Source organism: Calypte anna, chromosome 12, assembly GCF_003957555.1.
Source record: "Calypte anna isolate BGI_N300 chromosome 12, bCalAnn1_v1.p, whole genome shotgun sequence".
NCBI lineage: Eukaryota > Metazoa > Chordata > Aves > Apodiformes > Trochilidae > Calypte > Calypte anna.
The window spans coordinates 20789949-20921158 of NC_044258.1; the positions used below are offsets into that span (position 1 = coordinate 20789949).

General features: G+C 48.3%; 4 protein-coding genes and 1 long non-coding RNA gene across 9 annotated transcripts in view; 3 read left to right on the forward strand and 2 right to left on the reverse strand.

Moving 5' to 3' along the window:
• Positions 1-9296: 9296 nt before the first annotated feature.
• On the reverse strand, positions 9297-93376 carry SRGAP3 (SLIT-ROBO Rho GTPase activating protein 3). Of its 3 annotated transcripts, none has more exons than XM_030458564.1 (22): positions 93288-93376; positions 54649-54841; positions 51981-52143; positions 45722-45784; positions 40739-40924; positions 39643-39771; positions 31422-31643; positions 30802-30903; positions 30422-30619; positions 29129-29213; positions 27602-27629; positions 24456-24558; positions 22028-22088; positions 21535-21612; positions 21058-21192; positions 18462-18567; positions 17972-18199; positions 17307-17386; positions 15609-15789; positions 14988-15137; positions 14295-14622; positions 9297-12538 (listed from the first exon to the last, which is right to left on the reverse strand). In XM_030458564.1, exons 1-22 carry the CDS (start codon positions 93352-93354, stop codon positions 12122-12124), a joined length of 3303 nt encoding a protein of 1100 aa, XP_030314424.1. In that variant the 5' UTR covers positions 93355-93376; the 3' UTR covers positions 9297-12121. The 3 variants fall into 3 exon arrangements, with proteins under 3 accessions (XP_030314424.1, XP_030314426.1, XP_030314425.1); XM_030458565.1 differs by lacking the exon at positions 9297-12538 and adding an exon at positions 12557-12691; XM_030458566.1 differs by lacking the exon at positions 14295-14622 and having other exon boundaries at positions 12435-12538.
• A 22256-nt stretch (positions 93377-115632) lies between these two features.
• THUMPD3 (THUMP domain containing 3) lies at positions 115633-121079 on the forward strand. The gene is made up of 9 exons (XM_030458539.1): positions 115633-115951; positions 116235-116312; positions 116794-117309; positions 117933-118063; positions 118477-118546; positions 118920-119035; positions 119207-119317; positions 119568-119691; positions 119941-121079. Exons 1-9 carry the CDS (start codon positions 115745-115747, stop codon positions 120070-120072), a joined length of 1485 nt encoding a protein of 494 aa, XP_030314399.1. The 5' UTR covers positions 115633-115744; the 3' UTR covers positions 120073-121079.
• LOC115599009 lies at positions 119626-120696 on the reverse strand. Its single transcript, XR_003988073.1, has 3 exons — positions 120628-120696; positions 119898-120024; positions 119626-119736 (listed from the first exon to the last, which is right to left on the reverse strand). It is a non-coding gene; the product is annotated as an uncharacterized LOC115599009 (long non-coding RNA).
• A 529-nt stretch (positions 121080-121608) lies between the features above and the next one.
• On the forward strand, positions 121609-123900 carry VHL (von Hippel-Lindau tumor suppressor). Its single transcript, XM_008501389.2, has 3 exons — positions 121609-121821; positions 121928-122038; positions 122333-123900. The coding sequence occupies exons 1-3, from the start codon at positions 121632-121634 to the stop codon at positions 122515-122517; spliced, it is 486 nt and encodes a 161-aa protein (XP_008499611.2). The 5' UTR covers positions 121609-121631; the 3' UTR covers positions 122518-123900.
• Positions 123901-126864: 2964 nt separating this feature from the next.
• Positions 126865-131210, forward strand: part of LOC103535313 (interleukin-1 receptor-associated kinase-like 2) — a 13708-nt gene continuing 9362 nt past the window's right edge. For all 3 annotated transcript variants that reach the window (XM_008501360.2, XM_030458535.1, XM_030458536.1), the window contains exons 1-3: positions 126865-127244; positions 128696-128875; positions 130822-130992. In XM_008501360.2, coding sequence (XP_008499582.2) covers positions 127058-127244; positions 128696-128875; positions 130822-130992 — 538 coding nt within the window. In that variant the 5' untranslated portion in view covers positions 126865-127057. The remainder of the gene's footprint in view (positions 127245-128695; positions 128876-130821; positions 130993-131210) is intronic.

Here is a 131210-nt window from a genome sequence, read left to right on the forward strand (position 1 = left end):
GAACAGGCAGCTCTGGCTCCCTGTCAGCTTAGCCTCTTTATGCCTGGATTTATTTATTAGCAATGAAACTAAACAGGGAGAGGAAGAGCAGTTTAAAAGCAGAGCACCTGCAGACAAACAGCCCCAGCCACTTGGCAGCACTTGCTGCTTTCTGGATGGTGATAAATACAGCTCCCTAACCCAGCCTGCAGATAAAACTCTTTGCTTTTCCTACACTTTTTGGGGTGTAAATCAGACTGCTGGGCAGTTTCCAAACCCAAAGTCAATGAGACCAAAATGTACAACTCGGGAGTATAACAATCTACACTTTTTTAAAAGGATTGGTTCAGATGAACCAGACATTGTCACTTCAGCCACTGCTGCTCCTGGTTTGCCACTTTCCCTTTCTGTAATTTGGCCTCCCAAATAATGACTTGCAATGAAAAGTGAGTATGTTTAATTCTGATACATTCAAATTAAAGTGGGGTTTTTTTCCTAATTCAGTGTCCAATGAGAGCAACTCCTAACCTATGAAACACAATCAAAGTTTAATATTCCCTTCCCAAACATAAATTTCATGGGAATTTTTCATTCAACTTTATCTGCAAAATCAGGGTACATAAGCTTGTGTGATACTTGCCCTTCTTTAATTTGCAATTTAATGAGACACCTATGCTAATTAATTACCTATGAATTAACAAGCACCAGGGAAGATGCACACACACCAAAATGTGGCCTAATTGTGAACTGCTGTAATTAACATCACTGCCCCCCTGTGGGGGACCCCTGTGCTCGGCATGGGGAGAAAGAGAAATTATAGAAATCTTATCTTCCCGAGGCTCAGGAAGCTTTATGAACAGAGAAGAACGTCCACACGGACACTTCAGCATTTTTTTCCTCAACAAATGGCACCAGGGTCACTGGAAAGGGATTCACAACTAATTCAGGGCTGATGAGATCTAGTCTGGGGGGAGTTAGGGAGTTATTATTTGCTAAAGAAACACAATCCCCGAAGACCAGGAGGATGGGACCCCAGACCCCACCGAAATGAGGAGCCCCCAGGTGCTCAGAGCCAAGCCCCCCCTCTCCCGGCCACCAGCCGGAGTTTGTCACTGAACGCAAACCCCCGCGTGTGCGAGTTTGGGACCGAAAGGGGCTCCCACTCGTGTCGGCATCCCGGCTTGCCACCAGCCTGCCCTTCCTCCTCCTCCTCCTCATTTGCAGACTGGATGCTGAATGAAGGGGCAGCTGCCCGCTCCCCCCCGCTCCCCCCGGAGCTTTCCTCCCGCACACCGCAGGCGGTGTTAATGAATTGCGGGTGCCGAGCCCCGCTCCGGGCCCCTCCGCACCCACACATCAGCTCACCGGGAGCAATTAGGAAATGTTTGCTGCTATAAAGCACTTTGTTATCCTGCTGACAGTCATCTCTCTTGTGTGGTGCTCAGTCCTGGCTCACTGGGGACATCCCAGATGATTGGAAGTTGGGGAATGTCACGCCAATCCACAAAAAGGGCCGGAAGGAGGACCCGGGAAACTCCAGGCCCGTCAGCCTGACCTCAGTGCCTGGCAGGGTCATGGAACAGATCATCCTCAGTGCAATCACACAGCACCTGCAGGATGGGCAAGGGATCAGACCCAGCCAGCACGGGTTTAGGAAGGGCAGGTCCTGCCTGACCAACCTGAGCTCCTTTTATGATCGGGTGACCCGTTTGGTGGATGAGGGGAAGGCGGTGGATGTGGTCTACCTGGATTTCAGCAAAGCCTTTGACACCGTCCCCCATAGCATTCTCCTGAAAAAGCTGTCAGCCCGTGGCTTGGACAGGAGCACCCTGTGCTGGGTTAGGAACTAGCTGGAGGGCCGGGCCCAGAGAGTGGTGCTGAACGGGGCTGATCCAGTTGGCGGCTGTGGTGTCCCCCAGGGATCAGTGCTGGGCCCAGTTCTGTTCAATATCTTTATTGATGACCTAGACGAAGGGATTGAGTCCATCATCAGCAAATTCGCAGATGACACCAAGCTGGGAGGAAGTGTGGACCAACTCGAAGGCAGGAGGGCTCTGCAGAGGGACCTGGACAGACTGGAGAGCTGGGCTGATTCCAACGGGATGAGGTTCAACATTCCAAGGGCCGGGTCCTGCACTTTGGCCACAACAACCCCATGGGGAGCTCCAGGCTGGGCACAGAGTGGTTGGAGAGCAGCCAGGCAGAAAGGGACCTGGGAGTCTGCATCGACAAGAAACTGAACATGAGCCAGCAGTGTGCCCAGGTGGCCAAGAAGGCCAATGGCATCCTGGCCTGTATCAAAAACAGCGTCACCAGCAGGTCCAGGGAGGTGATTCTGCCCCTGTACTCAGCGCTGGTTAGGCCACACCTCGAGTCCTGTGTCCAGTTCTGGGCCCCTCAGTTTAAGAAGGATGTAGAGGTCCTGGAACAGGTCCAAAGGAGGGCAACCAGGCTGGTGAAGGGACTCGAGCACAGGCCCTATGAGGAGAGGCTGAGAGAGCTGGGGCTGTTCAGCCTGAAGAAGAGGAGGCTCAGGGGAGACCTCATTGCTGTCTACAACTCCCTGAAAGGAGGCTGTAGCGAGGTGGGAACTGGACTCTTTTCACAGACGACCTTCAACAAGACAAGAGGACACAGTCTTAAGTTGTGCCAGGGGAGGTTTAGGTTAGATATTAGAAAGGATTTCTTCACGGAGAGGGTGATCAGGCTATGGAATGGACTGCCCGGTGAGGTGGTAGATTCTCCGTCCCTGGAGACATTTAAAAAAAGACTGGATGTGGCACTCAGTGCCATGGTCTAGCAACTGCTCCGGTGGGTCAAGGGTTGGACTAGATGATCTCTGAGGTCCCTTCCAACCCGGCTAATTCTATGATTCTATGATTCTATGGAGAAGTCAGCTACTGGAATTGAAAAATCCGAGAGTGGGTTCCTGCTCCTCCACAGCTCTTGCTGGGGTTTTTGCGGTGGAGCTTCTAAAAAAAAAAAAGAGAAACGGGACAGCACCGAGCCCAGCTTCAACCCCCCCTGGCAGCTGGTTAATTTAATTGAGATATTTATCTTGGTTAAACAGAACCACCAAGAGCATCGGCATGCCCAGAGAGACCTGTCTTGCTCATCCTGATGGCTGCTCAGGGGGCAATTAGCAGCTGCCAAGGGGGGGGCTGCCCTTTGGATGCTGACAGCAGGCACAGTTAGACTTAAAGGACTAGAATAAGTTTTTCTTCTGTGCTGGAGGTTCATTTCCAAGACACAAAGCTTCATTGATTCAAGTACCCCAAGCATAAGTCTCTAAAAGAGAGGGGTGAGGGGTCCCTATGGTATAGAGCTGCCTACATCATTAACTCTGACCTTAATGCATGAGTATTTAAAGCTCCATTTTCTGTGCTTTGCTCGCATGAAACACATCAGCATCTTCCACAGCTGCTGTCTTCCACCCGGCTGACAAGTGATGTGATCCCGAAGCACACCAGGAGTGCAGGGCTGTTTTCCAGCCCAGCTGTGAGCACAGGAGGGTTTCCAGCCCCACACAGCTTTGAGGTATTTGCAGAAGATGGATAATGCTGCAGGCCTCAAAGCCTGCTAAAACCTGGATTGCAGTGTTTCTATAGAGAGTGACCTACAGATGGGCGTTTAGATTAGATATTAGGTAGATGTAGTTGAGGTGTGGGGAAGAAATTCTTTGGTGTTAGGGTGCTGAGCCCCTGGGTGCCCAGGTTGCCCCCAGAAGCTGTGGCTGCCCCATCCCTGGCAGTGGTGAAGGTTGGATGGGGCTTGGAGCACCCTGGGCTGGGGGAAGGGTCCCTGCCCACCAGCCCATGGGCACTGCTCGGGGCTGGGTCTGTGAAACCTCCGGGCCGAGGAGGGTTCCATGGCTGTGGTGGGAGGATGGAGAGCTGACCCAACGGAGCAGGAACCACCATGGCCTGCCAGAGCCCACTGGTGGGTAGGGAGGGTGGCAGAGGACATGGGTATCACTGCCACAGCATCCCCAGCAGCCAGATGTCAGCCCCAGGGAGCCAAGGGGAGGGCTGGAGCTCCGAGAAGAGCAGGGTGTGCTGGTTACACCCTGGAGCAGGAAGGGAGGCATTCCAAGGAAAAAAAAATAATAAAAAGTTACCATGGAAAGCTGAAGCATCCGGCAGTGACACGGAACGTGCCGCAGCGGTGCCATGTGCCAGGTCCCCATCAGCAGGCGGGCCCAGGGGAATTCACGTTCTAACAGATGCTCTGCCAGGTTCACCAGTCGATCTCATCTGGCAAATCCTTTCCCCTCGGCACAGGAAATTAAACATATGCTGGCGGGGAGTGTCTCTGGAGCACATGCACATCCACTCGGGAGCATCTCCACCACCAGACGGGGCTGAGTTTGCTCCTGATGAGCCCCTGGGAGCTGTGAGGCAGCCCTGGGCTGGGTGTGCCATGGATGGAGGCCGTCGGGGAGGAAAATGTGCACTACACAGCCCAAGCTGGATGTGGTCCAGCCACAAGTGATGGGATGCATTTAATTTATACTCTCAGCAATTAATCTGTGCCCTCATCAACAAAGCAAACGCAATGAAGCAGCTGCCAGCTGCTAGCAAGACACTTTCAGGCTGATAGGCACTACTGGAGAGGCTGCAAGGAGGGGGAACAGCAAGACACAGCCCCCTGCCACCAGCTGGCTGCAGGCTTTGGGCATGCCACTGCACAGCACTCCATTCTTTTTTTAAAGCACGGATGGAAAATCTTTATCTCATTTGCTAAAAGCACCTTAATGTCTTTACACAGGAGGGGGTGGGGAAGAAAAAGCATTGCTAATTTGTATTATTTAATTCAGTCAGCAAGATTGAAAGCACTTGCTGCACTTCAAGTCCAGGTTCAAAGCATTAATCACTCCAAATTCTGCCACCATTTCCTTCATATTTCATTTCTATGCCATTTTTTCATTCATTAGCTATGACCATGACAAGTGAGAGGCTGCCCTCAGGGGCAGCATTAAAGCACACACAGTGAATGGCTGTTGGGCCCACCTGAGTATTGAATTATTGGATCCACCCTTCTCAAAGGAAGCTCTGTGGCACTCTGCCAGTGCTCTCAGCATCTGCTGTGGCTCCAGCCTGCTCCACCCGGGCCCTGCTCTCTGGCGGCCGGCAGAAGCGATGCCTGAAGAGGGATACTATCAGCAAGTGCTGAATTAATCTCTCCATTTTGCCCCAGTTCGCACACCCAGTAGCTTGTTTGCACAGGAACTGGTCCCACAGCCCCTGCATTGCTGCTGCTGTGTTCTGGGGCTGGGGTACAGGGACCCCCGGGCAGCCAGGGGGTGATAACACCGGACCCTCTGCTGCCCCCTCCCCAGGAGCAGCTGCCACGTCCCGGTGCCACTTGGTTACCTGCAGACAGCAACACCCAAACTCAACCCCAGCATTCCCAGCTCAGGCAGGCCTGGCTCACCTTGGGAGCAGTCGGTGCAACAAGGAAACACCACTTATTGGAAAGGAGAAAACAAAAGAGTCCTCGAGGAGGAATCGATGGGAGCCACTTCTCTGGACAATATTGTCTGAAAAAAACAAGCTGGTTCCACTGCAAATCAAAGGCACTGCCACATGTGGTCCCTGAAATACTGCTTTTTCCCCTGCTCAGCCAAGCAAGAGTCCCTGGCCCCCGTCACCACTCAAGAGTAATGCTGGCATGAATTTTCCTTTGGAAAAAATATCGGAGCAGAGGTGATGCCCATATTTCACAAAAGAGGCTGCTTCAGTTAGAGCAACCTGTTTAAAAAAGGAAAAAAACCACACTAAATTCCCCTCCTAGATCAGCTGAATTCCTCCATTTGCACCACTGTGTGGGTTTCGTCCACGGAAAATGCCTCGAATTTCCGATCTCGGGGACAATGACAATGAATTTCAGCTGCAATAACTGTCTCAGGTAAGATTTACAGTCAAGCTTGAGGAAAACAAATCTTACCTGAGAGTTACCACAGCTGAAGTATTTTGCTCATTGTCATGCTCTTTGTGTCTTCCTTGCTGATTTTCCCTTCTAGTAAAATACCCAAATCTCAGCATAAAGAAATTATGAGGAAACCTGCCAAGAAAGGAAAACACAGGTAACACAATATTACCTCCATTTCCCCCTCCTCCAGCAAGAGGCATCAGCAGGACCCACCACACAGCCACCTCCCACCATCACTTCCAACCTCCAGGAGCTCCTTCAGCCCCTGTTCCACACCCTGCACATCGTATCAAGCAGCAAAACTCCAAACTGGCACAGATGAGTCGGGCACCCTGATCTGCCCAGCACCTGAGCCCAGTGCCAGGCAGCAAGGGCATCAAGACAAAGGTTCCTCCTGGTCCTGAACCCCACCTTCTTCTGATGGGCTTCACCATCCCAGACCCTGCACACTCCTGTGGTGCGAGGAACGCTGCAGCTCTGTGCAGTAATCACTTTGATAGACCAGTCTGGGAAGTATTTATACATAATTATGGGTATTTTTAACTTCAGAGTGAAATCAATACGTGATTCATGTGAAGTGAGCAGCAGCGTGGAAAGTTAGTTTAGATGCAAATCCTGCATTTGCCCCAAGAAGTTAATGCGCTGTATTGTTTGTACTTAATGACTGTGGTCTATACAGCCAGGTATAGACCCGCTGGAGAGAGGTGACTCCGGTTTTAGTTTCCAGCGAAGCAGGAGCAGGCTGGGTGCTGCTGAGAGGGATCCAACGCTGAGCCGCGGGCAGCTCTGGGTACCCACACGCGTTCCCAGCCCAGAAAAGGTTTTCACTGGGGCTGGAGAGCGCGTCCCTGCAGCAGCACCGCACGTACAACATTCCAGAGACTGCCCACGGGGGCACTGCACGGATCAGAACCCGAACCGGGACGCACGGAGCATCACCCAGCTCCCCAGATACTTAAGAGACCCGGGGGCTCCTGCAGCTGTCAGTTGTCACCCCTGGCACCATCCTGCCCCCCCCGCAGCACCCGGGGCAGGCAGCGGAGCGGCGGTTCCTGCAGTCCCGGGGGGGTTCCGGTTCGGTTCGGTCCGGTCCGTCCCCAGCCCCAGCCCCGCCGCAGGGCTCGGCTCCGCGGGCCGGTCGGTTCGCGGCCAGGCCGGGCCGGGGCTCTGCTGCCCTCCGGTGGCCGCGCACGGGTGGTGCAGCCCGGGGGAGGCTCGGCCGTGTCCCCGAGTGGCCTGGGGCACAGACGGGGACAGATGGGGACAGGCCTTCCAGCGGGGCCTGGAGGGACAGGACAAGGGCTGATGGCTCTAAACTGAAAAACGGGAGACTGAGAGTAAATACTGGGAGGGAATCCTTCATGATGAGGGTGCTGAGCCGCTCAGGTTGCCCTCAGAAGCTGTGGCTGCCCCATCCCTGGCAGTGTCTCAGCCCTGGCTGGATGGGGCTTGGAGCACCCTGGGCTCTGGGAGGTGTCCCTGACCATGGCAGGGGTGGCACTGCATGAGGTTTAACGATCCCAAACCAGTCTGGGATTTCAGAGTCCCCCACCCATGGGTGCTGCAGAGCATCAGCCCCCCATGGTACAGCCCTCCCTTCCCCCCATCCTCCTGCCCACAGCTGCTGTCCGGGGCCCCGCCGGAGTCCCCAGGGGCTCTTTTCCCAAAGAAGGTGCCAAGAGCTTCCCCCGGCACAGGGTGTCACTTTGGCAAGTGCCCAGCCCCAGCTCCTGGCCCATAGGGCCACAGAGGGAGCAGCCCCGGACCCAGGTGGTGGTGCCAGCCAGAAGCCCCCTTGTGCTCCCCATAACCCGTGGGGAGGGATGGGTGGGACACTGTCCTCGGGAGGTGGTGGACGGGTCCCACTGGGGCTGGGGGAACACAGAGCAGCACCTCCCCACCAGCCCAGAGCCAGCCCAAACCCCACACAGCCCCTTCCTCACCCTTCAGTTACTGCGGGTTCAGCGCGGTGACCTTCAAGGCAGCGACTGGCTTGAAATCAAATGGTCAAAATGGTTGCCATTGTTTTTACCTAAATGCATTTTAAATAAAAGTAGAAATGACACTTGTGAAACACAGGGTACATCTCAGCTGGGGTGGCTCAGCACAGGTTCCCCCACACCAATAGAAATGGGCAAATTTACACCCCAGTGGAGGTAGTGAGGTTTATTTCTGTTTTGGGTGTGTTGGGGTTTCTTTGTCTACATCTCTCTTCCCTTGATGTTTTCACCATATGCCCCAGGCTGAGAGGAAAGAGCCCATCTGTGTTGCCAGCAGCTCATCCAAACAAACACCATGGAATACTCCAAGGTAGCCACGGGGGAGCAGCAGCCAGGAGATGTGGCCATGGGTATGAGGGAGGGGTAAGTCCCAGGCAGGGGTAGAGGAAGGGTGCTGACACAAGGTGGGTCACAGAGGCAGCAAATATTCTGAAGCCACAGCCAGTATTTTTGAAAAAAGTTAAGCAGTTTTATTCCACGGAATGAGTCCACACCCAACCAGTGGCTTCATCTACACAGCATCATCAGCACACATGACAGAGGACCCACTCAGACACTCCAGCTGAACAGCATCTCACCATACATTACAGAGACAACACCAGGGGAGGAGGACAACCATCACAGAGGGCAGCAGCCAGCAGTTCCCACAGCTTCCCAGCCTCACCAAACCCATCCCCAGCAGAACACACAGCACAGCTGCTTGGAAGTGGATCGGACCAGGGAAACCTCCTGCTGCTCCACCAAAACCTCAGCACTGCCAGCTCAACACCCCGGCCCAGGGTTTGCAGAAATTACCTCCTGGGGATACCACAGCCTCAGGAAGAAAGTGCACTGCCACCAACACCCCAGGCACCCACACACCTGCACATGATGCTGAAGGGTCTGTACAGAGAAGAGATTGTGTGGGTGCCACTGCTTTTGAGTCAGCACCATGAGAGGTGATGCTGAGCCCCAGGAAGGGTGGGCAAGCTCCAAGCTGCCCCTCCAGAGGTGGGCACAGCACCGAGGGACAGGGCAGGTCTGCAGGAGCCAAGGCAGAGGTCAGCACTCACTCTGCACAGCAGAGAAACAACTTCTGGGTGAAGAGGCCCCAACTCCTGCTGTCACATCCCCCAGAGGGGCTGTGCCGGTCCCTCCAGACCCTCGCCTGCTCACATCAACCACTTGGCTGTAAGATTTCACAGTGAAAGCTCTGCGAGCTCTCTGGAGCCTACAGTCTTTATGCCTTTAGAGAGGTATTGAGGATCAGGGTACAGTTACTCATAAACATGAGCAGGTTCCAGTTATGATGCTCCTACAACATACACATCATCTTTGTGCCAAGCTAGCTTACAGAAAAATACACTTCTTCCCTTAAATTTACAGTAGTTAAAACTACGCTTTGAATACTGTATTAAAAAGGGGTAGTTTATTCTACAACAAAACATCTTGGGTTTCTACTCTTAAAAAAAAGAAAAATTAAAAAAAAAAAATCCACAACTTTAAAAGCAATCACTCCCAGTACAACACAACTGCACAAAGGAAATCATGACGGGTACAGCTCCTAGGACATTAACTCTAAGCATTTGTTCTGGTGCTCAAAAAGGCACTTAAAGATAAGAAAACAATTGTATTAAAACCCACAACAAACCAAACCAAAGCAAAATGAAAGGCAATAACTTAATAGAAAGACACCGGAACGTGTACCGTATCTTCAAACGTAAGAAGGGAGGGGGAAAAATGGTTTTGCTATCAAGTAATCTTTGAAAGTACATTAAAAAAAACCAGACTGGCAAAGTGAATGTTCTCCAGGAACTAAATGGAAAAAAAAATAATAATTACTGGCAATGACTACACAGCTCTCGTGCCAAATGGGTTCCTTCCCTCCCCCTAAAAGCACATTTGCTGGTTCATTACTGGCCCAGCCTGACAGACTGAACATCTGCTGCCCATAATGACAGAGGCAGTGACCTCGGGGTGAGCCTGTGCAGGGAAAGGGGGGAAAATGATGAAGAAAAATAAACATCAATAGGAACCAATTGTGGCAATTACAAATGTCAACAATGTTAATAGACAAGTACATAAACACCATTTCCCCTCACAGCATTATAGGGAGGAACAAGGACAGAACCACTACACATACTACTTCTCCCCCACTGCACACGGAAAGGTTAGCTTGGCAGCTTGCTTTTTTTTTTTTTTTCCCCATTTCTTTTTATTATTAATTATTAATATTATTATTGGGTTTTATTTTTACATCGAGCTACCTACTAAGTGCAAAGATTTGGTGAGTGGCATTGGCTTTCATCTAATCTTAGCCTATTTTTTTTGTACAGTTTACATGTTAACAGTTACTGTCCAGCATGGAAGCGAGTACATCACTATATACAGAGGGGGGGAGGCAGGAGAGGGTGGGGGGCACATGCTGCTGCACGGGGTGTGGGGGTGGTCCCACAGGGTCCCTACCCCGTGCAAAGAGCCACACGAGGCCAGGCAGGGGCAGCCACCACGCACGGGCACGGTGCTGCTCCTCCAGCCACCAGTGAGCTGGAGAGAAGAGGATGATGAAGGGGGAACCAAACCAAACCAAACCAATGGTCCTGGGCAAGGGCAGGTGGCTGGTGGGTGAGGCAGGAGGGCTGGCAGCTGCTCTGCCCAGGGACAGGCAGCACAGCAGGAACCAGAGTGGAGAACACTGAGGAGCCATCAGTGCAGTTTGTGTGCAGCCCAGACACTGACCAGGGGCCCTTTCCCACCCGGGCTGTGCGTGACCCTACGAAGTGACCTCATTAAACCAGGGGTCACTGCAGGGAAATCTGTACAAGACAAAAAAAAACCTGCAGGAGAAGCACAGAGCGTCTTGAATCCAGCACTTGCAGAAGGGATGTGATTATCAAAGTACCATGCAATCCCCAGCTCGCTCTGCATATTTTTTTCTCTGGGTTAAATGTTCAGAGGAAAAAGAAAATGTAGATCCTTTTGCATAAACTCAGACTGTTGTATTCTATAGTACAGTACAGAAAGTGCAAAATATCACCACATCAGATCGGTTCCACATCTGATATGGCCAAATATGGCTCATGCTTTTCATGCAAGAAGATACAATCTGAATCAAGACCCTCATGTACTGCTGTGCAACTTCAAATGAAGGAACAATGCTGTACCAAAGCCTCCTCGCCCAGTTAGTCCCATCTGTCAAGATCCCATCAGGGCTTCTTCTAGGAAAAAAAAAAAAGAAGTGTGTGTGTGGAAAGGGAAATTAAACATCTCAGAAGTGAGTTAAGTTACTCTATGCTCTACCACAGGTTTGTCACTAGTCCTTGTTCATTCTGAAATCTTCCAGAAAACCGGAGTTCTGTGTCCCTGTAGGCAGGCAGGGCTGTGCCCTGGGGTAGCTGCAGTGTCCTTGTCCTGTGTGAAGCCAAGGGAGCACATCTCTGTCCCTGCTCCTGCCCCAGTGTCACCGTGCACACGAAGGTGTCTTGGAATTCAGCTTGAACAGACATTCCAGGGGCCTGACACACAACAGCATTTATCAACTTCCTGCTCTTCTCCACAGGCTAGCAATGAACAAACCCCATTACATCTTCCCCCACCACCACTTTTTTTTTTTTTTTATGCCAAGAGGTGCAGAAAATAAATTCCATGATTGGCCTTGTATTGCTCAACACAGCTGCTACGTACCTCCACGCACACACACGCACACAAATAGCTTGGAAAAAAACCCAAAATCAACCATCATCTCTAGAGAGGACATTTCAGAGACAGTTTCTGAGGTAAATCTACTTTTTTTTTTTTTCTTTTTTTTTTTTCTTTTTTTTTTAAAAAAGTCACTGAATTCTGTACATACTTTAATATATACTTCTACATATAGTGTGTGTTCTCCAGTGCCAACACGTAGACCTGCTGCCATCTCCTCCTGCCGTGGGACCACAAGCTTGGGCAGTGTTCCTGCGTGGGTGGGGGGTGTGTGCACACGCCTGCAGAGACACTACAGCCCCTGTGTACAACACCCAGACACCAGGCCAAGGATACAGCCCCTGTGTACAACACCCAGACACCAGACCAAGGATACAGCCCCTGTGTACAGCACCCAGACACCGGGCCAAGGCCACGCACTCTCCCCCCGTTAGGAGAGGTCCTTCTGCAGTGGGGTTTTGAATCCCTGCTCGGCCGCGCTGCCGGCCCCACTCCCACCGTCCAAGGTGCCGGCTCCTCCACACCTCCACGGCCTACATGGTGCCCGATTTGTCTGCGGAGCTGCTGGGGAAGAGCTTCTCGGTGGGGGTGACAGCGGGGCTGCCCACCCCCGAGCTGCTGCTGCTGCTGGAGCGGTGCTGCACCACGGGGCGCACGGGGCGCATCGGCGGCGGCCGCAGCTGAGCCCCGGCCAGGCGGGCAGACAGGGCTGGCTTGAAGGTGGTCATCATCTCCGTGGTGGAGCTGCTGCTGCGTCGCATGGCGGCGTCGGGGTCCCGGATCAGGATGGTGTGGAGGGGGCTGGCGGGCTCTGAGTTGGCGGCGCCCATCGGGGGGTTCTTCATGGGCTCCAGCGTGTCCAGGACCACGTCGGGCGCCTGCTTGGCCGTGTTCTGCCTCTCCAGCTCCCGCAGCTCGTTCAGTGCCGTGCTCATGGTCTTCTCAATGTCCTACAAATGTCACCACCAAAGGGCTGTCAGCACCCTGCCACAGCATCACCCACTCACCTGCACCCCATTCTATGGAGAGGACCCTGTCCCTGGCATCTGTGTCTCTGGGGAGGGGTCTCTGACCCGAGGCAGAGCCTCCATGCAAAACAGGAGCTGTAGAGAAAACAAGCCCAAGCTGTGGCTGCACAAAGGCATCCTGTGTCTCACATCAACAGCAGTCTGCTCAACAGCTTCAGAGGGAACAAGCCCTGAGCATCACGAGTGATGGGGTGGACACCAGACTGTCCACATCTACAATGAGACAGGACACCTCCACACTCCCCTGCAGCACTGAGGCTGTTTCTTCCCAAATAAAGGAGGCCCTGCAGCCTCCAGCAGATGCACAGGATTTCTGCTCTCTCCTGTGCCTGCAGGGCAATGACACACATAGGGTGGAAAACCACCAGGATGTAGGTGCAGTGAGCAGCACAATGGCAGCTCTCGTTAACCCTCCTTGCTGTTCATGTGTAGAGGAGCCCTTAATTTTACAATGCATACAAAATGCTCAGTGAGCCCCAGACAACCTTGGGAGGATCAGCTCCAATTAATTCTACTGATCTGTTCAGATAATCACTGAAAATATTATTCTCCCAGAGCTAAACCTCAGGACTACCAAGTCCAGCAGTCCTACAGACTTCCAGGTAAATATTTCCGTCAGCTGAGCAAGAATCTTTTTCAAGGTTTAGAAAACCAACCCAGGACCCACGGTAACTGTGCATCTCCTGCTCAGCACTCCCTCAACCTTCTGGAGGCTCCAGACCACAACTTTGTCACTGCTCACACCAAACACAAGCTCTTGATGGACAGAGAAGCCAGGCAGCGTGCTGAAGAGCAAGAGAACAAAGAGCGTGGCTGGTGGAAAAGCAAACAGGGCAGTAAGAGTTCTTCCTTTCTGCAGCCATCGCTAATTCCCCCACTGACAGCAGCTGATTCCAGGTGTTCCAGCCTGCCAGGCCCTGGGGCACAGGGAATGCTGCTGGACGGGCACCCCCGGGCAGCCCCACAGCCTGAGGGTGGCACAGAGCAAACCACTGAAATGCAGCCCAGCCCAGCCCAACCCCGGGGCCCTTGGGACACAGACACGGCCCCCGAGGGGCTGTAGAATTCTGCAGTCTGCTCTGTGAAGAAACCATTCCCCAAGGGGTTAATGGGACCAGGGTAACCTGACCCATACCTGGCTGGGGGCTCCTGCCCACCGTGGGGAGAGGAGACCCACAGGCTGTGCTGGAGACAACAGAACCGAACCAGCACCATGGGGTTGGTGATGCTGCATAGCTGGGGGTGTCACACGAACATTCTGAGGCCCTGGCTACAAACAGCCACTAACAAACCTGAAGCCCTTTCCTCCAAACACTGCTCATCAGTCACATTCCGATTTGGAAAATCCCGTTTTCTCCTCCTAATCTCCTTATGGAGTGTCAGATGGAGATAATCTGCTTCCCTCCCTGCGGGGGGTACGACCTGCCAGCACATTCAGTGGAGGATTGAACATTTCTGTCTAGGGTGTCACAGAAACAAGGTTTGTGGAAGGAGGCAGTGTCCTTCATTAGACAGCTGATGGGGCTGGAAAAGCAGGGAAGCTGCTGGCTGCCGAGTGTTTGTCTTTGGACAGTCACAGCTCCAGCAGCTCCCACGTGTGTGGGACAGAAGGGGCTCTGTGCTGCTGCCTTCCAGCCTCTGGGTCCCTGGGCACCAGAGCCCTTCACAACCCTCTTACCTCAGCAAGTGCCTCTGCTTCTAGAGATTTGTGATCTCCAAGACTACTGTGCCTGGTGGATCCGCAGGCGGGTCTCAGGGGGTGCCCCTCAGACAGGGCCTTCCTGTCTGGGAAGTTGATGCTGCCCGCGCTGCCGAACGTCGCCATCCTGCGCTTTTCAGGACTCTCAATCCTGCCCCTGTTTAGAGGGATTTTGTGGGGGCTGCTGGGGCAGGCGGCTGCTCGGGGAGGAGTGTCTATGCCAGGCCCCATCCCTCGGGGCGGGCTGTGGGTGTCCCCCCCGCTGCGGCGGCGAGGGATGGCGGCACCATCAGACCTCAATCTCACTCTGCAAAGAATCCAGCACAAGACCCCATCACTGTCCAGCAGATCCACAGCCTCTGCTTCCATGCTGCAAGGCAATGGCTCAGCTCTCAGAGCTCAGATCAAACCAAACCCGAGCCTTTCAGCTCCAGAAGACTAAGGCAAAGAGGGAAGACAGACATTTTAGGCAGTGCCAAGAAAGGGACAGCATTGCACCTCCTTTAGTTGTTAAGCTCTACGTTAGCAATGCAGACAGAAGCCCCTCCACACTCACACCACCCGCAGTGCTCCCTGGAGCCTTCCCCTCTCTCCTGCCCGCTGCTCACACTGACTCCCCACACGTGTCAGCGACCACCAACACCTCCATAGGAAAGTTGAGAGTTTCCCTACCGGCCCAGCACTCCCCCAAAGCCATAGTCCACAATGTGATCTGTTGGAGACTGGATGTCGTTCTTGGAGGAGGCTTTATCATCCAGCAGTGGCCCGCTGCTTGCCTCGCTGTCTGCCTTCTGACTCAGGCTGTCAGAGAACGCATCATCCCTGGGGAAAGGAGACCTCCATCAGGGCCCAGCCACGGTGTGGGGCTGAACACTACCCCTCCGGCAGCTCCAGGCTTTCTTAAAGGGCTGGAGCCAGGTCACAACTCCAGACAGCACCCAGAGCATGGATAAAGTGAACAGCACATCTCTGTGGACTACCCTGGGGTCTGCCCAGAGGCCAGGTGGGCACTGAGCAATGGCAGGTCAAGGGGGCATGGCCAGTGTTAGGCCTGGGTCACACAGCTTTGAGGAGGCAGTGACAGACAGGGTTCAGGCACACTGAATACAGCATTTACTGCTTGAACGAGAAACAATCCAAGCCAATACATGAAGAGAGCAGAGGTGAACAAGTCCAGATTACCCAAAGTCATTAAATCTGGGAAAATGTGATGACCTGCTTCAGGTGGCCAACAGGGACCTCACGTGGGTATCAGATTTTACCATCCTGGCCAACACACACCACTATACTCACATGTCTTGCACCACAATGTACTGGTGGGGTATGAGGCCATCCACACCATTATGTCTCCCTTCCCACCAGTCTTCTGATGCCCGATGGTACAGGAGGAGTGAAGCCCCTTTCTTAAAGGAGAGCTCTCGGGGAGACCTTCCAATGTAGTCAAACTTTGCTATGGCTTCAATCTGCTCCACTTCTGCAAAGGAGAGAAGCACACAGAGAGAAAAGTTTAGTTCAACAATCACAAGGGCACAATAAATCCAAACAAGAGGCATCTATGCCACCCTATCTTTCCCAGAGCACTCACACCAAGTACAAAAGATCTCATTTTTAGACTGATCAATTCCTTCTGTTCTTCCAGCCTTCCTGGGAATCTCACAAACTACCAGCAATTACAAAAAGCTACAAACCAGATTGGGAATGGCTGAAATTTCCCTCTGTGCATATGGCATCATCACCCACACTCCTGTTTTCTGCCTATAATGTGATTTCTTTGGTTACAGGACCTCATTATCCTCCAGACTGGGATCCTGTCAGGCTGTGTCAGACACTACAATTGAAGCCCCACTCACCTTCTCTTTCTTTCCTTATCCTGGAGACATTTGGGCCTGAATTACTGATGAGTAATGAATCCCCCTTTGGGGATCCCCACCAAAATGATGACACCAGCTCTGGCCAGGCAGCTGCTCTGTGTCACAGCCCACGCCTGCAGACCTGCCCAGCACCCGACCTCACCACTTCTACATTTCTAACTCAGGCACTACCAAACACCAGGGATTCACAAATGGGAGCTCAGGGCCTGAAATTCAAGAGGGCTGAGGCAGGACTTCACTGTGGGAGGTTGTGTGCCCACCAGGAACCTTGGAATCATAGAATCATAGAACAATTCCAGCTGGAAGGGACCTCTGAAGGTCATCTAACCTTTGAGGCCTTGGCCAAGGGCACCACAGTGGGAGCTACTGGTGCACCCAAAGAGGAACTCATCCCAGCTCATCCCAATGCTCATGACCATTGCAGCACCACCAGTGGGGGGTTTCTTGCAGGAAATGAAGCAGAGGAGGCAACCAGGAGGACCCTCACAGCTCCTCACAGCTGAGTTCCTCATCAGGGAGGATGCATGGGGCGAGGTGATGAAGGAATATGTAAATTCACAAAATAAAGCTGCTCCCCTTCTCCACACTTGCACCAGAGTTAACCACCCAGAAACTTCAATCAGAGCTATTAATGGGACTGTCCAAGCATAAAATTGGCTAAATGGCAGCTTGCTCTCCCTCATCATCCTGCCTGCTCCTGTTTGCAGCTGAGAGCAGAGTCTGAGCTGCCTGACCCAGCTGCACCCTGCCTGCCAGCCAGGCCAGCCCTCCAGCAGCAGAGAGGGGAGCACACATCCCCTCCTCTTCTCATCAGCCACTTCACACATCGTGTCCTCATGTAACCACAAAGAAGGAAAGGGGAAAAAAGCCAGATGTGGGATTAATGGAATCGAATGGAATAGCACCAAAAAAATCAACCCCTTGCACCCTGCCACAGAGTCAGAGCACTGTGCAGGTCCCTCAGCAGCCTATGATGGAAACCTATAAGCAACACTTATGAATATACATAATATGGATTGCCAGACACCAGCCCAGCCCCTAACCTGCCCAGGAGGGAAGCCCATGCTGCCCCCCTGCAGGCACAGCTTTTCTGCCAGCCCCAGCCTCAGCCTGTGCTCACCATCATCACTGGTGTGTGGCTCCGTGCCGTTGTCATGCTCAGCCTCATCGATGGTGCCCGGCTCGCTGTGAGGGCTGTCACTGAAACAAAATGCACCAGGCCTTCAAAGGAAGAATGAGATTCTGCTCCTGAGGCACTTAGCAAAAGTAAGCTGTTGAGGGAAATCCTGGCCTCAGTGACACTTGGAAGAGTTATGGGTTTGGTTTTCACAGGACTGAGATGGCCATTTTAAATCATGGCAGATTCCTGAACTTGCTGTGAGAACAGCAGCAGACATTCACACCACAACCTTTGGGCCCAGAACACCAGGTTCTGTTGCTCATGCACCTTCCTCGTATTTTTATCAGTGAGGATGGTGGCAGGTGATGAGTGTCAGGGCAGATTACATCTCAGAAATGTACAAAACCTGCATACAAATTAGTGCAAGTCTGTTACAAACACCAGTTTGTTACAACTCAGATCTGAATGCGAGCTTAGAATTCCAGCATGCTCCAGACAAGCATGCAACATCACTTATACTTCCAACCTGGGGGTTTGCTTATGGAATTTTCCTTTTCTGGGTATACCAAGGTGGGTGAACTGTGCACCAGAAAGACACGATGCAAGGCAGCCAGGTAACTGGCTTCAAGTCCTGCACACAGTGAAGTCCTGCCCCTCCTCCTTACCAGTACTCCTCTCCTCCAGTCATGCACTTCTCATAGACAGGTCCTTCCAGCTCTCTGTGGCTGGGGAAGATGCCCTCATGGTTAATGATGATGGTTTTGATGACCTCATTGACATGGGCTTGGCAGGACACTGGATCCTGCCCGTCTGGAATGTGCATCAGCGTGGGCCCGAAGCAGATGGCCAGGTTGTAGGGATCCATCATGTTCTCATCGCTGTACTGCGACAGGCTGCAAGCACACGTGTCACGAAGGTGAGGTGCTGGATCTCCTCACACACACTCAGAAAAATCTCCCACCAACAAACCCCCACAGCCCAGGAAAGCGTCACCCAGCTGCACATCCCCTGAAGACACAGCCACAGCTGGGCAAGGCTGAGGAAGGAGCAAAATACAGCACTCCATGGCAAAACCAGAAAGGACTCATGCAACAAAGCCCTGAAAAAGAGGAGGGCAAGGAGAAACTCAGCAAAAGAGGGGAAAAGGTGACTCACTGGTTAAGGAAAGCAAACAGGTATCTCATGACAACGATGACAGCCCGGGGCAGAGTGACAATGATTTGCTGGATCTGATGCACTCTCTCAGCAGGGCTCTCAACTTCTGGAACACAGGGATAGAAAGCACATCTTTAAACCTCCCCAGGAGCAGGCAACGTGGCACCAGAGGGACCTGCTCCAGAGCCACTGCACAAGGGAAGCAACAGCCTGTTCCTGGCCCACTGGGTGGGCACTAAAATGCAAGCAGAGAACTGGGGTCTTCCATGGCTGAATTCACATAGATATTTAGATTCAGTATAAACAGCAAATAAAGACACTTCCATGGTTTTATTTTGTATACATTATTTAGTTCACTCCTCTACAAATGCTCTTCCTCTTAGAGCACTGGAAAAGCACTGCTTGGCTTTCTATTGCAGATTTTCAGATGAGATTTCTATTCATGTTGCTCTTGTGGGTTAACCAGAGGATCCTTCTGAGCCTTCTGGTCCAGTTCCCCACTGGTCTTAAAAGGAATTTAATCTGAACAGGTTCTGAGCCTCACTTCTCTCCATAGCAGTGCATGAAGCCCACAGCTGCTATCAAAAACCAGCTTCCTTCTGCAGGAAGGAAGGTGCCTTTGAGCTGAGGTGCTTCCAGAGCCAGGCAGCAGACAGGTTCCAAAGGCTTCCTGAGAGCAGTCAGCCTCAGATGCACGGAATCAACCACGTCAGTGGAGTGATGCTTACTTTGCTATGCTGGCTCAAACTCTGACATTTCCTAATCATAATAAAATTCACTGACAACATAGAGCTGGGCTGACATTTGTTAAACAATTCTGAGCACAATTTGGCTGCAGTCCAAAGATTGAAATCTTAATAATATTTCATTTGGGAATTTTTTCCTTTTTGAGGAATGTTTTTTATCTCCTGTTACTGCTGACTGGACTCTGCAAATAAGAACTACAATAACAGATATCTGTTCTGAAACCCAGGGGAACAAATTGTCTTGAAGCACTTAGAAACATTTCAGCTGGCTGCAGTTCGGAGGAAATAATGGAGTAATCATCAATCACTTGACTATACAGGCACACCCCTGGGTGAACCTTTGCAAACAAAGTGCCTTTTCTGTCCATCTAATTCTCACATGCCTTTGAGAAACGTGTCCAGGTAAGCTCCCAGTCCCCTGAAGGCAAAAGGGAATGCCAGTCTCTCCTCTGCCCTAGCAAGCCATGGCAAGGGGGGAAACCATGCAGCTCTGCACCTTCCAGGGCCACTCAGGGCCCACAGAGATGTGCAGCAGCACTTGGGGTAAAACACTGGCTCAGAGCACCTTACCAGAGCTAAGAGAAATGAAGGTGGCTTGATGATCTGCTGTGGTGGAGAACCCAAACAGCTCAGCTGCATTTAACCTTTCCAGTGTAATTACAAAATGAGACAGAACATCCTACAGCAAGGGTGACATTTTACTGAGCAGTGGTTCTCAAAGGAAGAAATTTCTTCAATCTGTTCAGGTCAGGACACCCATTACTCAGCCTATATGTATGTGGCAGAAAATCAGATGCACTTAAGGTCAAATTTTTTAATGAGAACCAGGCACTTTAACTCATTTTAAATCTATCTTTAATCAAAAGGTAGGAATAGCAGCAGGAAAGAAAGAAAAGGAAAAGGAAGATTCTTGCTGAAACAAGAAAAAATAGAGAAGAAAATCTATCCAGAAAATTAAGAGAGTTTGTTTGCAATGAAAAGCTCCCAAAAGCTTAATAAATTGCATAAATTTGCGTTAATTAGGAATGGATCCAATGCACAAACCTATCTGCAAGCACAGAGACAGATCACCAAGCAGGTTTCCTGGCACTGGGGGGGACTCATCAGCCTCACAGCTCCCTGCTCTGCAGCCCTGGGCAGGGCTCAAACTCCCTGGGCACAAAACTGGTGCAGGAACAGTTCCCTGTGCCTGCTGGGTTACAGGTGTGCTGGGCTGTGTTACACATCTAAACTGAAAGGCAATAGAGGAAACCCTAAAGCTACTATATAAAACTGTTTTTGAAAAACAATAGGAAATTCTCCTCATTCTGGAACAAGCCCATCCCTGCATCATTCCCCTCTAGACACCATCTGTCTCTCTTGACATCACTACATCTCCAGCAGTTTTCCACATTAACATTAAGGAGCCCTGAGCAGTGAAAGCCAAGTGAGGGACACTTCAGCTCACGGTCAGCAGCCAGACCCCATGTACTGAGTCACTCCAACAACCCCAACACCTCTCCTGTGACAAAGTCATCCTGCAGCCAAAGAGCACAACACGCTTCTCCATCATCTTCCAAACATCAAATTCATTCTGCCTTCTTTCTTTCTTTCCTCCAGGGGAGTCATTTCCATGACTTGCCAATAAATAAATGTCATCGCTACAAGGTACTGAGAGAAATAAGCCCCAGCTGGGATATCAGTTTCTTCAGTTGCAGAGGAACAAGTGGAGCAGGGAGGAGAATTTGGGACAGAACAAGAAGAAACCAGCAACCTAACATCAATCCCAGACCCTTCATTATTAAAAACCCTCAGCTTCTCCCTCTGGCTCACATCCCAAAGTAACTTTTATTGCTCTCACATGTACTTACTTATAGTAGATATCAAATCTTGAAACCTTTCCTTAGGAAAGAGGGGGTTTTCCAGTCCTCGGAAATACAGCTTCAAGACTCCAGCTACTGAATTAATGTCACGTTCATTTTGATCATCAGCAAGGGGATCTTCACCTGCCCAGAGAAGAGTTTTTATTTCCAGAACTACTATCAAGTTGGACTAACACAAGTTTTTTCAAAAAAATCAGTGGGAACCCAAAACTACCCACAGGTCAGAAATGCCCCTGTGTGTGGAAGACAATGCTGAGCATTTGACAGCAAGAGGGGTGTTTAATTGGGTAGTTACACAGCACCATGCTGAGATAAACTATTTTTTGGCTCTTGCCTGGAGCTTCCATGCTCCTAAGTAATGACTATGGAAAAATGAAGCTGTGACTGTGCACCCAGCACACTGCGGAGCCTCCCACCAAGCATCTCTGCTGGGACAGTGCCCCAGCTGCACCCCTGCCAACCCACCTCTCTCAAAGGAATTCTTGATGTCGTTGACTTCCACCTGGGAGCCAGGAACTCTGAAAATGCCCTGCTGCTGAAGGCCTGGAAAGGAACCATGGCTTAGAAAAGGTCTGTGTAGCTGTTATGCAATGCTTTTTGGTAAAGAACAGCAGAAACTGGGAGTCCGTGCACTTGTAGAGAAAGGCTCTGAGAGCAGGAAGGGACAGCCTGTTATGATTAATTCCTGCTCCTCTTCTCCAACCAAGGCTCCCCCCAGGTCAAAGCACTGAAAGGGCTCCTGTTGGCCCAGGGCCTGAGCGAGCAATTTAACCTGAATAAGTGCTTACAGGACTTAAATATTTGTCAGTCATCCAATGCCACGTCACAGTCATTGCCATTGTAACTATAACTGAACCATCTCACCAGGGCTGCAGGCATCCCTGCTGCATTGCACTGCTAACTACAAGCATTTAATTCTCTGCAGCAAGTTCCTCCTGGTATTACTGAATCAACTTACCATACAAATTGATGTAACGAATGCAGCTTTCTACTACCAGTGGAATAGCCTGTCCTGAATCCTTCATGAAAGAGTAAAAAAAAAATTACTTGTTTGTTGATAACAAAGCGTGGGAAATGCATTAAAGTTTGCAAAAACAGAGACGTGAAAATCAGTACCATTGAGTTTAGTAAGAGGACAGGCAAGAAAAGGAAGCATTACACACATCAAGCCATCAAAAAGTGCTGAATATACTATGTGCAGTCAACTATGCACAAAAAAAAAGCTTTCACTAACGTGTGTGAAAGACTGCTGCTCACTATCTGGTTGACACAGGACTGATGCAACAGGATCACAGCTATTCCGTTTCAAAGGTGTAATGCTGAGCCAAAGAAACGTGTGCTATACCTGTCTGATGAAATAAGCTTCCAGTAACAGAGCTTACAACAATATTTCCACCTAAAGAAAGAGCTATTGTCAGTAGATGCTAAAAAAAAAAAAAACAACAAACAAAAAAAACCCAAAAAACCAAACCACACCAAAACACCAGTGTGTGAAATGAGCTGCCTGTATCTGAGCCTGTGATGAGTTCTGGATTTTGTTTCAAAGCTGCTTCACTCCAGGCCCCTCGTGGAGGGTGCCCAAGGTGGGATGTGAGCTGTGTCTGACTGCCTAGCAGGGTGTTTATTTTCCTTAGGGTGTTCATTTTCCCTAGGGGCTGTGTCTGGTTGTTTTGTCCATCAGAACACAGTTGCATCTCTCTGGTTAATCTGCTCCGTCTCCTGGACGGGCCTCCAATAAATACCTGATTTCTCGTTCGCGCATTCCTCCTTCCTCTGAGAACACAAAAAAGAGCAGCAGAGCGGGGAAAAAGAAGAGATTAAGCAAGGATAAGTTCAGTTAGAGGTAAGCATCTCTTTTGGAGGCCATGAACGCTCAAATGCAATGGCAGCTTAGCGAGGTCCAACCCCACCTTGGGGCTCTCCACCCTCCCTCCCGGTCCCTGCCACGCTGCACCCCAGCATCAGCACTGCACAAACAGCCTCTCGGATTTCTCCCCTGCCTGACCCTGTGGCACCCACGGGAGCCCCAGGCCGAGGGCAGCCCCTGCCAGGCTCCAGGAGAGCCATCCCACGGCACTGTGGTCCCCAGCCTCGGGGACCCCTCTGTCAGCACAGCACTGTCCCCAAGGAGCCTCTGCTGGCACAGGACACCCTGCTCAGAGGGATTTCCACTGCTGCTAATTCCCCCTCCACAGAGCTGGACTTTAAGGAGCATTACTTTATTAAATATCAGTTTAAGCAAGGAATAATTATGAGTATTAAAGAGATTACCAGCTCTGTCAGCCGGGGCTGTACATGACTTGTGACAGTGCACTGTTTATGAACACTGCCCCTGGGCTTACAGATGCACTGGAAGAGCCTAAGAGAGTAAATGAGAACTGGGCAGTGGCCATTAGTTTACCTAATCCAACAGTTTGTCATGACACTTCCTACAGTATTTTCACTGAAGCTTTCCTCAGCACAGGACTGAACACACTGAGTAACAGGAACAGCATCACTGCCTTTGGAAATCCTCCCAGCAGCCAGGCTACAGCTATATGCTGGATTTTGGAGGACCAGCAGCTGGAGAGCTAGGGGTATCCTTAGAGACAAATCCCACATCCACATCCCTTCACTGCTCTCCTCAAACCTGGGATAAATTCCTGGGATGAGCAGGTCCCAGTGTCCCCTTCCACTGGGACTGCACTGGTATTCACTGGGTTCATCTCAGATTAAACAAAGAAAATATTTTGGCCCACATCTCTGAAGGCCTCATCCTGCACATTATCAGCAAGGGTTTGGAGGGAACACCTCAGCAGCCATTTAGGAATCTCTCTGTTCCACCACTGGAAGCTGAGCCCATGGTGCCAGCTCTGGGGACAGGCACTGGCATGGCTGGCAGCCATCTACAGCATCTCCTCACCCAGCCACCCCAGCAGCTGGCACTGGGATGAGCCAGCTGTGTTACTGGGACTCTGGTGTGCTCAAGGACAGCACACCTACACTCCCACTGGACCTCAGCCCCAGGCTGCCATTCCTCACACCTGGGAGTCACTTTCTGGGACCTTCCTCCTCAGCCAGGAGGAAGACAACCACCAAAAGTGTGTGGAGAAAGGGCAGGCGGGGGGGATCTGTTGAACCTCAGAGGGCTGGGTTATCCCTGCTGTCTGTCAGTACCCCTGCCCAGGGCAGGCAGGAGGTGATGGGATGGGGAACAGGAGGAACACAGGAGGAACAGCAGCTACGGAGAGAAATCCTCACGGAGGCAAAGTGTGCAGTGTCCATGTGGGCTGGGTGCAGGGTGGAGCAGGGACCCCAGTGAGGAAGGCAAGCAGCCAGCAGTCAGGACAGGAAAGCCACCATTACATTCACAGCGTTCATAAACTCTTACTGCAGCCAGCAAGTACCTGAATGAACGTTTCCATATTGCCGTTAAAGAGTTTATGATTATAGACTGAGAGAGGCCTAGGTCTCCTCATTTTCTGTGGCTTAGGGGGAAGACATGGGGGCCTGGGAGAAAACGGAACAAAAGAAATCAACAAAACACCAACACAAATGCAATGGCAGGGTGAGAATAAGGAATAAACCAAACAGAAAAACCCCTCTGCGAGGATTCACCCGTAGCTCCAGGCACTCTGCAGTGCCCCTGCCCTCTGCTTACTCCCAAGCCCTTTCCAGCAGCCTGGGGACACCACAGCACTATGCTGGGTCACTGGTTCTGAAGCCAGCACCAGGATGGCCCTGCTCACATAGGTTCCCAAGTCCAGGAGGGAGCTGTCAGCAGCTCCAGCAGAGCCAGACCTGTTCACTATCACTGTACATGTAACTTCAAGGCAAGGTCAGGACTGCAGACTTTACTTCAGTAATAGATTCAAATTAATCTTGATAACAGAAGCATTTAACAGCAATAAGCTAGCCCACCCAAGACTTTACACCTCCATAATCTTCAAGTGTTTCCCTACCAGACTGCAGCCCCAGCTGCAGCCACAAAGAGCAATCTCACTGTTGCTACGGGCTTCTTGAAGAGTCTGAGTTTCTGCTGTAAAAAAACAGCCATCAGCTATACCAGCAACCACAGCTTGAATGAACAATGGCTGATCAGGAATGCTCTTCATGCAGAACTTGCTTCATTCAAGCCAGAGAGCAAAAAGTCTGCTAAACACAGCTGGTCAGAACTGTCTTTGGTACCCACAATGTGCAAGATGCAGCTCTCCCTGCCTCAGATTCCAAGTATCAAACTGCTGCTCAGTGTTTGTGCTAGAACCAGGGATGACTTTTAAAAGTAAAACAAAGGAGTTGGTGCTCAGCAGGGTGTTTAACACCCACCTCCTACCTTCACCAGTTCAGCACTCCACCAGCCTGAAAAAAAAACACTGAGAGCAGCTGAAAAGCTCAACTCATTCCTTAATATATCCAAAATAAGCCACAGCTACCCATGGAAAACATTGAGGTATTCCTGTTTACTCTTTAACTGGACTTCATTCTGCTCAGAGATGGCCAGAAAGAGGGAACTGGGAACACTTCCACCTCTCTCTAGCAGACTCCTGTTTGGGACACATTCACAGGGGTGTGAATGGTCCTTTCATCTTTCTGGAAGATATTCCCAGGAGTCAAACCACCAAACAAAGAGGTGAGCCCAGTCAACACCCATGAGCAAACACACCAGCAACTCTGTAAGAATGGAAATGGCTGGCATGTGCACTGGGAAGTGGTGTGACCTTACCCTACCAGCTAGTGACTGAGGGTCCTCATCAGCCACGGGGAGCAGACCTTGAAGACCCTGTTGACTTCAGGAAGGGGAACAGACACCTGTTGCTTCTGGAAATGAGGCCACAGAAATGTAGGACTTATTTTAGTGATCAGGGTTTTGGAGGGTTGCTTTCATTACCACTATTCACATTTTGCTTTCTTCTGCTGCTAATGAAGGACATACAACCCAAGTGCCTACATCTAGAAAAGGGAGAAAACCAGAATAAGATCTCTAATGATTTCTGATCTGTCCTCTACCCCCAGGCTCTGCTGATGTCTGTAGAGGAGAGATGACAACTGCAAACAAAAGAGAGTGCCAGGACCCTGCATGCAGAAGTTCTCACCAAGCAGAGCCAAATGGGCACATGCAATTTACACAGAGCTATGATGCAAAGGTGACAGTTGTGATCCACTGGTTCCTCAATCATGTCTTTAATGAAATAATTTGACTCTACACTCCTACAGCTTGTAACCACTCCTTCAAGTGGTAGCTGAGGAGCAGGAATGACCCCCATCCCACCTGGCTCTCAGCTGAGCAGCCCTGTGCTGTTTGTGCCTTGTCACCTCCTCTCCCTGGGGATGCCCTGGCTGGGACAGGCTGGTCTCTGTGTCTCTGGTGGGAAGGTTGTCCTGCCTGCACTTACAGCCCTGCCTGGCACAAGGAGGAGATTGTCTTTCTGTTTGTTTTCCTTTGTGAATTAAAGCAACTGCTGCAACAAAAGCAAACAGAAGCAGCAGGGTGTTGTGCCATCACCCCTCATGCTCTTCCTGCTTTTGATGGTTCTGGCCTGCAACACCACCACCCACGGGCACCCACTCCTGGTACACCAAGTTCCCAAAGCCAAGCTCTCTCCTCATCCAGCTCAGCCCTGTGCTGGGTCTCCATGGTCAGGAGCAGCTCCCCCCAGCACAGGGTGCAGTCCCCAGGCTCTGTCTGTGGGGACAGGGATGTCCCTCTTTGTCCTGATGACACCTCAGCACACTGCAGCACAGAGCCCTCCATCCGAAGGCACAAGCAAGGCACCCGCGGCCTCTGCCAGGACAGGGCCACCATCTGCTGCAGCATTCCCTGCAGGCAGCAGGGAGGCTCTGCTGGTACTGCTCAGGGTTCATTAGACACTGAAATAGGGTTGCAGAAAGGTAACACAGAGGGAGGCTGGACACGTTTGGGGGGGGGGGGAAGTTTGGAGGCTTTGCTGGCCCATGTCCTACTGTCAGAAAAGCAGCACACTCATAGCAAGCCACCAGAGCTGTGTGGGGATGCTCCATGGACTGGAAGCAGATCAAAGCCACCACCCTGGGATATTCACTCCTAGCACCATCTCCTGCTGGAGAGGGTGGAAGTCTGAATACAGGCACTCTCTGTACTCCCAGGCAAGGAAGCCAGAGGTGGGAGAGGCTTTCAGGGGTGTATCAAAGCCCTCCAAGTGAAGGGGGGTGGTAGGGAGCAGGTGGACACCAGTACTGCACAATCTGAACACAACCAGAGCTCAGCTATGCCACAAGGCACCACACCGTGCTGACACAGCACTCCCAGGCACCTCAGAGCCAGCTAGCTAGAAATTACACTGCAGCAAAACCAAGGGCCTGTTTGCCATCACCCCAATTAATCCTCTCCAGGCAATGCAGCCCAGAAGCAGGGCAGTGGTGTGAGGAGCCTGGCACCGCCTGCCCCCCAGCACACGGGTACAGCTGAACCCCACCAAGCTCCACCAGCAGCCAAGCAAAACACCCTTCCCACAGCCACCCCTCCTGCCAGAGCCAGCCCTGCCCCAGAGCAGAGGAAGTGGAAGAAACTGCTCACCTGGTTGTTCCACATTCAGCTCTTTCACCTGGGAAGAAACAGAAGTTTCTATCATCTCTTTACATTAGTCACCACCACACACTGCTGGAAGGCACTCAGACACTCACTCCTGTTCTGTACACCCTGGGTTAATGGCTTCTGAAAGTGCCCCAGGCCTGGCAGGGTGGGGAGATGCTGAGCTGGCTGCTGTACAAACCCCTGCCACTCAGAGATACTAGAAACCCAAGAATCAGCCACAGGAGAGGGAAAGCGTCTTCAGTTCCCAATGATACTAAAGGCTGATGTGCAGGATTTGGAAGCCCATCCAGTCACTGCAGCTCCTCTGCACTAAGTGCTCATTTACACCCCCAGGGATTGCCCAACCCCAAGCAGAAAGTTGTCTGACCAGGGCTGGAGCCCCCGGGGAAGCTGCTGAGATATCCCACTGCCTGCTGGAGGAGCACTGACAGCACCTGAACACACAGAGTGCTCAGTTCCCCCTGAGAGAACAGCCCACCTCCCCACAGCCAGCCAGGGGCTCATCTGCTTGGCAATATCCGTGGTCCCTGGGTGTATTTTTAGTGCTTGGATTTCATGTAAATGGCAGCATATCACCACTGATAAGATCTGTTCATTTTTTAAAGTATTTGTCAACCCACTGAAAAAAAAACTGAACTAATTTCACATGCTGTTAGTGCCTTTCTGCCAAGGCCAGGGAAGCTTATTTATTCTTCCTTTTTCTCAGACACATAAAAGGAAGCATTTGGCTACACATGCCTCCTTCCTGCTCTCCCTTGGCACCTGTGGAAAGCAAGATTGCAGCCAATTCCTCACTGAAAAAGAAAAAAATTCCACACAAGTGTTTTGCAAACCCACACTTCTTCCTAATGAGAATCAGCTTATGCTGAAATGCAGCATTTAGCATTTCAGGACTAAATATTTTCTGAATGCCTCCACAGCAGGATGATCCCATGGCCTGGGAGAAATTCAGGAAGTTTTCATGTGAAAATCTTCCACTAAGATTTGAAATGCCCAGCCCTGCACCCTTCCATTTTTTGCGCCTTGACTTGGCTCAGTATTCACTGAGTGGAACATACCACAGGATTTAACTAGAAAGTGGATTTTAAGGCTAAATAAACTTGGCAGAGAAAATAATTTTGGCAAAACAGCTAACAAAAAGATTTTTTTTTTTTTACTCTGAGATGAGGAGTGCAATTTTTGCAATGTGAAAACATGGCCATGGACCATTTGTGTATATTCTCTCCTGTTGGAAAATAACTGCTGCTGGAGGAGTTACACGGCACTTTGGCACAAAAGCATCAAACAAATTTCTCTCTGTGTGCCCCCACAGAAAGGTGGGAAAAGAGTAACATTCCAAGGAAATAATGACTTTGATGTCACTGCTTCAATACAGCAGCAGCAGCCAAGCACAGCAGCCACCAGTCACTGAGGAACACACAGGCAGCAGAACAGACGGAAAGGTGATGCCTGCTTTAAAATCATCCCATGGGATGGGAGGTTCCCCCCCAGACCTAACCCAGGACTCACCTTCACCAAGAGTCTGCTTCAGCAAGTCGTGTTTAGCCTGGAGCTTCGTGATAAGGTTACTGCCATTCAAATACTCTTTAAATTTCTGGAATTAAAAATAAAACCCAAATGAGGTGTGTTAAGACCCTCAGCAAGAAGAGTCTGTAACTGATGTAGCCTGGGGGCTGCTGGAGGGGGTGGGTGAGGCTGGCAGCTCCAGCCACAGTCCTGATGATTTCATTACCCCGTCTCCTTGGTGCTGCACCTCCCGCCTGGGAATGCAAGGAGCTCCAAAGAAAAGAGTTCAACGAAGCTTTCTTTTCTCAGGCTTCTGGGAATGGCCTGGAAAATCAAAGAGGCTTTCCCCCCACCCCCGACAGGCGCTTTGCCTTTGTGCAGAGCAAGAACTCCCAGCACCAGAGCTTCCCAGGTCAGGGGCTGCTGGATGCTTTATGCACCGGGTGACACTGACACAGCTTCTCATGGCACTGGGGGGCTGGGACACCCCCCAGCACTCCAGAGCAAGCAGTCTTACAGATAGGAGGAGTGAGGGAGACAGAGATGGAAAAGGAAAGACAGAAGATGGGAAAAATCAAAAAGTCTTGCAGAAAGCGTTACAAAAAAACCAAACAACAAACCCAACCACAACTCAAAACAAAACCTATTTTTTCCTCCTGGCTTGGAATAATAACATTGTAAAGAGCAACCAGAAGGTTTTGTATGCATATTTAATATATCAGGAGATGCTATTAACTGCTGCCTACTAACCAGGCTTATATGTGGTCTTCTACTCCTGAAGGTTTATCACCTACACTCCCAAGCACTGTAACACAGAACCTTCCACCTGCCTGGCAGTGAAGCACAGGACCCAGGCTGCAGGGCAGACCCAGCAGAGCTGCCTGCACCCAGAGCACACAGCAGCTGCCCCAGCTTCCCCCCTCCCTGCACGAGATGCAAACCACTGGTCCAAAATTGCAAAAGCCTCCAGAAACAGCTGCTGAAGGGTGAGGCACTGAGAAGCTGGTTGGAGGCTGCTGATTCTGCTGCTCTGCTCTGAGCCACTCCTACCAACTTCTGCAAGCTTCTGGTCACAAATGGTGGCTCCAGTTGTTCCCCCAAAAAGGCAGCAGCAGACACTAGAATGTCAGTGCCTATGCACTAACCTGCCACTGAGAAATGCATTCCAACCCCAAATCAGACAGGAGACAAAGACTTGAAGAGACTGAATTGGTTCTTGCTCTTCACTAATGAGCACTTAAAACGGGGCTCAGCCCTAGCAATTAATGCTTTGTATCCTGTATCCATGAGACTCACTGTGAAATAGAACATTTCTGTTTCCTGCTGGTTGGCTCTCCTCTTGGCAATGTTTATTTTACTCATGTAGGTCTCTGATGCAGCTGATTTGACCGACTCAGTGGAGCGGCTGTGCTGGAAGGCGTCTGAAACATCAAAATCTTCCACTGTCAGCATGTCCTGCAAAGTCTGCATCGTGGCATCCAGAGTTTTTCGTACCTATCAGAAATGGAAGACAGTGTGGGTTTGAAGGGTGGGAAAGCCAAACTCCTCGAGTCAAAACAACTGACCCGGAGGCAGCTCCTGACACAGGGCTGTCGGTGCGGGGGCTCTGAGCACAACAGCAAAACCCCTGGGCACGGGGCAAAAGCCCAAACACCAGACTCAGAGCAGCTCCTCACCTCTTCATTCTCTATCTTGAGGGTAGCCAGTCGTGACTGGAGCTGGTGGTACCGCATCAGCAGCTCTGTCTGCACGGGCTGCTGGGCACTGACCTGACACACCTGGGGCAGAGAGAGACAGGGGAGCAGTCAGGGGGTCGTGCGCTGGCCACACACACACATTTAAATGCCCCAGCATTCTCTCCAGCACCCACAAGTTCCTCCCGTCCTCCAGGGAGGCTGCATCACCCTATTTCTAATCAGCAGCGCCCTGGATCCAGGCCAGCACAAAGCATTTTCTACCCAGCATTTGAAAGCTGCACTCTGAGGTCTCCCCATTACAGCAGGGAAATCAAAGCTCCACTTCACAAATCCCTTGGGCAGCTCAGCTGAGGATGAGGACCCCACAGCAGGCTTCCTGATCAGGAGAGAGAGAGCAAGAGGCAGAAAAGGAGGCTGAAAGGAGCAGCCCTAACGAGCAAAGTGTCTCATTAAGAAAGAGAACACAAATAACAGCCTTTGAATGCAGCACAGAGGGGTAAGGAGTCAGAAATAAGGTAACAGTGATAGATAAGCAGAGGAGGATGCCAGCCCAGGCCAGGCAGCAAGCGGCTCTGCAGCCCCCCGGGTGGGTACCCTACCTCATCCCCCATGTGAGGCTGGAACTCGAACTTCAGTGGTGGGCAGAAGACCTGGTTGCACATGTCCATGATGGTGTGCTTGTCACTCCGTGCATCCAGGTTGTCCACAGCATTCTCAATGATGTCCAGGCCCTCGTGGCGGGAGGTCTCCAGGTTGTACTCAGCAGACAGGTACGTCCTGAAGGTCCGAGCCAGGCTGGCGTGGAACCCCAGGTCACAGCACTGAGGAACACAGAGGAAGGGCCTGGTCACACCAACACTCCCACCCTGCTCCTGGAGGGTCTCGTGTATGGAAACAGCAAAATAAAGCATGGCACATCCCAGAGATGCATCAGCCCTGTGGTACCAGCCCTGTGTGCAACACCCCATGGATGGAGAGCCACAAAGAGCCACGCACAGCCAGGCAGCTGAGTGACCCTGTGCTGGACCCTCACCATGGCACCAGGGTGTGATGCCCTTCATTGTACTGGGAAGGGCACAGGATCTTCTAAACAGGACAGAGGGACAAAAACCCAAAGCAAACCAATCCAAAAGCATGGTTCTCCCTGGCTTTCTGCTCAGCACAGACCTGGGCAGCGTGACAAGAAGGGTCCCACTGGTGGCAAAGCCAGAAAGAAATGGCCAGAGGGTTGGTGCCACTGCCTGGCCTTCGCCTTGTGAACTGCTCTGCAAGCACTTTTTACACAAAGAAAACATTTCCCAAAGATATCAAACACAGATGGATGTTCAAAGCAAAGTGGCACCAAAACCCATGTCCTACAGGATGTGGAAACCCTCCTGTCCTCACTAGGAAGCTGCCTTCCTCTCAGATGGAGCAATTCCTCATGCATGACTGATCCTTCTCATGTTCACCTTGGGGAAAATGATAAAACTTGGAGCTAATTGCTGCCAAAATATTGTACATTAGACAAAAGCCTGTTTTAAAACTCCCTTCTCAATATAATTGAGTTTGGCATGTTAAGTATAGCAACATCACAGGGATTTGCTGCTATGAACACTTAATCACAGATGAGCAAAAAACTCTTAGCAGCTCTCCTCCCAGTCCCCAACAGGAGCCCTGACACAGCACAGGGCTCTGCTCTGCTCCCAAAGGAATGTGGGGGGCAAGGGTGGGCACCAAGGAAGCACCCAAAACTTGGGAGGTCACCAGGTGTTGTTCTGCAGGGAAAGGCAGGGCAGGAGAGGACAGAGGAAGCAGAAGGAGAGCAAGGGATGAGCCCAAGGGGCTGTAAGGACAGCCCAGCAAAGCACAAGGGGCTGTTCCTGTTGCACAAGTTAGGACTTCTCTGCCACAAAGATTAAAGAACGAGTGGGAAGTCGTCTCTGCCCAGACTGTAACCCAACCACCCCAGCAGGCACACAGTGAGCTCACTTCAGCCCCAGCACAGCACAAACCAGGATTCTGCATCAGAACATCACCACTGATGGACCCCAAGTGAAATATGAAAACTCAGCGGGTGCCACAAGCAGCTCCCACCCAAGAAGTCATCTCCTGCTTTCTGCCAGGCTGAGGAGACAACCCGCAGCCCCCATCACACCACAGCAGAGCTGTATTTGGTTCAGCCTCTGCTGACAGCAGCAGTAAAACCACAGGAGGATGATTCCCAGGAGGTGCAGCTTGCCTGACCCCATCTCATCTTTTACAGCAGTGAAACTACACAGGCAATAATGAGGATTTCTGCAGGACCTCCTGAATGGTCATAATCCAACATTTATCCTGCTTCTACTTAGCTTCTAATCTTGTTAGTTGAAAACATGGGCAGTTATGGACTGGTATAGCTGTGCCTTCTGAAGTCAGTAAGAAACACAAAACCCAAGGAATCAGGGCAGATTCCTATTCACCACCTGGGACAAGACCTTGTCAGTGTGAGCCTCCCCCATCAGGCAATTTCAGCATGAAGTCCTGTAAAGGTCTGCATGCCAAAACCACTGAGTGGAGAGGATGCAGCACTGCAGCTGTCCTGCCCTTCCCAGCTGAAAATATCTGCCACTGTCCAAGGGTGGGAATTCCCAAAGGATCCAGGAGTGAGCTATTGCAAAGGAAAACTGCTGAATGCCAGAGTCCAAGGAAACAGGGCTCAGGGTAATAATGCCAGATTCTTTCGAGAAGAAATTCCATGTGAAATGCTCTTTTCACTTTGAATGCTGCACTGGCCCTGAGGCTAGTAGTTATTTGCCATGCCCAGAAATGGCTGCTACTGAAAACCAGGGCAGGCACTTTCCTGACATGCCCCAGCCTTGAAGTCCCCAGTGATTAGCACTGTGTCAGCTGCTTCACACACTGGTGCCCCCAGAAGAAAAAACAGCAGAGGCTTCCATGCAGTTCTCAGAGAAACACACAAAGGGGAGGGAAAAAGAAAAAGAAAGAAAAAGAAAGAAAAGAAAGGAAGGAAAGAAAAAGAAAGGAAAGGAAGGAAAGGAAGGAAAGGAAAGGAAAGGAAAGGAAAGGAAGGAAAGGAAAGGAAGGAAAGGAAGGAAGGAAAGGAAAGGAAAGGAAAAGGAAAGGAAAGGAAAGGAAAGGAAAGGAAAGGAAGGAAAGGAAAGGAAAGGAAGGAAGGAAAGGAAAGGAAAGGAAAGGAAAGGAAAGGAAAGGAAAGGAAAGGAAAGAAGGAAGGAAGGAAGGAAGGAAGGAAGGAAGGAAGGAAGGAAGGAAGGAAGGAAGGAAGAGGAAAGGAAGGAAAGGAAGGAAAGGAAGGAAAGGAAGGAAGGAAGGAAGGAAGGAAGGAAGGAAGGAAGGAAGGAAGGAAGGAAGGAAGGAAGGAAGCAAGAAAGAAAGCAAGAAAGCAAGAAAGCAAGAAAGCAAGAAAGCAAGAAAGCAAGAAAGCAAGAAAGCAAGAAAGCAAGAAAGCAAGAAAGAAAAGAAAGAAAGAAAAGAAAGAAAAGAAAGAAAGAAAGAAAGAAAGAAAGAAAGAAAGAAAGAAAGAAAGAAAGAAAGAAAGAAAGAAAGAAAGAAAGAAAGAAAGAAAGAAAGAAAAGAAAGAAAAGAAAGAAAGAAAGAAAGAAAGAAAGAAAGAAAGACTTCAAACTCCTGCTCCCAGCTCCAGAACAAATGGCATTTTCTCACCCCTCTCATCTCTTTGATGGAAACTAAATTAGAACCACAAATAATAATCCTTAGCCCTTCTGCAGTGCCTTTCATCTGGGGAGCTCAAAGCTCTTGGTATATTAATTCATTAAGTCTGGTAACACCCCTGCAAGGGGTGGAAATATTACAGTGTTCAACTTGAGAAACAAACCAACACCCCAGAGGTTAAACAAGCTGGGTTTGGTCAAAGCACCGTGGAAGCAGCCAAATCTCTGTGTCTCCCACCACCCACTGCAGAGCTGCACCAGAGGAGGTGCCTGGGGCTGCAGTGGACCACGACTGGCCAGTCAGTAACCTCAGTGCCAGTAACTCCACTGTAGACACAGGAGTGGAAACAGATATTAAAAGGTCTGTCCAAGGGCAGGAGGAAAGCCAGCGAATCTCCAACCCTGCACGAGCATCTCAACATCTTCCCTTGGGCAGCGGGATCAGGCAGCTAAGGGAGAGCCAGCTCTTCCCCAGGACACACTGGGTGCTCCAGGAGCCTGAATCACTCCTGAAAGTATCTTCAGATCCTAGGAGGGACATTAAAAAAGAATACAAACTGTTTGTGTTCTCATTTGGTTTTATGGAGGGCATTTATTTGCTAAGTATTAAATATGCAAAAGACAAAAGAGTTGCACCTCTGCAGCCTGCACTCCCCTCAAAGCAGAACAGCATCAAACCAAACCAGATTACAAATGGTATTCCAGCCAAGGTATGAGAAATGCCTGTGAAAAACCAGCACCCCACAACAACCAGGCTCTGCACATCACCAGATGGATCCAGGCAGCAAGGGAAATTAAGCTGCACCAGGAGGAGGCAGAAAGGGCTGAGATGCATCAGCAGCCACATATAATTGCTCAGGAAAGATGGGAAGAAGCAAATAAATGCCTGGGCTGCCTGGTTTGATAAGTGCTGCCCCTCGTGTTCCCCAGCACATCTGGTGCCAGGCAGGAGAGGGGAGCAGTGGTGCTGAGAGGAGCAGCAGCCCAGCAGCTCCTGAACAGCTGCTTTCCTTTCAGCCAAACAAGGAATCAGGCGTGGATGTGGCAGGGAGGGACAGGATCCTCCCTGACCCCTGCAGTAATCAACACGTGCCCTGGAGCATGAGATTTGATTATTTCTGATCAAAGGTTCCTTAACTGTAAATATTACAGAGCCAAATATTACGTAGCCCTTTTTAAAACCCAGCTATAGTTATTAACCCTGTGGTCTCTGGACAGAGGTTTTTTCTGGATGATTTTTTATGTAATTTTTACTTTGCTCCATCTCCCTCTAGTGCTGCTCCTAAATTTTCTTAGGGATGTTTAGTGGGGTTTTTGGTTGGTTGGTGGTTTGGGTTTTTGATGAGCCAAGGGTGTTGTTTTGTTTTTGGAACGATGGAGTTTTCATTTTGTTTTGTTGGGATGAATGCACAGGTAAATTAATCTTTTAAAGGACATCAAGACCTTGAGGCTATTCTTTCAAGCTACTGGGAAAAGCAGCTGAAAGCGTCAAGAAGAAATCCTTTTCTCTCAAGGAAAAGACTGTTGCTTTTTTGTACCAACTAACAAGGCCTATCTGACAAAAAGACTGCTCACGGTCTTCAGGCACTAAAATTTACAGACTGAATGATGCCTATAAATCACAGAACACTTGGTACACGTGCCTGACAGATTTAGCAAGCCAATCCCAATGTCTGTGGTATCCATCTGAGGAATAAATTGTCAAGAGGTGCAGCTCAGCTTCACCCTGGTGAGCTCTGTGTCCCCTGCACACCCTGTATGGTGGTGCCAGGTGTGACACCATCCCCAGCAAAGCACCAACACTCAGGTGGCTGCATGTGCTCTGACAAACCCCCAGAAGAGACTCTTTGCTTACGTAAACCAGTTTCTCCTCATTAGAGGCAGCAGGGCCAGGCAGAGCTACCCAGGCTGGGGGAGCAGCCCAGCTCTGCAGGCACAGAGGTGCCCAGGGAAGCACCCACAGGTGGGAATGGCCACAGCATGGGCTACAAGAGATGCCTACAAGTAGATCCTAATAAAGCCTTTGCCCTTCCTTTAAGCATACATTACCACGTGTTTATAGGTATGCTTCCTGGCCTCTGCTCTCTTGACATTGCTGCACAACCCAGAGCTTCCAGGGAAGTAAAACCAGCTGAAGATTTTTTGGCACAACAATTCTGACTGCAGTTTCTGCTCCCTAACTTGACTCAGCATCATTTGACCATGTGAAAAATGGCTACACCATCAGCTACGTTTCCTAGAGAGTCAACAATCTGTGTAACACTGAGTTGCTCAGAATTCCCTTTATTTTCTGACTTGTCCCAGGTATGGTGACACAGCGACTGACAGAGCAGCAAGCTGCTGCTTCAGAAAGGTTTACAGGAGGCTGGACAAGTTTTTGGTGGATCAGTACACACTGACACTGTCAGATACATATTACTCTGCTAAATCCATCGATATCTTTCCTGTGACCACTTCAGAATATTCTGCAGCCATTTACCACAGGAATCCATGGGGATGGATAAGCAGCCTTATCTCCACTTCACATACATGACCAAAGAGATTAACGTGGTCACATAGTTAATGACAGAATTGAGAGGGGAACCCAGGCCTTTAAATAGAAACACACGCCTCTTTCAAAGGAAGGAGCACAACAGAGTGCTTTAAATCCAAGTCTAACTTGATCTGTCTCTATATTCTTCTCTTCCTCTCTAAAGGACAAAACAAAGGCCACTGGAGAGGAGGGAGGGATAGATGTGCTCCGTGCTGCTCCACAGCTCTTCTGATCAACCTTCACATTTCTCATTAAAACCAAAGCCCTGGGAGGACTCTCCTCCCTCTCCCTGAGCAGCTGGGGCCTTCTTCCTCACCAGAGCTGGAGATTAGCAGGGCAGCTTTGTTAGAAATGTCACCGTTCTGCAGTGATGGGAGGGCACAAGAAACACCAAGGCTGTGCCTAATGGATGACACTGAGCCCCTGGGATCTGGGGGAAATGCTGCTAATCAGCTGCCCCACTGTCCTGCTGGTTCAGATTTGCCTGCAAATCAAAAAGCTGCACATGGCAATTTGTGCTTGATATGAAGGGTGTGCAGGAGCCCCCTCACCCCTCCTGCCCTGGAGAGAACGCCCAATACATCGTTAATCAAAATACACCAAACTTGCACAGAAGTCTGTTCAAGTAGACTGCTCCTTCTTTGAAGATTTAAAACCAGGACACCCGTGTGCAGCTCACACATCCCATATCTTGTTTCCTTTGGTGAAAAGAGCATATAATCAGGGGAATTCAGCTGCACAGAGTTGAAGATGCTTTAAAGTCCCCTGAAGGGATTCCTGGAGTGCGGAAGAAAAGCCATCTGCTGACTCCAGTGGAAGTGTCAGCAAGGAAATAAAGTTGGGAGGGATAATATAAACAGCCAGAGCTAAAATGGAACTCAGCAGCTCTCCAGGAAATCAAAGTCCCCAGAGCTCCATGAAAATAAGTCACTCTTGTTTAAAAAATAAATGAGAGAGAGGGAATACACACAACAAGTGCAGAACCTGGCAGATAAAACAAGGTGGTGTCATACCTTGCCATTCAAATGTCTCCATGATCAAATTATTAGGTTTTTAATATGGCTAAATACATTTTATATAATAAAGAGGAAAAAATGGGCACACGTATTTACTTACTTCAATTAATGCTTAGAAAAATAAGTAAGCTAGTGGGTTGGTAAAGAAGATAAACACTCCAGCACATTTTTTAATTATACACTTAGGCAATGATTAAGTTAGAAGACTAACTCCATACTTAGAGATGAGTTATTTATGGGCTCACTGAAGCAACTCCAGCAGGAACGAACTCTGCATTGTGCAATCTGTACCACTATGAAGACACCTATTAAAGGAAGAAATGGAAATCCCTGCTCCCCTATCATTCCTATCATCCTATCATATCATAGCTCGTAGGAGTCACTGATACACACAGGCATTCAGTCCCTTCCATCACTAGGAAACCTCCTGCTTCCAGCAGTTCCTGCCCTGAGGCTCTTTGTGCAAGGAGCACTTCAGCTACAGCTCAGCAAGTCCTTCCCAGGCTGGGAAAGCACTTCCACATGTGCCTGAGTGCCTGCTGAGGAGAGCCAGGGGCTGGCTCCCACTGACAGAAACTGCAGATGGAGGAGGAGGAAAAAAAATCTTCAGTTTTAACAATACGCCCAAGGATGCATCTGATCTTCCTAAGAGCTTATCTGTTTCAAATACAGACTAATCAGTGAGCCAGGAGGAAACCTCAGGCTCCCCTGGCTCGGCCCAAGGCAAATTCCCCTCCAGAGGCATTGGACTTTGGGAAGCTCCAAGACAACCTGTGTGTGGGAGCAGATGAAGCAGTGGTGTTGGTGTGGAGGAAAGCCCCAGGTCCACGTGGCTCTGGAGACAGAGCCAATGTACACTGGAAACCAGACCTTGGCATGCTCATGAAACAGCATGAAAGGTACGGAAAACATTCAAGCAATTTCAATGGTTGTCCAAGCAGCTAATCCTTTATATGTGCCTGACCCAGGCAGCTCCATCCAGACTCCTCTGCTTACAAGCTCTGGAAAGCATTTGGTTCAGGCTGGGTCAAACCCTGCAGTCACAATGAAAACTCCATCTTTCACCTTTTTTTCCAGACACTGATGGAAGCAGCTTACATGAAGCATGATTATGAATCAATGACTTTGCTGTGTAATCATGTGGCCACCATAAAGCTCAGAGAAGGCTGACTGAGAGCTGCCCAGAGAAGCTGTGGATGCCCTATCATTGGAGTTATCTAAGGACAGGTTGGATGGGGCTTGGAGCAACCCCATCCAGTAAAAGATGTCACTGCCCTTGGTGGGACAAGGGGATCTTTAAAGGTCCCTTTGAACCCAAACCATTCTGTGACTCTATCACTCCCATCTAATGGCAGCTCTAGCTCTGCTCATACATGCCTACATCAACTCGGGGGAAAGTCAAATGTGTGTGTGTGCAGCTGGGAGCTAAAAAGCAACATGGGGCAGGGGGAAATAAAATTCAAATTTACATTTTCAAAACCCAGATGAGCATATTTTCAAGCCTCAACCATTACCACCAGGTGAGAGTGCATTTAAGGACCACACTTTGTGCTGATCAGCAGGGAAGAGGCAGGATGGGTGCCAGGGAGGCAGCACTTACATCAATGAGGTCAGAGACATCGTGGATGTAGTATTTACTGACAGCAGCATTGGTGGCTGCCAGGTTCAGCAGGTAGTCGTTCCTGGCTTTCGTACACTTCAGCTTGTTTTCAGAATACTTGGCTTGTCTCTGAAAAAGCAAAACAAAGTGTCAGAGCACAAACAGGATGCTACTCTCACAGCTTTTCTTGCTGCAGGACCCCACAGCACCCCACAGCCTGGGTGTGACGTGTTAATTAACGAAATTTGGTGTTGGGTATGAAAACAGAGACCCTTGCCAGGGTGCAGGAGCTCACATTTGAACACCCTGGTAGCATCAGCCAATGCACAAGGAGCAAGTTCTGCTCAGATGTACCCAGCACATCCCAAGCACAGCTGCTCCTCCTTTATCTCTGCACTCGTGGAGGTTTTGGCATCAATCAGAATTACAAGGGCCAAATTTTCCTCCCAGATACATTGACATACATTTGGACTTGCTCCAGATTTCTGCAGCTGTATCAAAGTGGAATCTGGCCCAGAGGCCTAAGCTACAAAATTTAGAACAGGACCCAGAAATTTAAAACTCTGTAGGAAAGCAGATGTGCTGAGATCTGGGGCATTTGCTTAGGCAGATCACTGCTATGAGGGTTTAGCACAGAAGATTAACCCTTCAAAGCAGCATGCTGCTAGACAATGTCCCAGTGCTGGGTCAACACACAAACAAATGCATCCCAGGTGAGGAAACCATTGCTTTTCTCTGCAATTAACAGAAAAATTACACTTTGGAGATCCTGAGATCCAGGGGGATGTGCTGAAGCCGGAACAGAGTCAAGTGCTTTGACTAGCGAAAACTACTGAATGCTGCATTTTAATTCCCAGAAAATCTGCAGTGGAAGAAACAATTATGTATCTGACCCTTTTTTTGTCTGCCACAAACCCATGACTGAAGGCACTCTGAGACAGCTTTTCTTCATGGTTGAAAGTGCTTTTTTACAAACTAAGTCATGAACAAGCTACAGCCCCTGTAGCAGGGTCCTGTCTCTGGATCAGAAAGCATGGCTGGAGCTAAACCCTCCTGCCTGCAGGGACCCCTGGTCTGGCTCCCCCCTCTCACCCACCTTCTCCTTCATCTTCTCTATCTTCTTGACAGAGCTCCTCCGCTGAGGTCGGTCCTCGTGCCGCAGCAGGTTCACACTGATGTCCCCAGACTTGTTGAACTGCTTCTCCTCCTGCTTCTCTGCCTCCTTCAGCTTGCTCTCAGCACTGATGCTTTCTGCATGATACATGTGGTAGGTCTTCATCACCTGAGGAAACAGGAATATGTGAGTCATCTGCCCCACGTTACACGAGAAGGTGCCAGCCATGGGCAGGTTGGAGAGGTCTCAGCTGTGCTGGGACTGTTTGAGGCCATTGTGACATTAAGGAACAACAAGGTGGGAAGAAAAAGCCCATAAAGTTAACCCCACCTATAGCCCTGTTTTGAAATGGCACAGAGCTGGTGTAAGAGCAGTTATCCCCAGCGGGTCCCTGCTGCAAGCACAGGCTGAGATGTGTCTCTGGCACTCATCTGTGTTCTATGAGCACTGGGTATTTTCCCACAGGGAAATGAGAAATAACTTCTAGTGCTTCCCAGCTGGGATAAGGGTCTCTGTGATAAGTGACTGTAAGGAAGCCAAAGTCAACCTGAAGTCACTTTTCACCCAACCCTTCTGTTCCTACACATGAACTTGCTAAGCCAGACCCTCAACATAAACCCTGCTCTGCCATCCTGACAACAGAACCCATCTGGAAGGTGGAGGAGCTGCAGTGTCCAAGAAGAAATGGAGCTTGTCTCCTGTCACCACTCAGTTCTCCTCTTGCTGTCACCAGCAAGCGAGGTCAGAGCCAAGGTAGACTGCAGCAACACTGAGTCCTTTAAGCTCAAGATCACCATCAGTGACTCTGGATAGAGGATGCTGATCTGCTGCCAGGAAAACTCCTGCAGTCAAAACTTCTACCACAGCCTTTCCCTGAAGATAGAAAATCCCCAAGGGCACCCTGTGATCATTTTAATGGAGCTGGCAAGAGCAACACATCTGCTCTTCTCTCTTTATGCCTTTAGTCACGTTGTCCCCTTCTATCACCTCCTTTCAGGCCCTGGATGTGATTTTTGGCATTGCCTTGACAGGACTGGAGGTGCCTGACCTCTGGCTGAAGAGGAGTCTCACAGGAGGTGCCTCCAGGCCCCCATTGAAGAGGAGGGGGAACCCACAAAAGAAGGGAAACTCTGGACAAGCCTTAATGAAGAAAATGAGTTTTCCTTGGCAATGGCTGTCAGCAGGAACCAGGAGTGTTTAACTTGGAGGAGGTCAGGCTCCAGCATATCATCTCTCCTCTTGCCAAGCACAAACGTCAGCTGTAAGCAGGCTTCAAGTGCTGCAGTAGAGCCTGCACAAATGTGCCATCACTGGCACAGTTCTAGGCAACTGCAAGGAATAGCAGGCAAAGGCTTGTGCCTTGTTCCTGAGCTGCTTCACTACAAAATCCTGCAAGTTATAACACAGATTCGAGTCACATATCTCAAACTGTGGTTTCTGCGGAGAACATCACAAAGTGCACACACAGCACAGACAATATATGGATTTTTTTTTCCAAAGAGGAAAGAACAGAGGGCTTTGCTGAGCCCTTCTCATCTTCCACATCTCCATCTTTTCATTAAAAACTCCAAAGAAAGTGCTTCAGCAGTCAGGCAGGAATGGGAGGTTTCCCAGCACCCAGAGAGGTGCTAATGTGGGCACAACACTGCTGTCCCTGCTCCCCTGGGCTCCAGTGGCTCTGGTGATGCCAAGGAGAATGTCAGGAGCAAGGCAGGACCCCACTGCACAGAGCCCCACAGCACAGGGCCTTTGCCCAGGCTCCTGCTGACTTGCTAATGACCAGAGAAGTTTTCCCTAACAAAGGCTCTTTTTTCCTCCTCAGTAATTTATCCCTGCTTGAACCTGAAAAGGTAACACAGGAACCAGGTACAAAAGGTTTCTAACAGTCTTTTTAACAAAGTGCAAAGGACCCAATTCCATTAAAATATCTTCCCCATCCATGTTGCTGAAGCAGATGCCTGGAACAGCTCAGTGTGCCGACCCTGATCCTCACCAGTTGCCATGCAGCACAGCCTGCACTTGCAAATCCAGGGGACATTGCTGTCTGGTTTAATATCTTCCTTCACTGTGAATGGGAAGTACCTGCACTGCAGCAATCAGCCCTTTGATCTGCAATTCCCTCGTGCCCCGGGGTGCTGGCAATGGAGTCACATTGCCCCTTACACTCCTGTGCCATACAGAAAAACTGACACAGCTGCGTCCCTGGAATCTTTTCTGCTAATACATTAATTGGCTGCCACGGAGGGAGAAAAAGATGTTCCAATGTTCATTAGTTATTTAACAACACAAGTTGTGTTTTCCAGTATTAATAACAGGTTCTGGATAAAGGCCATTGCCAGCACAATGGCCATAAATGGCACTGTTTGCTGTCTTCAGCTAGAAGTACTTTGCCTTTCTAAATTGTTCATCATTAAGGCTCTGATCCACCTCTCCTGATGGAAAGGCAGCATTTCCTCCAGACAGTTCACCTCCTACTACACAAGGAACGATGACTATCATTGTTTTTAAAACATGTAATGTATCTGTAGATATTATTTTTAATTAACATAATTCATTTCACACTTACTAATCTGCTTCTGTCACCCTGTGACAAGGAATCTCCTAGTACTTTGATGGTTTCAGGGCACTGAACACAGAACCTCCATCCTTCAGGTACTCCAACTTGGTACCTGTCTGCTGAAGACTGTATGCAGGAATCAAAAGAATGAAGCTGGTTCTAATTCACAGCTGAATTATTTCTGTGCAGAGTATTTCACAAGCAACTCCTACTTCAGAACGAAAGTCATCCACTTCCTTTTCATTAACATCAGCATGGGTTTTGGGTTTCTTTCTTTCCACATAGAGTCCACAGAGTGACTTGCATCAGAACAGCAACAAGGCTGAATTAAAATCAATTTAGTTATCTTGGCTGAAGTTTGAGACAGTGAATGCCTGAGAAGCCTGTAAAAAATTATGTAGTTTTCACACAGTGCACAGAATTCCCCTCTGAAAGGCTTAAGAAGCAGCCTAGGCAGGGCACAGAGGCACTGCAGGTACAAGGCTTGGCCATGGGCAAGATAAACAGTCATTCCTTGCATTGACAGCAGCCAGCTGAGGTTTTAGCAGAGCAGCCTGGTGTCCTTCAGCCAGAACTCCTGATTCTGTGCCTGAGTCTGTCAGCAGCCACAGTTATGGAACGTGATGTTCCTGGTACCCAACATGCCAACATCAGGGCAGTGCTGAAGAGGTCCCAAACCACCACCAGCAGGCTGGATTGACCTGCAAGCCACGGATGCAACTGTGCCTGTTTTACCTTATGCCTCAAGGACAGAAAACCCCAGACTGGAGGGGAGCTGGTTTGAACTGCACAGTGTTAAGATGATGGTGGCTGCCAACAGGGCCTGCTTTGCCTTCATGCTTCATCATTGTTTCTGAAACAATCTGTCTCTTCCCTGTTCCTTCCCGGCTGAAGACACAGTGGGTTTGTTATCTTAGCAGCAAGGTCAGCTCAAAGAAAACACCAAGCTCTTCCAGCCCTTCCAGTCTCTTTCACCACTCAAACACATTCTGCTCAGTGGGAGCACAGCAGTGAACAGGGAAGTCTCAACTCCAGCACAGCTGAGTGTTGCCACAGACTCACCAGGACAAAAATTCCTCTCTGTGCTCTTCCCTGTCCAACTGCACACACTTCAGACCTCTGCACACTCCTGATCCTCAAACTGACCCAATCCTGTCCCTCAGGTGATGCTCCTGTCCCGTGTCTGGGTTCTGAGCACGCTGGCCCATGGGTATTAAGGTCAGCCCAACCCTTGCTGGTTTTCCCTTGCTTTGCACCTGTCGTGCTGCTGTTGTAATTATTCTTAATTAGCCACCATCATTAACACTGCTTGGGACATCCAACCATCAGCAACACTCTCTCAAATCTCACACAGGCTTTTTAATCCAACCTGGCTGTCCACCCACACTGCAGGTCTGACAAGAATTGCACCCTTCAGCAACCAATGCAGAAACAAACCTGTTAAAAGAAGATTTATAGCAGAAATTTCAAATAGTATCATTCATGCTCTGCTGTTTAGGCCTATTTTTCGAAAGGGGAGACTAGAGCAATTCCTTAGGAATAAACCTACTGCAGCCTTATTTCTGTACCAGTAACAGATACAACCAGAGAGAGCATTGTCTCAATTTTCCAACACAAGACAGACTTCATATTGCTTTGCTATTCCAAAACCACAAATAAAATAAATAAAAAAACCCCAAAATAAAACAAACAATTGCTACAGGGCAAGAGACAGAAGTGAGACAGACTTTTACTGCCTTCCTACAAAAACCTGCTTGAAGAATCATGTCCTGAGCAGCGGGGTACGATTTCACCTGGAGGTACAGACAGTGCTGCAGCCAAAGTGCTCCTTGGAGCAGGGAGATGAAGCTGAGCTAACACAAGATAAAAGTTTTATGCATTCCTCAGCAGAAGGTCATGTTCAGCCATCATCCACAGGCCACCAGACTCACAGAAGCAGGTCAGGTTTCAGCCACATATTAGCACTGCCAGCTCCAAGCACAACTTCAGAGAGTCATTAGCGCCTGGCAGGAGCCACCACCCACGTGAAAAACTGAAAGGGGCCTGAATGCAACACGGTGTAGAAGAGCTGGGCAGGTGAGAATGTTATGGACACCAGGGATCACACCGGATCATGCCCAAAGCACCTCCACTGATGCTGAAGTGGAACAATCAGAGGGTCCGACCGGCCGCCTGATGGGGCAGCAGGAGCCCTGCACGGGGGCACCGCTGGGAAATCCTCCTCTGCTGCTGTCAGAACCAGTGAAGGGTGAAAGGCTCCTAACAAGCACAAGAGGAACTGGCTGTGCTGCAGGACAGCAGGAGGGAGAGAGCCTCCTGGAGTCACTGGAACGTTGAAGAGGAGTTTTGTTCAACAAATGACATTGGTGATGTCCCCACGCTGTGCAGGCTGGGCATGGGCTACTCACCGTGTAAAGCTCATTGGTGACTTTCAGGAGTTCTTCATGCATCTGTAAGCCAATCTCCTTACTCTGGAAGAAAAGAATAAGAAGAGCTGAGACTCTGTTATGCTCTCGACATGGCTTTCTGAAAGGCAAACACATTTGGGAGGGAAAACTATTCCTTCCAAAACCTCCGTGCACACCCATCTCAGTCCAGTGCTGCCAGGGGACTGGTTTGGGACGCGAGGACAGAAGCAGAAGGAAGAGCCTGGGGACACTGGTGAGCTGGTAGGAGATGGAAGCAATGAGTTGCTCTTCCCTTAAACCAAGTGACCACCCTGATCCTGCCAAAGTCAGAAGTACTGGTTCCAGCCCTGTGCCCAGGTGGACCCTGTCATCTACCAGCAAAAGCTTTCACACCCATCCCACAGGGAACAAAGCCCCAGTACTCTCTCTCTGGCCTGCAGAGTTTCTCTTTTCTACTTTCAGCTGCCAGTGGAGTGGGTGGACCTTGGCAGCACAAATGGCTTCTGGCAATGCCCATCTCAGATACCTCCTGCCCCCTCGACTTCCCTGCCAAACACAAGATTTGCCATTCTTTGCTCTGCAGCAGCATTAACAAAACTGTGTACATTTTAATTCTAGGTATTATTTTTAAAAAACAAAGCAGCCTCACAGCATGGGAGATGCCCCAGGGGCCTTATTTACACCACTTCAGAACTCCTGCCTAATATCCTTCCTGCCCCAGGAGCTGAAAAGACATCAATGACAGGGCTGCCAACCCACAGCTGGGCTCTGTTTTTTCCACTTCTAAACATTAAAACCAAAATACAGATGGCCTCCTATTACAATGTGCCTGCAATGGTGAAGTTTAAAAGTAAACTGGCATTTTGATTTCCTTTTATTTTCTACAAATCCCTAACAAAATAAAATGCACAGTTCTAAACATGAACACATCCATCACAGCAAATCCTCATGCTGTTTCAGAACTGCTGCATTCTTGTTTGAGGCTGATGTTTGCCCATGGATCACCCAGCCTGGGGTTCAGAAACCATGACAAGGATACAATCTATGTATCCTGCAAACACCCAGGGAATCTGGAAGTACAAACAGCATTGCTTTGCCCTTCCACGGGCAGTATTCGTCTGCAGCCCACAGTCAGCTCCAACTGTGTGGATCAGACCCATAACGTCCTCCCCCATTTTGGAGACTTCTTTTGGGTTAAGACTGGCAGGGTGCATGGAAGCTGGGCCTGCTCCATAGCCAGAGGAGTGTTTTATAGCTTGGCTTTGTCTATTTCTTAACAAAATCTGCGTTCCTGGATATGGGGAAGTGGCTGATGCATTCTCCACACAGAGCTGCCTGTGTTTCAGTGCTACATTGCTTAAATTAAACAATAAACAACTGTGGGTAGACAAATCACTTATATTTGCATTCTCCAATCACACAGTACCACCTGTCAATCTATCAGGATTTGATAGATTGATCAGAGCTAACTGCTGCTATATTTGCAATTCCAATCAAGGTTGGCATTTCTGAACACCAAGGGTCAGGGCTCAGAGCTTTAGGCTCACCCTGACCATGACCTGCACTCCCTTGGTTTGTCTTCAGTAGCTCATTTTCACTCTTCTGACCAAGTAAACCAAATTCTCAACCTCTCAAAAAAGGGCATCATATTGTGAAACAGCTACACCACAGTTATATAATAAAGTTTCCAATTTCACAACTGCAACCGCCAAAGCTCAGGAAGCTCAGGAGAATACTCCCCGTGAGCACGCTCGTGGCATCTTCCTCCTGACACCCCTGCCTGCTGCAACCCCATTAGCAGTTTGTATTTTCACTTCTCTGGCCAGGCAGGATGAAGCAGACCCATGGCCCATGTCCTGCAGCATTGCACAGCAGAGGCCACGACTTGGGGAGCTGCTGAACACACAAGCTTGGCTCCAGATCAAGCCCACTCCTGCTCAGAAATCCAGCAGCTGGATGCTCCTGCAGATGTGAGATGTGCATGCACTGCTTTCCTGCCTGCCTTGTAATTACACCCCACAGCTCTCTGTAGAACTTTCTTGGCTAGGAAACATCCATTACAGCTCAAAAATGTGTTTAAGCTAAGTATAGACACCCTTTTTCTTCCCCGCTAAAAAAATAACAAACAACAATAAGGAAAAAAAAATTAAGACATTTCTTTCAGATTTCCCCAAATAACTCCATGCATTTTTGTGCACACAATCAGAGAAAACAACATCCCATCAGCTTCTTGGCTGGCTGGCTCAAGAAGCCCACAAGACAGAGAGGTCTCCCAATTAAAGTTAAGTGGACAACCTGCATACTTAAGAAGTTTAACCTCAGATTATTAAAAGTTAGAATTGAATGCCAAAGCACTCCAGTAATTAGTTTATCTGTGAATTAACATCCGGGTATTTGGAAGAGTCTCATTTCCAGAAGCTCAGCTGATGCACACTGCTCCCATTCTTACATCCATGAGATGCCAAGAAGATGCCAGTTAGCAGAAGGTGCTAAGTACCCCCAGCCATCTGGAAACCTCCTCTGTTGGAAACCTCCTCTGTTGGAAACCCCAGACCCCCTCCCCACAAATGCTGGCACTCACTAACTGGGCTCAAAAGTCCCACTGTGACTTGCTAATAAGCAACAGAGCCACCAGCAGCATGCATCCCTCCCAGACACCTCTACAGTATGAGTTCTTTAACTCGGGGTCTGCAGGGGCTCAGAGGCACAGGCAGCCCCTCCATCACCCCTGCTGTGCCCCAGCCCCAGGAGCTGGGGATGTGGTGGCAAGAGAAATGGCCCAAAGTCAGCTGCAGCTCCTGCCTCTGCCCTGGGCTTCCTGTGTGGCCAAGGGGAAGTCCACAAAGCCATAATTTTCAAACCTAATTTTAGGCTCCTAAATAGAGCAACACCAAATGTTTCAGTTGCCAGCAGAGCATCGATCCCATGAGTCACCCTGACACAGGAGGGACACCACAGGTGGGTAACTACATTTAAAGACCCAGGTGCTTACAGACACTACACACCAAACACCCTGCCTCCTGCTACTGGAGGACAAAGTGGTCATCCAGTCAATGTCATCCCAGATCCTGATCCCAAACTCCCAGATCCCAAACTCCAGTTCAGCCACTTGCTTTACGCCTTCTGTTCCTCCTAAAATACAGGGTTACTGACTGGGATGGCAAGGGCTTCAGCTTAGCAGGTTTGTTACTGCAAACCAAGTCAGGTGAAGAAGCAGCATGGACTACTGGCAAGGAAGAATGCCTATTTTAAAGACAAAGAAGAGAACTCCCCTTCCAGATAGACAGCACTTCTTCATTAAATCTCCATCCAGGGCACCACAGTATGTGGCATAATTAAATTCACTGCCACAGAACAAAATTAAATCTCACACTGGGGAACAACACAGCACAGTTATTTCGGACATAGCAATGCTCTGCCTCAAACATATCATTTCCTGTGTTCCATACTGGGAAGAAGCAGCAAACGTAGTTCTGCCAAATCAAGAGGTAAAAGGGGAGAGAAGACCTGCCTGGCTGAGGGGTCAGCAGTGCATCCCCCAGCCTGGGTTTGCCTCTGCCAGCACATGCTCTGCTCAGAGATTCCTTGGTGATGGAGCCTCACTCCCTCAACAGATCAGGTCAGATCTCTGCAGTGACATACCTGAGCTTCTCCAATTATTGCCTGCCTATTAGCAACACTAACACTTGCCTTGATAATCTCCTCCTGTGCCAGGAACGTGACTGACACTGGAAGCTCCAGGGAAATCTGCCCAGTTGAGTTTTCTTCCTCTGCTTTCCTTCTCCTCAGCAGGGCTGCCATCTGCCCGAGCAGGCAGGGGGGTGGCTGCTCCTTTGCATGGGCAAAGCTGCAGACCAGGGATGCTCGAGCAGAGGATACCAGTTCCCCACACTGCCCATCAAGTCCCTGACCTGCCTGCAGGTCCCTCTGCAGCACCCCAACTCCAGGACCTCTGTGATACCTCTAAATACCAGCACAGCTCCTCGGTGCTCACTGATGGAACATCACTCCTCATGCACGAGAGCAACACTCCATCTCCAGGTCCTACATTTCCCAGGAAAGATGCTGTTGGGGAAGAGGAGACAACACCCCTCAGAGCCCCTCCCAGAGCCAGCCCTGGGCAGCCACACTGCAAAGGCAGAGCTGGAGACTCAAACCCAATTTCCACTCCTGGTTTCCTGCAGCTCTGCATCCCACCCCAAACCACACACCTTTCAAGCCCTGTGAGACACTGGGAGGAGGAGCTGCAGGCTGAGCCACCACCAAAATGAAGCCACCCAGAGCTGCTCTCAACTACATTCAGCCCTGGGCTCTTTCAAAGCAGCTCAGCTCAGACGCCTCCTCTGCCTTGGTCTGCCACTCCCAGGGCCTGGAGATGTGTTCCTGATGGAAAACAACTGTGGGACCCAGCACACTGCCCTGAACAGGATGAGAGGAAGAGCAAAGGTTTCCACAGCTTCCCCCAGCCCCAGCCTGGGTCTGCAATGTCACACCTGCAGCAGAGCCACCCATGGGTGCTCCACAGCACCAGGATAGCTGAGGACTGCTGACTTACTGAAATAAAAACACTTCCAACACCTCTTGTGCCCTTACTTGAACGTTGACTGAATTTATTCTGTGGTTCAAAATGAGATACACCATTCACAGATGTAGAATAGACTTACCATACATCTCAAAACCAGGTCCAGAGTAAATGCAAATAGAAATGAGATTTTGATACCAACTTAGAACCCAACTAGCCAAAACACTCCAAATTTGTTCAGCTTCTGAGGCCAGAAGGATAGGAAAGTAGATGATGTCCTGTATCAGATCCACAAATACAAACCTGACCTTGAAGTTTAATTTCTAGGTCAGCTCTATAAACTAGAGGAAACTGGCCATAAAAACTCGCAGGCAGGCCAGGTTACACATCTGGCTTTGAAGTGCATGGTATGAGGCAATAAACATGTAACATTACCCATAATATTGCAAATGTAATATGTAGAATCAACGATGCTGAGAAGTCTTTCCTTTTTCCCTCCTCCTCCTGCCCAGTGCCTGCTGACTGCTGGTGGTTTTCACTGGCAAGCACGGCGAGGTCCTCACCTCTGCTCACTTCCTACACACTGCCTCTGACTTCTCGTGCTCTTACCACATTACTTATTTCCTCATTTTCTACTGGAGTCCTGGTCCACCTGACTGCAAGATTCCTGCAGGTCTTTGATGCTCATTTTTAATTTGGTTATCATCAATAATTCTGTATTATCGGCAGACTTTGTCATCTTACTATTCATCCTTTTCTTCAAATAATTTATTAGGAACTGAAATTCTCCTTCCCTTTGTTCTCTATCTTTCAACCAGTCATTAATTCAGAAAACAACCACTCCTTATTCTTCAGCAGCTTATTTTCTTTAAGAAAATCAGCAAGGAACCTTTTCCAGAGCTTGTAAAGACATGGAAGGTACTGTGCCAGCTTATCCACACTATCACTGCCTCCCAGAAATATCTCCACTAGCTTTAACAAGCATGACTTCTCTTCAGAGAGCCATGCTGACTCCTCTCTTGTATCTGCCTATGTGCCTGTCATTGTGCTCTTTACTAAGTTTTACCCAGCAGGTCTGGTTTTAAATTTAGATGCTGATCAACAGATCAGCTCTCCAGGAGTCTTTGAAAACACATTAATAATGTTTTCCACCATTCATTTCTCTGGCACTGACTGTAAGCATCAGGCCACACCACACTGCTAGTCACTTGATGGTTTTATAGCTCACTTTCTTTTAAATTCTTGGATAAATACCACCTGGAAAGACTTGTAAGTGATAGTCACTTGTGGAGATTTGCTTTGCAACATCTAATGATGATTCAGCTGGATAAGGTTCCTCAAGCTTGCTAACACCATCACTCCCCCAGCAAAATTTCTAGTCTAAGCTTTGCGTAACACAGACCAAGCTCAAGCATCAGCTGCAACCTCCCAGCCTTTTGCTCCCCACCCCTTCCCCAGCATGTGGAAGGTTTCCTCCTTGTGATACTGGTGAAGTTTTTGTTTGCTTTAATTCTTTAGCAAGTTGTCCCTGAGAATTTTACATGGCCTAAGTTAGCATGATTTGACATTTGAACTGTCCAGGGCTCAAAGTCCTGTTAACTTTCTCTGATTAAAGCATTGGGGTTTTTGTACCTCTTTAGACTTTTGGATGGGCAGAGTTTTGTAGAAGTCTACACAAAGCTTCTTTTCAGACTAAAAGGTAAGGATGGATCCTCACTCAATCACTGCTTTGGTTACCTTTTTGAAGAGCCTGATGACATCCTCACTGATCTGTGACAGCCGGACGATGACATTGTTCATGAAGATGTCATTCAGGGTGGCATGATCTCTGCTCTCCCGACGGGTCTGGGTCAGAACCAGATACCAGCAGTTCACAGGGGAAAGCAGGTGCTGATCTTTCCTAGGGAATTGTAAAAAAAAAAAAAAAATTAATAAAGGTCAAGCGAACAAGTTGAAAAGGTACAGTTTTCAAACAAGCACAGGTCTGGGTGCTGGCCCATAGCTGCTGCTTGGACCAGGACCAGCAGAGAGACCCAGCACATGGGTATCTGAGCTCTGATGGGACAGGAGAAGACACATCCCTTCAGTGCTCTGCGAGGCAGATAGTTTTGTTTCTTTTTTTCCACTTTGCACTGTTACTATGGCTGTCACATCCATCACCTCCATTTCAGGAAAAGCCTATTTGCCATGCAATCAGCTGTGCTGCATTCAGTCCTCTGAACAGTGCTGGAGAAAATGTTTTGCATCCAACATTAACACGAAGTGTCTGTGCACAACATGAGTGCATTCATGTGAGATGAATATTTATGATGGGCTGAATCCAGCTCGGGCTGCAGCCAGCACAGAGCTCCCCATGAGCAGCAGCAGGCATTGGGGGTGACCTGAGCAGTCCCCAGCAGCACCCACACAGCAGGCTGAGGGGCCAAGGGGCATCCCGAGATGGGTAGAAAAAGTCCCTTTTGAAGGAAATGACAGAAAACATTTCATATTTGATTAAAGGTTAATTAATTTTGACAGGTTCCATCTCAGCACAAGAGAAGTCTGCATTGCTCTCCAGGTGCTGAAGGCAAATTGATCACAAGTGAATGAAAAGTTCCAGAAATGACACAACTGCAGCAAAACATTTCCTATTGCCCACCTGGGACACTGGGAGCCACACCGTGGCACCAGGGCTGGTGCAGCTCCCTGAACCCAGGAAGGAGAAGGCACAGTGACCCTAGAAAATCTCTTTGTGCTCACAGGGACAAAACAACCCCAGAGGAAAACATGAATGAGTGTCACCAGCACCAGCAATTACCATGCAGAAGGGCTGGCACAGCCTGCTGCACATGGCTACACAGGGACAAAGGCAGAGCTGGAGAAACCATATTTCTGTAGTGTCAAAAGCCTCACCAGAATAACAACATTCATGAGCAAACTGGGGAAGCAGTGCAGATGAATCTAATAAAGGGCAGGTAACAAAGCAGTCTGGAAGAAAAACACATGAGGGGACAAACACACACACAGAGTGAGCCCTTGTGGGCTCTATCTCTGAACAAGAGCACCTTCCCAAGCCTGTACTGACCCATTGCTTCTCCAGGAGAGTTATTCCCTACACCTGACCCAGTGCAGCCAGCCCAGCACCACTCCACTGACAAGCAACAGTCAGCTACAAAAAGGACAGACAGGATTCAAATGGCAATTCATTTTCAGCAGACTTTTGCATAAGACAACAGTAAAGCCTTGCTCACTAGAGAGACTGAGTAAACAGATTAAATGGGATTTAGTAATATGGAATAAATAGGATTTAGTAATATAGCAGCAGCAATCTCTGCTCTTGCAGCTGAAATAGGAAAAAAAAAATAATCTCAAGGGGCTAGAGAAAGAAAAAGATTGTTAAGAGCCAAGGGCTAGCAAGGCTGACTGCCTCAGCCAGGCAAACTCCTCAGTTTTCTGGGAAAGGAGCTGAACAGAAGCTGTCATCTTTGGCCACTGAATTGAATGTCACAGACACTGTTGTCAGAAGAAGAGCCAGAGACAAATGCAGTGGCCACAGGAGGCAGAGGTGGGGACCTGGGGCTGGCATGCTGCAGGTAGTGCTGCTGGCCCTGGGCACAAACCCTGCTGTGCAACAGCACAAGCCTCATACCCACACCACAATCACAGTCATCTCCAGACTGAAATTCTGCCTCAAGTTTGTTTCTTGGGTTCTTTTTTTCTCAGATTATTCTAGCCAAGCTTGAGTGTGTGGTTAAACTGAAAAGAGGCTGCTTTGGAAACCTGCACATATTCACACATTCAGGGATGTTATAATTTTGATCATCAGTTTGAGTTTCACACAACTCCAGCATCCAGCTCACACTCAAAGCTTTGTTTCACAATATTTCCTGTATGGATGTGTGCAGCTGCAACTCTGTACGGGTGTGTACACAGAAAACATAGACTTCATTTCAAATACTGCAATAAATTAGATTTCCAGACACTGTTTCCAAGTCTGAGCCTATGAGCAGGTCTGTGTGCAATGTGCAGCACTCTAACATGCAAGGCTGGGACTACATACAGAACTAGGGCTTATAAAGTGGGCCTATAATTATTTCCACAATCAAATCAGTGCCTGAATTCAAGCCTCTTAAACAAAGAAAAAAAAAAAAAAGGCCTGACTTTTTCCTAGTCCCTGATTCATGTTTTTATTGTACTGCTCAAAGTAGTCCATAGTAAATCTAATTTGTGCAGCACAGTAATGCTGTGGTGAAAGTCTTGGAAACAGCCATTCCAGCTGCCTGTGATCCCTGCACAGGGAGGAGGCAGCCAGGGTCACCACTGATGCTGTTTGCTCCCCGTTCAGCCCGTGCAGCTGCAAACACCTGGTGTTCCAGGCAGCCTCGGGCCCATCGTTTGCACCATTTTGCCCCTGGGAATTGCTTACTTGAACTGGTGCTCCCTGGAGCTGCGGATCTTGGAGGAGAAGCGCTCAGCCAGTTTCTCCAGGCTCCGGGAGTATTCCAGCTCAATCTCTGCCTTCCTGCGGAAGAACTCCTGCAGGTCCTGCAGCAGCTGCAGGCGAGACTCCGACTGCTGCTCCAGACATTTGAACTGCTCCACCAGCTGAGTTCGGATTTCTGGATGCACACAAGGGAGGAGAGGGAGAAAACACAAGGTCAGCAGCGAGCCCTGGCCAGCAGGGTTGTCTGTCCTTGTCTCAGAGCAAAGCACACGGGCACTGCCAGAGCAGGCTCCCTCGCAAGCCTCGGGTTTAACCCAGGGGTTGCTAAAGCCAACAAAATCCTATTCCAGGAGGGAGGTGCAAAATTTCATTGACCAGTTTCATATTAAAACCTTGCTCTCTGTCAAAATAAACAGCTGTGGCTGTACACAGAGAGCAGCCCTCAGAACTCTCAATTGCCTTTTCAAAACTATAAAAAGAGTATTTCCCCAGCACCACCTGAATTCTGAGTTCTTTGCATATAAACTGACACATTATTTCTCCATACATGATCGTTTGAACACCTACAGAGGAGGTGACAGTGACCTGCAGGAAGCTGGCACAGCACACAGCCTCCCTCACACCCACATCCCCCAGCACTGCTGGGTTAACTGGCAAACCAGACCTGGCAAACCAGACCTGGCAAACCAGACCTGGCTCTGGCTCAACAACTTAAAAAGTCCCTCAGGTCCTCCAGCCTCCAGCTCTCAAAACACCGTAGGTTCCAGAAGGTCAGACCCAGTCATTCTCCATACTCAATGCTGGATTGATAAACTATAAAGTGATGCTCATGCAAAGCACTGACTGAACTCAGAAAGACTCATGGACAATTTCAAGATCTTCAAATCTGAGAGGATCCCACATGGAGAAGGTTAAAATTGACATTATAAGAATCTGATATTTTTCAACATTTCTTCATAAAGCAATTATTGTGCAAGCCCGAGCCACTCACAGCCTGACAGGTGAACTTGGAGAGCTGCAGAACAAGGACACCTGCAGCAATCTCATTAGTGGGTAATTTAACCATGGCAGTAATGGGGCTGGAGGCTGCAGGCTGTGTGAAGGTCACCTAAAAGACAAAAGCTCCTTGGAAATAACAAATGCTGAAAACTGTAAAGCTAATCCGTTGCCTTATGTGGGGTGTTCCCACAGGCACTGCTTTTACAGCACTTTGTGTTCTTGCTGTTAATGAGCAGGTAGCACGACTGTTGATAAAGATGCACCTGAGGTTCATATGCAGTCCTGGAGAGGGACTCATCCCACAGCACTTGGCCACCAGCAGAGCCATTTTCCATTCCTGAAGTCTGCCTGGACACCTGTGTAACCCCCCCTGCAGTACCCACAGCACTCAAACTCCTTGCTGACCTACATCCATCCCATCTGCAGGCACAAGGACACTGCACATGGGGGCCAGAAGAACCCAGGCCCCGGGTAGAGAACATGCAGCAAGGATGCTGAGCAGGGATGCAGAGCAGGGATGCTGCCTCCACACAGCACTGCTACATGGCCCTGGCTCCCCTGATGCACACAAACATCAGCCCTCATTCATCGATGAGCTGCTGCATACCCAGAGATGACAGACAATCCAGGTACATATACAATGCCAGAAATACCATTTGAAAAAAATAAAATAGGACTGCTAAAAAAGCAGAGAAGAAATTAAATTCTCATTGCAACTGAGCTCTCAAAATTACCAGTGTTAGAGCTTGGAGGTTGGCAAAGAGCAACCACCTCCTGAAAACCCACTGCTCCATCTCTACAGCATACAAAGGTACCAGTTTCATAACAAAACATTTTTGAAGACACAACATTCCCCTGCTGAGAAGAGCTTCCTTCCCATGCAAGGTCAGTGGAAATTTCATTACATCCCATATGGATTTTACATTCCCACTCCTGCTGGTGCCAACACAGGGCTGGCGTTACAGCTCTCTGCTTTCCTGAGCAGAGATACTTGGAAAAAACAAAGCAAGAACAGATAAAAGCCACATTTTCATTTCTAGTTCTCTTTCGATAGGGTATTACAAGCCACGGTGGTCTCCAGAACACATCTTAACAACTGTGACAATGCAAAGAAAGGCCACAAGCCACCACCCTGAAGCCTCCCAGCTAGGAGCAGCCACACAAACAAATGGAGATGGCCAACGACCCCAGGAGCTGTTGCTGCATGTTAAATGGAAAAGGTTTGCAGCAGAACACAAAACGAAGCACTGCTGGTGTCATTAATGCAAAGGCAGAAGCAATAACAGAGAAAATGACACTGGTCATCTCCAGAGGTCTCTGTGAGTCAGCCACAGGGCCCCACATTGTCACTCCCCTGCTTCCAGAGTCACTGTGGGATTGCTCTGGACAGGCTCCCTCCTTTCAGTCACAGCAAGCTTGCTCTTGAGCAGCCTTTTAAGATAACCATGACAAAACACCAGCAGGCAGAGAAGCCTTTTCCTGCCCTTCACAGCTGCTGCCCAGGGAGCGGGCAGGAGCCCAGGAGAACATCCATCTCCTGCAGTGCAGGGGAGCTCACACAGCACAGCATCTCCAAAAGGACCAGGGCAAGAGAGGTTTGCTCTGATCACTAGAGAGAAGCTGAAGATGACAACTCAGGCCCAAGTTTGGACTGCAAATGTTTGCATTTTCACTCCTCTTCCCCAAAGCTCTGGCATGAGCTGTTGCAATCTAAGGAAAAGCCCTCTGGTCAGCCTCATCTCTGCAGCTTCACACTCATGCACAAGAGTTACTGAGAAGCTGCAGCAACAGAACTGCTTCTCCTCACAGCTGAAGACACCTGTACAGGGGACAGTGTTGTACAGGGGCAGGCTGGTAACTCCTGGAGCTCACATAACATTGGCAGGTCCTTAGTTACACTGAATAAAACTGATCTGGCAAACTAAAAGGAACTGGGATGCCTCTGAGAGCACCATTAACAAGTTATTCTGTGAAAGCTGAAGGTTTCTCAAAGAAATGACCCAAACGGGTCACCTTTCTTTGGTTCAATCAGTACACATTTTTTCAGTATTCCATGTACAGAGCTTTCCTTGCTGCACTAAAAATAACCTCCTTGCTATGAAGAGCAACCCTTAAGAGGAATACTCAGCACCTCTGGCTCTGCCCAGCACCATCAGGATGGGAACACAAAGGCCACAGGTCTGCACCAGAACAGCCACCTCACCATTTGTGCTTCTGAGCTTCCAATTTGTAGGAACTTTTAGCAGAAATCAATAAACAAAACCCTACCAAATTGCCTTAGGAAGAGGTGAAAACATCTCCCAAAAAGTAGAAAGCAAAACACTAAACAAAATTGTGTAGCTGGTTACCTTTTCATGGCAGCTTGTCTAAAACACTGACATGATTTCATTCACAATGTATGAAATTACAGTGTCAAAGGAGAAGAACAGGGTGAACCCTTCTGCAAACAAGGGTGCTAAGAACTTCCTCAAGTCCCCTTGAGCTCAGCTGCACAGCTGAATTTCAGCTGGATTTCAGATTTGCTGCTTTTTCCTTTCCAGTTTGTTTGGTTCTGTTCATAAGAAGGGAGTGACAAGTATGAGCAGTCCTGTTATTTAATATGGAGAATCAGAGGTAGACACTTCAAAAAACAAAATTTCCTCAGCTCCTCTGAAGCACAGTGGCAGGGATATCAGAGAAAACAAAATTCCTTGGCAGACTAAGGACAGCAGCAACGCTCAGGATGAGCTGCAGGGCTGCTAATCCATCCGGGAGAGGGAACATCTGTAATCGGAGGATTTGGGGATTTGGCTTTTGTAAATATTTGCAAACCAATTAGCTGATGTCCCAGGTGATGCCTGCTTGTTATTCTCAGGCTGCACATGTGCCACCTGAGCATTGTCCTCAGGAGGTGTCCTCAGCCCCTCTGAGCAGGACCAGCAGCACCCCAGGCTGACAGCACAGCCCGTGTCCTCAGGACCTGCTCACACAGGTACCACGAGGAGCTGGGGCTCAGGGACATTTCTGCTGAACTTCTGAAAGCGTGGGCCTGCAGAGATCCTGCAATGTGTGTGATCACCACCACAGCCAGACAGGCTCTTGGGCCCTGAGGGAGTTCTGCATTTGGGCTGGAACTGATACTGGTGTGCCAGTGACAGAGTGATGTGAAGGCACCTCCCCAAACCTTCAGGAAAGTGTTGTTTGGGCTGATGTTGACATCTTGGCCAGCAGATCAGGTTAAGTCTCATTTTTTCCTCTCTTAGGCTGTTCACTTCATCCATTCTCCAGCGAGGACAATGCTGGCAGCCATGCACAGAGCTGGAGAGTGACTGCACACACCAAATAGCATACCTCTGACAACAGGGATGATGCAGTGCTTTACAAAGAACAACATTATTTGGGACAAACCATGGCCAATTTGAGTACTCACATTAGAAGTAACATGCATACATGGAGAGGTCAAGATGAAGACCTCAGCTCATTATCAACATGCCAATACTTCAACCAGTCCCACCCTCAGCTTACGGAGGATACTTTCCATCTGGTCTCATTTTTAAACTATGACAATTAAAGTCTAGATGAATGCAACTTTTATCAGTGCTTTTCCTTATTACCATTATTACTCACTTACTCTTTCTGTCTGCATACAGTTCACATCCTCTCCTGGGCATGAGAATCCCTGAATCTCAGGAATTTACAAATACCATGTTGAAATCCCAGCCCCAGCTGAGACAGTGGCAAAACTCCCACCAGCTTCAGTGGAGCTAGGATTTCATCCTTTGGCAGTACACGGAATAAGTGAGACAATCCTGTTCTCCAGCAGTTATTTTGCAAGTTTCCCTCTCTTCCAGTAACCCCTGGCTTCAATACTTCTTCCCTCAAATGCTGATAAAGGCCAAGCTCCTTAACTGGTGTTGACTACAGTGGAAACCAACACCAGCAGTACAGTGCTGGTTAGGGATGTCCTGCTACTCCAGAAATTTATTTCTTCAGGAACAGCATCTTTAAAAAAAAAACAACAAAAAAAAAGTTTGGACCCCCCAGCTGAGGCTTCGGGTACAGCTCTGGAGATGCTGAGCTGTCTGTCCAGAAGAACATCGTGGTGGGCTGACCTTCCAACCAGGCAGCCTAGGACAGGCATTCCTCTGACATATGTTCCACCCCACTGATTTGTGACAAGTGAGAAAACATGCTTGGCAACAAAAGCTGTTGTTTGCCTCACAACTGGGATTAGACCCAATAGTTTATTGCAAATATAGCATGGCAAGTTGGACTCAGAGGGGAATCCAATTCTTCTACAAATATGGAATACACTGAGAAGCCCATTTGACTCCCAGTTTCTTTTATGTCCCTCTTTGGACTATTCACGTGCTGTCTTCATTAAAAGCTCAGCCCTCCTCACCACAGAATCACCTCTCATCTGTTCCAAGTGCTTTGTCATCCTGTTTTTCAGTGGTTTCATGTTTAGCCTGGATTCAATAGGGAAGTGTCCAGTGGGCCATGACACCAGCATGGTGCTCTTCACCCACTCATCTCACATGGTCCAACAGCAGCAAAGGGCATCGAGGGATGTGCTGCCACAGGAGCATCCCCCTCACCACGGGTGAACCCAGGTCCCAGCAGTGACACAGCTCAGCTACAACAGCCAAGGAGCCCCAAGGACCACAGACTGGGGCATCCCAAAGGAGAGCTGACAGCTGTGCTTCCTCCTTCCTGCCATGCAGATCCCCTGAACATCAGCCCCAGGGTCTCTTGGGGTAGGGAACGTCTGTGAAGGAACAAACAGCCCAAAGCAGGCAAACAAGCCTCCTCCTTCCCTTACATGTCATTAGTAATAACTCTGTCTAGGAAAAGACAAGAGATTTGGCTCTTAGTAGAATGAAGAATAAGACAAGGCTTTTATCTGAAACTAGAATGAATTTAAAGAGGAAAAAAAAAACCCAATTCTTTCTGAAAACAACTCATGTGGAATTGGCTTTTTTCATAAGGCTTTTTCATGCCTGTCTTTAATCCCAAGCCTGCTGGAAAGTACCAGGAGCCAGCCCCAAGCCAAAGGCACCTCCACCAAACAGCTCCAGCTTGTACCCACACTGAGCCCTTCCACCCCGAGTCCCCAGCCTGCCAGGTAACCTCTTACTGTGTGACCGCTGGAAAAGGAAGTGAAAGCATGAGACACCAGAGCTTGATCTGAGCAATTTATTCCCTCCTGGGAAACCCCCACCCTGCAGGGAGCCCGAGACAGCAGGGGTGTCCCCAGGCAGGAAGATGGGGTTTGGAGCCCTGGGAGCAGCTCCGGGCAGCACAGGATAGGAAAATAACACCACTGTTTTTCCACACCTTTCATTCCTTTTAAATAGAGCATGGACAAGTCACCCTACAACACCCAGCACTCTTTTCTCAGGAAACCACAGCAACAAGTGCAACAGGTTAGGCCAGATTTAAGAAAACACTGGGAATTAATTAATTTTTCCCACTGATACTCAAAATGCAAGTGAAAAAGTCATAACGTTGCAAAAAGAAACCAAGTAATGTTTTGTTTCTACACCTCAAGAACACAAATTAGGAAGGCATCCTTCACAAGCAAAGCAGATGTAGCAGTAGAACAAACCTGATCAGAAATAGGTTATGACCTTGTGATACTCTTTGGTTATAGCTAACACAGTTGTTTCTATTTTACTGTTCACCAGCACTTCAGAGAGGGGAATTCCATCTCACTAGAAACGATACACCACACTTCATCTGCCTTTCTAGGTCATGAAATAGCTTCCTAGACAACAAAGGAGCCTACTCCCACTACATAATTTGAGACAAAATGCAACTGCTGTGACTGCAGAGCTCCCACCCTCGGGGACTGTACGTGCACAGGGTTTGTCTCACCCGGGCACCTGCAGCACCTGTAATCAAAATCATCACTGGCTTTTACATGTCAGTGGTGCAGTGAACAAAAGGGAAAAAACCCACAGCTCAGATGCAATGACAGCTCTACTCTGACCTATACAGTGAATATTTCATGGCATCAAACTTTTCCCCACGAGTCCTCTCAGATCAAGTTAGTCCTGGTTTAAGTAGATACCACACCTCCGAGAGCACCAGATTTGTTGTATGACTTATGCCATGTCCACTTCCTATGGTCAAAAAGTTTTGTGGCATGAGCTCATGGGAACATCTCCAACATCTCCATCAGCCTCTCCTCCCCATCACAGACAGCACTACCAGCAGCAGCAGCAAGATGGATGCTTCTCTTCAGCCCTGCAGGGAACACACTGTAGATGCTCAGCTCACATGTACCCGGGGAGATCCTCCTTGCTCAAGCCACGGAGCACCTTTTATGCATCTCCTTTTATGAAGAGAGCAATGAAGACCAGGGACTAGACTCTCAGTGCCTGGGAACAAAGATCAAAGCTGAGGTGGCAACAACAAAGTCTTGAAATAAATAAAAATAAGCTGGGCAAGCACTGGAGAGCAAATGAGCCAAGGCTCTCCTGCCAAGAGCCACGGAGTCAGCAGACCCTGCACATTGGCTCCATGTGTTCCCCTTCCCTCTGCTCCTGAGCTGCTTCAGCTGCCGAGGTGCTGCTGTTTGTCATAAGCTTTTGCAATCCAAAACTACAGAAGACACAGGCAGAGAATTTCCCTTACAAGCTGCCTCGGGATGCAGATCTGGCCCATGAAGAGCACAGCCCAGCAGTGGGGAGAAGTGGTTTGGGTGAAGCAAAGCCCCCAGCTTTCCCCCGTTTGCAGGCAGCATTGCCAAGCCTAGCCAGCTCTGACCTGCTAGGACAGGAAAGGGGAAAAAAGAAAAAAAAGCAAACCAAAACAATATTTATTCTTAACTCCCCTCAAAACCAAAACTTTCCACATATAGACTGACAACAAACATAATGGTGTGTTGCAATTATGTTCAGTTTAAAAACAGAAACAGAACTGGAAGCCACACAGATGGAGGTGCCAGATGGAAAGCAGGATCCTGTCCAGCAGAGCCAGCGGGCAGGACAGGACACAAGGGACATCCCTGCCATGGGGCACAGCATCCCTGTGCTGTGGGAACACCAACAGCAGCAGAGCAGCAGCCACCTCCCCGGGGCTCTGGGCATGGAGCAAGGGGGTGCCAGGGGGTGCTGGGGGCTGTCCTTTCTGAGAGCAAGGAGATGGGAAAACCCTCCAGGAGAAAGGTCCCACTGAGAGGAGAAAGGGTGCCATGCCATGGAAGCACAACGGAGGGCAGACAGGTGCCAGGAGCAGAATGTCTCATGCTACCTGGCTGCTGTGTTTGTGACAGACAAAAAGCTCTTCTGATACTGTGTACTGGCTGTAACAATTAGGTCTTAAAAAAAAAAAATAAAAAGCTGAACCTCAGAGTCAAAATACCTTTTCTAATTAAAAATATTAAAAATTCAAGCAAGGACAAACACCCCGATAAATCCCTAAGCAAAACTGGTCCTTCAGTATTGCAAATTTTTCCATGGGGCGTCAGCAGCTCTCCACTCTGTCTCAGTGCCAACCCCTAATCCATTCAAGGTGCTGATGACTACACTGTTTTCTAAAGAGCTTGGCAAGATGTTCAGCATTATTAGAGAAGACAGGAAAAACAGTTCAGAACTTAGTCATTTAATGTCCCTTCTTCCAATAACTGAGGAAACACCCCAGCCCCATCAAGATAACCACAGACCCTTCTGTCAGAAGATGATGACACAGGAAGGAAGGAAGGACTGAAGGGAGAAATGGGTGAACCCAAACCTGCCATGAGAAACATCTGGGGGTGTTAAGAACTGCTTTGAGAGACACACAGTTTTTGCCAGTCCCTCAAGAAATGAACCATTTTTGTCCTGCCTCCAGGAAGGACCCATCACTCACAGCTTTGTCCTGAAGCAATCCCAGGTTAGCACTGCTGTGGAGGCCCAGGTAAAGCTGGACAATGACTTCACACAAAATGCAGGAGTTGTGGATCCCACCATCCTGACTCCTCCCCGCTGAGGTGTCTTTGGCACAGAGCTGTGGTGCTCCAGTAACCCTCACAGATGATGCTTCCATTCCCCTGCCCCAGTCACTTGCTGGGAAATGTGAACTTGCAGCTGAGGAGCAGCCTGCAGCACTCACCACTTAAATGGAGTCTGGAAAAACACAGAACAGTCCACCCTGAACCAGTTACTCCAGGAATACTCCAGTGCTGCTGAAGGTAGAACCCAGCCCAAAGGAATGGCAGTAACAACACCTCAAACCAGCCCCTTAAAATACACCTCATTTTCACACTGCCCCTGAGTGGTGTGGAACACACAGCAGTGGAGATGTGACTGGTTTCATGGGAATGGGCAATGGCAAGAGGGAACTGGGCAAGCAGTAAAACCATCCCTGGTGTGCAGAGGCTGGAGAAAGCCTGGGGGTCCATGGGGATGGAGCTCTGTTGGGAGCCATGCCCTGGCAGCTCAGGTGGCCAGAAGGCACCCAGCCAGACCCGGGGAGCCTGCTCCAGCCAAACCCAACATCTGCACCAACAGAGGGGAACCTGTTTCCAGAGTGGTTTTCCAGCAGAGCTTTTGATTCTTCAGGCCATCTCACCACAGTCTCTGAGCTAGCTTCCCCAGAGCCAGCCTGGGCTAACTCCTGGCACTCAGTGCAGGGTCTGTTTTATTTCACTCTGTACCACAAAGATGAGGCAAATTAACCCAAAGTGGTTCTGTTCCCTTCCTCTCTCCAGGAGAGAGAAGCATATGTGCAGCCAGAGGCCCTGCAGCAGGTATTTATTTACCCTTGTCCTTCTCAGAGAGCTGGAGATGGGGCTGACCCTCACTTTCAAGCTGTGGTTTACCACGAGTTGCCGCTGGGACCAGACAAGCTTTGGGGGCTAAATTTAGGCAGCAGAAAAATGCATATTTTCATGTTTTCTCCTGCTTGGTGAGGAGAGCAGCCAGCAGCAGGATCAGCATTCCTCAGAGAGCAGGAGCAGAGCAGGTTCCAGGCAGACACTGCTCCACTCCCAGGCAGGCAGCAGATGCAGAGCTGAACACAGCCATGAAAAGCTGCAACAAATGAGCAAATGAGTTAGAAAAGCAATTCCAGAGTCCAGAATGTGGACAATGGATCAAAGAGAAACCACGGGCATCACCAGAAGCGGTATAACAAGGGAACAGGCACAGAAAATGTAACCACATTGTGTTTGCTGTTGACTTTCCCTTCAGCCACTCTTGTCTGTACAAAAAGCTGCTGTCAAACATCAAAACCTGCGCTGCCTTTCTTCTGTGCTAGCAGCACAGTCACCTCTGATTAAAACTGAAACAAGAGTTGGCATAATTAAACTGAAATTCTAGCATCACCCCTTTGCTTGAAGTCACTTACAGTTGACGCTAACTCGTTTGTGTTTTCCCATGAGAATTTAAAATAATAAATTTTCTCTTTACAGAGCCTTCCACAGGATCTTTTAAGAAACCATAAAATGAAAAACCTGCAGGCAAATGGGAAAACCAGCAGAGCCAGGTATGCCAGAAGAGGAGTATTTGTGGCAGCTTTTATTGCACCCCGTTCTGTTCTACCCCAGCCTTCAGAGTGAAAAAAACCCACAGGAAAACTGTCCCCAAGACAAGGCTACCAGGCACTGCATCTCCTGGGTCCCCAGGAGGCTGGGACTGCTCTGTGGAGGCCAGAATCAGGTCTACATCCCCAGACAGGAAGCAGCTTTGGGAAAAATAAGTAGGATATGTAATGTTTGTCAGGCTGCCAAGTTTGACTGGTACCTCAGTACTATGTTTTTATACCTTTTTATAAAGATAATAATACAGTTTGTATCTCACCTTTCTATTATTCTGTTTCTTTGATTTCTAAAGAGTTTACATTCCACATTAACAGCTTCAAAAGGGCCACATAAATCTTGGTACAATGTCAGTAAGCCTTAAAAGCTTATTTTGCTGTATTTCAAAGAGTTGTCTGCAGGGAAGTCAGGAAGCAAATAAACAAAAACTCAGGCTTTTTCATTTAAAAAAAAAAAACAAAACAGTTTTCACAAGATTCACTGCAGAACTTAAAAATGAACACAAGGACCTCAAACCCTGACAGCAAATCTAAGAGATGAAGGTGGGAGCTCAAAAGAGAACACTCAAGTACTTTAGGGTTTTGTCTTAAGAAAAAAAGAGGAAGAACATAAACACTATCTTCCCTGAATGTAGAGATAAGCAGTATTTAAGAAAAAGAAACAGATCTGCAGTTGCAAAGCTAAAAAAAATGTAAGCAAGCATGGATACTCCGGATGAACTTCGTAAGTTCTCCATGAGCACACAGCCTCACTCAAAAAAGCAGATTTCTTTCTTTTGGAGCATCTCCCAAGGGAAGAGGAAGACCAAATTCACATAAAACTGGCAGGTACTATCTGCCATCACTATTTGTAACAATCCTTGCTCATCACCAGTGATTTAAGCCATGAAAAATTCTGGTTCCCAGATTGTCCCCAACTTCTCCCACAGTTCTGCTACCACTGCAGCCACTGCGGGGACAGCCCAGCTCCAACAGCATCACTGGCCACAACATCCACAAAGAGACACTCAAAATAGTACAGCATGGAAACAGACAGGAAACTCCCTTCCCTACTTTTCCCATTTTCAACGCCCAACTCGTATCTCAACAAAAAATAAAGATACTCCTCAGAAGAAGGAGCAGTCTCTGGCAGCCCAGAGGGGCCACATTCTACACAAAACTCTGATACCATCAGTTTTGCAACTGAGGGTTACAGCAAAAAGGAAGATCCAAACGGTGCAATTGCATAAAAGAAATTGCTCAATGAGAGTCACCTAAGAGGAAGAAGAGACAGCTGCTCTCAGAATGAAGCACTGATGAGCAGCCACTCACCCCAGCACAGCAGAAGACTCATCCACTGATCCTACATCCCGCCCAAGTCTTTCCAAACCCACTTGCATGCAGGGGTGGCTGCGCCTGGTCACAGAGCTGTCCTGAGATTCACTTTGGGAAGAAGTGACAAGGAGAGAGGACCCCGCTGACCCGACCATCAACCTTCTCTTCCAAGATTCTGTGAGGGTTGGGTACCCAGCCCTAAGGAGAAATCCCTGAAGACCACAGCAAAAGTTGTTCCTTTCTGTGTTAAGGACAGCCAGACCTGCAGTGCTCAGTGTGTGCTTGTGCAGCAGCAGCCCCAGGACCCTCTGAGCCACAATGAAGTTACACACAGGCTGACCTCCCCACAGCTTTCTCCACTTTTCTCTGACTGGGAAATAAATGTCATTTACTCCCTGATAAACCCTGCTGCCTGGGCTACACTGCCATGTATTGATTACGCTGATACACTGGCAGGAGTGATTTATGGGACTCAAGGTGGAATGAGCCCAAGGAAATACTGAGCAACACCAGACTCTGGGACAGTTTGGTTGGGGTTTTGCTTATCTATCTTGTTCTTAAACAAGCTGCACTTCTACCAGGCCGATGATCCAGCTCTGGGGGAAGAGAGCCATTCCAAGTCTCCAGCATCCAAACACTCCTGAAATCCTCTGCTGCTCAGCTCTGCTGAGGGACTTCCATCCCCACCAGCACCTTGTGCACCACATTGAGGAGCTGTGCCCAGCAACTGCTTCTGAAGCTGGAAACTGCTGAGAAAGAGGGAAAGTAAAGCAGCTGGCTTCACTGGGCTGGGTCCTCCTCTGTTCTTTGTTAGGAATACAAGAAAGAAGCAAGAACTCCAAAAGAACTGGTTAAAGCATTAAAAAGAAAGAGCCCAACCGATCTGTTGTTGTGTTTGTTCAGGATTTCAGAAGAACAAAAGGAAGCCTCACAAAAACAGATGGTGGTTTTTCCCCCCAGAGCAAACAGATCCTGGGGCTGCTCTCCTGGCACAGGCTGCATCAGCTCTGGGGCTGTATCTGCTGCTGCCTCCAGCAGGAACCAGGGCATTGTCTGTGGGACCAAACTGAGAAAGTCTTTAATATGCTGACTGCCCCTCCATGACATAAGGGAACGCTGTGTTTTGGGGCTATTAAGATGCAAAGGAGAAGGTATTCAAACTGGGAGAAAGAAAGAGCTGTGCAAGAATGTGAATCATGCCCTGAGTCACTGAGATGGAATAAAGGAGAAGATCATTAAATGGTTCACTCCAGCACCTCACATTCCTTAATCCAGACATGGAAAGATTTCACAGATCATTAAGAGAAAGGAGCTTTACAGTCAGTTACTAGAGTCAGCCTGGGCTATCTGTGTAGGTACAAGCTACACGACTTCTTATACAGCACTAACAGGATAAAGTATAATACACAGAAGTCAGATTAGATTATCCAGCAGCATCTTTTGGCCTGAAAAATCTGTGCATTTGTGGATACAGTGAACTAATTATCTTCCAGGCTAAGACTTTACATCTCTACATGCATAAAAAATATAGAATAATTCCTTAAGGACCTTTCATCTAACATCTCAAAGCATTCTATAAATTATAATTGTGCAAGCCTCAATCTCTGAAGAAGAAGGAAGGACAATAATGCTAATTTTACAGACAGTTTAAAGAAGTTTTTCCTCAGACTTCTCTGCCACTATTCTGTCCCCCACCGTGCCATTCTCTACTGGAAATGAGTTTGAACTTTGCTCTAAGGCCAAGCTGCTTACAATCTGAAGGACACAGAAAATAACAAGAATTGGAGAACAGTAGGCTCAAAGTGAGAGGCCTGTAGAAAGAGGCACTTCTGACAACAGCACATGTCCAATTTCTTGTATTTGCTTGATCTAACATCCCTAAAAATATCCTGGGTGAAGGCTCCCTAGAGACTACACCCACCACAGATGTGCAGAGCATCTCCAGCAGGGTCCCTCAGGCCCTGCCTAGAGCCATGGAGAGACCTCCATCCCAACCACCCCAGGTGACTGCCACATCACCTCTGCTGCTGCCCCCACCACAGCAACACTGCCTGGTCCCAAAGTCAGACCAGAAGACGACAATCCTGGCTGAGGAAGCCTTGTGAGGTCCCATGAGTGGAGGCCCAAGGGAGGACATGCCAGGGAGCTGGGCTCTGCTGGGGCATCCTCAGGGCAGCACAGCTCCTACAGCCACAGTGTCTGTGCCCTGGCAGGGTGAGCAGAGACAGAGCCAGGACCAGAATCTCTGCTGTGGGCAGAGGGGAGCAGGGCCAAGGCCAGGCCAGGCAGACATCAGCCCCTCTGCAGGGATGCCCAGGCTGCCCACACACCCACCATTTGCTGAGGAGCAGGCAGCTTGGCAGGGCAGCAGCTGCTGTCACTCTCTGGGGTAGAGGCTGATGATTGTGAAAGAAAAACAGTCACAGACAATGGCCTCAAAGCTGTGCAAGAGGAGGAGAGCCCTGCAGCACACAGGCAGCAAGCTGTGCTCCAGCCATGCTGCTCTGTGGGGATGGGACCATCCCCAGCAGAGTACAGGGGCTGCAGGAGAGGGAAATCAATCCAGGGAAACTCAACATGCAAACCATGTCAGAGGGGAGGTTTGGGCAACCTTGAAGTGTCAAGAAGCCTGAGAAGGGCTGCTCAGGAGAAGGCTGTCAGACCACATAACCAACCCTCAGAGCACTCCAGATTCCTACTAGGAGACATTCTTGGGAAGATGACACATCCATCCCACCTACTTGCCTCTCCATCCCTCCCTCTCAGAGGGTGGAGCACCACACATACTTAAGGCTGCCCAACACTTCCTATGACAAGTAAAAGAATGAATGAGTGAGAGTACACACTCACACACACACACACGCTCTATAAACACAAACCAAACTGCACAAGACACCAATTGTTTTTCATTTCCAGGGGCTGATGGTGTTTCACTTGAAGTACAACCCAATTGCCCAGGAACGCTGCTCTTCCATGTCCTCTGGGGCAATTATCCCCACTGTGCATTTGCAGCCCCTTCAGGAAGCAGCAGTGATGGGGGGGAGCATGCACACCCCTGACCAAAGCCTGGGATGCTGCCAGGGAATGAGCTGTCCTGATCCCTCCAGGGAATGAGCTGTCCTGATCCCTCCAAGGTCTCTGCCTCAGAAGGAATCAGTCAAACAGCAGCCCAAGGCTGACACTCCTCCTCCTCCTTTCCTGGAAAAAAACATAACATTGGAACAGCAAGGGAAAAGCTGTGCCATGACCAATGAAAGTACATTGTCCTCAGGCCCAGCCAGCCTGGAAACTGTGGAGAGGAAGAGTAAAGATAAGGAGGAATTTCACCTTTGGGTGCCTCTGAGAGGAGAGAACACGTCAGGGCAGACAAAGGACATCTCAGGCACCAAACACAGCCTGATAGTCCTTACCAGAGAGGCAGTCAAGGGGTGACTGATGGGCTTCCTTGATCCACACCAGCAGATCATTCAAACGGAGGGAAAGGGATCTCCTCCCAAAGGGCTGTGAGCACAGCCTGCAGCACTGCACTCTGGTGTCCTTTAATATTTGATGAGATGGTTTTGCTCTCAAAATTGGGCCAGCTTTGGGTGCCCATTCTCATACACTGGTCTATTTTTAATTGAAGTCTGTTTTCGAGTGACAAAAATAGCCACCCTATCTTACTATTGCACTGCAGAAGGATTGTGAGGATATTCAGAAGGTAAAGAACATGCAATGGAGAGAACAACAGCTGTGAGGAGGCCGTCTCCAAAGGGCTTTCCATACCAGACAGGATCCAACCAAATACTTCACAACTTCATCATGAATTCATCATCTACTACAGACCTGGAGCATGTTTCAGGCTGCAGACAGCTCAACTTGAGGCTAATAATACACATCATGTTGGGATCATTGGATTGTGCAGCTGCCACTCACAAAGTAGAGATAATCACCCTTGGTGGCTTCATTCCTGTAAGTCATCACATCCTCTGGTATGAAGTGATCACACTGCTCCCTTCTAAAGGAAAGCATAAAGCATACTGTCTCCTCTCATCATCCAGCATCCCAGGCTTCAGTTATTAGAGGGCACAGAACCAGATGGATACAGATAAAGACTACAAATGAAAACATGAAAACAGGCTGTTGTAGTACAAGAGTGTTAAACTCCCACCCAGAAAATAAGAAAGGGCATTAATACTACAAAGGCAGGTGGGCAGCACACAGGAGGAGGAAGCAACTCCACAGGCAAAAGCAACTGATGTGCACCAATGGTTGTGGCCTTTTCCTGAAGCATCATCAGAACAGAAAGTGCTCCCCAGCACCCAGAGCTCTGGCTGACATCAGCTGTCTCTGCAGGTGTCTGTCTGTCACCTCTAGAAAATAAACCCTCAGATGCTGTAGGTGACTGATGCACCTGGCCATGGCTTCAGCACTGCTCTCTCTGGAGGACTCTGCCTTGCTTGCTTCTTACCACACCCACACAAACAGGGTCTGTAGGGAACCATCCCTTCTGTTAAGGCTCTGCTGAAGAATAGAAATGCTTTTCTTCTCTCCTGCTCACATTCAGATATGCAGAATTCTCCCATTCCTTGAATTCATATCACTTTACACAAAGCAAAAATACGGGGCTTCCAGGCTGGCTGGGTACCACCTGGGTAACAGGAGACTGGGTGACACTCTGGGCAGCCCTGTGCCCTTCTGGGGGCTTTGTAGCCTTGTTTGAACCTCAGGCTATTGATGCTTCTGCCTCTCCTGTACAACACTCTTGTCACATTTCCCTTCTTATAACTGAGACTCCGAGACTGCACCTTGCATCTAAAGCACATCCACAAAAAAGCAGTGCCAGGAGCTCCTGTATTATCTATTTCAGCTGCTGGCTGTCAGCAGAGGAGCTTGTAGGTAAATGTCACTCTGATGCTCATCCACAGAGCCCCAGAGGCTACCGTGGGATATGCTGGCTGGAAGCTGAAGCCCTTCGCATGCGACAGAGGTGGTGTCTGGTTTTTAATAGATTCTTCCTGAAGCAGATTGCTAATTGCTCCTGATTGTTGCTCTTCTAAAATAAGCTTAGACTGCAATCTGCGCAGACAGTGCAGAGACTAATGAACCACCCACCCACCTGAAATTCAAACTTTAGCAACACAGAGAGGGAAGGCAGGCAGAGTCAGCTGCCACCCCGAGCCCCTCGCAGTGAGGATGCAAACCCAGTGCACAAGGGAGGAAAATGCATCAGCTGCACCCCTCACATCCCTGACTTCCTCCAGCACAGATCTCCTTGGAAGAACCATCAACCTCAGAGCCACTGCAGCCCCAACCCTGGCAAGTATTAGGGGAGCCTCATGCTATTTTGGCCCTATGCATCATCATCTTTAAGACCATGCAAGGCTTCCAAAAACAACCAAAAACCCCAATGCATTTCAGCATCCATATGCCTCCCAGCCTGCTCCAGCAGCAATCTGAGCTGTGCCCCAGGGCAGGGCTCCAGCCTCCACAACAGCTGCAGAACACATCCCAGCACTGCCATGCCTCAACCCTGGCCTCCAGCTTCCCCTGATGCTTTTTGCCAGGAGACAAGACAGTTCCCTTCCTTTCTCCCCGACTCCTTCTTGAGGCAAACCCAAACGCAAAACCTTAAGCATTAGCCAAAAATATTCCCATTTATCTCATGTTCTGTACACTTCAGTGTTTTGTTTTGTTTTTTTTTTCCTGGGAAGACTGCCTTCAGCCATGCTCCAGTTCTCTTTCCCATACTTAGGTATTTTTTTAAGGCTTCTGCTTGCTTTCCATGTGCACGTTCCTCACCACTGCTGCCCCAGACACTGGGCCCTGCCCAGGTGGCACAGCAATGCAGCTCTGCAGGGTAGCAATGCAGCAAGGGCAGAGATAACTGCAGTTCTCCACCACCTTTACTCCTATGGGCAGCCTCTCTGCCTGGCAACACTGAGGAATCTTCATCCCATCCTCCACTTCCAGCTCACTGGGAACAGAATCCAGCCCTCCCCACTCCTTTTCCTCACCATCCCTCCTATTCCTCCATTCCCTCCTATATTCTCCTCCATTTCCCAACATCCAGCTCTTCTGCCAAGCATTGCTGCCCTGGCATGGCTCCCACTCTGCCAACACCAGTCACTGGAACCCAGCAGAGCCTTCTCTGTGTTCCTCAGGAATAATCAGAAGATTCCACATCCTATGTTATTTACCTGGGTTAGACTTGCAGCAGGGGCCATCCCTGTGGGCACCTCTTCAATTCCAGTTATCTGGACCTGGAGGTGCACAGCCCCTCAGGTGGAGTCATCTGGGTGAGCATGGGTGGAGCTGAGTGGAGATGGTCAGACCCAAAACTTTGCTCATTACTGGAGATTTTCTGTTTTAAAGCTGTTACACTAAGGGCTTATTTACCGCTGACAACTCTCCCTCCAGAGGAGTGGAAACACAGATGTAGAAGTGACAGCATCACCACACTGGTGCACGTGAAGCCCATGTGCATCTGTGTGAGCTCCCTTCCACCAGCTGCAGAACTGCAGCACTTCAGCTGTTTCATTAATCTAACAGAGAACCAAAGAGAAATCAACCATTTAACTCTACACTACTTATCTTGAGAGCACCTTGTAATTACCAGTGCTGGTTCTCCTCTACCTGACAGCTTCTCAAAATATCCTGCAGATCTTCAGTACATCCCAGGACCTCCCATCTGCTTCCACCCCAGCTGCAGCTGCTGCACCAGCTATGGTATTTATATCCCTGCTCTGCTGATTCACTATTGTTCCTTGCTGATTTAAAAGCTGCTTTTGACAGTATCACTCAGAGTGATACTCTGAGTTATCACTCAGAAATGTATTTCTGACACTTTGCCCCTCTAAAACTGACCCAGAGGAGACATCCTTTGCCTCCTTCTGTGAAGAGGGGCATTGGGTATTTCCTTCTGGTACACTTCCTTTCCTCCTACCCACTTCAGAAGTTCAAAGGAACAGGATCCAGCTAAACCTGTCAAAAATGGTACCAGTTTGGCAAGAGAGCCGAGGACACACAGGGCAGTCAGCTCTCAGTGTGCCTAGTTTGATGCAGGGGACATCCATGAGCAGAGATGCAAAAAGCCACTGAGCTGCTGTTGTCTATGTCGAGTTCATGGACAGCTTCTTTCCAACCCTCTCTCCTGTATAACCTTCCCTTTGGTCCTAGCAGGCATGTCCACACAATGTTAATATTGCCAACACTAACTCTTCCAGAACCCCCTTCTGAAATACTGAGCTGCTCAGGACAGAACTTTCCTCAGCCCCAAGATCAGCTCTAGGGCTCAATATCCAGCTCATTCCTAGGACAGGGCCTGGCATTGGAACAGCCTTCTAAAAACACAAGAACAGAACTTTCCCTGCTCACTCCCAGCAGTGACTGATGAGAGGTTCTCAGCTATTTTAACAGAGCAGCACAATTGCAGTCTGTCTGATAATTGTTCTCTTCCTCTACCTGACCTGTGTGACAGGAAAAACTTCGCCTGATTTGTCAGCCTAAGAGCAAAAAAAGCAGTGGAATTACTTTGGAAAGTGTTTATTCATTGTTTCTGCATGTATGAAACCCCCACTGACAGCTCGACAAAAATCTGCAGAATTTCTCCTTCTAAAGTAAAAAAAAAATTGGAAGAGCAGAGTTGTTAGACAAGTACCTCATGGTTATCACAGCATGCAGTGACATGACCTTAATATCAACAGCAAGTCAAGCTTATCAAGACAACAACTTAATGTGTTTGCTTTGTCCAAGTAGCCTGTAGGCTCAGCTATTTTAAACATAATTCCCCAAGCCTATATAATATACGTGCAGCATGTTATATGTTGGTAGCATTCCAGACACGTGCTATCTTTTTTGCTCTAGCTGTTCTGTGTGCTGAAGGCATCAGCCACAAACTTCCTGATACTGCAACTGCAGAACTCAGTTTGTGACTGCTGTGCCTGGCCCACCAGCTGCTGCCCACCAGCCGGCTCCCCCTTCCATCCCTTCCCTCCTGGATTCAAGAGCCCTTTGTGCATCACTTGGTCATCATTTACTCTGCTGAACAGCATCACCAGGGACATTGCTCCAGTTCTCATGGCTTCAGATACTGATCACTTGCCTGGATCAACTCTCTTAAGAAATGAGTATCCTCCAGGCTCCTCACAAGGCCACCCTTTCCTTGCTTTGCTCCATATATATTTGTATTCTCTTCCATACATCAACTCTCCCACATGTACATGATTCTAAAATTTGTTTAGCACTCTCTCTTAACAGCTAGACCTAAGCTAAAGCCTAAATCTCACCCTCTCCAAACTCAGCATACACTTGTTGTATACAAGATCTCCTCTGTTCATCCCTCGAGCAGGACAGCCAAGCCACACAGCACCCTTGGCAAGGCAGCAAACCCTTCCTAGCCCCAGCGAGTGTGAGGGAGGAGCAGTCAGCATCACCCAGTATCTGCTGGGGCTGATCAGACACCTCAGCACCACTGCACAGGAGCACTTTCAAGCTCATTGGAAAAGAGAGGAGATTTATCTTGGTGAACTGAGAAAAGAAGGTTTTAACTGCTGAAGCACAGTGATAATAAAGCAATAGAAGGTCATTATTCTTCCCATCCAATATGCATGTGACCACCCAGGCCTCCAACTCCTGCTCTGTCCTCTGACCTAAACATAATCTCCCTGTTTCTTGCCCGTCTCTAAGAATTACTCACTCAGTATCTTCGCCTACCAAGGCACTCTTATTTCATCACATCACATTTAGCTTTCAGAGCAGCATCTACCCACTGTAACCCAGAGCAAAAAAAACAAAAATAAACCCAAAAAATTACCAAAAACAAACCCAAAACAAACAAAAAAACCCACCCTTGATAAGTATTTTGAGTACATGCTTCATGTGACACTTGGCTGTTTATCTTCATTGCCCAGCTCAAAGTCAGGCAAGACCAATGGTGACCTAGAGACAGCAACATTGCAAAGCACCACAGAGATGTGTGACCCTCTGAACAACCCCCAGGTCTGACTGAGTGTCATACATCACTCATTTGCACCCTACAGACAGAGGAACCACTTTCCATACCATCACCCCATAAGATGATGTTTTTCCTTGCTGAAGAGAGACAGAAGTTAAATGAGGAGCGTGAATGGGCTTTGGGAGTGGGGAGCACATTTAACAGATGGCCTTTAGCACCAATCATCAAACTGAGTTCATATAATTGCAATTTGAAGGAAAAAGCTGACAGTGACTTGACATGGCCTCTTACATTAAAAAGCACCATATTTCTCCTGTGCCATATCCCTATTCATTTCAATGTGTTATCATTCCCTGCTCCTCTTTTGAAAAGCAATCTAAATTCATATGAATTGGTAAAGGGTAATTATCCCTATGAATAATTAGTGCATGCTAATAAATTCAGAATAGGACAAAATGTTAAGTTTTACCAGCACTGACAGTTCTTGTTCCTGATGCCTGCTCCAGTAAAAGGGCACCTACTAAATGCTGACAAAGAACAGGGAGGACAGCTGCATCCTCACTGCAAGGGTGTCACTGTACAGCAAAGAACGTTTTGCCTAAAGCATGATTTCATCAAAGAATGACTGGTTTCTCTTAGCAAAACCCTATAGAAACTTGTTAAAGACACAAGATAGTACACAGAGAGGAAGAAGGTATTACCAAGAAGAGGAAAACAACGATTTTATCAAGAAAGAGAAGATATTGTTAACAAGAGGAAGAAAACAGAAGGCAGTGCTCGTAAACACTTGTCACTAACTCTCACTGTCCCAGTCTGCTGCTGCCCAGGCACAGCTCCATGCCAGTCCCTGCAGGGCAGGGTGAGTGCCCAGGAACAGGAATTGCTTCCATCAGCTCAGGCACTGCCACCACAGCACTCTGTTCCATCACCGTGCTCCATAGCCAGGCCCAAGAAAGTACTTAACATTTATATTTCCATTAAACTTTCTAAATCCAAATAGCTTCACACAACACTATTTATAGGGACCTCCAGAACAGAGATTGGATCAAATGGCACGCAAGAACAAGAAGAACCATTTAAGTGCTTTCTTAGCAATGGCAAGAAGCTCAGGTAAGAAGTAAGATCCTGCTTAAAATAAATAGCAGTTCAGCATTGTCTCCAAATTGCATTGCTACCTCCTCGAAGTCAATGACAGACATTCTGGCATCTCAATGGGAAAGTGAATTATAATATAAATAAAATATAAAATATAATATAAATATAATATAAAATATAAAATATTTTAAATTCAGTTGGAGTCCAGCTCACTATTATTTATTAGCATGCTTTTTAAGGAGTTTAAACGGGTAGCAGTATAATGACTCTAAAAGGGCCATTTCCCCAGGTCCTTCTCTGCAGAGCTGTTTTCCAGCCAGCTGGTCCCTGCCTGCACTGGTACCCAAGCCTGTTCCTCCCCACGTGTAGGACCTGGCACTTCTCTTTGCTGAACTTTAGGAGACACAATGCTGCCTGTCTCTCCAGCCTGTTGCTGTCCCTCTGAACAGCAGAACAACCACCTGGTTTATCAACCACTCCACTCCAGACCATGCTGCAACTTCTCTAAAACCCTCTGTCAAATATTTCAGGTGGAGGATTGCTGCACTGATTGCCTTCTTCTCCTGGGATACAACTGGACGCTAAGAAAAGCTTTATGATTCCTTTGCAGCAATTTCCTCCTTCAATCCTTTGTGCTGCCCCTTCTTCTGAAGTCCAGAGTTAGCCTAAGAGCTGATAGTTTTTCTTTATGGTGTAATTTCCAGTGGCTGAGGCCATGGCACACATCACTCCCTTACCCAGTCACCCAGCCAATGCAGCTAATGAAGCTGCCTTAAACAATATGATAAATGTATATGCTGATGAACCACAGCACTGCTGCTTTCCCATTTGTGTGCCTGCCTGACTGATGGGGTGTGAAAGCATCACCCATCATCCATCACACTGAAACCTACTCATCAGGTCCAGAAAAAGCAATTCACATCTCACATTCACAGAGCAATAGCAGGTACAAAAGGAGACTTATGCCACCCTCCAAACTCTTTGCTAAGCAAAATAATAACACTTTAGTCCAATGTAACTATTCGTTTTAGGAAGGATGCCCACTGGGTGCAGCACATGGCAGTGCAGATGCTGATCTGATTTCCAGGACAGTCAGAGCAGGTTTTGCTTGGATCACTCATGTACCTGACAGGTAGAAGTACAGTGGAAACACAGCTCAGGTGTCACGGCTCCTTTTCCAGAGGGAAGTTCTGCTCAGCATGGGAAAGGCAGGACTGAAGAAGACATGGTAACAGCCTACCCTGTATGAGGAGCTGCTGTGTTAGGGTGGCTGATAACTGGTCTGCATGAGCACAGAGGCAGATATGGAACAAGTCAGCTTCTTTTCACAAAATCAGATTTAGTTTAAATACTGGGGGAAAACAGAAAAGAGAACAATCAGAAACAGAGTAACCAGGGAGTGTGTCAGATCTCCCATCACTGCAGGTTTTTAGCGGCAGATTAGATGAGCATCTATCAAAGATGTCTGTGCTGTGAGGAAGATCTCAAGACAAAGAAGAGAGTCTTTTCAGGGGACAATAATAGACAGTTTAATAAGCCAACAGATCAAATATTAATTTGAAGGACAGAGGGCTGAAAAGTCTTTTTGGGTAGGCAGCCTGTTCCCCAGAGCCAGGGGACAGAACACCAAGGAGGACAGGTTACTGCTGGGGACACCCAGCTAACCTGGCTGTGCAGCAAACTCCCCTTACAAACACAGGGAAAGAACAGGCAAGAAATACAAAAAGGGGACCAGCTAGGAAATATTTCAGTGACATTCAGAGATGTGTGGTGCCTCTGGGGAGGAGGGCTGGGGCAGCTCGAGCATCTGCGCACACAAAGCAGGAGGCAGAGCTCTCATGGCCTTTATCTCTTTGATGGCCTTGTGCTTGTTCCCTTTTTGGGAAAATCACACATATGGCCTTCGGGGAACTAATTAAGTAAAACATGCTGAAGCTGAGGAAGGCAGCAGGCTAGGGACAGATCAACCAGGAGAAGCAGAGTGCAGGAAAGAAAACATCTGAGACCTTACAAATATTTTTCTAACACTGATAAAGTAACCTTAAGATCAAAACTGAGTTATACTTCTACTGGAAGTTTTTAAATTATAAATAAAATTACTATCATTTCAGTGAAAATATGTAAGGCTACAATTATTATTTTCCCTGAAATAATGTCAGTCTATGCGCTACGTGACTCTATCTTATTAGGGATAATTACAACTCTTGAGTTCACTGGAAGATGTCTCCTTAACTTACAATCCTTTGACTCAAACCAACAACTGAAACTAACAAAACAAGGTAGGGAAGTTGTCCTGTTCTGTTTCATTGTCCAAACTGAGCAACGTGCAAATACTGAAGCAAATTTAGCCATATATTTCATTAACAGTTATAAGCAAAAGACCTTCTTAAAAATACATGGGGTTTGTCCTGTAAGTTTTACTATGTTAATGAATTACTTTCTCTCCTTTCTATCCCAGATCCCTTTACACATAAATTATGTCCAGTAAGTTGTCTCCAGCTGGGATATTTACTAACTGCTGGTAAAGAGCAGCTGCATTATACAGAGCTACAAATTACGTCTTAAGGAGAAGAGGAGAAGACCATTACCATGGAAGTATAATTTTCTATCTGGCTTTAAAAACCAGTGAACAAAACCAACTCCCCATGCTCACAGCAGCATACAACCTCCATGTCCTTTAGCACCTCTCTGCCCTGCTGTAGAAGACCCAGGGCAGACGTGCTCCTTGGCAGGGCTTGGGGGCTCAGGACCATCAGCTCCATCAGCTCCTCGGGAACAGAATGTTAGCAACATCTCCATAACCACCTCACAGCCCATCCACCCTGCCCTGGGACACAGGCACTTGCAGCATGCTGGTTCCCATAAGAGGAGAACAGAAAAGACAGCATCATTTCACAGGAGCTGAGGGCAGAGGGGCTGAGCCCTGGTGCCTGCTGAGAGCTGGTGCTGCAAGAGACCCAGAGAGTTCTCTTTCTGTACTGCCACTGCTTGCTCCCTCCTCCTGCTTTTAGCTGTTCACTGTACCCAGTGGGACATCCTTATTTCATTTATATTTATAAAGGGCTGCAGAACATACCCCTGCCAGCAGGTCACCAGCAAACTGTCGCTCAGAACTGTAAAACCATGTGTTAACCATCTTGTCAAAAAATATTCTTCCCCATGGAGCACCGAATCTGTATTTTTCAGCAATAAACTACAGCCTGATGAGTAGGAGGAAAATAAAAAGGGGAGGCAAATCAAAGGGCTGTTACTTGTCTAATAATAAGTTTTTAAAAAAAAAAATCTCATTAAAAATCTGCTAGCAGCCAAGCCAGCACCAGGAAACAGGCACCGCTCAAGAGGGATGGGAAAACCACTGCTGTATCACCAGCACTGGTTTCAGCACCACATCAGTTACCAGTTTCAAAAAGCCCAACACCAACAGCCAGCACTGATGTGATACTGACGATCTGATATGCAGCCACCAAGGCCCTGCAGAGCCTGGCTGGGCTACCCAAAAGCAAGCTGGGCAGCACAGAGTGGACCAGGACCACCCTGCCAGGTCGACTCCTGAGCCATCCACCCCACAGAGGCCACTGCCCAGCACCACATTACACCACAAAACCATGGCAGGAATGTGTTTTCTCCACCAGACCTTTAATTGGCTGAACAGCTGGAGATTATTTTCTTGCACTGGGACAGACCCAGGCACCAACCCTTGATGAGGATTTGGGTTTAACTCTCTGCTGTGCTACCAAAAACCCTCTGACTTCACACACTCAGTTTTTGCATCCCACGTCAAGGGACTGGCAGGTACCAGGCCCCCTGACCATCTGGGCCACCACCTCAGCCCCTGGAGGAAACATGGACGTGTCCTATCTCACATTCACACTGCAAGACTAGTTCACCACTACAGAAAATCTTGTTACTATGGTGACAGGGAATTTAAAAAAAACAACCACAAAACCACTTATATTCCTTTAAACACAGGTTTCCATATGCAGATTGCAGTATTCTCTACTTGCAGTTCATACTGATTTATGATTTACTCACCCAGTTCTTCAGCCAGCTAGCACAAACTGAGTGATTATTTATAAATATAAAAGCTAAAGTTAATTCCTAGATATATCACAAACAAAAATAGGCCTGAATTTATCACACATATTATTCCCAGTGACTAATACTCTCACCTCCAGTTTTAGGTTGAAACCTAGTTATGCTAATATTAATTACTTAATTTAGGGGGCAACTCTTGCCTGCTTCCCTCAGAACAAAATTCATTTACATACGCATGTCTCTGTTCTGGGTTTTTTGTGGATAACACATAACAAACAAGGAACAGAGGCTTTTAGTGAATGCTTCTAAAATTCACTATACTCATCTTGGAACTGCTGGCCTGAGGGTGAAATCAGTACTGATTCACAATGCCTCAGATCTTTTTTAAGCTGCAACTGAACATTCATAGAAAAATGAAAAACAGTCTGAAACAGTCCAGCCCTACCAGCTGTGACATTTTTTCAGTTCCACTGTCCTGACACCACATCCATTTTTTCCCTTTTTTTTGAGCTTTTTCAAAGCTGAGTTCCAGGAACCCACACACAGAAACAGAAGTCTCCCACCCCAAACACCTGCCTACCTCTCCTGTCTATTTTCCACATGAAACCTGGCAAGAGGCTGCAGCTCCCCAGGAGGACTCCAGCCCCTCCTCAATCATCACACAAGTGCAGCCACAGCAGGAGCCACACTCCCAACATGCCACAAGGCTCTGGGATGGCTGATGCCAAGAAACAGCACTCCAGTGTTTTACCTCTATTTAGTTTACATAGTATTTGATGCTTTAAACATCAATTCTCCCTGTGCTATGAAGAGCACGTGTACAAACATGCCTGCAGAAAGCTGCCGTGCAGCTCCAGACGATGCTGGCCTGAGAACCCCTCAATAACTCAGCAGCAGCAATAAAGGCCTCATATTGTGCTGGCAGTGATATCAGGCAGTCCACACCAGATGGATGTATTTGTAAATAAGGCAGATCAGTTTTGTCAGGTTGTAATTGGTTTTAGAACAAGCAATTCCCATGAGACAAACAACAATTAAAGAGCATGAGCTCCCACAGTGAGCAACACTGAGTGGGTTTTTAAGAGAGGACAAAAGCAGAGGAGAGATGGAAGGCTCCCAATGACACCAAAGGTTTCACCCAACTTCACAGCAATCAGGAGCACAGACCCAGGTCCCTGTTGTGCCCTCCCTCATCAAGGAGATATCCCACGCATGCCCAGTGCTCCCATGGGGCAGGATGTGTTTGGGTGCAGTACGACCCACAGGTAAGCTGGACACGTTACACTGGCTACAGAGTGAAAAAGAACATTGGCCACGAGCTGTCAGGGACCCAGCCTTACGTTTTCTAAAGTTTTTGACCGCTGCAAAATTCTCTCCTTGTGGCTGGTGCCTCAGGAGGGGTTCACCATCTGCTATAGGTTCCCTCTCCCATCTGACACGGATGTCATCTACCCCGTGTTTGTAAAGCAGTAGGGAGCTGCCTCAACAGCACAATCCATGCCACGTACAAGAACATGCCATATGCTTAGGAAGAGAGACAAACGTGCATTTTTCTTCCTCTTCTTCCTACTCACCCTTAGATTTGAGCTGACCTCTTACACGAAACAGATTCTTATTATTTCAACAATATCTCAAACTGCTGTCCCCCAAGCACAATGACTACACAAGTATTCTTTTTCTCATGGTTTCACTTTCAGAGTTTATAAGATGCCATTTTCACTCACAGTATGTTTGCCTATGTTTTTTCTTCAGGGATTGTAGCAAGAGTAGGTCAAGAGCACAGAAGCACTGCACACAAAAATCTGTTTTTAAAAGTGTGAATCACAGAGAACCATCAAGCAAGGATGTTAAAAGAAGCAATGCTTCAGAAGAAGCTGCTGCTGAGAGCCTGCTTCCGAATTCACTTGACATACTGCAAGTTGAAACTGGTTCACCTCTGGTATTTATTATTCTTCAGTTTTTGCCACACTTTCTCAGTTTTTTCCTGAACTACTCAAAAAAATACAATTACAGTGGGAGATCCTGATTCCCAGTTCATGTTATGACAGCAGAAGTCCCCATACACCTTAACTGGTAAAAAACCAATAGGGCAGTAACTACAGCCCCTAGAAAACACTGGCTGTATTCACAGTGTAAAGTGAAGTAAAGAACAGTAAAAAATGGCTAAAGGAAAATGTGGCAAACTAAAAAGTTAAATACAGAAACTCTGCAAGATTAACTGTTAGAACCATTTCAAAGAGCCCTGACTGGGAATGCCAATGGTCTTTGTTTTCCTCAGGGTGCAACACTGGCTGTACACAGACCCTCCACACCAGGGCCACAGGCTTGCAGACTGACCTGAAACACTAGGTTCATCTTCACCATGATGGACATACTCAGCCCCAGCCCCAAACAGTGCAGATCCCCTGAGATGTGGATCAGGGTGGTTTCCATCACAGTGATGCCAGCTGTCCCAGCTCAAGCAGTACTTTTGTGACAGCACCTGAAACCATCCTGAACCTACCCTATGTGATGGAGGAAAGCTCAGATTGCAGGTTTGCTCTCTCCTGCAGCTGCAGTCCATCTCCAAGCTGTGAGGTTAAGCATTACTTGCACCATGGTGGTGAAGATTCCATCTGTTTCTTGCACCACAGAGAGGAACACTTTTGTTCTGCCCCAAGGAGCCAGAACCTCCCTTGAAAACAGGAAGCAGCAGCTGAGTCAAGCCAAAACAGGGCAAGAGGCAGCCAGGGACCTCACCGTGGCTTTATCTCCCAGATCAGCCCATCAGACCATTTTCTAGACCTCACAAAAGAGCCAAACTTCAAAACAGATGGTTAAAGGAGAAGCACACAGCAGACACACATCCACCCAACCACTGGAGCAGCACAGAAGACACAACTGACCAAAGCAAAGGGCTGGTGCAACAGAGGCAGCTTCTAGTCCAGACTTCTATCCCTACTTCCTTAACCACCACCCTCTTGCCCAAATCTCTGTGCCTCTGCACCTCCCCATCAGCCCCAAACTCCTGCCTGCTCTCAGAATCACTGGCAAAGTAAAAATCATTAATAGTCCTAAACATTTTGGAAACTATTACATGGGTATTACAGCAATGCTGGTGTTACTTAATCCAGTGCCTCTCTCAGAGCATCATTGTGATGCTGCAGGGGAAGCTCTAATGTACCCAGCCAACTGTGCCAATGCTCTACATGGGGACAGAAATTGCTTTCTGGATCTCCTAGCAATCACATTCCACCCTGAAGCATGAATATTTGATTGTGGCTAAGCTCAGCATGCTTAACTGTTACATAATATTGACTGTAAAAGTACTCACCCTTCTGAACATATGCCCATCATTAGGCAAAACTGCAAAATAAAAAACATCCATCAGGATATTCCAGCGTATGCTTGGCAGTGTAACCCTATGGAGCAGCAACATACAAATACCTTCCCTTAAGGGACCAGCACTCTCTGTACACTACACCACTGCTGAAGTGCTCAATGGGACAATCAGCAGGTCTTCCACCTACAGAGAGCCACACCAAAGGAGGAGACCTTTGCCAGACCTCCCACCCCTTCCTGCTTTGAGGGGTGGGTGCAGAGAGGCTCCAGCCACTGCGGGGTGAGGAAGCAAGGGGACTGAGTGACCCCTCACACCAGGCAGGGATTGGGCACAGGTTTCTCAAGGCCATGAAGCACCACATCCCACAGGAAGGGGTTTGCTTCAAACCCACAGCACCGTATTTGAAGGCAGCAGGGTTTGGTATTTTCCAAACAAAAACACTCCATCGTTGGTCAGTGCAGGGCTTTCCCAACCCTTTCATGGTTGCTTAGGGCATGCTGTCCCTCCAGAGGAGTGAGCATGTTCTCCCAAACCAACAGAGGCAAAATCAACTGCCTGCAATAACACTGGTCTCAGAAGGGCAAATATGTCATCAACTAACAGCAGATCTCCTTCCAGTGGAGGTCAACTGCTAAGTGGCCCACAAGCAATCCTTCCAGAGTTCTGCAGGCAAACAAGAATAGAAAATGGGGAGTCTAAGAGAAAGCTAAATATTCTCCATGCTCTTGGCAGGACAATTCTTGTAGGCAGTATTTCTTCCTTCACTAGCTGACCAGCTAAACCAACAGCAATCTTCCAATACTCTGACACAGCTTTGCCTGTGTCCACTTCCCACTCAGACCAAAGCAGTTGGCTCAAAAAGTCAAAGCACTGTTTTCCACCTTGTCCTGAGCTTCAGCCTGCTGTTTCACACCACAGTCCCACACATCCAAATAGGATTCCTCTGCACCAGGCTTCACCTCCTGATCATCACTGTCCAGCAAGTCCACCCCAAGCTCCTGCAGCTTTCAAGTCTGCCACACTGCCAACACGTTAAAATGACAGCTGAGTTTTCCTTCTCTCCCAGATCAGATAAAAGGTCTCTCTCTCCTCTCCTTATAAAATTTCAAACATTAACAAGTTTGTCTTTGAATAAAAACATTCTCTAGGCTTCTTCACAAATATCAATTAACCTTTTTTCACACAGAGAAAAATCTTGAATTCTTCTAGAGAACACAAAAGAACACACCAACAGTTTGATTCTCCATTCTTACTCTTTTATGACTTCTTCTGTAATCTCAATGATTAAATTATGTCACTAGAGTTGAAATTCCCATGGAGTAAAAAAAGGGGAGATTGCAACACAGACTTCTTCCCTAAACCCAGTTTCATTTAAAGCCACTTGGTCACTGGACAATTGGACAGCAAGTCCTACCTGCTGCAGTAGAACTTTGCCTGAGCCAAGAGCATTAAACATCACCAACAAATACCCCAGGGTTTGTTCCCTCATCCTCAGCTGCTGACAGGACTGTAAGCTCACCAAAGTTAGAGTCTTTCCCTGAAAAGCATTTCGTTGATATGGTACACCAGCTTTCACCACACAGGAAGGCAGAATTCCTGTCACCTTGGGCAGGGGAAACATTTTCATTCCTAGCAAGGGCTGTTATTGACATGAAACAATTATTGATTAGCCCAGTGCATTCAACAGAGAAAAATTGATGTGCACACAAAGGCCAGCAACCCAAATCATCTTAACTGGTAATCTTGAGCTAAGAAATCTGTTCTTCAGATCAACCTTCTCTAAAAAAAGCCAAGAGCAGAACTCTAACCTCAGTCTCTAACACACACCGCAGAATGGCCTCAAGACCACAAATAAATCTTCAAACAAACAGAGCTAATTAATACTACAACATTTAAAAGAAAACCAAAACTTTGGGGCTTGTTCAAGGGGGAAAGGCCACTGCTTCATGATACTCATAGCCAGAAATATCTGCTTGTGATCCTCCAATGTATGATACTGTTCCACAGAGCTGGACCTCAGAGGTGGGGCTGGTCCAGCAGACTGGAAAGGCAAGGGAAAACCTTCTTTTCCCTTCATGGGAACAATTAAAGCCAGAGACCTCCTGACCTCTGGTCATTCACATGTTTTCTTTTTAAACATTTACTCCTGCTAACAAAGCAGGATAGTAAACCAATACGGAGTCTCACCTCATCACTTCAGTTGGCTTTGCTGGCTGGATAACAACCCAAGCAAGAGCTGTATGGATGCAGTCCTGGCCCTGGGGAGCTGCAACCCTGGGTGATACCAGAAGCAGCAGGATCAGCAGCCACCCCGAGCTGCAGCCCTTCTCCTCCACTTGTCTTACACAGGCCACAGAGGCTGAGAGGCCAAGAGGGACAGAGCTCAACAATTAGGGATGCTCAACTCTCCTCTGTCTGATGTAGACACAAGCAAGAAACTGCAGACAATTTAACACTATAGTGGTTCTAACAGCTTTCATCACTGAGCTTTCCAACACAGCTGCCATTGCTACAAAGAGGGAGTGATATTTTACAGAGCCACTTGGCTTGTAAGATGATTAGAGTGTCTGCAGTCCCTTGCTACACATATGACAGTTCTTCCCAAAGCCAAAGGTGAAAAAGGAAAGTAAAACCTTTCCCCCTTCCCCTCTTCAAAGCTATTCTTTGACTCCAAAGGAATGGGGAGTGATAGACACCAGTGCAGATTCTTTTCTGGAGCTGTTTGGGCACAGAGGGACTCTCCCAGCTCACAGACTAACAACCCACAGCACCAAATGTCTCCATGGAGAATCTCCCTGAATGTCAGGCTGACTTCAGCAGCCAGGCAGGGAGGGCAGTGAAGCTAACAGAACAGTTTTGTCCTTAAGGGAGGCACTCAACAGCACAAGATGTGTAAGAAAGAGAACCTCACAGTACCCTCCTCCCAGTTCCTGGGTCCCCCAGTCTGGGGTTCCCCCCTGGGAACCTCACACCAGTACAGACAGACACAGAGGACAAGACCTGGCAGAGGCACTGCCCCCCAGAGCTGTATCTGGGAACCCACCTTCTCCAAAGAGGCCAGGACAGAAGCACCCATTTCCCTAAGGAAATCGTAACACCACACCATTTACATGGATCTGTTTTTAAAACAAAGGGGGAGATTTAAAACACAGAGGATGATTTGACACAAAGGGGGGTGGTCTAAAACAAAGAGGGATGATTAAAAACCTCTCCCTCCTGCCCATGGACAGGATCCTAACAGCTGCCTCCTCACTGATGAGCAATGACAAGGCTGGGATAAATAATGAGCCTGTATATCCCCAGCCTGGCAGGCCAGGGCTGCTGTGCCATTTTTCACATGAGCTCTGAAACCAAGCTGCTGACTGCTCACAGTCCTTAAACCATCCCACAGCACTGTGGCACTTAGAAACACACCAGCCCTATCACACCAACAGGGTCCCAGCCCAGGGAATCTACTACAACCACATCAGCCCCCTCAGCATCCTCATCCCACACTTCACTGCCCATCCTAAGGCAGGGAGATGCTCAGCTGCTGCCTCTTCCACTCATGGCAGCTGTCTTACAGAGGTGGGAAAGGGACACCAAAAAAGCCATCTCGGGCCAGTTTTTCAGATAAAAGTTTACTAATGAGGTTCTTGGAGATGTGAACAGCTCAAAGTGTGTCCAAAGCAGGAGCAGCTGGTGATGACTGGAAGCCCTAAGGGGGTCACCAGTGACAGGTACAACCATTGTTACCCTCCCTGTGTCCTCCCTCCCTGCTATGATACACACCAGTAACACACAGAGGTGGGGCACACACAACACCATGGGTATTAGGAAGAAATATCCCTCTTTTAAAGAGGAAGATTTGGCTGGCAGCTCTGCAAAAGCCTCACTGGGATTAAATCAGCTCTGGAGAATTTCACAGCCACCCAGGCTGTAAGAAAGAGGAGGTGACTTCATGCCAGTTTTTGCTGGAGAGTGGCAGAAGGACAGGACTGCACAGGTTGCTGCACCCTTCCCCAGCCCCATGTTTCCTGAGTGCCTCTGGAGCTGGGAAAGCATTTCAGGAGGCGATTGCTGATGCTGCCGTGGGTGGTAGCTTGACAAACAGCTCCTGAAACAAAGCCAAATTCAGGCAAGAGAGAATTAAGAGCTCGAGGGGGAGGGTTTCCCCCGCCTTCAATGGGCCAGCAGAAGGGGAGAGTAAATCCTGCTTCTGATAGGTGCTAAAACTGCACACACAGAACTTAAAATATTACACCTTGCAGAGGCTTATAAATATCTGTTAAGCACCTGAATTGCATTTGGTGCTGCCACTCTTACAGCCCTTAAAACCCCTTCACCTGGAACCAGGACTAGCTACAGGCCATGAATAAGAGTTGTAAGAGGTTTTTTACCATTAGCAGGAAAGAAGGGCAGATTGATAAATAATGTCTGCTGCACCCAGGTACCTGCCTGCTATCAGGAAAAGCAACAGTTGAGCTTGCAAGGATCAAATCTTCCTCTTTTGTATTGAAACACAGCCATCAGCTCTCAACAGACCACATGCTCACTCCTCCTGGCCCATCCCAGACAATTAAGCCAATGGAAATTTTCTAACTGTTTCTGTGATTAATATTTAGCAGTTCCAAAGAGCTGGAACTTTCCTTTTTCTTTTGCACAGAACCATTTTATTAAATGGACTGACAGGTTTTAAGCCATGATGCCTTCTCCAACTGGCAGCCAAGCTTCTCTCCTGAGCAAGCCATAACCCCTGATAATAATTTGGTGTGGTATCCTATTTGGAATAATAAAATTTTTCTGAGCAAAGTGGAATGAGAGCACTAGGTAGGAAACAATGACATTAAAGAAGGGATGCAACTACTGCACTAGACAAGGTAAAATGAAGCCAACAAGCAGTGATAACTTAAACTGCAGTTCTCCCATGGAAATGGGAGAAACAACCACATTGGTATTCTTGGACCCCAGGTTTGCAAGCCTTTTTAATCTTTTGATATGCTAAATCCATCAAAACTTAAGTTCTATTATCAATTTACACAGCCAATAAGAGCCCTATAAGTGCAAGAAATCATTCTTTTACCACTCTGAAGCCAGAAGCAGCATGGATAGACTATGGGCTTCAGGATCTCCAGGGATCTCCAGCCATATGACAGGAGATGCTATTGACTCGCAGCAGTCTGCCTGCCAACAATAACCAAATAGATGATACCATGACCTGAATCTTGCCAGGGTTAAAGAAAAGCTTCAGGAAGCAATACAAAATTAAACAGCCAATCAACAGGATGCCAAATTTCTGCAAGATTTACAATGCTGTACCACAGACAGTTGCATCTACATAATTAAAACTGGTTAGTTTTGCTGTATTAAAGCAACAAATCATGCATTCGACAGTAGTGAGAAAAAGACATTAACTCACCTTACTGGCCAGATAGGCCAATTAAAGTGGTCTAAAACATCTGAAAACACCGACTTTAAATTGTGCATCTGAGGATATATTCTAACACCAAAAGGACTGCATTCTGTGTTACACGAGCAGCTTTAACGGGGAAGCTGCAAACAGACAGATGTATCTTTATCAACATTTTTAATGCAACCATTCCCATCTGCAAACCTAAAAGAGACAAATAGGAAAGTCTGTCTCCTGAAAGGTACCCATAATATGTCATTTCTGGTACAGTCAAGCAGACACCTGGTGCCAACCCCGAGGCCAGCTCTCCCCTCCAGACAGCTGCAGAAGGATGCAGCCCGGCAGCATAGGGGAGGGATGGACTTCAGACAGACAAATGGATGCAGGGTAAGTGACGGGAAATTAACCCCACAGGAGGGACCCAACAGGGGGGTGTGCCCTGGAGCAGTCCTGGAGGGAGGTTCCCATGCAGGGACAGAGGGAAACGCTGCGGATTGCTGCAAGGACAGACAGACCGCAGCAGCCACCCGCACCGACCAGAAGGTGTTTCCACTGCTAAAAACGAAGCAGCACTGCCCCGGAGCCTCAGCACCCTGCATCCCTGACACCCCCTGCATCCCTGACACCCCCCCCCGCATCCCTGCCCCAGCCCTCTCTGCCGGAGTCTGTGCATCAGACAGCTCTGGCACCACTCCCCTCTATCTTTTCACTGCATTTCCAGGACAACTCCTTCCCTCCGTGAGAAACGCGGGGACAACTCTCCAGGGAGGGAAAGAAGATAGGGAGCCATTACAGCTGATAAATCACCCCTGTGCACAAAGATTATTCACCAGTTAAACTCTGCTCACGCCAATCGTGCTCCCCACACAGCTCCGGGGATCAGCCATTTGTTACCGCAGCACCCGGAGCTCAGGAGGGCAGGGCAGGGCTCAGCTCCCATCCTGCAGATATTGACAGCCTGGCCCCAGACATCAGGGACTTTCTGCATCCCAACAGCCACAGCAAGAGACCTTGCAGCAAAACTTCCCTAAAAATCAGTCCAAGCTCTACCCACACTCCCATTACTCCCAGGTGCCCATCGGGCTCCTCCAGTAACACCTGAGCGGCCGAGGGGCTGGTGGACTCCAGGCACTGCTGCATGGTTCTTGCCTTGCAAGAGCCCCTGGTGCTGGCTGACACCACACAGGCTGTGTCAGACAATGCTGGCACACACCCTGACCTTTTCCAGTCCTCCCTGACATCCATCTTTGAAACACATTTTAAACACACCTCTGCTGGCAGTTACCTTCACATCCACCCGTTCCCATGCATTCCCTGCAGCTCACATCCAGGGTTTGCCACCTCTCTCCCTGTTTTTCTTCATCACACCACAGGGACCACCACTGTGCTGTGTTCAGGGTTCAGCCCAGCCCTCAGTAACAAGACATCACTTCTTCACATTCTCATCTTTTACCATCTTCATACATCAGCTCTTCCATACCAACATTTTGTTTCCATTAGCCTCCCTTGCCACCACACCCCCTTTTCTTTCTCCCCATTTCTTTTCCATTTTAGTCTTTATCTGGAGATTTGGGTGTCCATTTCACCACGATGGTAGGGGTCTAGATATGAATAGAATAATGAGTAAATCCCCAAAGGAAATGAACAGGCTATCTGGGATAATGAGGTGACCAACATGAAAACCCAAGGTTGAGCCAAGAGAGATCAGGCCTTGTAGCAGGGGGTGCAGAAGTGGATGTGGGTGGTCATGATCACTGCCACAGCCACAGAGAAGGTTTAGATGATGACAAACCCTCAAACAAAGCAAAAGGCCCATTCCCTGCACAGAGCATCCTCAGCAGCCAGGCCTCCTCGGGTCCCTTCTCACACACCAACCAACCAGTGACCTTTTCACTAGGACTTTCCACACAGTTACATTTTGTCCCACTGCTCCTACTTAATGATGAAACACACACTAGGGACAACAGACTTGCGAGGACCAGAACTCCTTGACCTCATCGAGGTCACCCTGTGGCCATGCCAGCCTTGTGACAGACCTGAGGTGATGGAGCTGCCACCACCTCCCAGGCAGCACAGCCAGATGCTGGGTCTGACTCCCCCTGCCTCACCCCTGACCACATCCAAATCAACTTTTACTCAGATGGAATTACAGACCAAGCACCCTAAACCAGAAAACAGACATTTCTGGAGGTATAATTAGGCACAGAAGAGTATCAAGGAAATTATTACCAGCCCATCAGCAAACTCTGTCTGCGTTATAGCTGCCCAAAAAAGCAGCCCAAAACGTGATCACTGTGGTGCAATAAAACACCCTTATACACAACCCCAGCATCAAGAGTCTAACATATGGAAACCATGAGGCTACAGAAGCCGGGCCAAGAACCATCATGGCAAATGAGTATTCCAGTTACAAAGAACAACAAGAAAAAAATACTGGAGATGTCTGCAGTGAAGCTTTTGGAACAGATCAGACCCAGTCCTGCCTCCAGCTACCTCACTGCAGCCCCGAGCATCCGAGAAGCAGGAACCACCTGGCCCAGGCCATCTTCAAGAACAAGATGAAAACATGGCACAGTTGCTTTGAATAAACGCAAAACCCCTCCCATAACACAGAACAATACCACAGGCTAAAAGAATATTTCCTCTGTTTAACTGCAGGGTGCAATAACATCAATTTGCCCAAATTACACACAAGCAGAAAGGTAATTGGCACTATGCAGAGCATGTTGTGACTGTTATATCACTCTTCGAAGCTAACTACAAAAGACTGAAAGGCAAGAAAATAAACAATGGCACGAAATCAGACAGCCCCTTCCCCAAAATCCTTCCATCTGCCATTGCACTGCAGAATCTCACAGTGCTGGGTGTGCAGAGAAGGCATCACCCAGCTGAGCTCAGGAACCAACACGTCAAGTGACCTCTAGAGAAAAGAGGAAAGGTGTTTGCTTTGCACATTCAGGGGTTAATTCTCAGGAAAGCTATTTCATAGTTTTCCTTCACTCTGTCTTAACCAGAAACTTAAACATAACAAAATGGTGAACAGGTACCTAAATAAAACAAATCAAATGGAGATTTGAGCCAACTTTATATAATAGCAGGGGGACCTGAAAGAGACAGCTTGTTGAGAAAGCATTAAGCAAGCAGTTCGGTACCCTCAACCTGAAAGGGGGAAAGGAATTATTACCAACTAACAGAATTATGGATCCTTGCAAGGGCGAGTAGATTTTCAAACTGAAGCTATCAAAAGGTATCAGTAAACACAGCTTGCTAATGATATTAAAAATCCTATTTCTGTAATAGAGAGATGGCTACACAGAGGCCAATACTCTGTGTGGCCACACACACTCCCACACAGCACCTCACCAGCCTGCAGACATTTGTGATGTTTCAGAGGGCACCAACTTTCCAGAATAAGCTTAACTGCTAAGAAAATTAATCTGGAGCCCGGTATTTGAGGCTCAGTGGTCTCAAAGCACACAGCCTTTAATTACACCCCTCCAGCATTCGGAAACAGAGCGGGGCTGCTTCAAAGGTCTTCTCGCTGCGACACCCGGTCTTGCATAATAACGACCGTGTCCCCCGGAGCCTGCTGCGGGGCCGGTGTTCGGGAAGTTCCTTACATAAGACCCGCAAGATCAAGGCGCTCCCCCGCGGGGAGGCCCCGGCCGCAGCCCCGCAGCCCCCCGCAGCAGGCAGCTTTCCCCTGGGGAGCCACAGCCTTGCCCGACCGCACCGCGGCGGCCCCGCCCGGGGGTGATGCTGGGGCGGGTGCGGGTCACGGCCCCACCGCCCCGCCAAGCGAGACCCTCCCCGCCAAGACCGGGCTTTAACGACCCGCCCGCACAGCCCCGCACGGCTCCGGCCGCCGGTACTCTTGAGACCGCAAGAGGGGACAGGGAGCGTTGCGGGCTCCCGTAGCCGGAGCCCCGATCCCGCGTTCCCCCTCTCAGGCCCCGCGCCCCGCCCGCCCCGCACACAAAGGCGGCTTCGCAGCCCTGCCCGTCCCGCAGCGCGGCGGCCCCGCTCCCCACCTTTGACTTGCGCCTCGTAGTCGGCGATGATCTCTTTGTCCTTCTTGAACTTGCCCTGCGATGACATGGTGCGGGAGGGCGCGGGCTCCGCCGGGACACCCGCTCCGCGCACCGCACCGCCGGCCCCGCCGCCGTCTCACCCGGCCGCGGCCCCGCTGCCGCCCGCGGCTGCCTTCATTGGCGGCGCCGGGGACACCGCGCAGCGCCGCCGCCCTCAGGAGACGAGATGAGTCCTTGCCGAACCGAACCGAGACCAGCCTAGCCTAGCCCAGCTCAGCCCCGCCGAACCGAACCGATCCCCTCCGCGCCTCACGCAGCCGCCTCGCTCCCCGCTGCCCGCCGCCAGCCGAGGCGGAGCGCTGGCGCCGCTCCCGCGCTCAGGTTGCGCGCGAAGGGGCGGGGCCGCCGTGAGGGGCGGGGCGGGCGGCCTCGCGCCCCCTCCCCTCCTTGGGCGCCCCGCGGGAAGGGCCGGGGCCGGGGGGGGCGGGAAGGGGGACGGGGGGGGACAACGGGACCCCCGGCTCGGCCCGGTCCCGCCCCGCGCTATCGAGGCGCTGTTAATGAGGGGCCCAGCCGCCGCACCGGGCGGTCCCCGCAACCGGGCGGTGTGCGCCTTCCCCCGGCCGGGGGTCTGCACCGCCCGCGCTCCCCAACCCCCGGAGGGGCGAGGGGCTGCGCTGCTGCGCCCAAAGCTTTCCGCATCCCGTGGAGAAGCTGTTCCTCTGGGGAGAAAGCACCAGATAGGGCAACATTAGCGATGAGGTGGGGTGGCAGCTGAGGTGCCGGTGACACGGCCGTGGGGGTGCTCCCTAAGGACATGCCTCAGGCTGACAGTGGCCCCTCCACCATGGCACCCGTGTCCGCACCGTGGCACCCATGTCCCCACTATGGCACCCGTGTCCCCACCCCACACAGCGCCCCGCTCTGCAAGGCACATCCGATCCGAGGTCCCAGACCACGAACTCTGCCACAGTGGTTTTACCGACATGAAAAGGAGCAAACGGGAGCCCAGCACACGGGAAGTTCTTGGCACACCGAACCCCAGGGCTACCCAGCTCAGGCTGTTGTATATTCTGCCTGGCACCAGCTTCTAAACCCGCGTGGGGAAAGCTCCAGAAGGGACGCACCTGAACGGGTCTGTCGTTTTTTTGTTAACAACTGGGGGAAAAAGAAAAAAAAAAACAACGTTCATTCTAGCAGAAGCGGCATTCCTATTCAAGGCTTTTTTCCAGTGGTTTTTCTAGTTGAGTAATACAGAGTCGCTGGGACCCAGTGCCATGGAAATACCCAGAGAGCCGTGTCCGCCCTGAGCTCTGGCAGCAGCCCCTGAGCTGTACCCAGGCTCCCGATCCCGCTGTGTGCATCCTCTGTCCAGCTCCAGCTCCACTGATCGCTGCTCTGCACAATGAATCCTTTTGTTGATATCTTCTGTGGAGTGAATTCACGGAGATTTGATGATTCACAGTTATTCTGCCAGCTTACAAAAAATAAACGGAGCCTATTAAACAAATAATTTACCTAGCCCTCGCAGGCACACAGAAGAGCATTCTGCGTTTCCAGCAGCCATAAAAGACCTCAGAGGAGGGAGACAAAGCAGGCGCTGCCGGGGAAGCAGCAGCAGGGCTGAGCAGCCATCACTGCCCAGGGCTGAGGAGCTCAGGGGAGAACGGGGATGGCTGCAGACCCGTGGGCAGAGGTGGAGCACAGGGACCACGGGGCACGAAAGGGCACTGGCCACATGGGTGGCTGTGGGCATGGACCGGGGTGCAGGACCTGCTCCTCTGATCCCAGCGGGGAAGGCGGGGTGGGATCGGGGCAACATCAGCAGGGCAGTGTTGACCCCTCCGTTAAGGACAACTGGGCAGTCTGGAAGGAAAAGAAAAAAATAAACAATTGCTGAACAGAGACAAAGAAAAGGGGTGAGGAGGTGGGGGGAATGCAGTTAATTTGGGATGAGGAATCAGGATGCTGTGCTCACTCTGCCCAAAGACGTGTCCATCCACTAGCCGTGGGTGGCCCTGCCCCTCTGGATGGAGTTGTTTGCATCACTCACCCATACCCAAAACATCCTGTGTCAAAGCATCTCTGGAACACAACCTAGCTTGATCTGAGCAGTTTCACAGCACCACTGATGGTGGGGTGGGACCCATGAGCCAGCTGGCAGCATGGCGAGTTGTTGTGTAGTAGAAAGGACAATGCAGAAGGCAGAGAGGAACCAGTCCAAATGCTGTGTGAGGGGAGGTGGCTGAGAAATATATCCAAACTTTTGCTTAGGTTGGGTGAGGAATTCTTGGTGCTGGGCAGTGTAACAGCTGACATGGGGAAATGGAAGAGAGATCAGCGATCCATGAAGCTCCTAACGGCTGCGATAAAGGAAAATAGAAAAATATCACCAATTTGTGCAGAATGGGAACATGGCAAGATTTTTCATTGAGAGAGATTCTGTCCAGAAAATTGGATGTGTAACAGACCTCAAGAGAGGATTGGGTTGAGCTGGGCTAGGAGATGATTCCAGAGTATTCAGGTGCAGACATGGAAACAAGAAAACATTAGGACACTGAAATTGAAGAAAGGAGATAATGGGAGTCTCTCAGGCATTTTACTGGCCATAATAAATCACCAATCAAACAAAAGGCTCAGGAGATAAACCTCAGTCTGCTACAGAGAATCCACACAATCCCCTCCATTGATGCTGGGCTCCTCTGCACCATTCGCACTAAATGTTTATCTGCTGCTCCGAAAGCACCAGTTTGGTAGTAAATCTTGTTCTACATAAAAACGCAGCTTTTTGGCAGAACTACTCTAGTGGGAAAAAAGAATAATAACAAACATTCTGTGAGCCAAGTGACAGTCCTGCAGTTGCTGGGCTTGGTGGGCTCTGACAGCCCCTTGCTCCCAGCCTGCAAACACCAAAGGTGGTTGTGTTCCCCAGGAAGGGGCTGGGATGCTGCCTGGGAATCACATTACACTAGATCAATCCCAGAACATTTACCTGTCTGTGTAGCATTCACAGGTATTAAGGAGAGCAAGTACCAAATATTTCTAATAACAAGCTGTTTCATAGGACAGATTTTTATTTTCTTGCTGGATTGGTTTGAAGGTGCATGGCTGCCTTTAAGTCCAAGTACAGTATCTGAGGATATTAAGTATCTTTGATCAGGATAGTCCACCACTCAGGGCTGAAGGAAAAAACCCCAAACAATCATGAGATTATACAACAGTGTCAGGATTTTCTGCTGTTCAAACATCACTAAGAATAAAGAAGCAGTGATGTCTGAAGAAAAATAATCCAATCACAAATTAATGATATTTTATAAATATCTACATCCAAGATCATTTACAGAATTTCTTACTTAAACAGCCTTTTAAAAGGGAGGATTATGTTCTAATTCACTTGGTGACACTTTCAACACAGAATTTTTAAATTAAGAATGGGATGGGATTTAATCATAATAAATACTTCAAGCTTGAGGCAAAGAGAAACCAACAGTAACTATGGCAACATGGTCACTCCAGTAAGGCTAATGCAGATTATTTCCAGGGCAGTAGCCTTGTGTGTGCTCAGGAAGCAGAGGTAATGTTTGCTTAAAGCAATTCCTAAATTAAGGAAAATTCTTTAGGCAGAAGCTGTCTTGCTCTCTTTGTTTCCAGCTTCAGACTGTAAGTGATTCATGATATGCTTCCCATCTACACTGCTGCCTCAGGAGGCTGAGCAGCCCCTGTGTGCACAGGCAGTGTCATCCTGCTGCCCCGAGTCAGGCAGAGCCTCTGGTGGTCCTGCAGCAGCAAGGCTTTGTGCTGACAGGCTGGGGACAGGCTGGACACCCTGCCAGGCCTCTGATGGCACAGTTGTGGGGCTGTTTGCTGGAGCCCTTCACAGCTTTACACAAGAATTAACAGCTGCAGCATCGTCCACAATCACCCACCCCAGAGCAGGGCAGCTCCTGCTGCCTCACCCCAAACCTGCCTTGGTCCTTCTGCCTTCCTGAGGCTGCTGAAAGGCAGAACTCACCATGCCAAACCCTGGTCTGATGGAGGTGGGGAGGGGGGTGACCTTGACCTGTGGAGGGCTGCAGGACCCTTTGCAGCCCCTCTGGGAGGCTGCTGCAGCTCAGTGCAGGCTGAGGAGCTGCCAGGAGACGTGTCTGGGAGCAGCCTGGCTGGGGATATGGAGAACAGGAGAGCACTCAGCTGCAGCGGGATCATCCATGGAATAACAGCTACAAGGCACAAGCTAGGGAACCAGAATCCTTGACGGCCTGTCTGCTCTGGGCTGCACCAGAGCACTGATGTAGCTGAACTGCTGAAAAAAGACTTCCAGATGCACGCTTCCCAGTGTAAGAACAAACTGACTGGAGACACATAATGTGGAAGCTGTTTGCACGGCACTACACCACCTTTGTTTGTTCAAACCCTACGTATATCCTGCCAGCAAAGTTCTGTTATCTTGTCGTATTAACAAGTAAGAAAACTAGCTCTGTCTTTGTGCCCTTTTTTATCTGCATGTAGAGAAGTGCCGTCACAACTTGGCACTGACACAGCTATCATGATGTATCCTGCACCCAAAATAACTGCAGCCAAAGACAAATCTTGATTTCTGCATGCCTTAGGTTTTCCCTCTGAGATCCCTGGGAGGCTGCAAGGCCTCTGACACCCCTGAGATCTTTGAGATGCTCAGGTGAAACATGTGGCATTCCTCTAGAACAGTACTGGTGTGATTCCTTCACTAGATACAGAGATGGAAGAACAGAGCAAGGGGCAGATCTAGGGAAAAAGCAGCCCCTTTCTGCCTCTGTTTCATCTTGCATCAGGATCTCGACAGCCTGCCCACTGCGCCTGGGACCTGCACCACTGCCCAGAGCCCTGACTCTGGGGCATGGAGCTGCTTCCATCTATTATCCAGGTTATTTGCAGCTTAGTTTCACTAATGTCGCTGGTAACAAGCCTATTTTTACCAGAAGCTCTCAGCAAGGATTGTTTCTTTGCCTCCCAAACAGTTCATGTAGGAGGATGTAATTTGGCAGCCAGCATGTTCCTTTTCAGGTAAAGCATCCCAGAAGTTTGCTTTATATTTTTATTTGATGTGGGCTTCCAACAGCACACTCATTAATAGAAAGATATCTTAAAAAATACGAGTGTAGTATCTTTTAAGAAATTAATATTCAAAGAAAAAGAGCACTCTAAAAATATGAGCCCACCTGGATACTTGTCTCTATCACTCTTACCATTTTTAAGCCATTGTAATGATGGTAGAATTTAGCAACTATGCTGGTCAATAATTCAAGTCAATGTAAGAAATGGGAATATTTACTTTTGACTAAAAGTGTGAGGCATTGTGATAAACAACTTGGCAGCAGCAGTTCTTCCCAGCAGCTGTAATTCTCCTGTGAAAGGCATTTGAGTCACAAACTACTCAGAATTTGACATAAATATGCAGGGTCAAAGTTGCACTGCCCGTTGCTTAAGCAGTTGTGAAAGGTCCCTTGCTCAGTTTCCTGCTGCAGATCTCTTACCTCTTCTCTCCTCAGGGAGATGACCAGGACAGTGCAGTCAAAGCTGAGCTCTCCTGGCTCTGCTCTGGCTGCAGATGCTGCAGGGAAAGGGCACTGAGCATCTGCTCTGGTGGCCCAGGGTGCAGGGGGTGGGGGGTGGGTGAAGGCAGCTAAAGACACCCCCAAACCTACCCCCAAACCCACATCCTTCCTCCCTCAGAGGAACATTCAGAGCTATCCCTGCAAAAGGAGGGAGGCTCTGTTGCCCAATGCTCTTTAGGACAGGATATCACCTGCACAACACTGACATTTGCACACTGATATCCAAAGTGTGCAGATCCAAGTGGCTGCTGAAGTCCCATCCATAGGAGAGGTTGAAATCCTTTGCCCTGAACTGGTAAAGGATCAGAACCTGCCAGAGCTCTGCTGCTCCTTACATTCCCACCAGCAGTAAAGCTAAATGTGCAATGTTCCAAGTGGGACAGTCAGCCCCCTCCCCCTGCCTGCCCTTGCTCCCCTCTGTCTCCATTTCCCACAGGTGAGGATTGGGCTCTGAAGGTGACAATCCCACCAGCAACTGTGCAGTCACTTGTCAAACTCTGCCTTACCATCATGAGGTGATCTGAAGTGAACCCAGAGATCCAGAGTCAGCAGCCTTCTCACAGCCTGCCCTAAAAGAAATAAGGACTGTGGGGTTAGGGAAAAGAAACTGAAAAGCAGTTATTGCTTTGAAAACAATCTTAACATTCATAAATTCAGTTGACCTCTGTTACAGTCATTTAGATTATACGTTTCTGATCAGATTAGATTATACATTTCTGATGCCATTGGCATCAGATGAACTTTGCCAGAACCAAACTTGCCAAGAACTGTTTGTTTCTTTTTAAAGAATATTAAGGCTTTGCGGATTTTGGTAGAGAATGAGTTGCGGCTTAAAATACATGCTGTCCATATGCAAAAGAAATAAAGCCAAGAAATCACCAACTGGGTTTACATAAATTAATTTGATTTAATTGGTTTCTAAGGGGAAGGAGGAAAAAGCAACACAGGAATTCTTGTCAAGGGAAGGCATGATTTCTATCTGAAATCTAACACAGTTAGATTAGTAGCATTCAGTTACTGAAGGCAAAAAAGAAGGCAAATCAAGAGTCAATTGACTTGCTGCAAAATTTAATATCTCGCTGTCATCTGTGTTCTTAGTGAGAGTTGCTGTAGCAACAGACCAAAAAAAGAACTTGCACTAGAGGAGGAGCTTGCTGCTCCTTTAACAACGTCGTTTCATCATCCCTGAATTCCTGGTTGTGAATGATCAATCACACCCAGCAGTATCAATGGCTGCAGACACAAGGCAGGTATTAAGCCTATCACATGAAGCACTGGGTTTCAGCTCCCCTCTGCAGCTCATACTACAGCAATTTTCCCTTGCAGGATTCAGCCCATTTCCATCCCATGTGAGGTGCAGTTATTCCCTCATCCATTTACATCCCAGGGGCTCTGCACCCTGCGGATCAGGACTGCTTGTGACTACGCATCCTATAAATAAGAAGCAGCTTTTCCTACCACTTTCTGACAGAGGACACAGCCTGCACAGTAGCTCATGAGGAGGGGACATGGGGCAGCATGGCTCAGTGGCTCCAGGGCTCATTCCCCACAGCTGATCTTCCCCAGCTGGCTGTGGCACATCCAGCTGGAGCCAAAGAAATGCTCCATCATGGCAGATGTTGGGCACTGACTTGCTTTCTGACATTTGGGTCACTGCTATTTGTTGTTTGCAATTAATTTAGTCACACATGATCTCCACTTCTCCATCTGCAACACGAAGCCCACTAATGGCATTTTCAGGCACTTTGTGAACCAGAGCTCAGGATGGCTGAAGCCTGGACCTGCCCCAGTCAGGGTCAGAGGGAGCTTTGCCCAGGGAGGGGGGGCTCCTGCCTGCGTGCAGACCCCTTGCCCCTCCCAGCCCAGTGGGACCAGCACCCCCAGCCTGGGCAGGATGGACCCCACACATCCCTGCAACAAAACCAAGTCCCTGCACATCAAAGCACACCTACCTTGTGGGATGCTGGATTTTATCTGCCAGCAATGCTCAGAGACCAGGGTGGATCCCCCTGCCTGTCCCAGCCCAGCCTGTTCCCAGCAGCAGGCTCCATCCTTTGGCAGCAGCAAGGGGCAGGAGGAGCATGTGGGTGGGCACGGGGCCCACTGGGACAGAAACAGGCTCTGATCCAGGATGCTCAAGGCTTGAACTTACCCCTGTTTCCTCATCTGTAAATGGAGCTGACACTCCTGCTTTCTTCTGGGGGTACCCTCACACCTACTGATGCAAAGCTTGTGTGGGGCTGGGCAGCACTGCTGTCCTGCCTGCACCTGTGAGCACCAGTGACTTGATGCAGATTCAGCCTATATTTTAATATATTTTTCTTTTTATTTTTACATTTCACCCTGTTGCTTCTCACTCCAGCATCTTTACCTGCCCCGAGCAGTGCTGTGGCACAGCAAGTCCCTCTGTCAGGACATGAAGGTCTCTGGCAGCAAGCATGGCTGTGAAGAGGCCAGCGTGCCCTGGCTGCTGGACCAAACCATGAGGGTTCCACTTCTCCTGGAGCAGACTGTGAGGGTACCACAGCCCAGCACTGAAGGGGCCCAGGCTGCCATCACCCTCTGTGTGCAGGGGGAAAGCACCCGTGGCCTGTGGAGCTGTCAGGGAGAGGGCTGGATCCCTGCTCCCACCCTGGTTTGCAGTTCCTGCTGGAACGGCTCAAGTCTGTTGTGCTTGATGCAAATCATCTGCAAGAACCTGCAGCAGGGTCCGGGGATGGGGAAGGGACCCCCGAGCCCCTTTGTTCAGCAGCCTCTGCCCGCTCCCACATGGCCCGGGGCTTCCAGCAGGAGAGGGGAGAGGAGAAAAGGAAAAGCCTGGGAAACTGAGAGGGCACTGTGGTGCCGAGACAAAGCGCTATTGTTCGGGGCCCGGAGCCGCACGGCATCACGGCAGCCCCGTCCTCTGCCAGCGGCCCCGCAGCGCACACGGCGGAGGGGAAGCTGCATGCGGGGCTTTCTGTCTGAAGTGACAGCGATTGATGAAGGGAAAGGGGCCAAATGCAAAACACGCCTTTCAGGGAGAATCCAGCCCTCTCATTAGAGCTGAATGCAGCTGGCCAAGGGGCCTTCTCCTGGAGAAGCCCCGGGCTCCAGCCACATTCACGGCTTCATTGTGAATTCCAGCACCACGGTGTCATTTCCTGAAGCACAGAGTGGAAAGTTTTGGGGTTTTTTTAAGCACCCCTTCTCGGTAGCCCACGGCTGAGGAGGAAGCCCTTCCTCCCCTTCCTGGCTCAGCCATGCAGCTCTCCAGACCCGCACGGGGAGGGGAAGGGAAGTGGTCAGAGATTTTTATTTTTCTTTCAAGAAGGACTGTTCACAGAGGATCTCGCTTACCTGCTTAGTTATTATTACAATAATTTCAGCTCTTAAAACAAAGGGGACCATGTTCTTGGTATGGCTTCAATGCTGCTTGGGGCAGTAAAAAGCATGGATAAAGGGGAAAACATGAGAAAGTGCAGCAAAAAGGAAAGAAAGAGATAAAAATGAGAAATTTCAGTGTTACTGTGCACCTGAACACCACAGCAGGTTGGTAAATACTCGTGTTGACACAAGTAATCACACAAGGGTCGCATAACACCACTCCTCTGCCCCAGCCCTACCTGCACATCCCCTCCAGCTCTGCTCCTACCCCCACAGCATCTCCTCTGCCCCAGGGGACCAGCACATCCCCCTCACACTGCTCGAACCAGCACTGGGGCTGCCCCTGCAGCAGCAATCCTGGCCCTGCCAAGCCTGTGCCAGGGCTGGGCAGCCCTCCCCACTGCTGGTCCCTCCTCTCCTCAGCAGTGCCTGAACACAGCTTTTCTTCCCAAAGAAACAGAACTGAGTTTGCTGCTCTGGCCAGGTCAGGCATCTGCATTCAAAACAAGCTGCAGAAATGGTGAAACTTCACCCCAGCATCAGCAAACAACCACAAAGCAAACATGATTAACAGCAAAGTTTGGACAGCATTAATTGTATTGTTTGATCAACAGCAACTGATGACTGATCATCCCACAACCAAATCTCTGCAAGTCCTGGGAGAGCCTGGCTGCTCCCACCCAGCTCCCTGCTGCTGGGTCAGCAACTTCAAAACCAGATTGGAAAATCCATGATATGGAGTGGGTGAAGGCACAGGGACAGCCCAGACCTGCAGCCAGCAGCAGGCTGTATCCTCTCTGCATTCACAGAGAATGCAGAGTGTGGTGGGACCACACAGACAGCTGCATTTAGGGCACCATTGGAGCCTGGGTCAAAAGGCACTGAAGTCAATAGATCAACTCCCACATATTTCAGCTGGCTTTTAGTCACTTTCAGACATATTTGCAGGAGAGCCTTTGAGAATCAAATACACTCTTTCAGCCCAGAAGGCTCCTGTGGTCCCAGTCAAGCTGCTGCTGTGGTAGTAGAGCAGGGTTAACCTGCACCATGATCCAACCAGCTCTGTCCCTGTGTCCTGGGGACACAGCCCTGCCTGAACCCACTGGAGTCGTGCTGGTAGGGATGCACCTTCCCATCCAGACGAAACACTATTTACTGTTTTGGCATCAGTCAAACTCTTCTGGAACAGCTGAAGCAACATAAGTATTTAGGTAATCTCTGCTATCTCAGCATGGCTGGAACCAGCCAAGTGCCCTTCCTGGGACTGCAGGAGGGCTTGATGTCTGCAGCCATTGGGTGTCACCATCCCCACATCATGTGCCACCACCGTCTGCCAAGGGCCAGTGGACCCCATCTCATCCCAGAGCCCAGCATTGCTCCTGGCAGTTCCCTGTCACCCAGGCACCTTCGCCAGGCTGCAGCTTGGGCTGGGCTGTGGGCTCTGCTCTGGCCCCAGGAGAGGGCTCACAACCCCTGCTCCACTCACCACCATGGGGACACCAGGTCTGCCCTGGGAACAGGAACAGGAACAGCCAGATGGTGAAGAGAGGGAGCAGAGCCTTAAACCACCTCATCTGCCCAAGTCCTGACCCACTGGGCTGTGCCTGCAGAAGGCTCCAGAAGTGATGGGGGGACAGCAGTCTGCTTGGATGCCTTGTTTTTAAAGCTCTGTTTTCTCCCCTTTATTCCCTGCATCACTGGGCTTTGGGTTTGAAAATCTGTGTGCATAGTGAGTCTAATTTGATTTTTATCACTTTTGTCTCCCTCTTTCCATTTTGCACACTACATTAGGCTTCTGTTCCAGTGCAGTTAAAGGCAGATTTACTGTGTGATGAGACGCTGCCTAGCAATGGCTGGCAGAGCTTCAGAGTAGAGACAAGTGTCACATCAGAGATATGCTCTTGATAAGCTGGGGAAGATTTCATAATGGGGAGACCCAGGAAAGCTGGGATTTTTAACAACAGCAGTGTTTGAGCAGGTTCTTCTGTCTGGAGAGGTCCCTGGTACAAGGAGGGAGCGCAGTGGTGGCTGAAGCTGCAGGGAGGTTCCAGAGGTTCTCACAAGAATAGCAGCCTGCTGTGTAGTCCCACGTGGATATTTGGGTTCTTCCTTGCCTCTTCTTACACCCTCCATGTGCTGACTGCCTGTGCTGCTTTTGCAGCTCTGTGAAGTTGGGCAGACACTGCCTTCTGGGACACTGCTCCAAGCACTGGCACGTCAGGGATGTACATGGGGCTGCAGCAGCTCCAAAACTTGAGGAGTGAAACACCCATGTAAAAGGGGACTCCACCACTGCTCTGCCAGCTGTCTGTGTGCCCAGAGTCACTGCAAAACGTGGCTGTCAGGGCTGACTGGCAATCTCAGCACTAGCACAAACAGCAATGCAGCCTGCCTGCTCACAGGGACTCAAGGCCAGTATTACCATTTGTTTGGGAGGTAATATTTTGTGGGAATACTTTAATTTAAATATTAAAATATTTTAATTTAAATTAAAATAAAGGCTGAGGGGAGAGAGAAGAGCTCTTTTTTATCTCTCTTTCTTTTTTTTTCTTTTTTTATTTTTAATTTAGAATACTTCAAAGAGACATTTAGCTCTTGAGAAAGAGATAATCCTGATAATCCTGTCCTGACAGAGTGAAAATCAGGACAGGATGAGGTGAGAGGAAACAGAGGCACAAAACTGACTAGAAATCACACAGCACATCACCAGCGGAGCCCAAAGTGGGTCCTGCTCCTCATTCCACCCACAAAAACAAGGCATACTCTGAGCTGCTGCTGGTTTAATTGCAATTTTGCTATTTTATAGGAAGCGTCACAGTTTTCAAGGACCATCTTGTGAATTTCTAACACTTGCAGTCTGACTTGGTGTATGATATATTAAATGTCAATGAAGTCACACATATCAGCCCACACTTGGCTCCTGTCACAAGATGCTGATGTACCTGCTCTCAGAGTATTACTTTCTCCACCTTCTCTCACACTCACTCACTTTCTCCCTAAAATAACTCAGAAAGCACTGCTTAAATAGCTCTTTTCATGTCCTGGGCTGAAGGACTTAACCAATCCCCCCCCTCCCTTCTTTACAAACAGGCATCCAGCCTCCTGTTCCCAGGCAGCATGTTCAGAACCACGCAGGACCTGGCAGCAGCCCCAGCCCAGGTCAGCAGCCCCCCCTCTGCTCACTGCCCAGCACCACCACCCCTCTCAGCTCATCTCTCCTCATCTCATCCTCCTTTCACTTAAAAGGATGTGTGGATGTTTTCAAAGAGGTTTTGTCTGGGGTTGCACTCTCTTTTTTTCCCCAGGCAGATATGCAGATAGCCCAGAAATATTTACAGAAAAAAGCCTAAATGGTGTCTCAGGCTTTAGCAGCTCCTTTCCCCTCTCCAGGGCTGAGCAGTGCAGGGCAATGCAGTCCTCCCCCAGTCGCCATCCTGGCAGTCTCTTGTTTCTGTAAGCCTTGGCATCCTTCCCATGTCCCCTCTCCCTCCTGGTCTAGGTTCTTCCCAGAGCTGTTTCACTGCCAGCTTTTGGCATCTAGCCCTTGGCATGCACAGAAGAGGAGGAAATTGAGCTGACACCAGCAGCAGCTCCTGCTGCAGCCTAGCAGTGAATATGCTGTATGCGCACGGAGCGGGGCCAGAGCAGAGGGAGCACGAGTTCTCCAGAAAATCACCCAGCAATGTCACTTGTTTCATAACCAGCAAACTTGGGCCAGGCCGAAGAAGAACAGCATGCAAAACACTGCAGCCCTTCAAAATGCTGCAAGAGCTCTGCATCAGCACTGCAAGATTTTTGCTCTAATGTATTCTGGACAAAATCAAATCCCACTGACCCACCCGTGGTTTGCTGTGTAAGTGAGGTTCAGGTTTGAACACAGGGCAAGAGCTGTTGCTTCTTGCTCTCTCAGCTGTCACTTCACATCCAGAGCAGCTCCAGTTCACAGAGTATCCAGGTTAAAAAGGAAGCACCAGGTCAGCAGAAATAATGACTGACACCTCCGTACCCTCCTACGATGTGAAAGCACCAGGGAATCACCAGGCAAGGGAAGCTGTGAGCAGACTGGTGCCTTCCTGCAGTTCCCTCCTACATCCCAATTCACCCTACAAAACAGCTCAGACCAACTGAACACCACTTTTCATTCCCACTTGGGACCCACAGCCAGCATTCTGCAATGTAACACTGCAGGTGGTTACCCATTGCAGCTTTCACCAAAATGCAGGAAAGTTGGACCCCTGGAAAGTATCACAAACATTAAATAAAGCACAGATGACACAAGTCCAGCCCGATCTCCAGGCAAACTGCAAAAGCTGCAGACACACGCAGGTGTAACCACTGGAGGGACTTTTACACTCTTGGAAACAAAATCCTATAGATAGGGATTTGGGTGAATGACTTCTATCAGCAGTAAAATGGATTAATGACTCCAGAAGGGTCATCCTCTGGCCTGTGAAACAAGTGTGATGATCCATCATGTTTCAGAATTCCAAAATAACAACTCTTGATTCCCTGGCCTCATTGTTTGTAGCTAAGACAAATGAGTGTCTGGCAGGGAAGAGATTCCCCCAAGCACAGGGTGAGGCATGAGCAAGCAACCCAGCCCTGCCAGAGGACTGGTGTCCACAGCCCAGGAGAATAATGATCTAGGAATTACTCTGATGACTGCAACTACTTCGTATGAGCCACGTCTGATGAAAAAATTCTGCTTCTAATAGCTACGTAGTCATGGATATAGAACAAACAAATCACTGAATTGCAGGAAAACAGAGAGAAAATTTAAACCTGAAGTTTGTTCTAAACTCCGTTCCCTGTGGAGTTGCACAACTTTCCCTGTTTCCGTTTAAAATACCTCCATAATTTAATGCCAAATAGCTGGGACTCAAGTGAAATCTGGATTCCCCACGGCTGATTTCACAGATGGAGTTTGACAATATCTAACTCAGAAGGCATCTTGCCCTCAGCCTCTTGAAAATGAGTCCTGTAGAATATGTTAGGTAATCAGTCAGATATCTGCTTAGAAAGAGCATTCATCACAGTGAAGTAATGAGTGGAATCTCATTATTACGGCACCAACAAAAATAGCAATAAGTAAATAAGGAATAAATCAATAAAAATAGCAGCAAATTTCAACAGCCATTTGCAAATTTGGTCCCTACCCCCTTAATATGAAATCAGACTGAGGGAAGTGTCAAAGAACAAAAGAGGATAAAACCTCAAAATAATTTACTGGAATAAAAAGAGCAGAAGGGAAAAAAATAGAAGTGGATATTTTAAAAAATATACTAAATTCCATGCTTCATGGCTGAAATCAACCTAATTTGTAACAAGGATGAGGTGTTCTAGCCTGCTAAAGAATCATCCAATTCTGGTCACTGAAGTAGTTTTCAGTGACTTAGAGATTCAGAAATCTCAAGTAGGAGGAGACTGTTCCAGTGAGGAGACATCATCCAGGCTCAGATCAGCCTTGAACAAGGTTATTTCACTGAGGATGGGGAAAGAATTTGCTAACAGGCACACCCAGCCCACCACTGACACAAACCATTTCTATCAAGGAAAAGACCTCTGCCATTATGTCCAGGGAACTGTTTGGGTTTTGTTCCTTTTTTGTTTTCCTTTGTTGGTTTGTTTTTGTTGGCTTGTTTTGTTTTCTGGGTTTTTTTGTTTGTTTGTTTGTTTGGTGTTTTTTTTTTTTGTGGTTTTGTTTTGTTTTGTTTTTTGTTTGTTTGGTTGGTTTGGTTTAATTTTGTTTTGTTTTCTAAAATATTGTTGTTTTCCCTTCTCCAAGCACAGAGCAACCTGCTCTGGCAGAGCCTGGCAGCCCAGCTCTGCTGCCTTTGCCATGTCAGCAGGGCCTGGGAGAGGCAGATACATCCTCCATCACTCAGAAGAAGGTTCAGTGCCTGATTGCCCAGGGTGGGTGGCTGGGAACAGGGGCTGCAGAGCTCCCCAGCCACCTCCTGGCACTGCCCTGCAACTCACCTGGCACAGAAACCACAGCTCTAAACAGCCAGCCCACCACCTCCTCACCTGAGCTGCAGAAAGCTGTGGAAGAGAAGCTGGAGGGAGGAGAGAGCTCTAAAGAATTAAGTCCACCTTAATTCCTTTTATTAGAGGGCCAGAAAGCACTGGAGGTAAAATCCAAAACAAGGAGTTTTCTTGGGGTTCATTCACCTCTCCTCCCACTACAGCTGTGACTACACCAACTGATAATATTTTGCCTTCAAACTCTGCCTCCTAGAAGACTTAAACAGATTTCAGCTTCAGAAATGTACATGCTCTGTGATAGCCCATTCATTAAAACAGCCAGAGGGTGCAATTTGAACAGCAGTAACTGGGACGAGCGGATCTCCAGTTTGCATTCTCATTATTAAAATTCAATTAAATAACTTTCTTTAAGTAGCAGAGAGAAAGTAGATTTGCTTCTTTCGAATTACCCCTCAGTTGGTGGTCAGGGCCCGGTGCTTCAGCCCCTCTCCCATGAGTGGTCTCCTTGCTCAAGATGCATTATTTGCATTATTTAAAACACGTGAGCACAGCTGGCTGGCTGGGAGATGCTGACTGAAGCTCAAACACACATGAAGGGAAAAACCCTCAGCAGCAGGAAGGATCCGAAGTCCTTCTGGCTCAGGCTCCTCAGCAGGGGGCAACTTTTTATTGTACACACGGACTCCCAGACACAAACATGGAAATGGATGAGTTCTGCGAGCACAGCCCTGCCAGGCTGTGGGGACAGGGTCTGTCTGGCCAGACAGGGGTGGCACAGACTGATGCCCAGGGTCTGCATGGCCTGAGCCACCCAGCCTGGAGCTTGGTGCTGGCTCTCTGAGCCCCTGCCCGTGCTCCATGCAGCATCCCACATCCTCACCCCTGTGGGATGCCAGGGCTGTGCTGCTGCTCCACCAGAACACGGACCCGGCACCAATCACCTCCCGAGGAAAGACTCAGCACATGTCCAGAGTGTTCAATAAATTCTGAGTGGTGTGGACAAGGCTGCAGCTCACACAACACCATTTACAGGAACACCCTGAGCTCAAACACTGTTTTTCTCCCAGCCACGTGTGCTGGTCAGAAGGAGAATTTTGGCTGATGATGGAAGGTTGTGACCCCAAACCAGCTGAAGGTTCCCTGCTGCTGCTTGCCATTAAAAACTCCTAAAGAGAAAAACTCCATCATTGGTGGAGAATGTTTCACAAATATAGGCAAGTCCTGACATGGCAGATCCACTGCAGTAACTGACAGGAGTGACTGGGTGTGTTTATGGTAATTTATGCAGAGGAATTTCCATTCTGTATCATCACAGGCAGGACAGCCATCACAGCTTCTGTCCAGGGAAGGCAATTTCCACAACACAGAAGTTGCTGGTATAGTTCAAACACCTTTTTGCTCTCTTTCTCATTGGGTATTTATTTATTTACCACAGGATTTGCATGCCTCACTGTTGCATTGTATTTCTCATAACTCTTGAGGTAGAGGAGTGCTCTTTGAGACAGTTTAGAGGTGGAGCACTAGGACAGACTGGATAGTATTTTAAATATGTCTAAATGGTGTAAGAGGCTAGACTCAATTTACAGTGTGTAACCACACTAGAGCTCAACACTCTTTGAAAATCACTGGAATTTGGTCTGTAAGTAGCTTGCTTTATTACAGGGTGTGGTGTAGGTGTGCAGTGCTTTGCTGCTGGGGGATCTACAGCTCAGAAGCAGCATGCAGACTCGTTCCCTCATGGTGCAACAATGGAGGGGAATGGTTAAATACTCAACAAGGGATCTAGGAAGCCATCTGAACCTAAGCTAACCCACAGAAGATGCAGAGAGGGGAAGTGTGGGTCAAGCCCTAAAGCCATTAGACATGTCTGAGTTTTCACTTGAATGTGGTATGTAAGACTAATTACCTTTTCCTACAGAAAAATAGTTTTCCCCACACCCCAGTGGCTGGGATGCACCACCTTGCCCTGACAGGTTTGGAGGTGGGGCTGGAATCCTGGTCAGCTTCATCTCAGGGAAGCTCCTCAGTTCCCAGACCAGGCGATCGATGGTCCAGTAAGTTCTGAGAGCTGGGGAGGTAACTGCAATGCAGAGGCATGAGCCCCCCAGGCTGTAACAAACAGCCAGGACATCAAAGAGGAGACTTCTTCTTCTCCAGGTCATGTGGAAGAGGAACTGAATGTTCTCCTTCCATGCTAGGAAGAGGTGTAAACAGAGCAAGAGACAACAATTTCTGGAGCTTCTTCTGATTTTGATTATCACAGTAAACCCAGGAGTACCTTCAGATGAGTGTCAAACATAGTTAGTGAAGCCAGTGAGGTTATCCCAAAAATTAATTTACTCTGCTATTTTCATGTGTATTTTGAGAGCAGTTATGGCTAAATAAGCAGAATATAAGCCAGTCTTTCTTACATAAATGTGTGATATTCTTCATATCCACAAGAAAATGTGTGGAACTGTGTTTCTGCTGTTCATGAATTTGGAACTGAAATGTTTTGTCACCACAACCAAGAAACAATCCTGCTCTGTCCCGCAGTGTGGCATGCTAGTACAAGGACAGAGAGACAGCTGGAAAATGTTATATATTTGCAACTTGCCAGAAACAAAAAAGGACTCATGCAGCACTGAGTGGGAGAAAAGACCTCATGCAGACGAGACTTGTCCTGAATCCAGGTAAGATCTACACAGCTTCCCGTGGGGAGCTGAGTGGAGGCAGCAGTGTGGTGCTGGTGTTAGCAGTGCTGCTCAGCTTGCTGCTGCCACAGGATACAAAAAACTCATTTGCAGTTCTCTGGTGATTCCCTGAAAGACAAGAGTGCTGGCTGTGTGGAGAGTCTTGATCCTACCTGCAGCCAGTACTTACAGTGGGTTTATATCTTCCTTTCTCACTGTCTCTTTGGCACTGTTGCTGTGGTTCCATCTCAGCTGCTCTGCCAAATAATAATGTCTAGAATGGCAGAAAAGTTTCTTTAAATTTCAAGACATTTTACGTAACCAGCTCTGTGGCCCTGAGGTTACAAAGTCTCTACAAACTGCATCAAGCATGGTCCCTACCAATGAAGTTAGGTGCAGTGTCTGGATACCCGTTTTTTCCATCAGGTACTCCAGGCTCTCCATAGGCAGGACCCTGAGAACCCCAAAGGCTTCATCCTTCCTGACAGCCTCCAAGAGTGCAGTGGGATTCAGGGAAAGGAGAACCCAGGGACCATGAAAACTTGGACCCAACACACACCGCTGCTACAACACAAAACTCAGGAGAGTTTTGGATGAGAAACATCAGAGAAGTGCAGGCTTTTGCGTGACTGAATGACCAACACATCTCGAGTGATATGTGTGCCATGGAGACTTTGCTATGAGGGCTGGTGCCAAGAATTGGGATTAATCGTGATGTTTAATTTGGATCAATTGTGATGTTTATTTTGGGTTAGTTGTGGTGTTTATTTGGATTAATTGTGAAGTTTTTTAGTCCAAAGTAAAAGCTGAGATGGTCTGAAGCAAAATCCAGACACTGAAAAACACCAGGTGCCTCTCTTTAAAGGTTTTCTTTGATTCATAAATATTAGATCTTCCTATCCTCCAGCTTTTCCATGGTGGCCTTGAATATTTAGAGATCCCAGCACTCTGATGGTTATTTAAAAGATGTGTTGCTCTGAGGAACCCCACTTGTGTTTTTCTCCTCATGAAAACCAAGCTCCTCCTTTGGTCTGCTTTAGGAAGAACAGGCTCTGCAGCTCTATGTTGAAGGGCTGATTTCCTTGCTCAAAGAATTGTAATCCTTGCAAAACCAAGTGCTGGATGGGATTTATACAACATAACCCTGTTACTGCAAGACAAATCATACCAGTTCACATGAAATTAATTCTGCAGCTCTGAAATTAACTCAATATTAGCAGTTTCTTCAGGCAAGGCAGGTGCAGACATAACTTTGCACTTCATTATTGGAAATTCAATGCCATCTCTACACTTGTTTATGCCCAACCAAATTAATTAAACCAATCCAAGAAGTTAGTTTCAGCTGCTCTGGTCCAAATTAAGTAAAATCTTTGGGCACTTTTCACTGCTTCCATGACACTGTCAGTGCTGTCAAGTTCTAGGTGTGCATCAGGTTTCTCCAATCCCTGCAGCACAGATGAATGGTGGTACAAAACCAGCATGAAAGTGGCAACAGAGCTTGGGAGGAAGAAAAGTGCTTGGCTGAGATGTTTGAGGTTCTTGCTTTTCTGTTTGCTTGCTTTGCTGCCTACAGCCAAACATTTCTGAAAGATCTGCCACCTGAATTGCCTTTTCTAGGTAAGAACTGAAAGAATCCACCCACCTGTCTAACAGGTCAGCTGCAAAAAAACCCAAATACCCCAAGAAGCCAGAAACCTGGAATTTTCTCATGTGGAAAGCTAGCAGCAAAAATTAAAAGAAAACACAAATTCATCAGATAGAGGGCCAAACCACACTTTCAAAACCAAATTTGCAAATTATGCTTAAGTGACTCTTCCAAAATCCCACAGCAAGTCAGTGGCATGCTAACCACAGAGCTGCTGTGCACAATCATATGCCTGTTCTGAGGTACATGATGATGCAAAATACATCTTCTTTTATATTCACCCCATAGCACTAATTATAGGATAAGTTCTTGTTTTTAGTAATTTAAGTTAGATGCAAAAGTTCTTCAGTTATGTGCCAATAGTATGAGACAAATAATTTACTCCAGGATAACATTAAAACACTTTCTGGCTATTTCCATCATTCTGTTGATTTACCCTGAAGAGCAAGAGTGAAGCAAACCACAGCATGCTCTGGGATACAGCCTGCTACTTGAAGTGTGCCTTCCAAATGGACAGGCACAATCACCCAGCATACAGAACCTCCAGGCAAATGGTCAGCAATTTCTTCTTCAGGTGTGTACTAAACCAGCCATGAAATCGATGCTGCCAGCTCACCAGGAATAGCCATTTTCTGTAAATGAGTCAAACAGATGTACCCAGCAGGTACCTTCTTGCTTTAACTGAATGTTTCTCCTTTAGGAGCCAATTAGATTTATTGGCTCCAGGAATGCATATTCATAATGGACATGAAAATATGACTCTGCTTTTGTCTTAAAGACACTTTGTCATATTTTCTCCCCTACCAAAACACAGGTCCAGTATCGTGTATATGGGAAATGACATTGGCTGTTTGGGTAAATGAGGACACATATGCTACTTCCAGTCTGGGAACACGCACTGACACCCACATAATAGCACAGCAGGAGTTTCTTTTTCCACCTACATCTGTGACACTGCATCCTAGATTATGTATTTATGCAGCACCAACTACCAACGTATCCATGGTCTGCTTCTACAGAAAGAGACAGAACTGAGGTAATAACCAGCTGGAAATCTGACAGCTAGTTCATCTCATAGAAGTACAGGGAGTGACTCAGTGGCAGCTGAGCTCACATGGACACTCTCACAGCTGATTTTCACCTTTCAGATGACACAGGAGGACCTTCCTCCAGCTCACTGTAGGGGACCCCCCTCAAGATCAGATGTGAACAACAGTGTTAATGCATTCACATGCATTACAGTGCCAGTGTGCCTCCCACATCTGAGGGGCTGTCCTGAACCCGTAGATGAAAATTCTTCCCCCCAGCCACACACTGAGCCACACAATGCTGATTTAAATGGTTTTGCATCTGCCATTCACAGACGTAACATCTCTACCTATTTAAACAAAAAGATGTTTTGGCTCTACATTTATGGAGCACATCGGGATTTTTTAAGAGGAAAGCTGCAAGCAAAGAGAGATATTATTCTAAGAAAGAGTCTTGCACTGGTATTACAGATGTCTTCAGCTATTGTAGGACCTGGCCACTGGCAGGGAGCAATTCTGTGAGTGGTGCTTGGACAGACTTCAAGAGCTGAAGCACAGCAGGCTGATTACCAGCCCTCACCTTCCCCTCTGAGACCAACTGGGAAAGGTCAGAGCTGCTGCTGATAGGCCAGACACATGGAATTAATTTAAGTGTCTGGCAAACACCTTCACCAAAATATGCTGAAAATTCTGCTATTTAAAGCAGCTCGGCAAGCTGAGTTTGTTATCCCACCTGACCCACAGAGCCTGTGAGCAGGATGCTCTGTGCTGTGCAAACCACACTAACATTATCTACAGCTTGGAAAATGCTGTGGTAAGGGTGCAGGCATGGGCTGCTTCAGTGGTCACCAGGGACATAATGTGTGGGGACATGCAGCTTGTGCAGCCACCACCACAGCCCATGTCCTGGCACTGCCATCACAATGAGAAGACCTTGCAGGAGACAGCTGTGGTTCAGACGATGCAGATGTGCTCCATTGGTTCTCTTTATTTAGCTGATTTTTAAGTTCTCATCAAAGAAGCCATTTCACAGAAACCTTCTCCAGTCTATGACCCGAATTCCATGGTTTTCATTTTATATTTTCAGACTTGAATCTCAAGTTAGAAGAGGTGACAGAATAAGCCCCACACCTTCCCCCTCTGAGACACCCTCTCACACAAATACTTCTCATGTGAAAGCAAGCAATGCTTCAGCAGAACTAATGGCAAGAGCAGTGCTGCAGGCACCCTGCTTGTTACTGAAATGGCACCGCAGTCAGAACCTATGTAGGAAAATGAAAACAAACACTGCTCTTGCCAGTACACATTGTAACTGAGGCAGAAGGAGCTGCAGGGACAAGCTGTGTTTACAGGGATAAATCCAGTGCTGGGAAAAGGTAAAGAGTAAGGGATCTGAGAAGAGAGGAGAGCAAATCGTGCCCGTGGCTCCAAGCAGTCCATGCGGTGCCATCCTGAGACAGCCAGGAACACACCCAGATGGCTTGTCTCTTTCTGTGACTCGTGCAACATTTAGCAACTACTTTTTAATTTAAAAATTAATTCTAGAGCAGGAAACAGGCCATAGACAAGCCAGATCACAGAAATTCTGTCCTGTTCGTAGCAAAGGAAAACGCAGCGGCCACCGAGGGCTCGGCACCCAGAGCCAGGTGAGCTCTGAGGGCAGCTCTGCCTCAGGGTGCTCCCCACCGGGACAGGGCCCGGGGCTCCTCAGGGAAAACACCATCCCTGCTCCTGATTCCCTGCTCCTGGTTCCCTGCTCCCCGGTTCTCTGTCTCCCTTCTCCCCGTTCCCTGATTCCCTGCTCCTGGTTCCCCATCTCCCTTCTCCCCGCTCCCTGCCGGGGTGTCTCGGTGCCAGCCGCCATTTGCTGCCCACAGGACACAATCCCACCCGTTTCCCCACAGCCCATATGGAGCACGGAGATACCCTCCTGCTTCCCGGACCAGGACCAGTACCGGGACAGCCAAGCCCACAACCCCTCTCCCACCCCGGTAACGGTTCCGGTTTCGGTTTCGGTTCCGGTTCCGGACAGGCGCTGCGGCAGCGCGCAGGCGCGGTCGATGCTCTGGACGGAAGGGGCGGGCGGCGGCGCGTGGTGCCGGTCAGCGGCGGGAGGGACGGGACCGGACCGGAGCGTAGCGGGGTCACTGTCCCTCGGCCCGGGGACATGGCGGAAGGGGACGGCGGGGCGGGATCCCCTCCGGTCCCGGCTGAGGAGGGCCCGGAGCTGGCGGCCGTTGTCGGCGCCACCGTGCCCACCGGGTTCGAGCTGACGGCGGCCGAGGAGGTGCAGGAGAAGCTGGGCTCGGCCTCCAGGATCAGCAGGGACCGCGGGAAGATCTACTTCGAGGTCCCGGCCCGGAGCCTGCCGCAGGTCCGCCCCGTTCCCCGGCCCGGCCGCGGTGCCGGTGCCCGGGCTGGCTCTGGCTGTAAGGACACGGGCAGGGTCCCAGCCCGCCTTCAGCCAAATACTTTGTTTTAAAGGCAATGGGTGTGAAAAAACCAAACAGCCCAGTTCAAAATCCTGCTCTGGCAGAATAAACAAAAGCGTGGGCTAGTAGAGGGAGCTGCAAGCTGAGAGTGCTAATTGCAATTAACACCTTCCCCTAGACAGACAGGGTTAGTAACGTGCCACTGTGGTTTCTTATTTTTTCCAGGTCCATCGCCTAAGGTCAGTGGATAATTTATTTGTTGTAGTTCAGGAGTTCAAAGACTATCAGTTTAAAGAGAACAAGGTGAGTTACTTCTCATTTTTCAGTCGTGGTTTCTGGAATGTTGGGGTTGGTTTTTTTATAATAATACTGGTTTGAGGAAGTGTTGTGTTTCATGAGGAAGGGCTTCCTGTTTTATTTGTGGTTCCTATGCTGATTCCTCTTTCCTAGCTTAGAAAACTGCAGTCGTGTTGTCTGCCATCATTCCTTCACCTATAGGCAAAATCCAGGATGAGAGCTAAACCATGAGTGTAGGTCACATTTGGCCACAGGACAGTAAAGTATCACCTCAGTCTCCTGCTCTCCTGTTAGCTGTTTATTTAACAAGATAAGTGACAAAATGCTATAGGTCGTGTGACTTCAAATGCATTTTGGTTTAGTTACGACAAAAATTGTACAGAAAGCTGCAAGCTGTCCTTAAATGACACGTAATGAGTTACATGTTTAGGAACCTAATTTGGAACACTAGTTTTTTTCAAAGCACAACTCTTTTTGTCTTTTAAAGGAAGATGCTCTAAAGGATTTGGAAGATTTGGTTAAAAAGCTGCCTTGGACTGATCCGTTGAAAGTTTGGGAGCTGAACAACAGCTTAAAAAAGAAAAAGACAAAACGCAAAAAACATAATCTGCAGAGCACAGCAAGCAAAGAGAAGCTGAATGATGATGGAGAAGATGAAGGAGCAGATCAGAAAGACGGCAGTGAACAGGAGGACTCTGCCCAAAACACTGCAGGTGTAGAACCTGCTGGTGGCCAGGACAGAGAGAAGACACAAGGGAACGAGGAGGATGATAATGAGCAGTCAGATGCTAAAGATGAGTTGCAGGCAGGCTGTGGGAGTGAGACCAAGGCTGGAGACAGTAAAACAGGCGAGGGGGAGGCAAAGGTGCTGAGGTTCCGTGTTACCTGCAATCGAGCAGGAGACAAGCACAGCTTCACATCCAATGAGGCAGCCAGAGACTTTGGAGGAGCTGTGCAGGAGCACTTCCAGTGGAAAGCTGACATGACTAACTTTGATGTAGAGGTATAGTGCTGTGCCTTGGAAATACCTGCATTTCTGTTGTAAAAATCCTTAGTTCTGAATTCCAGTGCTTAACGATCTCCTAAATGCCTTCAAAAGATCATTCTGGAACTAAAAACTGATAATGCCAATTCACGGCCTCCTCAGAAGTATTCATTTCACTGGCACATCCTGTGTGTTCTCAGATCATGTGCTAGTGCTTTGGCTGTCCATAATCATCTCTCTTGTCAGGTCCCTCTTTTGCTCTGCAAACACTGTTGTCTTCTCAGGTTAACCCAGTGACATCACCCAGCTGAACTGCTGGTGCTTAGAAGCTTTCTCCTCTCCCACAACTACAGCCAAAGCTCTAGCCCTTTCTACTTACAAAACGACAAAAAAAGTCAGCATAATGGTTATGGCACTGTTTGAAGTCCTGTGTGAATGAGAACAGAATGCTTGTTCTTGTTCTGTGTGAAAGGAAACATGTGAATGCTCTCCTTTAATTTCGTCCATTGTTGCTGTTACCAATGGTGCATTGCTTTTCTCCCAAGAATGCTCTTTGTTATGTCTAGGCTGTTTTTTAAATTACCCAGGCAAACTATGGAAAAATTCTATTACACCTGAAATTTAGTTCATTCTTTCTTTAGGTTCTTCTTAATATTCACAATAATGAAGTGGTTGTGGGCATAGCATTAACTGAAGAGAGCCTTCACAGAAGAAATATCACACATTTTGGTCCTACAACTCTTCGTTCAACTCTTGCTTATGGCATGCTTAGGTCAGTGTGAGTGCATAGTATGGTACTATCCTCAGTTAAGAAGTTTTGTTTCAGAAATTAGATTCTATATTCCCACACTTCTTCCTCAAAAGCCTTTTATGTTAATTCTTAAAAAAGGGAAAGAAAAAATAGAAAAGGAAGCATAGTTGCTGAAACAGTGTGCTCTGTAAATAACAGTGGCTGTTTTTTTCACCTTAGTAACTAAAATTCTAACATTTGCTGTCAATTTTTAAAATACTTCATCAAAGTATTTCACTGTATTGGTGCTTATAAGAGGCTAATTAATTAACGGAAAAATAATCACACAGTTGTTTTGTTAGAGGGGTAGAATCAGAGTAATTAACTGTTTTCCTTCCTTACAGGAATTCATACTTTTAAGACTTTCCTCACCATAGATTTTTTCTGTTTCTCAGACTCTGTGACCCACAGCCAACAGATATCATCATTGATCCCATGTGTGGTACAGGTGCAATACCAATAGAGGTGATTTTTACTTGATTTTTTAACTTAATAAAACTTGACACTACTGCTGAATAATACATGTACATTTTCTTGGTAATAACTGAATAGTCACCTCCAAAAGTATCCCACCAACTCTTAATCAGATGCACTTTTTATAAATTACCTTATTTTCCTTCCCAAAGCTGTAGCAGGAAGAAGCCAAATCCAAAAGTATTTTGAGCTTTTAGGGGGCATCATAGTTACAACTTATCTTTTACGAATGTTTACCATTACTGATGTGCACTTCCAGTTGCTTTGTAGTAGTCTGTCCTATTTGAGTAATTCTTCTGTTTGTTTTGTTTTAAATTGAGCAATGTTGACACTGATGTTTCTTATTATCAACATTTCACCCCAGGGAGCTACAGAATGGCCTGGCTGCTACCATATTGCTGGTGATAACAACCCACAAGCTGTAAAGAGAGCAGCAAACAACATCTGCTCTTTACTAAAGAAAAATGAGAATAAGGAGAGGTGAGAATACAACTGATACCCATTTCCTTGAAGCATTGTACCTAAAGAATTCCATTTTGCATTGGTGCATTTTACTGTGTTGTTCATTTATTTTTGCTGACGTTATAGACCTCCTCAACTTAAATATTCTCAGTAAACAAGTGTCTGAGATACACCTCTTTGCCCTTGCAGCAGTACTCCTCTGGGCATACCCCTGGACATCATTCAGTGGGATATTTGCAATCTCCCTCTGCGGACTGGTTCTGTGGACATCATTGTGACAGACATGCCATTTGGAAAGAGGTGAGGTGTCACTGGTGAAGGTGGAACTTAACTGCTGCTGCTACGTGTGGTCACCTGTCTGTGGTTGGGGTTCTCTCTAGTTAGTTGTTTGTCTTGGCCTAATTAATAAGTATTGATGTACTCTATATTTAAAAATGCAGTTGAAATTAATAGTAAATGTCCTCCTGAAGAAGCTAATCCATGTCTGAATGACCAGCAAGAGTCAACTATTTTTCAGTGATCACAAAGAGGATCTTAATTTATTTTGCAGGATAGGGTCAAAGAAGAAGAACTGGGATCTCTACCCAGCCTGCCTTATGGAGATGGGCCGGATCTGCACACCAGGGACAGGCAGGGCTGTGCTGCTGACACAGGACAAGAAATGCTTTGCTAAGGTGTGTTCTGTGAGAGGAAATCCAAACCTATTTACACCTGAAAAACTATCAAGGGAAAAAAGTCATAAACTGCAGAAGATTATGTATTTTAAAGCCATAATCAGTGGCATTAAAATGCAGTTTCGGACCCAAAGAGTCATTTTACATTGGCATCAGATGTGATTTAGAATAATCAAAAATAATTTTTAAAGCAATTATTATCTTACCTTGAAGCCAGCACCACTCTTTGGCTGTGTTTTTGGATTGCAGGCCCTGTCACGACTGGGACACATCTGGCGCAGGGGTCAGACGGTGTGGGTGAACGTGGGGGGGCTCCATGCTGCAGTCTACCTCCTGAAACGTACGTGGGAAAGAGCAGAGGAGAAGAGACCATTCTGGTAGCCTCTGAGTGAGAAGAGAATTTCTTGAACACCCAAGAAAATAGGCCTGACAATTGCTAAGAAAAAAAAAAACAACTTTGGTAAAAAACACAAATATCAACCCGGGGATCAACTTGAGAGCTACCAGTTGTACTGTGTGTTCTGAAACCTTCTTACTTAAATCACCTTTTCCCTCCCTGCCACCCAAACTGGAATTAAGAATGCTTTCCTTTGCCTGAGTCTTCTCTATCCATGTCCTTTGTAGTTTTCAGTTAAATGTTTATTTCCTCTGCTTATAGTAGAAAACATGTTGAGGCAGCTTTCAAGGTATTGAGTTTATTTCCTAAACTAGAGTAAACATACATATATCTTAAAATGACTAATGGGACTACTAAGACTGTCATCTCAAAGGGTTAAGAGGTAGTATCTCTTTAATGTAGGATTTTTCTAAATTGAAGTATTGTAATTTATACCATTGCCCAAATAATGAACTGTGATAATAAACCATTGTCTGGTTTTTATGGTCTGGTAAGCAAAGGCCAATTAGTAAACAGTATGCTGATGCTGGTTTTCTTACCTCAGTTTAGTGCTAATTATTAGTCAATGTCCAATCCATGTTTTAATGTACTGCTGCCATGGGGGGGGGTAACACACACAGCCTTAGCAAACTATCTAGCTCCTATTTTAGAACAGAGATAGTTTTAGCTAGATTTGTTTTCCGTTATAATGTTTTCCCTGTTGACTGTAGATACATCAGGGTGGCAATGTTTAAATTCATTTGTTATTTAACTGCTGTAGTTATACCAGAATATTGACAAAAAATATACCTGTTAAATAACTTGAAGTTGCAAGTATTTTTTTTTCTTTTGCAACCATACTGTGACTTCTCAGGCCTCTTCCTCTTTGCTCCTCAGAGGCAGCAAACACCGGTTACCAGTGCCATTTTCACTGAAGTGTATGCATGCCAAGGACTTGTAAATGTTCAGAGTTGAATTAACGAGTATTAAAAGTTTTGGAAGTTTTGCACAGTCCTGACTGTGTTGTTTGTGTCTGGTGCCCAGGGGAGCCCCAGTGAGTCCTGGTGTTCAGTGCTGGGGATCTGCAGCAGGTCCTGGTTCTGTGGGACCCTCCTGCTCCTGCCTCACCTGGCAGGCTAAGGCCCGGCTGGTTCCGTGCTGCTGGTACCGCTGTTGTAAAGGAAAACGAAGCTCAAGGACATTTTAAGCCCTTACACGCGCATTTTGAAGTGTTTTGGGGCTTTTTTCCCCGAGCAAAGCTTGGACTGTGCCGGGTGGAACTGGAGTCAGCTCCGCATGGAGACAGGACCAGCGGAGAGGCGACCACCGGAGCGATGGGACTGGGGTTGGAGCAGCTGATCCGCAGCGGTCCCGTCCAACCCAAATTACTCCGTGATTTGGCGGTGTCCAGCACCCAGGGAGCGTTCCGGGCCGCCCTGCAGCGCATGCGCGGGGAGCAAAGCGCGTTCCGGTACCGGTAGGCATGCGCGGGATGTGGGTCGCGGCTCCGGTACCGATACGCATGCGTGGGGCGGTGCCGGCGGGGCGGGGAGTGTTGGCGGCGATGGCGCCGCCAGGGTCCGGGGACGGCGGGCCCTGCCTGCGCTCCATCAACACCGGAGAGTTCTCCGAGGTCGTCTTCAACAACCGCAGCCCCCGCTTCGTTCTCCCCATCTGGGTGGATTTCGACGGCCGACCGCGCACCTACCCGGTCCTGCAGCCGCGCACCGGGCGGGTGATGCACAGCTACCGGGGTGGGTACCGGGGCGGCGGGGCTGCGGCCGTCCCGCGCTGTAACCACTGATTCCCCGCACTATAGCGGCTGCCTTCCCGCCCTGTAACAGCTGCCTTCCCTCGCAGGTCACCTCTGGCTGTTCCGCGACGCCGGGACGAACGATGGTCTGCTCGTCAACCGGCAGGAGCTCTTCATCGCCGCTCCCAACGTCAACACCGCCGACATCACGCTGCCAGGTAAGGCCGAGCCCTGCAGGCCGCCGTGGTTTGTGCCTGTGCCCTGTGGACTTCGGTGTAAGGTTCTAGCCAAAAGACAAGTGTTTGAGTGACCAAATTTACCTCAGAAATGGGAGGAAATGGTGAGGGTCTCTGTGTAGAGCTGTGCAGTGCACTGCACTGATCAGGCCTCCAGCGGGTTCAGAGGGCTCCTCGTGACCCCACAAGTTCTTTTGCTCTTTGGGGTGTGCTGAGGATGGCCGTGCTGGAGGTGGCAGCTGAGGAAAGCTCTTGTCTGTCTGTTTGGATCTGCAGTGTTCACTCTGAAGGAGAGGTGTCTGCAGGTGGTGCGCAGCCTGGTCAAGCCCATGGACTACAGGAAGCTGGACATTGTGCGGTCCTTGTATGAAGACCTGGAAGATCATCCCGATATTAAGAAGGATCTTCAGAGGCTTTCTCTGGAGAAAAGTGAAACGTTGAGGAATGCAGTTCTGAAATAAGATGATTACTCACTCTGGACTCTTTAAATAGCAAACTACTGAGTTTGAGCAGGCATAGTCACCCCAAAACCTGACAAGAACTAATGACTGTATTCTAAGTTCTGAAACACAGATTCAGCTCCATTGTAGAAAACTTGCTATGGTGGTGAGTCAGATCCGAAAGACTTAGCAGCACGTAGAAGCGCAGCAGGTTCCTGATGGTTCAGTTCTGTTTGTTGGTAGAAATACTGCAAACTGTTGACTTGAGAGGCCTTGTGCAGGTGAAGCTCAGAGAAGTTTTGTTTGCACCATCTGAGAACACTGCATAGGAATATCAGGTCAGGCCCTATCTGAATATTTGGGGAATATTCATAGAGATCAGTTTTCATTGTATTAGAAAGTAAACTAAGGATTAATTTAATCCAGACTCTAATGATTATAAGTGGCAGGCCAACACCAATAATTTGTTTCTGATAGAATTTCACACTTAGGGCTGTGAATCACAAAGTGTGGGGGGTGTTTGTGTATGCAAGGGTTTCCACCACTTCTTTCTGAGGACCTGACCTAAAACATCATGTTGGTGGAAAGATGGTGTGTGTGAATGTCTGGGGTTTTCTCTGCCTTTTGCCTTTTCATTTCTAAACTCATGTCCTGTCAGCTCTGAGGCTGACACATTTTTACACAAATCATGCCTTTTATACCTTATTCGTCTGTCATAATTGTATACTTGCTTAGGTGATCTCAAGGTGATCCAACCTGGTCAGCCGTGTAAACTGGATCCTGGTTCTGGGGCCCGTTTCTCCACAGCTGCTTCCCCATCTGTCCATACAGGCACACCAGGTAGTGTTGATGGAAGGTGGATGTGCTCAGTCTCGCCTTCTCCCCTTGCAGTGCAATAGTTCAGGTCATTATGGGAGACCTTGCTGGGGAGTGTGGAGCAATCAAGCTGCTGTGTGTCAGCTCATATGAACCTACTGCTAGATCCAGCTCACAGACAGGTCCATGCTTTATTACAGGCTAGATGAGCAGAGAAAACATTTCTGTGCCTATATTCTGCTCCCCTGTACCTCAGATAGAATGTATGCTGGTGTGAATGTACACACATACCTGAAGGCAGTGCTCCCTTGGGCAGATGTGGGAATTGTCCACCAGGTAACAGATGCAGTGCTTGTTGGTGTTGGAAACAGGTTGTGAGGGACTCACAGCAGGTAATTTCTGTGGCATATGGTTCTTTCCAGTTACATGTTCTAAGAAACAAAGCTATGAAGTTGACTGAGAATATCAACATATTCCGTAAGTATGACATGTCTCCTCTTTTTGTAGATTTGGTTTTCTTGCATACTTGAAGTGTATGAATTGATCTTTGTCATAAAAATGTAAATCCATATGAAACTTGTTAACTCTCTTTCTGTCAGATTCACAGTGCTTGTGACTGTGTGCTTGCATGACTGCAATACTCCTGAAAGTTGTTCTATCTGATCAGTAACAGACACTTGGGGATGTTGCTGCTCAGTTCCTGGAAGCCCCTCTGGTCCAGGGTGCTGCCCTGTGCTCTTGCGGTGGGGTCCTGCAGATACCTGAGAGAAATTTCTCTCCTGATGTCCTTGTGGTGTTGTGCATTTGATGAATGTGGTAGTACAGGCAGCCAGTTGCAGAAGACTTGACTCATTTGACTCTGCAGTTTTTCTGTTGATGTAGTAGGTATTAGGTTTACCAGGTCTGTACATACCACAAACATCCCGTATATTTCTGATTTATGTGGTGTCTGTGATCTCTTGGGTTGCTTATTAGTGTAACATAAATTTATCCCACTAGTCTGTGATGTCTCCCAGTTACACAGCCAGTGGGTGATACTTCCCTAGTAGGACATTTATCACAGCTGAAGGATCAGATCCCTTGGATTCTTGTGTTTTAGAGGACAGGAAAGCATACTTACATAGCTGTGATTTGCCAAAAACAAATGTACAAAAACTGCTGCATGATCTCATCACTCACTGGAATATCCTTTCTTTGCAAAGCTTTTAGTTGTATCTACTGAATTCCAAGCCAGCTTAATCCTTAGCTAAAGAGAGCTCCTGATAGGCAGCGACCAGCTGTGGATGCTTTGTGCTGATTTGCTTGGTTCAACCTATTTTCTGAGTGACATTTTCTGCCCTCTCTCTTGCAGACTGATTTGAGGGTGGTTTGTTGCCACGTAGAAATGAGCCAAAGATATGTCAGGCCCCAGGCTGATGAGAGTGTACCCAGAGCTGGGTTGTTCTTCAGTGACTGTTTAGCTTAAATTGCATAAAAATGCAGACGTGGTTGTCAGGGCAGAGATCATCATTCAGTCGTGTGCTGTTACCTGTAGTCACATCTACACAGTCTCTTTACCACTTTCCCCTGGTCAATTTCTGTTCTACAAGTGAAGCTAACTTAATTCTTAGGAAGTCTGGAGGCATCTGCTCACAGAACCCCAAGCAGAAGGTGGCATTTCTCAGAATCTTTGAGGTGTGGGGGTCCTAGGACAGGGATTTTATAAACCCTGCTTCAGTTCTTCAGCACTTCATTTAAGCACAGCAGGCCAGCTGCTGCATGCAGACCTAGGCCAGACAGGGACTTCTGGACTCCACACCAGGCAGCTGTCTCTAAGCTAGGCACTGTAACATCTGATTTTTAGTACCAAAGTACACTTTCTGAATCTAGCCTCACAAGTTTTTACTATCACGCCAACATGAACTGACTACTCTGCACATCCTCCAAGAGTAGGGAAGTTCTTTGTTTTAGAAACAACGATCGCCTTTTGCTTAATAGCAAGAGGCAATCTGTGCTTGAAATCTTCCACTTTCCCTAGACAAGATAACAAAAGAAATTCCACTTCTATTTTGTAGATTAAATTGAGTTTTCCAGAGTTATGCAAGAAGTCTGGGAGAGGATGGGACTGAACACAAAGTCTGATGCAAAAGACTGTTGATGCAGTCACCTGCCCTGTTCTTCCTACAGCTGCTTTCTTGTGAGCAGTATTTTATTGTGAATCCTGTAACTACGTAGCTAATTTTAGCTCTCACCATCTAAGTGTTGTAAGTGCTGATTTTCCTGTTGACAAATCATGAAAATTTTTTCCATGCATCCGGCTTAAAAACTTGGCAACTTCCTCTCCAAGATGAGAAGCACTTAAAAACATCTCTCACAAATAGTTGACAACATTTTGTTTTTACAGACCACTGAGTCACACCTGATGTTAGATTTGATCCTCTTGCCACAGTCTGACACCAGTCTTAAAGGTCTCTGGTTCTTTTTTGTCTTTTTAACCAATATGACAGTGGTAAACAGTCTTTTGACCTTGTAGCAACAGTAATACCACAATTTTCAGCTTTTCCTTGCAATGATGAAATTCATTGTTACCATAATGGTACTTGAAACATTCGTAATTTTTGAGACAAGAAGTGTAGAAAACTATCAAAGTTTTAAAGTCTAGTACTGAAAACAAGAGCTAGCTGTACTGTAAACTATATGCAGATCAGAAAGCAGTAGTAAGTTAAAGCTCTGAAAGCTTAGGGTACTGTTTGCAATTAATACAAAAGACCAAGGGGTAAATATGAACAAAAAGAATGGGTTACAACTGTGCATTGCAAACTGCCCCACAGTGTCAGAGGTGCAGGTGTGAGGCTCTCCAGGGAGATTGCTTTGCTAGTGGTATTCGTAGAATGTACACTGGCAAATTATTGTAATATTTTATCAAAATACAAGTATCAAAATTACAAGTTAAAAGTTTCAAAATGAGCGAAGTTGTTGACTTTAAGGCACATAGTTTAAATCTAACCCTTGACTAGCGAGGCCTGGTCCACTTGTATTGTTTTTTGCTCCTCACTCCCTGCATCTGCTCCTGCAGTTGTGGGTCAGTGGGACGGCCGTGCTGCGGTGCCTGGAGCACCTGCCAGGGCTGGCTGCTCGGGGTCCCTGCCCCTGGGCCCTCCGTGCCTCTCCTGCCCTCCCTGCTGGCACACGCCGCTTCTCGGGGGCTCCTGAGACCTTTTCGACTTTCTCCACCCGGCGTTGTACAGCGCCCATCCCGGGGCTGCAGGGTGGATGCTGCTGCCCGGGGTGTCGGTGAGCACCGCGCAGCCTCCTGCCCCGCAGCCCCGGGGGCAGCTGAGCCCGGGACCCTCGCCGGGCATCGCTCCCGCCTGCCCCGCGCCTGCCAGCGGCCATGGCGCGGCCCGTGGGCGGGAGCGGCTCCGGGAGGCGCGGGAAGCTCCTCCACCTCCATGGCTGAGACGCGTGGTGTGGCAACCAGGCTGGAGCAATACTCGCCCTTGGAAAGGAATATCTGATTTGCATTCGGGGCCGCGTCCTGACGTCAGCCGGAGCGGGAAGCCACCGAGTGACCCTGCCGAGCAGCGCTCGGGGCCGCTCGGCCCTTTCCCCAGCCGGGAGCCAGCCGTGGCGGGGTGGGGACAGCCCGTCAGGGACAGCCCCTACCAGAAGAGGAAGCTGCTGGAGAAAAGCAGCTCCGCAGCGAGGCAGAGGCTGGCGAGCAGCACTGCCCCGGCCCGGTGTGCACCATGTGTGGCCGGTGCTGATGGCCGCGGCGGGGACGAAGGGCTCTGGGGAGAGGGACTGCGAGGCCATGAGCCTGCAGCAGCCGCCCCTGGGCCTGAGAGGGGGAAGTGCCCCCGCTCTGTACATCCACAGCATGCCTGCGTGGGTGCTGGAGGATTTCTGCCACAAGATGGACTGCCTGAGTGACTACGACTGGATGCGGTTCGGTGAGCGGGGACAGCGGGGCTGTGGGCTGGGTCAGGGCTCCCCGAGGCGATGGGACAGCCGTGGGGCAGGACAGGACAGCCGTGGGGCAGGACAGCCATGACAGCCGTGGGTCAGGACAGCCATGGGACAGGACAGCACAGCCGTGGGGCAGGACAGCCATGACAGCCATGGGTCAGGCCAAGAAGGACGAGAAGCAGAGGCGAGGAACCCACGCAGGACCTCTGTCCGAGTCCTTCCCCAGCTCCCAGAGGTAACACGTCCTGTGGAGGGGGATTCCCACGCAGCAGGCTGTTTTTGGGATCAAGTGAAGCTTCTGATTAACTGGTGGAATTCCAGACTTCCGTGTTGCCTTGGCTGCTCCCGGGCAGCCCAGCTCTCCCCTTGCTCCCTGCGGTTTTTCATGCTCCCTCTCCTTTCACACTTTCCTGCCTGCTTCCACAATATCCCCCACAGGTGGTTAGATGTTCCATTTTCTTCTTTCTTCACTTCATGTCTATTCCCTTACACAAGCTGCCCCTATTTTTCCCTGTTCTGTCTTTGAAATAAGTATAGAAAGTGTAATCCCTGAGTTTTTAATTCTGTTTTCTGTATCCCCATCCAGACAATTCTAGCACAAATGATTTCTTAGGTGGCATATCTTCCTTTATTTAACATGATTGAATTTCACTTTAGACTTCACTAACTGACTGCTGAATAAACTCTTAGTTTTAACCTCCAGTTACACTTGCTGAGTGGGAGACATCTCTGCTATCTTCAGATGCATCCAGTTCTATGTCTGATGTCCTCCTAGAGAACATCCCTGTACTGGGGATGGGTCCTACAGCTTCCCCACCATCCCCACAGGCAGCAGGAAGCTCTGCCTGTCCCTCCCCCAGGGTCAGTGGGATGTGGGTAAGAGAACCCAGAAGGAGACAGCATCCCATGCACACGGAGGAACTGGGAGATGTTGTGGGGTCATCTTTAGCACCATGTCTCCTGCTCTTAAAAATAGCTGCCTTTCACTGATAGGTTTATCTGACTGTAAATAGCACCCAGATGATTCAGTGGCTGTTTGGCTTTACCATAGTATTGGTACTGAGTAATGCAGACAGGAGTGTGCAGTCTCACCACTGACTTCGGTTACCTGTCTTGGAGGAAGCACACCAGTAATTTCATCTGAACTTAATTTGGTACAAAGTATTAAGGTGAAGAAAGATTATGGGGGAAATACACCAAAAAGTGTGACTGGGTTTTCCTTCTGGGTCTCTGATATAACAACATTTTTCCCAGGATAGTCAAAGGAATAAATAGAACATCTTACGTTAGGAACTGAATTTTCTTTTTGTCCACATAGCTAGTTCATGATCCCTCCTTTTAAAAGTGTGTCTCACACCTTAGCTTTCCTTGCTTGCACTGCCTGTTTTTTTTTCTGGTTCCTAAGCAGAACTCTTTGTTGTCTCTGTCTCACCAGCTTCCTACGTGATAACAGACCAAACGGAGCTGCGGAAAATCAAGTCCATGGAGAAGACAGGGATCAGCATAACACGAGAGCTGATGTGGTGGTGGGGGGTGAGGCTGGCAACTGTTCAGCAGCTCCTGGACCTGCTGCAGGGACTGCAGCTCTACCGAGCAGCTCAGGTCATCCTGGACTGTGAGTAGCTGTCCCTTTCTCCTGCAGGGAGTCTGCCCTGCACCCAAACCTGCTCCAGTCAATCTCTCTTGCTAGCTGAAGAAATTTCTTGCTGGGAGTCTCATGATCAAAAAATTCTAAAATTTCTGCACCGATTTTCATTTTCTATCAAAATTTGTGGTAGGAAAGGAAGAGGTGACATAGAGGAAGAACCATTGGTCCCTCTGGTTCCTCATCCTGCTTTTGTAGTGCCCATCCTAGATGCTTCCAGAGATGCTGAAGAGAGGCTGGCTGTGCTCTGAGCCAGGTGTGGTATTTTCATGCATCAGACAGGGCTTCATAATGGAGCTTAATTATGAATGGTTTTGTTTTTCATACATAGGAGACTGTAATACAGAGGTCTTCTGATTCCTCAGGGAAACAAACTAAGCTAATAGGAAGGTGAACTGGAATATGTTTTGTCTGTCAGTAATCCAGTAAATTTAGTTGACTGTGACTTCAGGGTTCTGGTTCTGAGGGGACAGATCTAAAAACAAATTATTGATTTATTTATTAGTCTCTGCATTGAATAAGTCTGATCTAGATACCAGCAAAGCAATAATCCTGGCTGATCATGGTGGGTTTGTGCATATTTGGGAGTAAAGGGTCACTTCCACTTTTGTTCTCTGCCTGTTCACTGTTTACCAGTTGATTCCTGGTCCATAAAGAGAGTTTCTGTGCTCTTACACAACAGAGTGTAACCTACCACACCTTCAGCTCTGATTAGTGCCAGTCCTTGCCTCCTATTCCTGCCAGAACACATTCTGGGGCCCACCTTTGTTTGTAGCTGGTTTATTTCAGTGTATTCCTTTGCAGAGCTCACTGGCATTTCTGTAGCCCTGCTCCTATAATTCAGATGTTCTGCTGGCAGATTGCTTCCAGGAGAGCTCTTCCTCTCTTCAGCAGATTCTTGCACTACTCTAGTCCCACTTCTGGGTGACCCTAGTTATAAATTTTTCCATATCAGTTCTCCAGTGTCAGTAATTACTGGTTGTGTGATGTAAAGGAATTTGCAAAATTAATAAAAACCTGAAAATGAGAGGGAAGCTTGCAAGAGGGAAGTGATTCTAATTTTAGAGACTTTGAGGTTAAAGTGCAGGAAGGAAAAGCAAACAACTGCAGAATACAGGGACTGTCTGTCATCTTTCACAAAAGGCCTGTGGACTGTTTGGTAGCTAATAAAAAACCTGTAAAAATTTGAATTTTGTATCATTCTGATACAGTAATAAAGAAACATACCTAATTTTTCTGAGGTTTTTTTGGAAGACCCAGTTTCATTCAAACCTACATTTATAGGTAACACTGAAAAAAGTGGATACAAACCCCAAACAGAGGTCAAAGAAAAACCTTACCTGACACAACCATGCCAATTTCTGTCATTAGGAATGACATTCTGATATAGGAATTTGTTTCCTGGGAATGAACATGGTTGTAACACTAAAACCACACAACTGACAATCATCCTAAAATATTTAACTGACTGAAACCAAGACATTTGTGTCACACTTCCTCTCAGTCTCAGACGACCCAGCAAAGAACTAGATGCTAGAACTACAGCTTTCTTTAGATATTTGTGGTTTGGGATCATTGGCTGAAGAATGTTACATAGAAAATGACAAAGTGAATATACTGTTATTGCCAAGTCCTTGTTTTGAGGGACTATATACCTTTTGCATAATCCTCACTGGTATTTGTTTGAAGCTATCATTATTATTTTTCAGTTGTAGTTAATGTAATTAATGTGGTCTGAATTTTAATACCAATAGTGTTCTGGCAGTGGGATTCAATCAGATTGCTTGAATGTGCCTTGTAATGTTCATGTTAATTTACAGTCTCTTTTCCTGACTGGGATTATTTCCTGATAACTGATTAGAATGAGACTCTATTTTCTCTGGTAATCTTCATCTTTCCTTTCTTCTCTTCTCAAGGGACATCAGCCTCTAATATTCCCAACTCTAAAAAAGAAGAGCTGGTAGCACCACCTAAACAGGAGAACATCTCTTTACCTCCCACAGAAAACAAAAATAAAGAGAGAAAAAACGAGACAAGTCTGTTGCCATCACCAGACTCTTCACATCTGGGAGTATCACCAGCACATGGTAAGTAACAGATTCTGAATTTGATTTAATATAAAAGGCTGCTTCTTCTTTGCCTTCAGTATAGTATAATAGTCACATTTGAATATTTGCCTTTTTCCTAGCACTGTTGTGTCCTGAACTGTTTAATCCTAACTTTATCACACAGTCTCCTGTTCATCCTTCTTATAGTTCTCTTGGCTTTGAGAGATGCTGAGTGTTTCTGTCCTTGGGATCTCAAG

What these genes read in the sequence shown, in the direction of transcription:
- VHL (XM_008501389.2), top strand. Translation starts at nt 121,632, where the DNA reads ATGGCGCCGCCAGGGTCCGGGGACGGCGGGCCCTGCCTGCGCTCCATC. An exon ending in GGTGATGCACAGCTACCGGG is followed by an intron (nt 121,822 to 121,927) that starts GTGGGTACCGGG and finishes CTTCCCTCGCAG; the next exon opens with GTCACCTCTGGCTGTTCCGC. An exon ending in CGCCGACATCACGCTGCCAG is followed by an intron (nt 122,039 to 122,332) that starts GTAAGGCCGAGC and finishes TTGGATCTGCAG; the next exon opens with TGTTCACTCTGAAGGAGAGG.
- THUMPD3 (XM_030458539.1), top strand. Translation starts at nt 115,745, where the DNA reads ATGGCGGAAGGGGACGGCGGGGCGGGATCCCCTCCGGTCCCGGCTGAG. An exon ending in CAGGTGCAATACCAATAGAG is followed by an intron (nt 118,547 to 118,919) that starts GTGATTTTTACT and finishes ATTTCACCCCAG; the next exon opens with GGAGCTACAGAATGGCCTGG. An exon ending in GACATGCCATTTGGAAAGAG is followed by an intron (nt 119,318 to 119,567) that starts GTGAGGTGTCAC and finishes TTTATTTTGCAG; the next exon opens with GATAGGGTCAAAGAAGAAGA.
- SRGAP3 (XM_030458564.1), bottom strand. Translation starts at nt 93,354, where the DNA reads ATGTCATCGCAGGGCAAGTTCAAGAAGGACAAAGAGATCATCGCCGAC. An exon ending in TCCAGGGAGCACCAGTTCAA is followed by an intron (nt 52,144 to 54,648) that starts GTAAGCAATTCC and finishes ACAATTCCCTAG; the next exon opens with GAAAGATCAGCACCTGCTTT. An exon ending in TCACCAATGAGCTTTACACG is followed by an intron (nt 40,925 to 45,721) that starts GTGAGTAGCCCA and finishes CTGTTTCCTCAG; the next exon opens with GTGATGAAGACCTACCACAT.